Source organism: Schistocerca cancellata, chromosome 5, assembly GCF_023864275.1.
Source record: "Schistocerca cancellata isolate TAMUIC-IGC-003103 chromosome 5, iqSchCanc2.1, whole genome shotgun sequence".
Taxonomy (NCBI): domain Eukaryota; kingdom Metazoa; phylum Arthropoda; class Insecta; order Orthoptera; family Acrididae; genus Schistocerca; species Schistocerca cancellata.
Genome location: NC_064630.1, coordinates 246,643,833 through 246,788,011, shown reverse-complemented (window position 1 = coordinate 246,788,011; position 144,179 = coordinate 246,643,833). Strand labels below are relative to the sequence as shown.

Below are 144,179 nucleotides of genomic sequence, written 5' to 3'. Positions count from 1 at the left end.
GATTAGAGTAAATATAGCACAAGTAAAGGAATTTAAACAGTCATTTTTCCCGTGCGCCATATGTGAATGGAATAAGGAAAAGCTCTAATAGCTGGTACAGTGGAGAATAGATATGGATGTAGATTCTGTTTTACAGTAGCTTGCCATGTACTGTACTAGCATAGCCTTACAAAAAGTGTTGATAAAATTATAAAAACGGTAGGATTGCCTGTTAGTACTTAGTTTCAGGAGGCAAAATGTGTAGTACTGCTGAGAGACTCCAATACAAGTAAAAGAGGCAAAATATACCTCTCCTCCCTGAAGAAAGAAATATTAGTTCTGAAAAAGGATAAACCATGGCATTCGATACCATCTACTGGCTTTGATAATGATGTCATACAAAGCCACAAAATGCAACACAAACATGATTTCAAGATGGTGACCAGTAACCCTAAACATTTCCATGGTGCAAAAATATAAACATCCATTACAGAATCGAACAAATTCTTAACGGTAAGTATTGAAGCTAATGGGACTGCCACGGGAAAGTAGGGATTTTGGGCAAGGACAATCTTAAAGCTAAAATGACTGCAAAATTACATTAGGAGTAAAATATATAAAATGCAACAATGACAGAAACAAAACAATAGTTTTAAAAAAGCAAAAAACTCACAAAGAACAAATAAACTGAATGAGATTTTCACTCTGCAGCGGAGTGTGCGCTGATATGAAACTTCCTGGCTGATTAAAACTGTGTGCCCGACCGAGACTCGAACTCGGGACCTTTGCCTTTCGCGGGCAAGTGCTCTACCAACTGAGCTACCGAAGTACGACTCACGCCCGGTCTCACAGCTGGCAGAAGTAAAGCTGTGAGACCGGGCGTGAGTCGTACTTCGGTAGCTCAGTTGGTAGAGCACTTGTCCGCGAAAGGCAAGGGTCCCGAGTTCGAGTCTCGGTCGGGCACACAGTTTTAATCAGCCAGGAAGTTTCAACAAATAAACTGTAACTGGTTTTGAAAACCTCGATTGAGCTATATAGCTCAACTTCAAACACCAACACCGCTACACAAATACTAAAACAGATATCACTACAAAATGCCAAATAGCAATGGTGATATACAGACTGAAAATTTCCAAAATCTAGCATAAGGTGGTATTGACAATGTCAAACAAATACTAACAAAGAGATAGAGGGGCTGGCCAGTACTTACCTCAGCTCAGTACAGCCGATAGATACACATAAAACAGAACCGAAAATTTACATTCCTAGCTTTCGGAACAAATGTTCCTTCATCAGGGAGGAGAGAGGGGAAAGAAAGGGAAGAAGGGAAAGGAGATTCAGTTACTCACAACCCAGGCTATGAAGCAACAGGGAAAGGAGAATAGGGAGGGTAGCAAGGATGGAGGCATGGGGAAGCCAAAGATATTCTACTGTAAGTACTGTGCCAGCTTCAAACCAAAGAGGATGCATACAGAAGTAAAGAGGTATATAGTATAAAGATAAACACAACTATGTGGGATGAAAAGATGCGTGAATGGCTAAAGAGGAAAGGGAAAGAGGAGAAGACTGAAGAGTAAATGGGAGTGAGGTTGTTTAACGTAGGTTCAGTCCAGGGGGATGGCGGGATGAAAGGATGTGTTGGAGTGCAAGTTCCCATCTCCGCAGTTCAGAGGGACTGGTGTTGGGTGGGAGAAGCCAAATGGCACATACGGTGTAGCAGGTTCCTAGGTCCCTAGAATTATGCTGGAGGGCATGCTCCGCTACTGGGTATTGGGCATCTCCTAGGCGGACAGTTCGTCTGTGTCCGTTCATGCGCTCAGCCAGTTTAGTTGTTGTCATGCCGATGTAAAAGGCTGTGCAGTGCAGGCATGTCAGTTGATAAATGACATGTGTAGTTTCGCACGTGGCCCTGCCTTGAATTGTGTATGTTTTACCAGTAGCGGGGCTGGAGTAGGTGGTTGTGGGGGGATGCATGGGGCAGGTTTTGCAGCGGGGGTCGGTTACAGGGGTAGGAACTGCTGGGTAGAGAAGGTAGTCTGGGAATATTGTAGGGTTTAACAAGGATGTTACGGAGGTTAGGGGGGCGACGAAAGGCAACTCTGGGTGGTGTGGGGAGAATTTTGTCAAAGGATGATCTCATTTCAGGGGTTGACTTGAGAAAGTCATATCCCTGGCGGAGTAATTTGTTGATGTTTTCGAGGCCAGGATAATATTGGGTGACAAGGGGGATGCTTCTGTGTGGTCTGGGGTAGGAACATTGTTGTTGGACGGGGAGGAATGTATTGCTCGGGAGATCTGTTTGTGGACAAGGTCTGCAGGATAGTTGCGGGAGAGGAAAGCACTGGTCAGGTTATTGGTGTAATTGTTGAGGGATTCATCACTGGAGCAGATGCGTTTGCCACGAATACCTAGGCTGTAGGGAAGGGAGCGTTTGATGTGGAATGGATGGCAGCTATCGAAGTGAAGGTACTGTTGTTTGTTTGTGGGTTTGATATGGACAAAGGTGTGGATGTGAGCTTCAACAAGATGAAGGTCAACATCCAGGAAGGTGGCTTGGGTTTTGGAGAAGGACCAGGTGAAATTCAGATTCGAAAAGGAGTTGAGGTTATGGAGGAAATTAAGGAGTGTTTCTTCACCATGAGTCCAGACCACAAAGATGTCATCTATAAACCTATACCAGGCCAAGGGAAGCAGCTGTTGGGTCTTCAGGAAAGCCTCCTCCATGCGGCCCATGAAGAGGTTGGCATAGGACGGAGCCATCCTGGTTCCCATGGCCGTTCCCCTGATTTGTTTGTAGGTCTGGCCTTCAAAAGTGAAGTAGTTATGGGTGAGGATGAAGTTGGTAAGTGTGATAAGGAACGAGGTTTTTGGAAGATCTTCGGGTGGGCGTTGGGAGAGGTAGTGCTCAAGGGCAGAGAGACCATGGGTATGTGGGATGTTTGTGTAAAGGGATGTAGCATCTATGGTGACAAGAAAGGTTTCAGGTGGGAGAGGAGTGGGAATGGATTTGAGGCGTTCTAGGAAGTGGTTTGTGTCTTTGATGTAGGATGGGAGTCTGCGGGTGATAGGTTGGAGGTGCTGGTCTACCAGAGCTGAGATACGTTCGGTTGGGGCTTTGAAGCCTGCTACAATGGGACGGCCAGGATGGTTCTCTTTGTGGATTTTGGGTAATAGGTAGAAGGTAGGGGTACGTGGCTCAGGTGGAATGAGTAAGTCTATGGAAGCCGTTGTGAGGCCTTGTGAGGGACCTTGGATTTTTAGGATTTTTTGCAGCTCAGTCTGGATGGAGGGAATGGGATCCTGGGTAACAGCTTTGTAGATTGAGGTGTCGGAGAGTTGACGCAGTCCTTCTGCCACATACTCCACACGGTCAAGTACGACAGTTGTGGAGCCTTTATCCGCCGGGAGGATGACAATAGAGCGGTCTATTTTCAGCTCCTTAATGGCACGGGGTTCAGCTGGGGTGATGTTGGGGGTTGTCGGGATGTTCTTCAAGAAGGACTGGGAGGCAACACTGGATGTGAGGAATTCCTGAAATGTCTGCAAGGGATGGTTTTGGGGGAGGGGAGGAGGATCCCTTTGGGAAGGCAGTCGGAACTGTTCTAGACAGGGTTCAACACTGGGTCTAGTATTTGGGGGCTGTGTTTGGGTAGTGAAGTGATATTTCCAGTTGAGGTTCCGGTTGAATGAGAGGAGATCTTTAACCAGGGCAGTGTGGTTGAATTTAGGCATGGGGCTAAAGGTTAAGCCTTTTGATAGAACAGATGTCTCTGGAGGAGAGAGGGATCTGGATGAGAGGCTTAGGACTGAATTGGGACTAGTGATATGTGGCATTTGACTGTGGTTATAGTTGAGATTTGGTCTGTGTGGGGTATGTGCTGGGATGGGGAGATTGAGTAGGGTGGCTAGGCTAGGTTTGTTGGCTATGAGAGGGGTTTGTTGAAGGTTCTGTTGTGGTTGGTGTTTGTGAGGGATAGGGAGAGGGACCCCACTTCTTAGGTGTTGCACTAGCATTGTGGATAGTTTTTTCAGGTGGTGTGTGGCATGGAACTCAAGTTTGCAGCTGGCTTCTAGGATGATGTTCCTGAGTGTGTTCTCCAAGCAAGGGTTTGAGAGGTGAAGGACTTTGAAGAGAGATAGGAACTGTTGGGAGTGGTGGTTACATGAAGTAGTGCAGAGATTCAGGACAAGTTGGGTAAGGGCTAAGGATTGAAGGTTCTGGAAGTCCAGGAGAGACTGGTGGAAGGAGGAATTGAATTGCACCCGGAGATGGGAACTTCATCCTCACCCATAACTACTTCACTTTTGAAGGCCAGACCTACAAACAAATCAGGGGAACGGACATGGGAACCAGGATGGCTCCGTCCTATGCCAACCTCTTCATGGGCCGCATGGAGGAGGCTTTCCTGAAGACCCAACAGCTGCTTCCCCTGGCCTGGTATAGGTTTATAGATGACATCTTTGTGGTCTGGACTCATGGTGAAGAAACACTCCTTAATTTCCTCCATAACCTCAACTCCTTTTCGAATCTGAATTTCACCTGGTCCTTCTCCAAAACCCAAGCCACCTTCCTGGATGTTGACCTTCATCTTGTTGAAGCTCACATCCACACCTTTGTCCATATCAAACCCACAAACAAACAACAGTACCTTCACTTCGATAGCTGCCATCCATTCCACATCAAACGCTCCCTTCCCTACAGCCTAGGTATTCGTGGCAAACGCATCTGCTCCAGTGATGAATCCCTCAACAATTACACCAATAACCTGACCAGTGCTTTCCTCTCCCGCAACTATCCTGCAGACCTTGTCCACAAACAGATCTCCCGAGCAATACATTCCTCCCCGTCCAACAACAATGTTCCTACCCCAGACCACACAGAAGCATCCCCCTTGTCACCCAATATTATCCTGGCCTCGAAAACATCAACAAATTACTCCACCAGGGATATGACTTTCTCAAGTCAACCCCTGAAATGAGATCATCCTTTGACAAAATTCTCCCCACACCACCCAGAGTTGCCTTTCGTCACCCCCCTAACCTCCGTAACATCCTTGTTAAACCCTACAATATTCCCAGACTACCTTCTCTACCCAGCGGTTCCTACCCCTGTAACCGACCCTGCTGCAAAACCTGCCCCATGCATCCCCCCACAACCACCTACTCCAGCCCCGCTACTGGTAAAACATACACAATTCAAGGCAGGGCCACGTGCGAAACTACACATGTCATTTATCAACTGACATGCCTGCACTGCACAGCCTTTTACATCGGCATGACAACAACTAAACTGGCTGAGCGCATGAACGGACACAGACGAACTGTCCGCCTAGGAGATGCCCAATACCCAGTAGCGGAGCATGCCCTCCAGCATAATTCTAGGGACCTAGGAACCTGCTACACCGTATGTGCCATTTGGCTTCTCCCACCCAACACCAGTCCCTCTGAACTGCGGAGATGGGAACTTGCACTCCAACACATCCTTTCATCCCGCCATCCCCCTGGACTGAACCTACGTTAAACAACCTCACTCCCATTTACTCTTCAGTCTTCTCCTCTTTCCCTTTCCTCTTTAGCCATTCACGCATCTTTTCATCCCACATAGTTGTGTTTATCTTTATACTATATACCTCTTTACTTCTGTATGCATCCTCTTTGGTTTGAAGCTGGCACAGTACTTACAGTAGAATATCTTTGGCTTCCCCATGCCTCCATCCTTGCTACCCTCCCTATTCTCCTTTCCCTGTTGCTTCATAGCCTGGGTTGTGAGTAACTGAATCTCCTTTCCCTTCTTCCCTTTCTTTCCCCTCTCTCCTCCCTGATGAAGGAACATTTGTTCCGAAAGCTAGGAATGTAAATTTTCGGTTCTGTTTTATGTGTATCTATCGGCTGTACTGAGCTGAGGTAAGTACTGGCCAGCCCCTCTATCTCTTTGTTAGTATTTGTTTCACATCTTTATATGAGATTTTCCATTAATCATTTAGATCACCTATATTGACAATGTCAATCATTCTTCCTGTGCTCCATACATGAATGGAACAGGAAGAAACCGTAATAACTGGTGCAATGGGACGTGCTCTCTGGCGTGTGCCTCATAATGGTTTGCAGAGCATAGATGTAGATGTAGTTGTCAATTTGAAAGACCAACACCACTACAGGAGTCCTTAAAAAGATTACATGCCAAAAAGGAAGAACAGATACACAAACCAAAAAAATGCGAAAACTAAAAATGACGATATCTACAAAGGCAGTCACTATACAGTTCAAATTGAATGACCAGTACAAAAATTGCACAGCATGTAACTCTACAAAAACCTAAAAGACAGGACAAATACATGTATGACATCAGTTTCAGTATACAGGAAACACAATTATTCACATGAACACACAAACCAATATCAAGTCCAGACTTCTAAAACTAAAAACCACTCTGACACTGCAATACATTGTCTCTCCAGCAATACCACGAATGCTGGTCCCTGGTCTGGGATGCAGTGACTTTGTTCAGTCTCACACCTTCTCCACAAACGTAACACTTCACACACTTGGCAGTTAAATCAAATAACTACAAGAATTTAATTACGAGCAGCCCCCCCCCCCCCCCCCCCCCTTCAGTTGTGACCTGCAGGGACATACTCATGAACTTTGTTGTCATATTAACAAAAAAACTAAACACAAAATTAAATTTATCAGCAAACAACACATTGCACTAATAATATCTGTGTGCTATTGTGTCAAACTTTGTCATAGTATATAAGTGTTTAATTCTCATCGTAACAGGGTGTCACAACCTTTGGTTTAGATAAATTTGCTGACTCAGATGCAATTCAGAGACGTCTCATTTCCATAGTCCTGTGGCTGATTTTCTAGTTGTTGTGCCAGTTGGATAATATGCTGGTTTCTTTAGGACTCAAACGCATCCAAACATTTCTCATTCAAACCAAAATGAATCCAATTAGAATGAATTTTTATTTCTTGCTTCCCTCTTCCAACATGTGTATGGAAGGATACAAAAATAATTGCAACAGTAATGAAAGTAACAGGAACAGAGAATGATTGTTATTCCTTTTTAACTACAAATGTGTGGACAGAAAGCAATGATACCTGCATGAAGAAAAAGGGGAAGGTTGTGTTAGTCTGATGTTTTAAATAAATAGAGTCACTTGAAGTGTGCTCGGATTTATGTATGCCATTTCTAGTCTGATATGAAGCACAATGTTCAGGAATTGCAGCACAAAGATAGCAGGTGCACAAAAAGTTTTGCTTTAGACCTAAAGTACAGTATTAGTTTAAAATATGAAGCAAAGTCTTCCCACATTCAAGGACATACATAGCCCCAGAACAGATCACTCATCCATTCCAGTATTTAGAAAAGTGTTCCATAAATCCCAACAGGAAGAGGAGCCATCAAGGATGTGGGATGAGTAAAATGCTAATCTACTCAAACTGCTATTTGCTTCTAAATTACGTATATTAAGAGAAAAACAGCAAGTTTGAAAAATGCTACTGTTCCTCCCCCTATACTGCTCAGCTGATGTTATTATCTAATACTTCAAACAAAAGCATGTACACGACTTTACGCAGACAGCTATCAGACATCTGTATACTGACAAAATTAGGATATATGTAATACAAATATTAAAAGTTAGACAAAATTTACATTCTTGGTTCTGAGTATTCTGATAAATTATAGGAGTGGCTAAAGAGGTGTTCTTTTACTTTGAACATTCCCAAATATTTAAGAACAATTTTCTGCCAGGTGTCCATTGACAAGCTCTTTAGCAATAGAAGATAAAACTCCATTCTGAATCCTATAATGGGATGCACAGCATATATGGAAAATATTTCTACTTCAAGTATTGTGGTAGTAAATTTCTGAGTTCATTCTAAATTCTCTCTCATTATTAACCATATATACCATTATGGAGTACATGTATCGACATGTAAGTGTAAGAATCCTTAGGTCCCGAGAAAGACTGCTGCAAGATATTTGGTTTATTACAGACCCATTTCACACATTGCAGTCTTTTAAAAAGTATTTTTGAGAAATTGATGTATGACAGAATAGTAATGCATTTTTCTTAACAGATCTTGTTGATTGCATCTCAGTTTGGCTTTTGTGAAAAGTTTCTGCACAGAGAAGACCTCATAAATAAAATATTGGTAGACCTAAACAAGACACATTATCACTTTGGCATATTTTGTGACATTGTCTAAGCCTTTCATTCTGGATGCCACAAAATTCTACTTGTCATAGGAATGTTCTAACATCCTTCTTGCAAGGATGAAATCTTACTATCACACCAAAAAGCATTGGATCCCATTGACAGACAGGGTCACCGGGATAAAACTAACCTCACAATGGAACATAACATGTGGGGCAGCACAAAGCTCAGAGCTATGTCCACTCTCATACATAACCTACCAGATTGATCTTCCAGTGATTCTGGAGGAGGGATCAAATGCTATAATGTTTGCTTATGACATAAGCTTAATAGTCAAGAGCTAAATGCAACCTTGCCAGGCACAGCTCAGATGACAGCTGAACAGGCCTTCAGCTACTGGTAGTTCACAACAAATAACTTAAGTCTTAATCTAAAAAAGGCTCATATTATGCAATTTCAAACAAGCACCAGAAGTAATGGTCAACAATGTTTAAAATTTCTTGGTGTGCAACTAAGTAACAAGTTAAAACAGAGTAAGTACAAACATTAAATGATAAAGGAATGCAGTACAGCATGTTTTGCTGTTGGAAATATATCTCATTGTGTTCAGCTGAACACAAGGGGTTAGTTTGCGCATTTTCACTATTGCGTAAATTGCAAGAAATGTGGTTTTCATAGAGCTTTTTAAGGATATTTGAATTATTATATTCACTTTTCACCCATTTATTCATTAATAGATTCTGTTGCAAATAGCAAAACTTAGTTTCAGCTGAACTGTGATTTGTAGAATCACAACACAAGACAAAAATAATTTTCATGCAGACTTTGCTTTTTGTCTAGGGTTCAGAGTGCAGTTAAAGTATTCAACATGCTCTCATCCAACACTAGCAAGAAATTGGAAATAACTACCAATTAAAATTGTACCTCATTAGCCAATCCCCACAAATTATCTGATCATTTGGTTTCAAGAGTTGAAATTTTCTGTTACCTACAAGGCTAGTGGTAGAGTACTTTACAGTCCTTTGTGTAGGTAACAATTTTTCTTTGAAAAATGGCAGTGTGTTATCTTGTAAATATGAAGCCACCAATAGAAGGTACACAGTATTTAATATAACTGAGGAAGCAGCAGCTTTAGCCCTTAGTGCCAACCCCCCACCCCTAAGTTTTCAGCTTTCCTACTGATTTACTGGATTAAAATTAACTGGTGGCAACACAAATAGCCTTAAGCAGGATAGTGATAGTTTATAGTTAGTTGAGTGTACACATTACTTTAATACAATTTTCATTCATTATTATTATTATTATTATTTTTGTACATTTACTCATTCCACATCCCTGTAATTTCTCCTTCTTGATGGAAGGTGTACACAACTTCTTGTAGCACAAAAACAACGATAGATTGTTACGTGATATTCATTTCTATATAGAGTTTAATGAAGGGACATGTAGCACCGTTCAGCTGTTATAGTATTGCAAGAGAATTAAGAATTGTGTGTGATGTAGATACTTTAGCAACACTGAACCCTGTTCAGTTAACTAACAAAAAACACCATTTCATAAGAACTATTACTAATTTGCTCTACCTGCTTTTCTCTTTATCACAGGAGCGAGATGAGTACATTACTGCAAATAGTGACCAAAAAGTACCTCTAACAGCAGATGAAATGTCTGTCTTTTACAAGTCATTTCTTGATGAACACTGGAAGATACACATGCGTTACAATGCTGAATGGTACAGAAGAAATGTGTCATTACTTTTTCTAGCCATTCGAGTAAAATTGCATAAGATAAGAAATACATTGAAATTTTCAAAACCATGAAGTGTGATAAGGATCAATAAAAATGTCGTAAAAAAAAAAAAAAAAAAAAAAAAAAAAAAATTTCTTACACACACATCTGTGTTCTACTTTATTTGTACTTGATACCTATTTATTAAATATGAGCTGGTTGGATGTAACATTGTCTGATATGATAGTAAATTTATATCACCTGTCATAAACAGTACATTACATGTTATCTGTTATTGTGAAGTACAGTAGAGTAATCAACTGCACTATAGTAATAGGCATGACCTTATAAGTGGTATTATGCTCTTGTAGCCTCTGACATGACAACTGCCTCACCCAGGAAATTATTGTTGTTTTTAATAAAAAAAATCAAAATTTAAGAATTGTTTCTCTGTCTAAATACACCTGTCTCAATAGTTACCTCCTCATATGAGCAGAATGGTTTTTCCATGTGTGAGGCTAAGAAGAAATCACAGGGAGCTTGGTTGGGTGAATAAGGTGGCCGCACAGTAGCAATTCAAGCAGTTTGGCAGCAACAACTTCAGGTGAATATACTGGCACATTGTGACGAAACAGGACTTTCTCCTTTGCCAAATGGGGCCAAGTTTCCTTCCACTTATTCAAAGCAGATTCAACAGTAACAACTCATTGGTTTGACTGTTGTTTCAGGAGTATATTGATGATGAATCCATGTCATACTGACAGAAGTCCTTTGGATTTGTCTTATATTGCTCCAAACACTCTGTTGAAAGTTGCATGTTACACCCACTTCTTGTCCACCATCAGCAATTTTGGCATCTATTGGGCAGACAATTTTTTTATCACCAACTTACCATATAAAATATTAATTGCCGTTACCAGTGACAGACCTATGTCTTTGCAACTGCATGCCCTTTATTCGGCAGTCAAGAAAACTGCATTTATTGCTTTTAAAATAACTAACTTCATCTACTGGGCATCTTAGGAAAGCTTTATCAGAAACAGATGTTTAAGCATGTGTACATTTGTTGATAAGGTATCTAACGATTGTTGTTGGTGATGAAGAGTCACTTGCTTTTATATCATCACACATTTTCCCAGCTAAAAGTTAATCATTGAATGCTACAACACTTTTTGTATCTTAGTGAAATCCACTGCTGCCAGTTCAGTGTCATTTTTGTTTTATCATCATCTAATAGATAACAGTGCACAATAGTAACACCAAATTGCATTCACAACGACATCTACTTTCAAACACAAGTACTTAATTCAGCCATGCTCGCATTCTTAGCATGGAATCAAGACCATGGTACAACATATTGTGTTACTTTTAAACAGCATGTTGTCAGCTGTGAAAGGCACACTAAGTTCGTAAATAAAATTTGTGACCAGGTGGGCAAACCCCAACTCTGGGCTTATTTGCAACTCCTCATGCATTGATGTTTATTGGAATGAATGTGCAAAACAATAGTAGTAGGGATGAAAGACATGAGGAAGAAAGAACAGATTCTTATTCTTAGTCAAACCATGTAAGTAGCTTTGTTGATTAACTTGCAAGCCGAAAAGCCACATTTATATTAAGCTGGACACTTATCGGCAAATATAATGTTCCATCAGTTTGGGGCATGCTCTGGGATATTAGTAATTCTTATCTGGTATTTTGGCTGACAACCTTCCAGAAATTCTCAGGGTGAGTCACCTGCAAGATTTTTAAATCACTTTACATAGTACTGTGTAGTAAACATACATTCATCAAAAGATAACATAACTTTGATGCATGTATGTATATTTAGTAACCAAGGGTGATTCGAATTTCCCAATTAGCCCGACTATTGACAGAGAAAATATATCAGAGATACCTGGGCTCTAAGCCACAGCCAGGCAATTGCAGTCAGTGTCTCACTAGTCACTGAAGTGTTACGTACATCCCATTGAATAGTAATTTTGACCTTGCCTGATTAATGTTGTGATTTGGACTTTTCCCTGGTTTGTGGTATTTGCTTAAATGACTCAGCTATGCTGTGGACTTGTGTTGGTTGTTAATTCATCTCATGATATCTGCTGTTGGTCACTATTGGAACCACTTGTTTCTTTCTATTGGTCCCCTTATTGCAATCAGTGTGAGTAATCATAAACTGTGTTTCTACCTACGCAGAGTAGGATAGAAAAGTTTGTTGCACACTGTTGTGTAAAGTGACTGAAAAATATTGCAAGTGTCTCACCTGGAGAATGTCTGAAAGGTTGTCACAGCCAAAATACCAGAACATGAACTAATAGCATCCCGGATGCTACACTGGAAAATGATGGAATATTTGATCTGCAATGAAAACTTCAAGAAACACAACTACAATGTTGTTTCTTTGAATACCTTGCCTAGATATTGTAATTGCTAAGCAATACAAATTTAGCACATAACGTTCACTGAGAACATAGCTCAAATGAGTTGCCTGGACATTTATATATTTTCAGTTCACACAGTTTGTCTTATATTGATAGTACAGGAATTAGTCTACGACGTTTTAGAGAGACATAATCTGTATGCCACTAAAATAAAATATAATTCTTGTTTGTTGATTTTGTTTAGTAAAATGTTACACTTTGTATTGTACAGTAAGCCTTGAGCAGCCGCTGGTGAAGTATCAGTGCAGCAGCAGTGCAGTAGCGAGTCGCATATTTACCTTTCATATTTGTTTTGTAGTTTGATTCTTAATTTCTTTCCGAGTGTTTGTGCCCTCGCATATTTAATTACATAAAATCCTTTCATATTCTCGTATTTGAGAGTAGTAATATTGCTTATTGATAGCCGTAGAGTATAAATTCGCGGAGTCGTTAGATATTAGCAGTAGGATGGATAGGGTGTGTGCGTGCTGTGTGCGGGCGCAGGAGGAACTGGCTGCGGTTCGCAAGCAGCTGAGCGTGTTGTTGGCCACGGTCAGCCGCCTACAGGCTGCTGCCTTGAGGTGCAGGGACGGCGGAGGGTCTGGCGCGTCTCTTGAGACACCCCAGTTGTCGCTTGCTGCGTCCACTGACTCATTTGCCAAGGCACCTTCTAGTGTACCCGGCGCGTTGGGGCCGCCCTCACGTCAGGGTGAGTGGCAGACTGCAATGCGTTCACGTCGCTCGAGGCGGAGGGCCAATGTGGAGGCTGGCCTCGCCTGTTCATCCTGTCAGAGGGCAGGTGGCTGCTCCTTCAGCAGGGCCCGAGCAGGTACACGGGGGCAAAGGCTTGCTGGTTATTGGGAGCTCCAACGTTAGGTGGGTGATGGAGCCCCTTAGGGAAATAGCATACAGGGCTGGAAAGAAATCCAACATGCACTCGGTTTGTCTGCCGGGGGGGCCTCATCCAAGATGTGGAGGCGGCCTTGCCTGTGGCTATCGAGCGTACGGGGTGCAGTCGTCTGCAAGTAGTTGCTCACGTCGGCACCAATGATGCCTGTCGCTTGGGTTCTGAGGCGATCCTCAGTTCGTACAGGCAGCTGGCGGATTTAGTGAAGACCGTTGGCCTCACACGCGAGGTGCAAGCAGAGCTCTCTATTTGCAGCATCGTTCCCAGAGTGGATCAGAGTCCTTTGGTTTGGAGACGAGTGGAGGGTCTCAACCAGAGGCTTCGTTGACTCTGTGACGGTCTTGGCTGCAGATTTCTAGACTTGCACTATTGTGTGGGGAATTGAAGTACGCCCCTAGATAGGTCAGGGGTGCACTACACAAAGGAAGTGGCTACTCGGGTAGCAGAGTACTTGTGGCGTGCACATGGGGTTTTTTTAGGCTAGGCAGTAGTGCAAGGTGTCCTGATGAACACTCACCAGTTGAGGTGCAGGCAGGGAAATCAGGACGCGCTCAGTGTAAAGACACTTCAGCTATCAAGATATTAGCAGTAAATTTTCAGAGTGTTTGGAATAAAGTTCCTGAATTTATTGCCCTCCAGGAAGCGTGTGGCGCGCAAATTATTCTCGGGACTGAGACCTGGCTGAACCCTGAGATAGGAAGTTCTGAAATATTTAGTGAGGGTTGGAATGTGTATCGGAAAGACAGATTAGACACTGTAAGGAGGTGGTGTCTTCATTGCAGTTGACAAAAATAGTGTGTCTACTGAGGTTGAAGTAGAGTGTGATTGTAAAGTTATCTGGACACGTTTAACAGGGCTAGGGGAAATAAAGTTAATTGTGGGGTGTTATTACCGGCCACCAGGTTCCACCATGACAGTTCTAGAATCATTCAAAGGTAGTCCACATTCTGTATCGCAGAAGTACCCGGATCATGCTGTATTAGTGGGAGGCAACTGCAACCTACCTAGTATAGACTGGGATGTCTATGGATTCATTACAGGTGGTACAGACAAGCCGTCATGTGAATTACTTTTGAACACATTATCCAAAAACTGTCTTGAGCAGCTAAATCGACAGCCAACACGTAATGGAAATATTTTAGATCTGGTAGCCACGAACAGACCAGACTGCATCGACAGTGTCAGTGTTGAGACAGGGATTAGTGATCATGATGTCATTACGACTATGGTTACGAAAGTTAAAAAGTCGGTCAAAAAGGCTAGAGTATTCTTACTAGAAAGAGCAGATAAGCTGTTGTTAGCACCCCACTTAGTAAATGAATTGACTTCATTTACTACTGGTACGATGGACGTGGAAGAATTATGGGCAAATTTTAAACACATTGTAAATCACGCATTGGACAAGTATGTGCCGAAAAAGTGGGTTACGGACAGAAAAGACCCACCGTGGTTTAACAGCGCAATTCGGAGAATGCTCAGGAAGCAAAGGCAGTTGCACTCGTGGTACAAGAAAGATCGGGAGAATGAGGACAGGCAAAAGTTAGTAGAGATTCGTGCTGCTGTAAAAAGAGTGATGCGCGAAGCATTCAACCACTACCACCGTCATACCTTAGCAAAAGATCTTGCTGAAAACCCAAGGAAATTCTGGTTTTATGTAAAATCGGTAAGTGGGTCGAAGGCTTCCATCCAGTCACTCACTGATCAGTCTGGCCTGGTAACAGAAGACAGCAAAACAAAAGCTGAAATTTTAAATTTAGCATTTGAGAAATCTTTCACGCTGGAGGATTGTACAAACATACTGCCGTTTGAGTCTCGTACAGATTCCCGTATGGAGGACATAGTGATAGACATTCCTGGGGTTGTGAAGCAGCTGAATGGATTGAAAATAAATAAATCGCCAGGTCCTGATGGGATTCCAATTCGGTTTTACAGAGAGTACTCTACTGCATTGGCTCCTTACTTAGCTTGCATTTATCGCGAATCTCTTGCCCAACGTTAAGCCCCGAGTGACTGGAAAAAAGCGCAGGTGACGCCTTTATATAAGAAGGGTAGAAGGACGGATCTTCAAAATTACAGACCAATATCCTTAACATCGGTTTGTTGCAGGATTCTCGAACATATTCTCAGTTCGAATATAATGAATTTACTTGAGACAGAGAAGTTGCTGTCCATGCATCAGCACGGCTTTAGAAAGCATCGCTCCTGCGAAACGCAACTCGCCCTTTTTTCACATGATATCTTGCGAACCATGGACGAAGGGTATCAGATGGATGCCATATTCCTTGACTTCCAGAAAGCGTTTGACTCAGTGCCCCACTGCAGACTCCTAACTAAGGTATGAGCATATGGGATTGGTTCCCAAGTATGTGAATGGCTCGAAGACTTCTTAAGTAATAGAACCCGGTACGTTGTTCTCGATGGTGAGTGTTCATCGGAGGTGAGGGTATCATCTGGAGTGCCCCAGGGAAGTGTGGTAGGTCCGCTGTTGTTTTCTATCTACATAAATGATCTTTTGGATAGGGTGGATAGCAATGTGCGGATGTTTGCTGATGATGCTGTGGTGTACGGGAAGGTGTCGTCGTTGAGTGACTGTAGGAGGATACGAGATGACTTGGACAGGATTTGTGATTGGTGTAAAGAATGGCAGCTAACTCTAAATATAGATAAATGTAAATTAATGCAGATGACTAGGAAAAAGAATCCTGTAATGTTTGAATACTCCATTAGCAGTGTAGCGCTTGACAAAGTCACGTCGATTAAATATTTGGGCGTAACATTGCAGAGCGATATGAAGTGGGACAAGCGTGTAATGGCAGTTGTGGGGAAGGTGGATAGTCGTCTTCGGTTCACTGGTAGAATTTTGGGAAGATGTGGTTCATCTGTAAAGGAGACTGCTTATAAAACACTAATATGATGTATTCGTGAGTACTGCTCGAGCGTTTGGGATCCCAATCAGGTCGGATTGAGGGAAGAGATAGAAGCAATTCAGAGGTGGGCTGCTAGATTTGTTACTGGTAGGTTTGATCACCACACGAGTGTTACGGAAATGCTTCAGGAACTCGGGTGGGAGTCTCTAGAGGATAGGAGGCATTCTTTTCGTGAATCACTACTGAGGAAATTTAGAGAACCAGCATTTGAGGCTGACTGCGGTACAATTTTACTGCCGCCAACTTTCATTTCGTGGAAAGACCACAAAGATGAGATAAGAGAGATTAGGGCTCGTACAGAGGCATATAGGCAGTCATTTTTCCCTCGTTCTGTTTGGGAGTGGAACAGGGAGAGAAGATGCTGGTTGTGGTATGAGCTACCCTCCGCCACACACCGTATGGTGGATTGCGGAGTATGTATGTAAATGTAGATGTAGATGTACAGTTTTGTGAATAACATCTTCACGATTTACTCTGAAGTCTATATCAGTTAACATTTTTCAAAATTTCTATTGCATTCGTTCACCGGTTGAATAAGGGTTCATTTGGAGCACCCTTAATTGTATCTGATCGATGTTCCCTGTTAGCCCAAACTGGGGACTTTTTAGTTTGAATTGTTCTATAGTGGCAATGCCTTTAATTCAAGATTGAATGTCTCTTATTTTCATATATATTCTTTTATACATACATTTCTTCTTTAGTAATTTGTTATAGGGAAGATTATGTGTCTGGTGAAAAAAATATAAATCATATGTCCCACAAACTTGAGCAATATTTAGCTATGGGCAGTACAGGGACAACTCCTTCCATCACCTCCACCTGTAGCAGCAGATGGGCTGCGCAGACCAAAATACAGCGATCAGTGAAGCGCCTTCAAGCCAAGGTACCACCACCACAACACCCTCGCTGGTCACTTCTGCCCGAGGTAAAGCTTAGACAGCCATGCTTTCAAGACCCACTTTGCAGGTTGCTCTATCATGAGCGACAAAACACAATTTGGGATTGTTGTCAGCCACCTGGAGCCGAGCATGGCTGTCCAAGTCCAGGATGTTACTTCACCTCCCCCAACGAGAGCTACACTAACCTAAGTGAACGCTTCATATCCAGCTTTGCACCTTCAGAGCTGCAGTGGCATTTAAGTTGTTATCTTCTGAGCAGTACAACGACACGCATGCCTCCTGGTTGCTGGATTACATCCGAGCACTCACCAAACTGCACATACTCCCCCCGAAGGCCTGCTCCTAAACTGCTTGCTCATGTGCCTTCCTGCCCTAATTCAGGCTGCCCTGGCCTCCCATGCCTATTTATCATTAGGTGACACAACGGTCTTGGCCCATAAATTGTTCAAAATTCTGAACTCCTTCCTTGCCGCGGCTGCACTGTGGAACGCCGGCTACCACCTTGCAGCTCTGGGGCCTATTGACCCACCTGTCCAAAAGCCACCTGCCACTAACACCCTCTGCCCCAAATGCAGGCCCCCGATCTGTGCCAGATTCTGATGCACCTGAGCTCCGAGATGACAGCACTTAAGGCCAGCATTGCCCGCCTATACCTCACGCACTTGCCACCAGGGGCTGACTGCCCTGAATCACATGATGCTGACCCAGGAAAATATGGCCACCCCTGTCGGCATGGTTCTGACCGCCCCCTGACAACAACAACCACTGCAAACTAGCCACAGCTTGTTGGTACCACTAGAGGTTTGGTGAGAACATGACCAACTGCAGATCTCTGTGTTCCTGGTTCCCAAACCCCGGAAGCTGCTGGCAGTAGGCATGTTCAGTTGCAGTACTACTTCATAGCACCTCTTCGTACAGGATTTGAATGACAGTAGTCCTTGTGTCCACAATCTTATCGATATGCTCCAGCTTTTCCCCCCGAAACTACTCCTAAATCTCAGCCCCGCCCCCTCCCCTCATCATCACCACCACCACCACCACCACCAACTCAGTCATCCCTACATATGTGGTGCATACTTGCTCGCTCGATGCAGGCTTCCAGTGAAAACCCCAGTGGACCTTCATGTCGCGGACATTACTGACCCCATTCTGAGCACCAACTTCCTCGGTCATTACAACCTACTGGCCGATGTAGTGAAGTGTTCTTTAGTTGACGGCACCTCTGGTAGGACCATCCGCTGCAGCTTCTGCCCCGCAATGTTTTTCACCATGAAACAGCTAATGGTATCAGGCCCATATGCTCAGCTCCTTGCAGATTTCCCCCTCCTCGTCCAGCCACCCAGTGCCCCTGAAACGTTCAGCATGACACTGTGCATTACATCTCCACTACCCCTGGCTCCCCAGTTATCTGCCATGTCCACCCCCTCCTCTGTCAAAAGCACAAAATCCCAGCAGGCTGGAAGAATAACATGTGAAGGCAGCTTTAAGTGTGCAGTGAAGTCACACCACCATGCCGTTAGCTGCAGGGTGTTAGCTCGTGGCATGGTGGAAATTGGAGCTGCAGGTGACTGTCAGAGATGAGAAGAGAGCCAAGGTGAATTGGCGCCTGCAATCTGCGGTGATGTCATGTGGCCATCTGAAGTGGGACACCCAGGTCCAAATAAAGGCTGCAGCTACAGTTTCAGCCAAAATGTCAAGGATAGAGGTGGCCTCTGGCCAGTGAGTAAATCTGTCAACAATTGTCAGCAAATGTCAGGAGTACGGAGGCTGTTCGACGCAAGCGTACTTCACCCTTCCAAAAATGGCTGGGGTTCAGCTCTTCACTTCACCCCCCCATAAAGGACAGTTCTTGGCACCCTTCTAGTGATTATCGTAAACTCAATGCCCGCACCATCCCTGACTGGTATCCTGTTCCACTCCTCCGCACCTACAACGATGCCATCTTGGGAGCTACTACCTTCAATAAAATAGATTGCACTAAAATCTACACACAAATCCCAGAGGACATTGAGAGAACAGCCATAATCACACCTTTCAGCCAGTTTGAGAGTGCATTCATGACATTCGGCCTCCCCAATGCCACATAAACACAGCAGCGGGTTTTGGACAACATCCACCATCCACTGCAATGTTTTGCTGGTCTAGATGATATATTCATCTGCTCCAGGAATCCTACTATACACTGCCAACATTATGTGAAATTTTATCTCACCTACAGGAAGCAGGTGTGATCCTAAACATGGCAAAATGCATTTTTGGAGCAAGCGAGGTCAAATACCTTGGACACAGTCTCTGCTGTCAGCTCTCACCACCTCCCTGAGACAGTACAGGCATAACAGACTTTCCACACCATACTACCTTCAAAGACCTCCGGCATTTCATTGGAAAGGTCAACTTTTTCCATCACCATCATAAGGACGCCACTGCCACACAAGAGCCCCCTACTACAGCATTCTGTGGAAAACAAAGGCAACAAGCTGGTCCCTTGGACTCAGGCCCTGATCAAGAGCTTCAAAAGAAAAACAACATGGGACCTCGCCAATGCAGCCCTTTCAAGCCCATCCCCAACCATCTTGCCCCCTCGCTATAGAGGTGGAAGTGAGCCAGATGGCTATCAGGGCCTTCCTACAATAATACGTGGAAAATGTCTGGCTATCACTCACCTTCTTTTTATCCAAGCTCTCTAATGCGCAACGCTGCTTGGGTGCATACGACTGTGAGCTGCTCGTATTCCATGAAGCCGTCTGCTATTTCCGATCTTTAGTTGAGAGATGCGTCTTTATGATTTTGACAGACCACCGCCTCCTCGCCTCTGGATTTTGCAGGAAAGACATAGACCAGATCTCACCTCAACAGTTTAGGCCACATGAGTACATCACATAGTTCACTATCGCCATCTGGCATGTTGCTGGCATTGATATCATTCTGGCAGATTGCCTCAGCCGCTCCTGCGCCATGTGGGTGACTACAATGCCCTGGCCACTGCTCAAGAGGGGGTCCGGACCTAGCCCGTGCCATTCAGAATACAGATTCTGGCTTCAACCTCCATACCTGACTCCAAGAAGTGGTGAGACAGCCTCATGGATCTTTCACAACCTGTCTGTTCCAACAGTCGCCTACCCCACATCCTCACTCCTGCCTTCCGAAAACCAGCATTTGACCATGTCTATGGCCTCGCACACCCAGGCACCCTCAGGAAACAATGCTTCGTCTGGCTGGGCATCCAACACGACTACAGTAACTGCGCCCAGTCTTGTGTTCCATGCCAACACACCAAGTTCAGACGGTACATTCACTCCCATGCGGCCTCCTTTTCCACACTACACCTGTTCACCTTGATACTGGTGGCCCACTACCTTCTCCGATGGATATCAATATTTGCTAACAATTATTGACAGATTTACTTGCTGGCCGGAGGCCACTCCTACCCTGACATTTGAGCCGAAACTGTGGCTGCAGCCTGGACCTGGGTGTCCCACTTCGGATAGCCCCCTGACATCACAGTAGATTGCGGGTGCCAATTCACCTTGGCCCTCTTCTCATCTCTGACAGGCACCTGAGGTTCCAATTTCCACCATGCCACCAGTTACCACCCTGCAGTTAATGGCATGGTGGAGTGACTTCACTGCACACTTAAAGCTACCCTAATGTTATTCTTCCAAATGGCCTGCTGCCCTACTACTGGTACTTCTAGGCCTACGGATCACACACAAAACCTACCTGCGAACTTCTGTCACGGAGATGGTATGTGGATGGGCACTCACCATTTCTGGCGATTTTTTGGAAGTGACCATTCTCCCTCCTGGAAGCACCATCCCAGGTTTCATGCAGCAGCTCCATGGCTTCACAGCCCAGCCGTGAACTCACAGCATGCACACACGTCATGCTTCACGTGGATGCGTACCAGCTGCCGCTCCAGCCTCAGTATTTGGGCCCACACTTTGTGTTGCAACATGGGGACAAGACATTTTCCACTGATCTGTACACAGCTGCAATAACTGTCTCCTATGTCCTAGAGCCCCCTCCAGCCAACAAGCACAGCACAATCGGGGTGGAGTTGCCCCACCTGCCACCGGCCCCAGTTCTAGCACCACCAACCCAATGCGATGCATGCCAACACCAACCCAAATGCTGTTCTTGATGTTTCACCAGCCGACGCCACCCCTGATGCCGTGTCCAACACACCGCCAGCCGACACTGCCTCTGGTCCTCTGCCAACAGACTACATGACGGACTGTGACATTGCCATCCCACTACCCTTTCCACAACCTCCAGCCGATGCAGACAGCACCATGTCCCCACACATGCTGGCTATTCCCAACGCTAGTGCTTGCACCACTGGAACAGTGATGCTATTTCACAAGCTCCCAATGCCACACACAGGGAGCTGCCCATGCCCCTGCTCTCACCAGAAACTACAGCACAAGCACAGCAGCGACAACCTGTGGATGTCCTCCAGCTAGCATCCTGTCAGCCCCAAACACTCTCTCTGCAGTTGGCACCAGTCTTTTCCTCTCAAAAGGGAGGACCTGTGTGGCTACTCCTTCCATTGCCTCCACTTGAAGCAGCAGATGACGTGCTGCACAGTCTGAAATCCAACGATCAGCAACATGCCTACCAGCCGAGGTACCATTGCATCTTCCCAGCACTGTCGCTGGTCACTTTTGCTGGAGGTAGAGCTTTTGTGGCCATGCTTTCCAGATGCCACGCATGCCAAACCATTGCTTGGCTAGTCTCTTCTTCCATTTCGATGAGGAAACATCTCCTGTCTATGCTCTTGGCAGCTCGCATTGTCATCTGCTGCGCTTCGCCGGGGTATGTGCAAACGGCAGAATTCTTACCCCACGTCAGTATCAGTGTTTTGTAGTGATTTGCTTATCAAGAGGAGTGCTACCGTGTTTTCCACACTGCCTTCCCAAGCTGCATCCCCTCAATGTGCTTCCATTGACTGTGGGTGTACAAAGCCTGATCCTGGCTTTGGAGTACTGCATGCAGCACTGTCCATTCTGCTGCAGCAATTTCCTCTCCAATCTCTCTCTTGAACTGAGTTATGGTGCTTGGTTTAATCTTGGTACACAGCAATCTTCAGATGTTCCCATAAAAGAAGTTACATACTCAAAGATCTGGGGACCAGGGTGACCAAGTGTTGTTAGCATTCCTACGAATTACACCATACTAAAACTTCTTACTGTCTGGTACAACTCTGAGATATAGATAGGTCTTGATCACACAATTCTTTATTAATAAAGAACCGTGCAATCAAGACCTTTCTGTATTTCAAAGTTGTGCCAAATCTGAGTGATCACCTGCCTCTACCATGGATGGGATCTTACAGTCTGGAAGTATGCAAGTTAGCTCCATCTTGTTTAAACCATGTGTTGTGAATGTAAAGATTTGGAAATGTGTTAGTCTTGCAGCCAGAAATGTCTCTAACATGGTGGCATAAACGTTCAGACAGAACAACCTATAACCCTATGACAAGACATTGCACACCATATGGTAACATTGGTACTGTGTAATCGGCACAAAGATGAAGCTGAAGAGGATTTCTTTGATCCCAGTAACAGAAGTTCTGTTTATTAATATAACCACTGAAGTGAAAATGGTCTTCATCTGACATCCAAAGATTGTGAATAAAGTTTGCATCCTCAACAACTTTAGCCATTAATTGTTCACCAATTTGTAGGCCCAGGATAGTCATTCGGATTCAGTTATTGCACAATCTGGTGTTTGTATACATATTAAAATAAGAATGCTTGACAAGGAGCTGCAATGAGGAGGCAAGTTTTTGCATTAACTGACGAAGACTCATTTCAATGACATCTCGTTTTGTATCACAGTTGTCAGGTACTTTCAGCCAGTACTGCCCCACCAGACTTCTTCCTCAAAGCTAAAATAGTCTAATAAAAATTCTGAACCCATGTTGTGATTGCATGTACAGACAAAACTTGACTGCTATGTGGGATCTGATAGCAGCACTAAAATACTCGACACACAGCTGTCAGTCAGTTGTCCTTTCAGTAAGATGCACATACGGTGACAGTATGTCCTGCACCATCCCCATTGCTCTATGGTAACTAAGTACCCAATACTTGTACACGGTTTGAGGCCTTTTTCTGTTACTGTTGCAGGGCTCCCAACATCAACTTTCTTGTTTCTTTGTGTCACCCTGTATATCTCCTAAATGGATCAGCAATAAATTATGATCAAGAGTAAAGCTAATTGACTTGCAAATTCTAAATAATACTAATTTTAAATGATTTCATTACTGTCTAGCTGTTAACTAGCACACTTGTTTGTTTTTGCTTACACTGCTTGCGAGTGGAACATGAAGGAATAATTATTTTGCTTTGTCCACAGCTAGTTATGAGATGGATGTACTCGGGGAAGGATGAGGTTACAGTTGTTTCAACATATCAAAAAGCTCCTCAATTTTACAGTATATTCTTTTATTTATTGAGCATGACACCAAATCTCATTCATTCTTTTCCACTATCTGCACACATAGGAACTCTGATTAAAATTATCTGTGCTTGTGTATACAACAGTCTGTGACAGACATGAACAGCCTTTATTGTCACAGTGGGTAACAATATACCAAATTGTAGTACAACTACAAATAAACCACATATGCCATAGCATCAAACCAAAATAACATTTGATGCACACACTAATAGTTTCCTACAACTGTATTATCACAATTCAGGAACATAATCCATTAATGTGAAATGCTGCATAGACCTGACAACTCTCTTGAGAGTTGTTATACCTGTGTAACAAAATAGAAGCTTACAATAACACCTACTATTCCACTGAGTGCAATAAACCAATAGCGAGACAGGAGAGACTGTGACTGGTCACCACCTTCTTGCTGGCGACGATCACGATGTTTTTTCCGCCCTTGAAACTTCTTTTGGAACCTTTCAAGTTCTTCCTGATTTTTACGATCCTCTTCCTTTTGCTTTTGCAGTTCCTCCAATTCACGAGCCTAAAGGACAACACACATCCATCATAACAAGAGCCATGCAGTAAGAACAGTAATATAACATAGCTTTAGCCAAAAGACATATTGCACATTAAAGTTTATGTCCAAATGGAATTATTAATGTTTCTGTAATGTTCGGTGCCAAGAGCATCCCTAGGACCTGACAAAATGAGGGTAAGTGCAACTGGTGTTAGTTTTGCACTTAATGTCAAAATAATTTTTTTATTTTGACATTTCATGAAAAATAGCTCTGGAACATTTGCTTCTAGTCAGCATCCATGGGTATGCCCTAGTCCAGTACCATTAACAATCTTTAACAAGGTGAAATCAGTTTCCTAAAGCAGTATGATGGATTTATCAAAAATACTCGTCTCTCTCCCGCTCTCTAATTTGAAGATTCCAAGCACTGTTAAGTAAAAAAAATTTCAAATTAATGAATCGGATCACTTGTAGCCGAGTCCATAGCATTTTAGTCTTGTAACCATGAGGTTGCTGGTCTGATTCCCACTAGAAGCAGATTTTTTTATGTTTTATTTGTATTCATATATATTATGAAACTGAAATTTTAATCAATAAATATTGACTTGAATCTCAATTTTTAATCAAAGTAAAATTTTCATTATCATCATATTTTAGTATCCTGTTTCTAACACAAACATAATACTCAAAGGTATTTTTTTCATATGGTTAATACTTTACTGACAGCCTTGGGAGAGCCAGTCCTGACAAAACTCTACCATCTGGTGAGCAAGATATATGAGACAGGCGAAATACCCTCAGACTTCAAGAAGAATATAATAATTCCAATCCCAAAGAAAGCAGGTGTTGACAGATGTGAAAATTACCGCACTATCAGTGTAATAAGTCACTGCTGCAAAATACTAACACGAATTCTTTACAGACGAATGGAAAAACTAGTAGAAGCCGACCTCGGGGAAGATAAGTTTGGATTCTGTAGAAATATTGGAACACGTGAGGCAATACTGACCTACAATTTATCTTAGAAGCTAGATTAAGGAAAGGCAAACCTACGTTTCTAGCATTTGTAGACTTAGAGGAAGCTTTTGACAATGTTGACTGGAATACTCTATTTCAAATTCTGAAGGTGGCAGGGGTAAAATACAGGGAGCGAAAGGCTATTTACAATTTGTACATAAACCAGATGACAGTTATAAGAGTCGAGGGACGTCAAAGGGAAGCAGTGGTTGGGCAGGGAGTGAGACAAGGTTGTAGCCTCTCTCCGATGTTATTCATTCTATATATTGAGCAAGCAGTGAAGGAAACAAAAGAAAAGTTCGGAGTAGGTATTAAAATCCATGGAGAAGAAATAAAAACTTTGAGGTTCGCCGATGACATTGTAATTCTGTCAGAGACAGCAAAGGACTTGGAAGAGCAGTTGAACGGAATGGACAGTGTCTTGAAAGGAGGATATAAGATGAATATCAACAAAAGCAAAACGAGGATAATGGAATGTAGTCGAATTAAGTCGGGTGATGGCGAGGGAATTAGATTAGGAAATGAGACATTTAAAGTAGTAAAGGAGTTTTGCTATTTGGGGAGCAAAATAACTGATGATGGTTGAAGTAGAGAGGATATAAAATGTAGACTGGCAATGGCAAGGAAAGCGTTTCTGAAGAAGAGAAATTTGTTAACATTGAGTATTGATTTAAGTGTCAGGAAGTCGTTTCTGAAAGTATTTGTATGGAGTGTAGCCATGTATGGAAGTGAAACATGGACGATAAATAGTTTAGACAAGAAGAGAATAGAAGCTTTTGAAATGTGGTGCTACAGAAGAATGCTGAAGATTAGATGGGTAGATCACATAACTAACGAGGAGGTATTGAATAGGATTGGGGAGAAGAGAAATTTTTGACACAACTTGACTAGAAGAAGGGATCGGTTGGTAGGACATGTTCTGAGGCATCAAGGGATCACCAATTTAGTATTGGAGGGCAGCATGGAGGGTAAAAATCGTAGAGGGAGACCAAGAGATGAATACACTAAGCAGATTCAGAAGGATGTAGGTTGCAGTAGTAACTGGGAGATGAAGAACCTTGCACAGGATAGAGTAGCATGGAGAGCTGCATCAAACGAGTCTCAGGACTGAAGACCACAACAACAAAAACAACAATACTTAAAACGGAAAATGTTATTCTGATTAAAAACCATGATTCACAGCAATATTTGTTCATTAACATTCCAATTTGATGACAAATATGACTTCAAATAAAAATTTAAAATGCCTGCCTTTAAAGGGAAACAAGACACCTCAAATATGAGTCTAGAATGCTACACATTAAGCTATGAACAATTCGATGTTATGAATATAAATGTTTTGCATTTAATTATGCTTGCAAAACATAAAAGTTGATTATTACAAGTGTTTTTGAGAACTGTATTGAACTCCTGTAAACTGATGTCTGTGCACTAATCTGCAAGGTGCAAATGCTGCAGTGACAATTTAAAAATTTTAGCCATGATTGAAGTGCTGTAATTCAGTTTTTAACTGTAGAAAAAGTGCAAAACTTGGCAGGATTGTAAACTATTCAACTTTATTCACATTCTATAACTTTATGTCATTTGGCTCATTAGTCTCACCTCAAGTGGCACTCAAAGTTGTCAACAAATTTTATGGTGACAAAATTGCTCCTTAGTTGAAGTTCTTTTTATGCAGATGCTTTACAAACCTCTTCTTTTGTGATCTTATTGTCTAGTAGTTTGTCTCTAAAACCTGTATGTTTTATCACTTTTGGCTTCATAGTTTTGACAAATTGGGGTGAAGTTGCCAGAAAACAAATTTGTTGCCAAAGTAAGTGAATTTTGAATCCGTGTACCTCACAAGGAAACATCACAAACTTGACCTTATACTTTAATGACGTAAATCATGAGAAACTGCAAGACTTACATACTTTTTCATGCTTAACACAACATGTTTCAAGAATTTATTCTCATTTTCAAGTGATTTATTTACAATTGCATTTGAGAATGACGATGAATTCTCAAGTGTGTTGTGCTAAGCATGACAAAATATGTAACTGGTGCAGTTTTTCATTATTTAAATCACGAATGACACAGTTATAGGCTTTCTGAAATGAAATTAAATATTTTACAGAGGAAAAAGCACAATTGCCAGAGATCAGCCTCCACATACGATCACATGCAAAAATTTGGGCTATAATTGTGACAGTACACAGTCATGACCTTCTGTATGTACATCTTATGAACTTCACTTCCAGTGGTTGTTCGTTTTTCACTTCACCCCACTGCAGCTGCTGAATGCCCAAGCCCAAAGTACTGTACAGAAAGTGACAAACAGAGCCCTCCTATTCACCTGATGTTGATGGCAAGAGAAGCAGAGGGAGGTTGCTTGTGACGAACATATTTTGAAGTCTTGTTTGAGAATACATTGTTTTACATGAAAATAATACCTAATATATTAACCTGTTGTACATGTGTCTTCAATGTTACTTATATACATGGGTGCATACATGCCTGAAAATCAAAATGAATAAACCTAAGCAACTGAAGAATTATTACGGAATGCAGGAATGATTTTCAATTTGCGATTTAATCATGCCTGTCATGTTTAAGAACAGTGCAACTCCTGCAAATGAAATTCACTTTATCAGTGTCGGCTTTTCAATCCAAAGAAAACAACACTACACTATTTTTTCAGTGGTGCACTCATTCATTTAATTAATTTAGAGTGCATTTGTGAATCACAATATAAAAGTGTTCAAAGCAATGAGATCTCTGGCACCTACTACAGGATACAAACCACATGCAATGAACGAAGCACTATCACTTGTTTTTTAGTTGACATTATGAAGCTGCACCTCTCACTCACTCTGCTGTCCAGTACTTCACACTTGGGCTTTAGGCAGCTGCAGCAGGGTGGAGCGAGTGACAAAGAGCCAATGTGCGTGGAGTTTAAAAGCTGTAAATTCCGATGATCGTAACTGTGTGCTTTCAGAATTATGGGCCAAATTTTCAAGCAGGATTAACTGCTGGCACTGATGCCTTGCAAGTGTGCTTTTTTCTCCTTACAATATGAGGTCGAGTTGGTGATGCTTCCTTGTCAGAAGGAACACCTGATCTGCACTAGCATCATCTAGCACTTGAAAGAGGATCTTTTTCTCTACAAAATATCAAAATTCCACAAATACTTTTTCCTGGAAGATCTACAAATATCTCAGAAAGATTCTCATGTGAATCAATATTTTGAAGTATCACAAAACTTAAGATTTAAAGTAACTGTCAGTCTCAATATAATAAAAAGTCTGTGTAGCCCAAGTTGCTGTCACTATCAGTTAGGAAAAAACTGGCATCCCAGCCAAGGGGGACTCCCAACATCCAGGCAAGTCCAGTGACCGGTAGGGGACTCCTTCAAGGTCCCTAAGCCTTGTGTGGGTTTTAAACAAATTTCCAAGCAGATTTTACCATGCAACATCCCAAGCTGACAATGTTTAATCAAGAAACAGCATTAGTGCTGCAATGATAAATTTTTCATATATTTTTGTTCTGGAAAACTGTAATACTGACCCACCGTTGTAGTTGGCACTGGCACTGGTAGATTCATCATTATGTGCTTATCAGGGATTCAAACTGGCCAGTGAAATAATCTCAAAGGGCCACAAGGATGAATGGATTGATCTGTATGTCATCTTCACAATATTATGGCAAGGATAGTTGCTTCAGCTGCCAGAGACTTTGGTCGTGTGTGTGTGTGTGTGTGTGTGTGTGTGTGTGTGTGTGTGGTCTATTTTCGATGAAGGCCTTGTTGACCAAAAGCTCACGTTCCGACAGTCTTTTTGTTGTGCCTACCTGTGACTCAGCATCTCCGCTATATGGTGAGTAGCAACCATCCTTTTCATAATACTGTTATGTTACAGCTTGGACTTCACAAACAATGCCAATTCAGCACCTGTTGCCGTACATGCATGCCTTTTTTTTATTTTCTCTTGTTTAAGCAACTCCAGAAACCAAGGAAAACCTTTCTTCTTGAGTAGTTCTGGCTGATTCAATTTGGCCATTCTCAACAAAAATGAAATGAATTTTATTCAAGCTTTTCTCACAGAATGCGTCTAAGTCAAAAGGTGTGAGGGTTTGGGTTTCCTTTGGGCACTTTAGGCTAGACTGCACAGCCAATCATTTGCAATGCCTCCAATTCCATCACGTGCAGATTTTACATAACTTGTTACAAAAAGTTTCATTCAGCATTTGCACCAAGATCTTTGAGTAGTGGCAGAGACTGGTGAAATTCTTGACTTTTTGTATAGGGCTTCAGACCCATTACTGAAGTGTATGATTTTCTGCAAATTTGTCACTTTTTGTTTCAGTAAATCACATTTTGTCAGAAAGAAGTGAACTGTAACTTATATCATGTTTTAGGCGGTCATTAATTATGCAAAAACTTAGGCACTGTATTAATTCATTTTCAGTTAAAATGGACAACAATTGTACGTAATTTTTATGTTACACATGGGACATCACATACTGGAAAACAGAAGAACCAAAAATAAATATAATCATACATGTGAGAAAACAATAAATGCTTTACATATTTTTTTCAACAGCTTGCATTTGATGAGCACTTCATCAGATTTCTTCACAAAAATGAACGAGACCAAACACATCACTATAAATATGCAAACATTTATTTTTAAGTTTCTGCTGAAATCTGTAGCTCATGTCACTAAAAACTACATTCCCAAGAATTCTCGTTTCTGGGAGAAATTGAAAGCAAAATGATAAAATGTAGAACTTTGGTGTCGATTTGATGACAAAAATATTTTCATCTTTATGTCCTTATTTCTCTGAAATGACCTCAGTCATTTGTATGAGGAATTTTACTGGATATTCCTAGGTTTATAAAAATAAAAACATTTGAGGAAATTTGATATTACATAAAGAAATGCAGCTCTTTCAAATGTTAGTTAATGCAAGTATGGATCAGGTGTCCCTTATGAGATACATAGGTTCAAAAATCATTTACTTTCGCAGAAAATTTGTTTTCAGGCAATTTCACCCCATCTGTAAAAAACTATGAACCCAAAAGTTATGAAACTGGCAGGTTTTATAAACAAGTTACTAACCGTTAAGGTTACAAAAGGAGAGGTTCCTAAACCAGCTGCATAAAGCGATCAAGTTACTTCAACTTGGGAGCAATTTATTACCAACTTTGAGCACAAATGAAAACTGTTCAACTATCTTGCCAAGTTATCTTGACTGAATTACAGCATACCATACATGACTGAAATTTTGGAAATGTCGCTGCGACATTTGCACATGCTTCACTTACAATGCCAAAACTCACAAAGAACTGCCACAACTCAAAAAGAACTAGTATTAAAATTTGGGAACCAGTAATTTGTAACTATTTCTTTGATGATTTAGTAAATTTGCACACCAAATTTGAACAATATCTGACTTGGTTGTAGGGGGACCTCTTGACCACTTACAAGGAGACAGCACGATCGTGGGGTCGGGGATTTGTCTGAAGTTTTGTGTGGTGAAAGAGGACCCCCAACACCTCATGTGGTTAAAATATTAAAATACACTACTCGGAAAATGCTGAGAAAAATCGATCCAAAGTTTCTTAGGTGCCTTATAAGTATAAAATGTTAGTCCACTGCCGAGCCACCGTCTGGCCTAGATGGTTTGAGCTTGGACTCTTACGCTAGAGGTCTCGGGTTCGATTCCTCCTGCGGCACTTCTTTTTTTTTTTTTGTATTCCACCAATTATTCAGAAAGTTTCCCAAACCTACATTATCATTAACACATTAGTCACATTATTGAATAAAAATTATTTTCTTTTTTTCCAACAACACAATTCATGGCGGTGGGTTTTCCATTTTTCATTGTAAAGTATATGAGGAGAAACATTGGGTTTTTAATCAGAGTAACAAAGTTGATTGGGAAACATTCAATTTTATACATATAATAATTATAAACAAGACCAGCAGTGGTAATTATCGTAAAAACAAACAAAGCAATAATTTTTGCGACATCTTGCGCAACGTATAAAAGCGGATTTTTTACAATCACAGGGCGTTTGCAATAAATCTGTACAAAAACACGCCCCATTAACATTTACAAAAATGTTTCAAGTTTCTGATAATTTTGAGGCAAACCAGGCATATTGAATCATGTCTTGGAATATTGGTGACGATAATTGATGGTGAATTATAGAATGAATTTTTATACAATCTTCCCGGGAATTAATTTCACGATTCTCCTGTAATGATGCGCTGCAATTTTGCAAGCGCTTTATGAAATTTTTAACTTACCTTTAAAACTAAACATCACAAGGTTGTACCAAAGAAGTGCATTTTGGAGGTATGACTTTTACAGACCAAGTTGGCATATTTTCGTCATCTTGAAAAATTGCGTAATATATCTCTGGATTCATTTGACCTACCCAAGAGTCAATGAGAAGTAAATATTTATTCTCCCCGACATCAGATTTTAAACATTTCCGGAGAAAATCCATGTATAAAACTGTTGTTAATTTTCCGGACTTCGATGATGTTACGATGAAGTTCATATAAGTATTGGCATAGCCATCTATTAAGTTGTGAATACGAGGTCCGAAATGACCGGTCACTTCTTGTAAGCAAATGAAGACATGTGGGAGCAGTTTTCCGGATAATGTTATTGAATACTGGGTGGTGTACGAATGCGTCACTTTATTCAAATCCTACTTTTTCACGAAAACTTTTTTACTCCATTTTTCAGTGAGAGTCCTGTTGAAAACAGATTGATAGTGGCATCCTGAAACAATAGTATTTTTAATATTAAACAATATTCGAATGTGTATGTAAATATCTTTTTCTATAATTAAATTTGAATTGATATATTTTACATCGGTAAAAACATTTTGTACGCAGAAAACATGTATTTACCTGTTTGGTCAGTATTTATCACATAATCCTCATGGTACTGAGGGATTAAACGGCACATCTGCCGATGAAAGATCTCCGCAGACACCTGGATGTCCTCCACTGATGCTGCTGCTTTTTTCAAAACCAGTTTCGTGATCTTGCGTTGTGAAATTCTGTGCCTCTGTTTAAATGCCATGACCCATCGATCAGACGCCTTGAATTTGAAATCGACAAATTGTGCAGCCACAGCCAATGCCCATTGCTGTAAATTTCTTGTCGTGACTTGCTGATTTTGTCTTGCTTCCAAAAAATGGTCGTAGGTCCACGAATCTATCGCCTCAAATTTATCCATTCGCGTGCCACCACTTTTAATATCTGTCTCCCATTGTGAAAGATATTCTTTTTTCTTCAATTGGCAGCATCCTTTTTTTTGCAATGTCGCCAAGGACCATGTGGGGTGCGCTTTAGCAATATTCACGACTTTGACTTTGTAGGCAATGGGAATCATGTCACTTTTAAATCTTTTCGGTGATGGTTTATATTCGTCTGGAGATGAATCACTTTGTGGCACTTCGAACTGTTCGTTGTTCTCCTCACATTCTTCGCAATCCTCATGAGCGTGAATTAATTCCTCTTCAGTTACGAATGTTTTTTCACCCAAAAGTTCCAGTGTATTATTATTAAGTCCTCCGGCCATTAGCATAGCATCGCGAGAGATTTCTTCTGAAGATGTCGATGCAATTAAACTATTTTCTGTCAACAGCTTTTCATAATACACCACTGCGTCCTTCAATCGTAATTTTGATAGATCACTATGAATGGATTCTTCGGGAATTTCTTCTCCTATTCCAGATGAGCCAGCAACTTCTTCAGTCAACATGTTTATCCTCAGATCGGAATAACACGTTGAAATTTGAAACAGGCACGTCTGTTCATGAAGAAATCGAAAACCAAACTACCGTTTACTTCTCATGGCTCGCGCACAGTCCTATGCGCAGATGACTGTTCTAATCCCAAGGGGACCCTTACAAAGCCCCTTTAAACCTTGAAACCCCATAAAAGGAAATAGAACAACGAGCATGTGAATGAAAAACTTCACGTTCTTGAGCTAAAATAATGTTTTAAAAATAATGTAGGTTTGAGAAACTTTTTGAATAATTGGTGGAATAACAAAAGAAAATGAAACAGAAGGAAAAAAAAAAGTGCCGGAGGAGGAATCGAACCCGAGACCTCTGGCGTAAGAGTCCGAGCCCTAACAATCTAGGCCAGATGGCGGCTCGGCAGTGGACTAACATTTTATACTCATAAGGCACCTAAGAGACTTTGAATTGATTTTTCTCGGGATTTTCCGAGTAGTGCGTCCTAATATTTTAACCACGCGATGTGTTAGGGGTCCTCTTTCACCACACAAAATTTCAGACAAATTGCCGACCCCACGGTCGTGCCGTCCCCTTGTTAATGTGGAGTCATTATGGATGTGGAACACCATGACTGTGATGAATAAGGGTTTCAGAAATACCTGCAATGTTTGAGGCTTCAATTTTATTATACCATAACTGGTTTCAAGTTGCCTATTGACTCACTGTCAGATGCTACACTCTTATTGATAGTAGCATTTTGGGGCTTGTTTAGCTGTGGCAATCTATAAAAACTGATACAAGCACTGAGTGGATGAGATATCAAGACTTATTTACATGGTAAGAATGACTTTATGGCATTAGTTACACTTTTTAGTGCCCACGGGTTTAATCCCAGTGCATACAAACTCTGGAAAACACAATTTATATTTTATGTTACCCCGCCACATTCAGTGCATACTTGTTTCTTTTTTTCCTATCTGGCCAAAGCTACACGACCCCCCACAATGCTACAAACAATCATTAAAAGTGTGTAATATCTTATGATAAGTCGCTAAGCAACTTGAAACCAGTCATGGTATAATAAAACTGAACCATCACAAAAGGCAACTGCTTGCAGTTACTTCTAAGAACCTCCACCCACCTATTTGTCACAACTCTTAATTTTACAAGACCTAAGTTTCATTTTCTGCTGTTACTATTTAAAAAAGTTATTCATGCCTTCTGACATACTAGAAACAAAAAAATACAACCATTAATGACATGAAATGCATCTAGATCTTACAATATAAAACAAAGAAATTAAATCACATTCTACAACACGAATATTACAGGTCTGGATTATACTGCCCCTCATCAGTTGTCGCAATAGGAGGAGGGGAAAAAAACCTACATTAATATCTAAAAACTGTAAAAATTTTCCAGTTCTACTTGTGAGATAAATTTGCAATATGTCAATCATTGATATCCTTTGATGGAATGTAATTTTTTTTCCAAAAGGCATTAAGGATGAGATGAGACGGTGATGGTTAGTATCTCACTACTACAGGTTAAATATAAAGTTGCTCACTACACTATATTGACAGTTGGGTAACTATTCATTACAGCAGAAGTCAAGATTCATACAGTAATGACTGGTTAGCAGGGCAGTGTTTATGGACTTACTGATTATTTTTGCACACTATCTTAATTGTTTTGAGTTCCTTAAATGTGCATGAGGTTAGTGATATGGTGAAATTTTTGCTGTAAGTGAATCGTTTTGAACCACTGGACTGTATTGTGTGCGCTAGGGAAATTTAACATCTATGAACTAGTGTAGTAGGTAACAATCTGCTTTCCTTTAACTATATGTAAGACCCAAAACTGGCCATATCAGTGAATACTTTAACCACCACAATACTGCTATAGACAATAAGAAGAACTAACACGTTTCAGCTAGTTTTGGAGCCAGTGCAGCTACCAAGAACAGACGAAGCTGATGCAGAAAGAAGCAGGTCTGTTCCAGAGCCACATGATTGTTGTCAGTACAGTCAAAGTCTAATGAGTTACGGAAAACTTCAGTTACTGGTGATATAAAACCTTTGTTTTGAAAGAAGGGAAGATGGCACCGTAAAAGGCCATTAAAACTTTTGAAAATTACAGTTTTTTAAGACGGCCCAAAACATTTGTCAATGTACAACCAATAAGATTCAGATTTTCCACTTTGCCACGGGAAATGTTTTGAACATCTGCCTGATGGTAACATAAACCATCAGATATAAAGGAGGAGGAGGAGGAGGAGGAGGAGGAGATTAGTGTTTAACATCCTGTCGACAATGAGGTCATTAGAGACGGAGCGCAAGCTCGGGTGAAGGAAAGATGGGGAAGGAAATCGGCCGTGCCCTTTCAAAGGAACCATCCCGGCATTTGCCTGAAGCGATTTAGGGAAATCACGGAAAACCTAAATCAGGATGGCCGGAGACGGGATTGAACAGATATAAAGCATAAGGAGTATATGTATATGACCCAAAGAAAGAGAACTCCTTATCCAAGAATGAGCGCAATGAGATCAAGGGCCCAATGCAACCCCCGTCAGATTCTAAATGACTCTGAAGCTGAGTTAGCTCCTCTTTTAACCATAATACACCGTGGACTGCTCAAACAAAAAAACTAGTATGATTTTTTAAAAATAGAATGATACACTTTTTTAATGGCATCAGAAAGTGCTTGGTAAGACAAATACAGTGCTATAATGTTTGTTAACATTGTGGCTGAAACTCTTCACAAAAGAATCTGCAAAATAGTCTAAAATTGAAAAGCAAGTCAGCCCGAAAGTGCTATTGCATTGCAAACATGCTCATGCCAGCCTCCGTCATTGTATCAAGCCTTTCAACTGTTTACTTGGCTGCACTCTAGAATTAACAGATCATTTCTGCTTCACCATTCCTTGCAAGTAGACATGCATGTGAATGAGGAGACGTTAGGCATGTTATTTTTACATTGTGAATGTCAAAGAAATGATGTTGAAATGCTATGACGGTGAATGGATGTCTATCCTGATTATTGTTGTCTGTTGAGCCAGACAGTTGCATGGGTTATTAGGTCAATAGTGCGGACAGCAACTGACAGAGCATATGAAGAAGCTATTCTGGTGAAAATGCTTATCAATCCACATGGTGGCACAAGACATATTGCCAAGAAATGATGGATTAGCCAGAAGAGTGTCACTCATACCCTGCGTGTCACTCATATCCTGCATCGACATAAATCTATCTTTATCATCTGTCACTACGTCAGAAACTCACAGGAACATTGGATAAAATTTCATCAGCTTGTTCTGCAACACCTGGGAGATCACCCTACGTTTTTCCAACGTGGGCCTTTTATCAACGAAGCAACATTTACGGACAATGATTATGTAAATTTAGGTATCGTGCACTACTGGGCAGTGGAAAATGCACTCTGCCTTCATGAGGTACAATACCAATGACCATGGAGGCTAAACGTATTGTGTGTCATTGTACGAAATTCCATTGTGGGACCCCACTGCCTCCCAGGGGTGTTAAACTGAAATACATATGCCCACTTTCTTGTGAACTTTCTACCCATTCTTCTAGAAGAGGCACTACTGGACAAGTGACTGTGTATGTGGTTTCCAAACAAAGGCAGCTTAGCTTACTCCTCACATGTTGCAATGCAAATACTAAATGAAACATTTCCTACCCATTGGACAGGACATCATTCTGCAGAAAACTGGCCGGCAGGTTCCCTGATTTGACTCGCTCTTGAAATCTTTCTATGATGAGCACTGAAAGATGGAGTCTATCATGAAGTCCGAACTAGGCCAAAGGATATGTGCACATGCTTAAGTAAAATGTAACACCATATTTTATTAAGAAAAGTGTTTGTTTAGTGGGTGACATGTCATGTCATTCTGATATAAACTGTTTAGTTTATTTAAATCTATTCCACCTAATTACAATTTCAAGTAGTATTTATAGGCACATTTGTCTGACAGCAGTATTTAACCTTTAAGAAGCATTCAGACATACCCAGGCAAAGAAAGTTAATACAGTAGGTTTCTTTTTTCCATCAATAGGGCTGTTTACAAAGTGAGAACAACTAATATTTCTGTTTCAGCTTTGAAATGTAAGCAGCAATGGGGAGGGTTTAAATGGACAATTGCCCGACATAACTGTAGTTGTTTCTGCAAGAACCTGGGAACAAACACATCTGAAATAGTTTTCCCACGTCCCATCTGTTGTGCCAGAAATAGCATATGCTGTAGTTCCATATACAAAAATCATACAGTGAAACTCCTATTTTATGTTTTCATGGGTCCAGACTTAAAAACCACAAAACAGAGGAAAGTGCAGAATCGAGGAAAATGTTTAAATCCCCAAAATATGAGCAGAGGCATATGTAATTGGCATATATTATTAAAAATAGTAATTCTCACCAATATGCTGTATAAAACCTGTGTAAGTGAAGGATATTAAATGTGTATACGATAATCTGTGATAATGAATTTAATTAGTTCTTAAAAAATCACAGATGAGATGTGTAACAGCAAGTAAAAACTCCTCACAAAATTGAAATAGTTATGTGTGTACAAGTTAATCGAACTATTTTCCAACATGCTACAACCACAAATTGTATGTCAAAATATGCATTTTTGAGACATCATGCCTTTGTGTTCACCCAGAAAAAAGCAAAAACTGTGAAGTACAGCGACAGATGTCAGAATTTTGTGTGTGTGTGTGTGTGTGTGTGTGTGTGTGTGTGATTGTGTGTGTGTGAATACAGATCAAAAGAAATAATGTTTTAGGCCAGCAACCGCATATCACCATTGCGTGGTGTAAGTGTATCTTTATATGTCTCAGTGCGTCCTCTGTTGTATTGAGTTGTTAGGCGATTTGTTTTCTCTTGCTGTATCAAGTTTTTCCGGGGAGGGGAGGGGGGAGGAGGGAGGATTGGGGGGAGGGGCGATCTGTAGTGGACAAGGCAGTCGAGTTGTTACCGTTGCACCAATCTGACGGCTGCTTGTGGAATATATTAAGCAAGCAGCACAAGAACAGCAATACCACAAGATGCTCTGCATAAAACTGCTGCCATATTTGATAGAATACTGAGAAAGACAGCATAGAAAAGAAAGTAAGGTCGTTTGTCGTAGCTTTCTTCAAAATGTGAAATAAATCCTCAAGGCTCTGGAATGAATCTTCTGTTGACAAACAGCTATGACTAACAGCATTGCTTTCCTGAAATTTGTTAACTGTTAGATGATATCCAAGTGAAATTCTGAAAACTAGAACTGTCTTCCATATTCAGTTCTCATACACAGTAAGTTTTTCCCACCAGTTGTTCTATAGTATATTTTCACTCACTAAAGATGAGGACATTAAGCAAACCAATAAATCCATTTCATGCAACAACTAATCCCATTTCATCAACCATTACCAACTACTATATAAACTCTCCATCAAAATAATGTTGTAGTTTTAAAACCAATTACAAAATTTTTTGATAAACGCAACCTTATTCTGTGAAACACAGTGTTGCTTAAGGCCTTCAGGTCACAAGTCACAATAAATAAATAAAAGAAGAATGTATGAAGATGACATCTTTCATTTTGTTTGCATGAAGCTTCAAGTATTAATAATGCAGCAGCATTTATTACAGTTTCCTCATCTCTACACATGACTTGGCAGATAATATGAAAACAATACAACGAACAGCATTGCAGATGAAGCGAATACACTGAGAAATGTTTGCTGCTAGTGTGGATAGAATCAGAGACAAGAAACAAATTTGGAAACAGATGCAACATACTGTACAAAATAATGTTTCCAACAGAAACATGTTCCCAGTAGCAGTGTGGACACAAATTCACACTCCTTTTGGCAGTGGTTACGTCACTAGTGTGCTTTTGATTATCGACTTTTGCAAGCACTTGTGAATATCCCCTGTGTGAACTGTGTGCATTTCAATTATTTCCATTCATTTAAGGCACCATATCACAAATATGTCAGCCTTATCATTAAATGTCAATTAAAGCATCAATGTGTAAGGCTTCAAGAGATTTTATAATAATTAATGCACTACACAAAATTTAAATGAGTAATCTGTAGTGTGATGGATAATGTCATGGTTAGCTGAGTCAGAGGTTACTGATCTGCAACTCGCTGTGTGCCAATCTCCCCCCCCCCCCCCCTCCCCCCCTTTGCAATGTTATCACATTCATTGTGCTCGTAGTACAGTATGTTCTGCAATATTAAAAGATGTTAAACATCTCTGTCTGGTTAGAGAATGAAGAATGAAATAAATATTTGCCTGTTTATTTCCGAATGTGTGGTGATTTCCAAGTGTGTAGTTAGGCAGAAACCTAAGAAGACAGCTTACATTCATGCGAGTGAAACGAGCAGCAATAGAATTCATATTGTTCCTCATCAGAAATACTTCGCTGTTTATTTCTGAATATGTGGAGATTTCCGAGTGTGTGGTTAGGCAAGAACCTAAGTGGACAGTTTAAATTGCTGCAAGTGAAATGATCAGCAATAACATTAATATTCTTCCTTGTCACAAATATTTCACATGTTGCACAACCACAAATATATTCCCCTAAAGAGTTCTTACTACAACTGAGATTCTCCTATAAATAACACATCCATAAACATCAACTTGATGCTACAGCGATCGACAAATTGATAGCCTCGTTCCTGGTTGTCTTCAGAGCACCATCACATAATGATTACGCCAGTTCCTGCAAAAAGTAATGAGAAACACGCTCAACCCATCGTTGCTGCACAGTGAAGCTAAATCTTGCGAGCTGTGTCGACAACACTGATTGTGGATTACGTCAGAATTTCCTCTCTCGCATCTCCCTCATCTGCAACAGCCTAAAATATTCCCGTAACTCCACCATGACCCATGGTGCAAAATGTCTGTCTTTTGTGCCATTTATAACTCATTCAGACACATCAAATGTCAATAGGAAGAAAAGGAGATGAGTGAAGCAAGACATTGAGTAAGAATGTAGAACTGAGTAAACATTATTAGGAAGAAACATAAAAACAAGGAATTTTTAGCACTGATCTGGGTTTTTCACAGGGGCTACGAATTTATGGTGTAGAATCGTGAAAAATGTAAAATTGAATTTTCACTGTTGCTATGTCGTATAGCAAATGAAGCTTGTTCTATGTAATGCAAGCCTGTCTTGCTGCATATAACGACAGAGTCTGGCATGAGAGCTCTGCTGGTTGTGTTTACACTGCACGTTGCTGCCCAATTTTAGTATGTTCATGGATTGTTTTGTGAAAGGTTTCAACGTCAATATTAACTAGTGCTATACCTCTGCAACTGTCTTTCCAAGAGCTACTGAATGAAGTTATGGAAGTATATGGTTCCAAAAAAACCTATACTTGCTTCAATATCTCAGTCGATACAAGAGTGAAGGCTCTTTATCACATACCAAAGTACATGCCTCTTAGCATGCTACCATTTGCCTAAAACCTCATTTCAATATCTGGAGCCTTCCACAAAATAAAAGGGGTGTTCCACCTTACACGGCTCATCCTGAATACCAAATGAATTAGTTTCATGAAATGAGATGGATGGAATCAAAGAAAATAAACTGTAGGGAATGCAATGACTTGAAATGATATTGAGGCAGTGCACTCAGATAACACTGAGCTCAAATTAATGAATATGTCTTTACTAATGGGAGTTTGTGCCAGATTGGGGGCTTGAACCTGAATTTCCTGCTTTTCGTGAGTATTCATCTTAACCAATGGGCTATCCAAGCATGCCTCGTTATGCTGCACAGTAAAATACGAGACAACAAAACTCAAGAAATATACTACTGTAGATGCTGTATGTTCAGATACCTTTGCTTCTTCCTCTTTCTTTTTCAAACATACTTCATCACATTCCACTTTCGCCTGTCCATTTCGAACAAGGTCACATGCAAAGTCTCGCTTTATACGCCGGCATGGACATGTAATTTTCACTTTCTTGCGGCACAGTGAAGAATCTGGACAATCACCTGGGTGGCAATCAGCTTGGCAACGGTGTCCACAGGCAAACTGGAACAAAAACATCTAAGAGTTACTCAACAACAATGTTTGTAACTAAGTTAAAAGCTTGGAAAGAAGTTTCCTTTGATATCTCAGTGGCAATGAAACTATTAGTGATAGAGCACAAGCTGATTTGGAACTAGGGAGGGAGGAAATCAGCTATGGACTTCTCCAAGCAACCATCCTGGAATTAATTCAAAGTGATTAGCAAAAACTGTAGAAAGCATAGATCAGGACGGGTGAACAGGAGTTTGAATCACACTTCTACAAAATATGAGCTCAAAAATTTCAAAGACTTGATAACTTGTTCAGTAATATTAAAGACAATTAACAGAGGATTTCATTATTTCTGGAAGACAATGGCTGGCGAGTTGCTCCAAGTGGCCCAGTACTGTGTGTCATCACATCCCCATCCACACAAGCAGGAGCGCTAGCTTTGTCCTATCCCTATGTTAGTAAGCCTTATATTTGCCGCATTAGATGATTCTGTGATACAGCAACTGGATATAATTTATAACTGTGCCCAAGTGCCTCAAGATGAAGCTATAATAGGCTTTGAAATCAACTGTAATTAAATGCCAACACAGAGGAATGGAAAACTACTGTGTGTGTGTGTGTGTGTGTGTGTGTGTGTGTGTGTGTGTGCGCGCGCGCGCACGCGCGAATTTTTCACATCATTTTATGTGGGCATGAGCACCAACCAACTGTCCTCTATCATCAATAAACATTGCCAAACTGCAACCAAAAGTAGAGGTAATCACCCAGTGGTGGAACACGCTGCTGAGCACAACACGCTCAATTTATGCTTCACAACTCTTGCCACCTGGACCCTTCTGCCCAGCACAGTTTTTGTGAACTAGTAGTCGGGAGCTATCCTTGCAACACATCCTTTGTTCTCATAGTCCTCCCAGCCTGTCTCTGACAACCTCATCTTCCCCTTTCTCTTCTGACACCTCCTCCCAAGCCACTCCCCCATGTCAAGGTCATCATGTGCTGCATGAACTCACCAGCTCTGGCATTCAATATGTTGTGTACCCATCCCTTCCACTTGCTGCCTCTGCCTCCTGCACTCTTATCTTGCATGCTTGCTGCATCCCTCAGAACTCTCAGCCACCCTCCACAGTCCCTCATCCGACACAATCCTCACTGCAGTGTATCTGCTGAACTACTGTCCTGGCATTGTGTATTCACGTGGCACCAATATATCAATGTGCACACATCTCTCTCTCTGTCTATTTGTGTGTGTCTGTATGTGTGTGTTTCTGTAGCTCAAAAAAAGTTCCATCCAAAAGCTAGTGTAGTTGTTATTCTCTTTTGTACATCTGTCAATGGCACCTTGCCGTTACTATCCGATGAGTTGTTACCTTTACTTATATATCAAAATGAGAATTGACTTGAGAAAACTGTCAAACTGCAAGGAGACAGAACTGGTGGCCAGTACTTACTTAACATGTTGTTGGTTTGAACAACTCTTCATTTCCAACCCTAACCATCTTTCCTTCCTGACAGAGGAACTTAATTCCAAATACTGAAACTTCCCCCCACCCCCCTCCGTGCACATGCACACATGCTTGTAATTTTACATTTTCTCAAATGAATTCTCTTTTTGATAGCCTTAAAGAGAAAGTACCCTCAACAAAATTAATCTTTGATATAGTGGTGAGTTGTTCTACATGCACACAGTCTGGTGTGCTGGTGGTCACCAGTTCAAATACAATCAGATATGTTATTAAGTATTTATCATTTCTAGAAGGTTCTTGAAAATTTTTATATTTGCAAGGTTTGTTTATATGTATTCAATGTTTGTATAAATTGCAGCACTCTCGATCTATGAGGCAGTTTGGTTGTGTCTGTAATAAATGAGCTTTCAATGATAAGTGTTCTACTTCACTGATAACCCTACTACATGGTCTGGACTTGATAGTACTATGACATGATATTGGTGGAGATGCCAAAACACCTACATCACCATGGCTCCAATTAGGTAACACAAAAGCTGTCATCTATATGGACAGGTGCCAGAATACATGCAGTATATCATTCGAAAAGTCTGTAAATTCAGGAGACCAATGGATTCCAAGCCAGAAGCAGGTCAACTGCAAATGAGGCACCCATCAGTGTTTTCCAGAGATGCTGGCCACGACTCCAAGAAATTGCTGAAACAATTCATCCAAGTCGACAAATAAAACAGGTGGGATGGCTTGATGTATTTGGCAAATGTATATTTTTTACTTGGATGGCACAGCCTATAAGTGGTTCAAGAACACTGAAGAGAAGCTCAATAGCTGGGAAAAATTCCAGTGGCAAACAACAGCAAGTTTGCTTAGCTGAAGAACAGGGCCCAACATCATGGTTAAATGACACAGCCTTACATACAGAATGTTTTGCTCTATGGAACATTTTGAATCTGAAAATGACAGAATCTGACAAAATCTCACATTTGATGAAAAGAGTCACAGAAGATATGTTTTAAATTCTTCTGGTAAAGAATGTCACAACAAAGGAAGAATTTATAATGAAGTGGTGCCCCTGCTTTGAAAAATACAAAAGGAAAAGAGTTGGTTCAAAAGACACGTCGACAAAGTCTTGAATGTGATCCCTATGGCAGTTGCAGAAGACCACCATACCCTCACCTCTCTAATTTGTTGGGTAGTAAGGGAAGAAATACAGCTGTTTATGACAGCCAGTGAAGTTGGAGCGAGTATTGAGTCATGGTGATAGCTCCTTATTGATTCTTCCCTACCTTCCATAGTCATGTGTGTTTATAGCATCACATTTCCCTCTATGTATCAATTCTCCTTGTGAAGCAACATCTCTGGGGGTTCATCGAGGAGGCAATGGAACACGGAGGGAGCCAGTATGATGAATGCATGTGAACAGCTGGGTACAGCGGACCATATGACTACCAGTGGCAGCTATATTTCTCAGGTGCTCATTTTGGTCATAGCCTTATCGTTTCTCGCCTGCTGCAATTTTTGAGGGAGACGGCATCCGGTTGTATGATTTCCATTCGTCTTGATGTCTGTTGGCTTATGATTTAGGTGATTCAGTGCTGTGCGTGATTGGATATTTAATGCTGCCCTGACAATATTCAACTTGCCTTTCCCTTCTGCACCTTTCATGTACAGTGGTCTTACTAAAAGAGCGTTTGGCTTAGTCTGGTCTTCGAGACTTCCTGGAGGGCTGAACTTAATGTGATTACTGATTGAGCCTCTTTCTTTGTTTATGGGTATTTTTTATTAATCGGGTATTTGTGCCTCTGAGTGCCTCTCTAAAGGTGATTTTCTGTTATTTTTTACATGTGCAATTTGTCGTTATAGTGTCTGAAGGCAGTTATTTATCCTTTTATTGTATTGGTGATTACTTTGAAGGTTGCCCTGTTTTATTTAAATATTGGTGGCTATCCTTTTTTAATAAGTGTGTTCTTAATTGAAGTTTAGTCCTTTAGTATTCTATAAACAATTTTGTTGTGTAAGTGGCTCTGAGATTTCTTATGGATGGCTACATGAAATTTTAATTGAACTGAAATGTTTAATTAGCCATATGAACACCTGAGGCTGAAGTCTATCAAATTTACTTGTATTTTCTGCTGCTGGTTATTTTAGCAGTTGCCTTTTTTACTTTTTTATTTGTGGGCAAGTGGATTTAAAACCTGTATGTCTAATGTGTATGCAAATTGTGTCATAGACTTCCTTGCTTAAAGTGCTGCGTGGGCAGCTAATGGACATGAAAAACTGTTCAGTTTCAGTTCTGTGGAGGTAAGCTCATTCCTTCTTGCCTTATTTTAATATATGCTGTCAAAAGGCTTGGTGGCCTGACAGTTATTGGCTGTATTTGTCACTGAGCCTCTAATTATAATTGTGACTAACCAGTTTGTTAAAGCTTGAGGCTGTCTTAAACTCATATGTTCTCTTTTCTTGAATAGAGATCCTTGTTACGACAGTTAAAGGTAAGTTGCTACTCTTTGATATGCTCATGTAAGGGCTTCATTTGTAATTATTAAAACTGCATCTTTGGCACTCACATACTTAGTGCCTTTTGTTAATAGCACTAACTTCCCTCAGCTTGCAGCTGACTTCTCTACACCTCACAGGTGTGGGGACCTGTTAATGTTATGCACCGCCTTCTTGTTTGTTAACTTGTGTCGTGGCGCAGGGGATTGGCCTAAGCACAGTAACTCAGGCCATCTGTTGGAACGAGCAACTTAAGTTCTCTTGTGTATTTTATGCCCTATATTCTTATTCAAAATTGTACCCTTTACCTCACAACATCTTGTTTGTTAGAGTTTTAGAATTAAGTAATTGTACTGTGCCAGCTTTCTCTCAATGATTGGGAACTCAGGGTTTATTTGAAGGTGTTTCTTTTAATTGGCTATAGCCTGAGCTGCCAATGTACTGCTTTTACCTTGTATCCTGTACAGGCAATTTAGTGTTATTTATTTAAATTTTTTTATAGAAAAAGTGGTGAAATATGGAAAAAATCTGCTTTAGCAGTATATTCGCTTCTTTTTTAGTATAAGGAACTGTTAATGTTATTATGAAATAACTTGTTGTCTTTTAGAAATAACTGACTGATTATAAATTGTAGCAGTTTCTGTGATTAACACAGTTTGGTCGAGTGCGGACTGAATGAGGAAACAGGCCCCCAGGGCCTCATTTTTACAATTTTCTTAATGTGAAATGCTACTGTTCTTTATTGTGTTTATATCTCTGTTATACATTTTGACATATTTGTCCTTTGGTGGTTGTTTGTTGAAAGGGAGTCTGATCACTACTTTATTTAATATTGTTTGTTGTTATTTGAGTAAATGTAATCAAACAACAAATGACATTATTACTCTGGGTTGCCTCCTCATGCTTCCTTATCCGTATGGCAGCCAGTGAAGTCGGATCGAGTATACAAGACATAGTGGCCATGAATGTCAATCCCATATGTCAGGAGATAATAAGAGAATGTTGAAAAGGTGTATAAATCTTTAGCAAATGCAACGTGAAGAATGTATTTGGCCAACTCGAGACTTAAGCCGTAGCTGTCAAATTACAATCCAGCATCTGACCACTGTAATGCCCTGCAGAAGAGCAGACATTTGGAGGACAACATGCCAGTCTGTTTTCGCCGTGGATACCCTGGACATATCATACACTACTGCAAAGAAAGAAAATGAGTGTTTGACAATTATTATGCTGCAAGAAGTCAACCATCACAGCAGTTCTATTCACACCAGACAACTACAGGCGATTATAGTCTACCTGTGGGATGAAGGACTTTGCCATATTCTGGACGAGGTGGTCCCCTCCCATCACGCCATAGCCATTTACCAAAGACATACAGAGGTACAGGCTGCTCTCGCCTAGCCACCAAATTCAGGAAAACTTATGGATGTGAGGCTGCCACAGATGAAAATCCTCCATGGGTAACAATCATCAAGATGGCAGCAAATCGCATCGACACTCACCCAGTCCAGGTGCATGTCGAATCAGGGGGCTTCTTTTTCTGTTATGTTGAATAGTGTGCTTAACAGTTCAAATGCGAAATACATCCAGCTGACACGAACACATATTGCTAGAATAATTGTAAAAGAGAGAGCATAGCCCTTCAAATTTGTTTTTTTAACACAATTTAGCCATTATGGTTATTCTCAGATTAGACTTCTCGCAGGCATCACAAGCAGTCATAGCGTGTGCAAAGTCAGAGATCCAAACTGATGACATTATTCCAATAAACATGCATAACACAGATTATTCTGGGCGAATGTTTGCCACTTAAGGCATCATTAACTTGCCGTCATCAACAAGACTAGTCCCAGTCACCAATCAAGATGTTCAGTTAAACTGTGAAGCTTTTGTCAATTGCAAAATGCTACTCATGCTCACAAAGGATATCTACATGCCAGTGACAATCACATGCATTGTAGGTGGTCAAGATCTTTGGATCACTAGCTGATAGAAGCAGCCACAACTCATCCCTAATTATGTGCGCATAGGAACAGCCAAGCCAGTCCTGGATGGGCAGCTCAAATCTACTGACAAAGAATTGTGCTTCACTGTCAATGTGCGCACAGAGGAGAATCTACATAGGTGTTACGAAGATTATAGCGTCTACATTCATTCAGTTGGCCAAACAGCTTTGAAATCTCTATCAGGACCTGAAACGAGATCATGGATGCAGAATGGCAGAAATCAGTTATGATGCTACTGGAAAGCAACATGGTAAACTTGCTGTGGGTCCCTCATCACACAGGTATTATTGGTAGTGAACAAGCTGATAGCCTAGCCGGAACAATGGCAACGACCCCATTTGTTCGACTGCAACCTGTCCTATCACCAAGTTGATGATTAAATCTAAACATGTTGTTGCAGGATGTAAAATTTTCGATCAGCTACAGAGACATGGCAAAACCATATTTAAAGAGAAGTTCTGTGATCCTACACTTGAACAGGAGATAGATTAAATTCATGATAATTTTAATGACTGGTCATGGGAACTTCAAGAAATATCTATAAATAATGACAATGCAGAAGGCAGCTCCTAAATATAGACTACATGGTGAGAGGGATGAAACCACACTCTAATCTCCCAATGTGAAGCACTGGAGTGCATAAGACACAAAAAATTTGTGTCACTAATTAAAAGGGGCAAAGTACTTCTGAACTACAGACACGCAAACAGGCCACTGACAAATTGAAGTTGATGGAGAAAAGACTGCCTTCATAACTCCTGATGGCCGATAACAGTTCAAACTTATTCTGTGTGGACTATGCAATGTTCCATCACCTTCAAGCACATGATGCTTTGACACCTTAAGTAGATGATGGATCTTTGCTATCTGGATGGCACTGTCATTATTTTAAAGACTTCTGAAGAACACATAACCTGCCCGACAACCGTGTTGAAATGTGTTGAGACTACAGGCCTCAACCTCAATCTGAACAGTGCCTCTTTGTTGCTCAAGCAATAAAAACTTTGGGGCTAGCGATGGAGTCAGTCTTGAACAAGAGAAAATAAGTGTAACCAAAGGTTTTCCAACTCTTCAGCACATTCCTGAGGGGAGAAGTTTTTGCAGAATGTGCTCATATTACAGGCTGTTCACAAATTATTTCTGTACCAAGGCATATCCCCTGCAAGAACTACTGCAGGAAGACACCAAATTTTTCTGGAAGAGGTGCAAGAAAGATCTTTCCATGTTCTTAATGAGGCACTAACATCTTCTCCAGTCCTAGCTTAACAAGAATGTTGAGACAGAGTTTCACACCGACACTAGTAGGTACAGGATTGGTACATTTCTAGTAAAAATTTGGGAAGATGCTGAAAAGGTAATAGCTTTTGATTCCACAATACTAGTAAAATGTGAGATGAACTACTATACAAACAAGAATGAATGCCTTGCCGCTGTCTGGGCCAACAAGTTCCAACCATATTTATTTGGCAAACCACCACTTTCTATGCTGGCTAACTAGCCTGAAGGATCTGTTGAGTTGACTGGCGAGATGAGCACTGAGGCTTCAGAAATACATCACAGTAGTATACAGAAAGAGACGCAAACATGAGGATGCTAGTCAGCTTTCAAGGAATCCTTTGGTGGAACACAGCAGCATAAAGAAAGTCTGTCATCAGTGCATTAAATGACACTGCTGCTGAAAAGAGGGAAGATCCAGTATTGCTGAAAACTATATAGTACTTGAAGGAACAGGAAATAGCCAAAAGTGAATTCCAATTAACATTGTGAGCATGGAGTTGGCTCCAAGGAGACAGTGTGAAACAGTGGGCCACTTTTTCTCCTGAAGGGGGAGCAATGCCAAGAGCTAGGCTGCATACCTTGTGGAGTAGTGGTTAGGGTCACTGGCTGGAGTGCTGCATGTCACCAGTTCAGACTACACCACCAGCAAATATTTGTTATTTAGTATTTGAGTGCTGTGTGTCACCAGTTCAAACCACACCACCAGCAAATATTCGTTATTTAATATTTATCATTTCTAAGAAGTCCTCAAAATTTCTTCTGTTTATAACATTTGCATATTCTGGAATAACATGTTTGTATAAATAGCAGCAAATCTACCCAGGAGTTCAGTTATCTTCTGGCTGTATGTTGGTGTTCATAATAAATATGCTTTCTCTGCTAGGTAGTGCACTTAATGAACAATCTTGTTTTTAGATTGGTAATTGATTGTGGTTACAATGTGACAGGGTTCGGTTTTCAGAAATACTTAGCTGACTCACAGTCAAACTAACTAAATCAGTAAGTGTTAGCTCTTGATTGTCCATGGGTTCGTTACAAAGACGAAAGGAAATCTGTTCATCACAAAACTGCATTTATATCACAATTTTTTATTGCCACTGAGTACATGTGTGAATATATAAAAAATAAAAATGAGGGTTTTACATTAAGGAAAAAAGAGGCAGTATTTCATGGAAACTAGATAACATACACCAAGTCTCTCAGGAATAAATACTTACATTTTTTGGACAACGATTTTTGCAGGATTGAAGTATACTTCTAGAATCCTCACTGGCGTTGATCCATTCACTGCAGCGTACAAAAAGTTGGTTGAGGGCACAGTGGCATCGGAGGCGTATCATTTGTGGGCAAGGTGCACAGGAGCCAGGATGGCATGGCTTTGGACAGATGTGTGAGCAGCCTTCAGGACGGGGTTTTGAGCATCCAGCTTCACACACTTCACATGTCTCCCCAGCCTATTGAATATCATTAAACAAATGAATAACATAGTATAGTTGTCAGAAGTTGTTTCTTACAATTACTTGTGTTTAGTGATACATAATAACAAGCATAACAGTATGGAACAAAACAGTTGTCTAACAAAACAGTTGTCTTCTTGCCTCACCCTAACCTGTAGGTCCACAAAAAAAGCTACAGAACAAATTGTAATATGGATTACAGCAGGGTTCAGCATATTGTTATATGCTGAAAGTTGCATTAGGGGAAAGAACAGCAGGTTGGGCTATAACAAGAAGTATCACTGTCAGTTTCATTTTTTATCTCAGGTCAGAAGGAAAACACTATAAAATCTAAAAATCAATTGTACTTAATCTAACAGATTGTCAACTTTTACACTCATAAACATTAAGGACGACCAATATTCACCTGCTTGAAGAACTATGCACATTATACAATTTACTTTGTTTGACCCCACAGGAAACACCTTTTGAGATTGATGCGTAAGTGGTTTTATCTACCAGTATACGTCACAACTTTTTTAACGAAGACTGAGAACTAAATTGTGCTTCAAATTCAGGCCAATCAGGAACAGCCCCCCCCCCCTTTTTTTTTTTTTTTTTTTTTTTACACACACAGTTGGTTTCATGCAGCATTGGTTTCATTACTTTGAGCAATTGCGTGAAGTACAAAGGTGGATCACATAAAAAATCCCTTTATAACAACTGTTTTCTCCATTTGAACGAACCTCAAAAGGCCAAACGGTTCGGATGGATTGCCATGTCATCCTCAGCTGATAGGTGTCACTGATGCAATATGACAGAGCATGTGAGCAGCACACTGCTTTCCTGGCTATTGTCTGTTTTTGTGACCAGAGCAGCTATTTCTCAATCAAGTAGCTCCTCAATTGGTCTTACAAGAGCTGACTGCACCTTGCTTAGCAACATTGCTCAGCAGACCCTGACAGTCACCCAACCAACTGCTAGCCAGGCCCAACAGCACTTAACTTTGGTGATCTAACGGGAACCTGTATTACCATTGCAGCAAGGTCATTGGCCTACCAACTGTTTTAATTAAAAACAATTCTAATTTCTGTTTTGTTATCTTTGTACATGATAAGCCATCTTACTGATACTCTTACTCATCAACCAATTTACGACGACATTTTCAAATAAAGTGTGAGGGCATGGCTGAAGTCAATTGCACATGAACTGTTGCACCTCTGTTTTGGCCACGAAAAGCTTTCCATCAATAACTTCCCCGAGCAGCCCAATAGTGCATAAGTCACATAGTGAGGCAATTGAATTACTAGGACTGATGTTCCTCTACCAGCGGATAACTGCTTCTCGGATTTCGCCAAAAAAAGAAAATATGTAACCTCCCTTCTTATACCTTGTGAGAAGCATGTTAGAACAGCAACTCATGCAGATTTGTGCTCTCCCTACAGTAACTTCGAGCCCAACAAGCTGACACTTTTCAGAATACCAACTCCTTCCTAGTGACAGCTGAATGCTTCCATAATTGACTTGAGGTTTCGAAGAGATTTCAAACACAACCAAGTGCCAATCATTTCTGATACTTTCACATAGAATTTTGACATTTTGAACAGTGCTGTTGATTATTTTTAAGGCGCAAAACAACTGAGGTCTTAAGTCTCCATGTCATAACCTTTGAACACCAATAAGTACGACAAGTTTAAAGTGACTGTATGTTAAGCCCAATCAATGGAAGAAAAAAGAGCTAAAAACAATGACTCCTCTATATTGCTACAATGGAGAAAAAGTAAAATGCAATTGACAGCCCGCACGTCATTCTCTAAATTGGACGATAACATACACTGGAACGTAACGATTAAAAATAGGCCATTGGGTCAGGATATGGCAAACAGTCAAAGGTTGATGACAATGAGCATAAAATAGTGGGGGATTACTGTGTTAACGAATGGTGATGGCTATAACGACAGTGCCCAATATGCAACCTAGCTAAAATGATCTCCTCGTGACAAGAGGACGAGAGGGGGTCAGCCAAGCCATTGGGAGAGGTTTAATTCCCTGGCGCTTGTTCCCATGAAGAGAAGACCAGGGTTGATGCCAAAATGACACCATCTGCAGACATACAGCAACACGATCATCTGAAGGAGTGGAAGAGCTAGCAGGTTGAGGTAGGAGAACTGCAGCCTTGGCAGCAGCATCAGCAGCCTGACATGACCAGTAACCCACATGAACATCACTGTGACTCCCTCGACAGCGAGCAAGTGGAAGCTTTCTTGGGCCCATTGCACTAAGGGAGAGACTGTGTAGAGCACAGAGAGACTCTGAAGGGCAATGAGAGAATCAGAGCATTTGACAAAATTACAAAGCCTGTGTCACTAAATGAACTGGGTGGCCTTATAGAGGATGAGGAGCTCTGCTGAGAAAAATTGTGAAGTGTTTTGGAAGTCCATACCGAAAATGGCTGATGCCAATGACAAAGGCACACCCAACACCACAGTTGGTCTTTGCTAAGTTGCATGTGAAGGTCAAGAAACTTATAGTGACAGATCGAATCCTAATTAGTGTTCTTGGGAAATGAAAGAAGTCCAAGATGAACACCAGCTGCTGCATGAAGCCAAAGTGCTGAAGGATTTACACCCATTGGGAATGTGGCAGGCAGCGTGAAGTTAAGCTGCCGGAGCAGAAGCCAAAAGTGAATTCCGAGAGGTAACAGAGAAGAATGGCGTCACCCATACTGGTGGTCAAGGGAGTCATCTAAATAGAGGGCATATAATGGGAGGCCAGGCATGGAAGATAAAGGGCATGCATATCTGCTGAGGAGGACGTCGTGCCAGTATGGCAGTGGTAGTTTAGCAACTTCTGCATAGAGACCCTCAACCAGGCTAGTGTAAAAGGCAAGAGTGGTCAAACGTACTCCATGATGGTGGATAGTGTTATGATGGCATAAGCTGGATGGACATGCAGAAGAATAAATGAAACATTCATAGTCCAGTTTCAAACAAACAAGGGATCATAGAAACAGAGGAGGTGGTTCGATCTGCTCCCCAGGAAGTAACACTTAGGACACGCAGTGGTGTTGATGCAGGGTTGATGCAAGTGGACCCCCCCCCCCCAAATATCTCCTCATTATATCTTGAACTCTTTACAGCTATGCTCCATGTGGGGCCAGGAATTGTTACTTTTTCAGAACTGTGCATGTAAATAGCTATGAATTTTGTTCACGAAATGATGTGTTGTACAACCCCTCCTCAAGAGAGCACAGAAGCTCACATGTCACACGTCTAGTGGGTGTGCAATTTAATGACGCTCATTTATATTTGATCCACCTTATCAATATGCACACCAACAGCCAATGGCAACTCCTAAAGATAATCAGGGACCACCATCACTCTACAAGGTATACTGCTTTAAACAGAATTTTACCTTTGCAAGTTACAGAGGAGTAAAGGGTGAGCACAAAGACATTTGTAAGGTCAGCCTGTGTTTGCCCTGTTTCTGTTCTTTCAATTACACATTCTTGTACTTGAAACAATGAAAACTCCAGGTTGTAATACCAACAATATAAGGAAAAAAATAAGATTTCTACCCACTGTAAAGATGACATGTTTTGTTGCAGACAGGTACAATACACAAGTAGTTTTGGCCAGAGCTTTCTTCAGAAAAGGAAATACATATACATTCATTCACACAAGCAAGCACACTGAGCACACCTGACCGCCATCTCTGGCAGCTCGGACTGGAGACGCAGGAGATGGTGGTCATGTGTGAGAGGTATGCTTACTTGTGCAAGTAAGTGTGTGTGTGTGTGTGTGTGCGTGTGCGTGTGCGTGTGTGTGCGCGCGAGCGCTTCTCCAGAGGAGGATTTGGCCAGAAGCTAAATGTGTAACCTTCTCTTCGTTGTGCCTGTCTGCAACTCAACATGTCTTCTTTACAGTGAGTAGTAACCCATGTTTTTCCTTATATTGTTGACATTCTTGCACTCCACTAAACAATATTCTGCATTAGCTATTCTGGCTGTATTTAGTCATTTTGCAGAGCTCAGGTGATCTATTCCACAGTTTCACATGGAGGAATAGTATTGGAACATTTATAGGGGGCAGTTGTGTTAAAGTTATGATAATAATATCTTTGTAAACTTTTTAACAGTAATTTCATTGTAATGTATATAAGTCCCATAATTGCCCATTATCAATGTAATTGCAAAATAATAATTGAACAACAACAGGCCTATAAAAATAGCATATACACAAAGATTCACAATTAAATGAAATGAGAACATGAATCATTTTAAAGGGAGTACTAGATTACAACAATTAATAAATAGACTTAGATGTGTGTCTAAATCTTTATTTATCACAGTATTAACATGGGGATTGATTACCTCTGTCTCAGATTTTGCACCTACAACTTCATGACATGGTAGCGTACATGTATGATTGCCACAAGCCAAGCGACGGCCACATGGTCGTTGACATGAAGATGGCTTGGCTAGATAACATGGCCAGTCACTTGTTTCATGACCACCAAGACAAGTTACAGGCATCGGCACCTGTAGGAAAAAAGCATTTTTGATGTATATGATGCATGCCCTAATTTTTTTTAATAAGGCTTAAATAACAACAATATGAATTCCATTGGGATTTTCCATTGTTTAGCAAATGGATGGAAACGGCTTCTTCATATATATATATATATATATATATATATATATATATATATATATATATATATATATATATTTAAAAACAAAGATGATGTGACTTACCAAATGAAAGTGCTGGCAGGTCGACAGACACACAAACAAACACAAACATACACACAAAATCCAAGCTTTCGCAACCAACGGTTGCCTCGTCAGGAAAGAGGGAAGGAGAAGGAAAGACAAAAGGATATGGGTTTTAAGGGAGAGGGTAAGGAGTCATTCCAATCCCGGGAGCGGAAAGACTTACCTTAGGGGGAAAAAAGGACAGGTATACACTCGCACACACACACATATCCATCCACACATACACAGACACAAGCAGACATTTGTAAAGGCAAAGAGTTTGGGCAGAGATGTCAGTCGAGGCGGAAGTACAAAGGCAAAGATGTTGTTGAATGACAGGTGAGGTATGAGCGGCGGCAACTCGAAATTAGCAGAGGTTGAGGCCTGGTGGGTAACGAGAAGAGAGGATATACTGAAGGGCAAGTTCCCATCTCCGGAGTTCTGACAGGTTGGTGTTAGTGGGAAGTATCCAGATAACCCAGACGGTGTAACACTGTGCCAAGATGTGCTGGCTGTGCACCAAGGCATGTTTAGCCACAGGGTGATCCTCATTATCAACAAACACTGTCTGCCTGTATCCATTCATGCGAATGGACAGTTTGTTGCTGGTTATTCCCACATAGAAAGCTTCACAGTGTAGGCAGGTCAGTTGGTAAATCACGTGGGTGCTTTCACACGTGGCTCTGCCTTTGATCGTGTACACCTTCCGGGTTACAGGACTGGAGTAGGTGGTGGTGGGAGGGTGCATGGGACAGGTTTTACACCGGGGGCGGTTACAAGGGTAGGAGCCAGAGGGTAGGGGAGGTGGTTTGGGGATTTCATAGGGATGAACCAAGAGGTTACAACAGCTTTCGCATCCCGCAACTACCCTCCCGACCTGGTACAGAAGCAAATAACCAGAGCCACTTCCTCATCCTCTCAAACCCAGAACCTCCCACAGAAGAACCACAAAAGTGCCCCACTTGTGACAGGATACTTTCCGGGACTGGATCAGATTCTGAATGTGGCTCTACAGCAGGGATACGACTTCTTCAAATCCTGCCCTGAAATGAGATCCATCCTTCTTGAAATCCTCCCCACTCCACCAAGAGTGTCTTTCCGCCGTCCACCTAACCTACGTAACCTCTTAGTTCATCCCTATGAAATCCCCAAACCCCCTTCCCTACCCTCTGGCCCCTACCCTTGTAACCGCCCCCGGTGTAAAACCTGTCCCATGCACCCTCCCAACACCACCTACTCCAGTCCTGTAACCCGGAAAGTGTACACAATCAAAGGCAGAGCCACGTGTGAAAGCACCCACGTGATCTACCAACTGACCTGCCTACACTGTGATGCATTCTATGTGGGAATGACCAGCAACAAACTGTCCATTCGCATGAATGGACACAGGCAGACAGTGTTTGTTGGTAATGAGGATCACCCTGTGGCTAAACATGCCTTGGTGCACGACCAGCACATCTTGGCGCAGTGTTACACCGTCCGGGTTATCTGGATACTTCCTACTAACACCAAACTATCCGAACTCCGGAGATGGGAACTTGCTCTTCAATATATCCTCTCTTCCCGTTATCCACCAGGCCTCAATCTCCGTTAATTTCAAGTTGCCGCCACTCATACCTCACCTGTCATTCAACAACATCTTTGCCTCTGCACTTCTGCCTCGACTGACATCTCTGCCCAAACTCTTGTCTTTAAATATGTCTGCTTGTGTCTGTATATGTGTGGATGGATATGTGTGTGTGTGCGCGAGTGTATACCCGTCCTTTTTTCCCCCTAAGGTAAGTCTTTCCGCTCCCGGGACTGGAATGACTCCTTACCCTCTCCCTTAAAACCCACATCCTTTCGTCTTTCCCTCTCCTTCCCTCTTTCCTGATGAGGCAACAGTTTGTTGCGAAAGCTTGAATTTGGTGTGTATGTTTGTGTTCGTTTGTGTGTCTGCCGACCTGCCAGCACTTTCATTTGGTAAGTCACATCATCTTTGTTTATATATATATATATATATATATATATATATATATAGAGAGAGAGAGAGAGAGAGAGAGAGAGATAGATAGTTGTGTAAAATCTGAATATTTGTAATAGGTACGATGTAACACCCAATATTGTGGCTTATTAGGTACAATGGTACATTTGTATCATGTATATGTAATCACATATGTATATATGACTGTACTAAACTTGTAAAAAAAATGCTATGACGTTTGCAAAAGACGCCAGTTGGTGTCTCCGTTAAAAAAAAATACAATAAATAAATAAACAGTCGAGGAGAGGTCCAAGCACCAATGGAAGTGCTCTCCTTGGAATATAATCACAAAATGAAATACAATAAGACATAGTCATGCATGCTCTCCAGTCTCTGGGAAGGTAGAATTAAGATGGTCATCAAAATAAGCATGTTTGAAAATTTTATGGGTAGGCAGAGAGAGATCAATTTAAACAAGCATTGGGATCTGGCACTGAAATTATCAAGATCTTTCCAATCATCTCATCAGTCAGAGCCAAAATACTACAAGGGTGTGTGTGTGTGTGTGTGTGTGTGTGTGTGTGTGTGTGTGTGTGTGTGTTTTTCTCTTACAGAAAACCCAAGGTGTAAGAGGCACTGCCAAGCAGTGGAATCCTTGTAGGGTCATCTTCAGTATGACCTGAATGTGTTGAAGTCCACAGCCTTCCAGTTTTATCTTCCATTTTGATTATGCTGCCTGATTTGTGCTTATAATTTCTTGTCTATTATCTGTAATTGTAATTCCTTTAATTGCACATTCTTTAGGTGTTGGTTATCTGTTCAAAAGACCTGCCATTGCTACCATGGCAGATTTTTGTCCATGTGCCTGGATATGAAGCTCTGAGCTGACATGCTCTCTTGTAAAAGGACTATGCTGTCTCCCAAAAATCTCTCTAGGAGAGGAACACTTGTGATGTGCTGTAGTTACACCCTGGGAATTACCACTGGCAGGTTCACGATTCTGGTTGTGAAAGCCCTCTGAATTCCTCTGCTTTACCATGCTGTTCTCCAGGACCAGACAGAGCAGTAACCTGTACAGGATGGTGTCAAAGTTTTCCAGTGATATTGATGTGAGTTCTGTGGCAGGTAGCAGCATTTGGAAGGAACAGATGCCTTCCCTTGCAGTTCTAGTATATACTGGCTTCACATTAACTGAGTATTCAGTGTGATACCAAGGTAATGCACAATTGTGCTCCATTGCCCTGTATTACCGTGAATGTGAATGGTTTGTAGGTTGGCTGTATTATCCAAAAGGCTGATGATATTGGCATTGCTTTTGTTGGTGTTGAATGCTAGGTGCACTTCAGAGTTTGGTTGGTTACGTGATTTGTCATATCTTGGAATTGACTAATTTAACAGATGTTTGTGCACCATCCAATTACTTCTGATCCATCCAAATGGTATGTCTCATCTAAGCACACAAGCTTAATGACGCCTGCCACAGTACCAGCAGAATGCAGCCCGTGACTGATATGTCAGCTGTGAAAAGAATGTAGGAAACTGACTCCAACTCTGACCTTGGAGTACACCAGCATTGATGTTGCTGTATGATGAGATCCCTTATTGGATACATAGTTGAAATGTTCAAACTTAGAATAATATCAGTCTAATTGACCTTGATTATAAATTTGGGTGTGACACAAACATTGTCTCACAGCAGTCTGCTTTGAGTCCAGGTATTGAGCACTGCTCAGAGGACCTGAGAAAGATGATGAGTCAGTCATCAAAACAGAATCCTCAACTCAGCTAGAAACCATAAAAACATACCCTCAATCTTGTCACACCAAGAAAACCTTAGAAATCACGTCATTTCTGTTGTTGGTTCTCTATGTTGTATGCCAATAGTTTGTGTGGAAAATATCCTGTGGACATCAGTGAATGTAATGAATGTCTGCTGGACAGGACTAGTTTTAGTTCAAAAAATTTTGTTTTATAGTAATAATAGGAGTAGTGGAGGTAACTAACTACTTACCATATCATTGAGACACTGAATGTTTGACAGACACATAAATATGAGTGAAATTATTACTAAGCTTTCAGGCATAGTACTTCCTCAGAGCTAACTGAACAAAACGGAAATATCTTATTAGGCACATTGCTCTGGCATTTAAGCCAGTTGGGCTGTAATACTGTAACAATGTAGTCAACTGGTAGAGTGTAATATAATTTTAGTCTTTTATGTTGCTGTCCACCACTCAAACCCTGAATTATGTGGTGAGTGGTTGTCTACCTTTACTCACACAAAATTCTAGCTTTCGCAACCAACGGTTGCCTCGTCAGGAAAGAGGGAAGGAGAGGGAAAGACGAAAGGATTTGGGTTTTAAGGGAGAGGGTAAGGAGTCATTCCAATCCCGGGAGCGGAAAGACTTACCTTAGGGGGAAAAAAGGACGGGTATACACTCGCGCACACACACACATATCCATCCACACATATACAGACACAAGCAGACATATACAGAGGCAAAGAGTTTGGGCAGATTTTTTCCCACGTGGAATGTTTCCTTCTATTATATTCAAAAAATATAATTAATTTGTAAAGATACAGTGAGTAGACTGTGAGGTATTTATGACGAACAAAGATTTCCCTGCATGAATCTCTATACCCTAATCCATGGATAATTCTGATTGCTCTTTTCTGTAGGGTTAATATTCTGTTCATATGTATGTCGGCAGCACAACCCCATATCTCTATCCTGTAATTAATCTGTGCAGAAATGGTCCCATAATAAATTGTTTTTAATGTCTGATGTGGAACTACTTTTGATAACTGGCTGATTAGATGTAATGAACTGCTGATTTTATTGCATAAAAATTTGATATGGTTTACCCATCTTAGATTTTCATCTAGGTGAATACCTAGAAATCTGCAGCCTTCTGTGTCCACTACTTCAATTCCACCTATGTTACTGATAGAGGTTTGGTGTGAGTTTGTAAGTTTAAATGGCAATAACTGAGATTTACTGATATTAACTTTCAAACCTTGATCTTGGAAGTGATGGTTTCATTTGGATACAACAGGCCATACTGCCACAGAATGTGAAATACACACAGTTTTGTAGAAGTCCAGATCATCTTTAAAATTACAAGACAGGCTTTCATCATTACTGACAGGCACAAAATACAATGGATGTCATATTTCCATATGAATCAACCAAATTTTCCAGAGCTTGAACTGGCACAGGACAGATAAGTGACCCTTGGAGCTGAACTTGGCTGTATTATACGCACACTATAGCTTAGCACTTCCTGACCCTGATGATGAGAGTGGGGAATTAGCAGAAGCCAGCCAGCATTTCCTTGTTTTCAGTCAGTATCGACCTTAGATGATAAACAATATTATTTACAGCAAAAGAATTTCAGCTGGCCAGCATTGGCCTGTTTCCAGTCAGTATCAACCTCAGACAGCAAACAATACTATTTGTAGCAAAAATACTTCAGTGTTGAGCATACAAAATCATTCAGGTGGTTGTTACCTCCAGGTATCACATCTGCTTTTGTAGAAAAACAAATGTTGTGTGCACAATACCCCCCCCCCCCCTCACAAGCATTCATGCACGTGCACTGTCTCTCTCTCCCTCTCTCTCTCTCTCTCTCTCTCTCTCTCTCTCTCTCTCTCTCTCTCACACACACACACACACACACACACACACACACACACACACACACAGAGAGAGAGAGAGAGAGAGAGAGAGAGAGGGGGGGGGGGGGTCTTTTTCAGTCACAGTTCACCACCTCTGTGAAGGTTGTCATTTCATGTATAGATGTGCAGGAAGTAGTGGTGACAGGTGTTTGCATGTTTAAATTTTCCAGAAATGTAATATAACAATGTTTCATGTTCTAGTAAAGTAGGTGTTTATACTTCTTGTGCATAATGCCAGCTAATTGTAAGTTCAAGATATGTATGGTTTTATTTATTGTTTGTAATGTATCTGACATTTTGTATACTATTGTTTGAATAGTGAAAAGACAAAGAAACTAACGAATAAATAAATAAATAAATAAATAAGTGTCAAGTCACAGTGTGCATGTAGCAAATAACTGTCAAACCAAGAATATTACACAGCTAGGTTGAAGTCCAAGCAGGAATACATACAATTTTTTTTAAAAAAGTAATTTTCCTGCATGATCCTGTATTGATTCAAAATAAACCCTTTATTTCATTTTTGATTAACTAATTTTTCCTCTTTGGGCATTATCAAGCAACATCACACAAAAATTATGCTGTATGCTTTCAGATTGTCATGAGACACAAGCAATGTGGCAAGAATAATATGTACAGCGTCACTAATAAGAATGCAACAACACCCTGCGTAAGCATGGGCACCAAAATTACAGATGTGAAGTTCTGCATCTGGATATGAAAAGAGAACAACCTGTACAAGTGTTTACTCACTGTAACACCATGCACAACGCATTAAAATAGGGCAATGTCTTAAATAAAATCATACTGGTGTGGTCAACATCTTAAAATCAAATCGCAAGAATGTCTACAAACTCAGGAACAGAACCTTGTTATCAATTGTTTCATTATTATTAAGGCCTCTATTACATGCAGTTCTTTTCACACTGCTTTGTGGATCATGATGTGATGAAAGCATATAAAGTAACTTTTTGTGTGATGTCACTTGATAATAAGAGACTTCAAATATTACTCATACAATAAAGTGTATGCATCAATTAAAAAATAGCCTCACTCAAGAAAATTCCTTCATTCAAGAAATTTTATGTGACTGTGGAACCAAACATAAAAAAGTACACATCAGACAACAGCTTGCTGAAGACAAGAAATAGGTCAGTATTCCAAATATATTGTGCGCAAAAATTATTTGGCTATTAATCTGAAAGAAGTTTTTTTTCCTTCTGTTTTGGTACGTCATATTACAAAAGTAAATTTCTTTTGCTGTTTTGCTAAATGAGATTTCTTAGTTTCCTAGATTTTCAACATGTTTACATACCACACAGTCTGGACAAGATAGGTCCCTTAGTTCAAAACGCGGCTCTACTTTTTCCCAAGGCCCCGCAGGCTTCTTGTCAGTTTCAATCTTAACTAGGACGGCCGAGTGGCAGGGAGCAGGGCAGAGGTGACCACAGGCCTTGTGCTGACGTTCGCATTTCTGCTTGCATGGAGGACAGTCACCGAAGTGGCACTTGTGTGGTGACTGTACTGGATGATGACACAGAGATTCCAACCTACACAGAGATAAATCTGTAATCTCACGCAATAAGTATACTTACATTCTTCGATTATATTCTCACAGACACAACCACCACTCATTTGCACTGGTACATCAGAAAGCCAAGTCTCAAAAGTTATAATATGAATAGTGGATTATGTAAGCTTGTAGTTTAGCTTCAACAAACATATCTAAATTTTTGCTTAAATTTCTTAACTTTGTGGCCTCTTTACGATTGTTAATGTTGTATAATGGCAATTATCATTTGATAAGTCAGATCAAACAGAAGGAAAGGGCATTCCACATCCTGTACGAGCACATGCCTGCATGCAGCAGCGTTCGAACTAACATTCAGCTTGAGGACAGCTTTACTTTTGTTAATGACTCAGTTACACATTTATAGAGCCATCCCTGTTTGATGAACTTACTAACTCTGGAAACATAATGTCGCTAATTATTTTAACTATTGGCAAACAATGTAACGTAATACACTCTTGCAGGTTATCTTACTATATGCCTGCTTGCTGTTAATTATAAACACATGTATTTTATTGTACTAAAATCACACTAAGTGAGAACCTGCAAGTAAACCCTTACTAGAATATCTGATAAGTCAAAACTTATATTCTTTGGCTTGTTTTGACCAACACATTAGTGTGGTTAGTTTTGTATATTTAGATTTAATGTAGCCTGTATTGCTGAAAGTTTGTTTAAGTGCTGATTACTGGTGCAGTGAGAGAGTTAAGGTGAAAGATATATGATGTGTGTAGCATCTGAATAAGGAGTAGATGAAAGCAGACAGTACGGGGCAGTGCCACAAATGTAAGACACACGAATGTGTCCATCTGGAAACAATAAAGCCACACATTAACATGAATCCTAGGAGTAGGTTGTAAAGACTAAAACTTTTTCTGTGAAGTGTGCCTTGTATACTATAATTTCTGGATGAAAGACACAGCAATGATAGAATTTGTTCCAAGTTGCAGTTTACAGCAGTGTGGACTATAATTTATATACTAATTTTTTAATACTTGCTTTGAGACACTTCTTTTGTGATGTTTTGAACTTACAACATGGACTGGGTGTAGGTACATTAAACTTTGATAAATATTTCAGTGACCCACGTGCGGGTTTACTGGCACTGAAAATTGGATCAGGCAGGACATTAACTTGAGACTTCTGAATTATTAAACCAATTTTAGGACATTACTAATGTGGTTCCATGCATTTGTGTTAAGTCATTGCGTCCACTACTACATATGAAAAAATCAACTGCTCTGTTGAAGATTGGTTCACCATACCTCACCTACAATCAATTTAGCCATACTCTTGCATTTCTACAATTACATCACTATTTAAGTACCTGCAATATCAAATTTCAGGAAAACATTGTGGCCTTCATTGCCAATCCTTCACAGTCAGCAGCCATGGCTAATTTTATTCGTCATACATTATTCCTCAGATCTCTTGGTTAGCAGCTACACAACTGACTGCTTACAGGACGTGAAATAATTTTTACCACAGGCTGGCAAATCACACGATTTGATGTTATTTAAATAAAAGAATATCCCACAAACAGCATTAAACAGTACACATACTAAATGCAACTAGTTAGATCAAATATCATCTAGTCCATATCCTCAGCCTCAGCACCACTATCAGCCCTTTGGCATCTACCACTCGTCCATATTTTTCCATGCATTACAGTCTTCAGCCATACACACCTATGTTCCTCCTGCATGTTTTCTACTGTAATCATCTACCTTCCATTTAATCATTTTCCTCGATCCATCTACAATCGATGGTTTGGCTATAATGACCAAATCATCTCAGTGTTATTTTCATTACTGTTACTATTACACATTCCATTCCAAGTCTGTTTCCCCATCCATTAATTATCTTTATTCTATACACTTTGTCTTCAGTTTGTTATAGCTTAAAAGTGAAGTTGTCCTCAACCTGCCGAATTGTTTGAACCCCACAGATTTTGTTACACATGATCTTACTGGATGTGGTATGCTTTTGCCTTCCTCCAAATTGTTGACTGACTTAATCAGACAGTTGTAGGGGGGGGGGGGGGCTTCAGTTTAATGTGAACCCCAAACAACAGTACAATTTCTCATTTTTTGCCAAAAACAAAGTGTTACAAGAGCGAAGAAGAAGAAGAAGAAGAAGAAGAAGAAGAAGAAGAAGAAAGAAAGGAACTCCAGTAACAGCATGGCAGCTAGGAACTAAACCTCCACCTTTGGATTTGTAGTCTGACATTTATCAACCCAACCATAGAACACAAATATTCCACACATATAGCATGAACTTCAAATGTACCTATAGCAACCCACATTTTTGTCACCAGTTGGTATTAATCACATTTTACAGAGAAATTGTGAGATGAGGTATGGAGGCATACTGAAAACAAAATCCTGAGATACTATAAGTTAATACTTATTTGAAAATGAAATCTATTTCACAGTTCTGTTTTTCTTATATAAAATGATAAACATTAGTTAAAATGCAATTACTGTCATTATTTCCAAGATAACAGTAACAAGTAAAGAACATAAAGTGACATATTAATTTTTTTTAAGACACCTGCATAGTTTGAAGCACCGTGGTGGTTTTGTGTGTTTCTTCCTACCACAAGGGACCGTTATTGTAGTGCTTCCACAACGACATTTTACTTCAGCAGTTAAGGGACAGGGGTAGCACTGCCCCCTATGACAAATGGATGCACATTTATGGTTCCCACACGTCAGTGTACGTCCACAAGGCTTTTCACAGGGCGGACAGTTACCGTCACAGCACTGCAGAATGAGAAACAATTACATTAAACACATGTTCAACCCATTTGACCTAAAAGACTGAGTTCATATGCACTTTCATGTTGGAAGTTTTACAGTAAGGATAAATATAATTTTTCATATTTGATAAAATTTGAGACTGGTAAGTACAAATATTACAATTACTGACAGCTAATGCTCCAGTAGATCATACACCATACCTTGCGGTTACAAGGATGGCGAAAGCAGTCCTTCACTCTCTTGCATTTTGTGTCACACAGAAATTCCTTTTTACATGGCTGTTCTTTAGTATGCAGTCCACAACGGCAGGATTTAGTAATCACTTCAAGGCACTATAAAAATATTATTACATCAGAAAAATCCTGAAACAGCTCTTATAAAGAAATGTAAATCATCATCTTCCTACACAGCAAACAACATAGGTGAGAGCAAATTTGTGCCAAGCACTCAATCAGATCACCATTTCCCAAATCTCAGATTGAATACCGTCTAGGTCAAAAATTATAGTTTTAATAATGTAGCAATGTAGGTACAATCTAAACCTAAAACACAAACATGTAAAAAAATGTATGTAAGGATGAGGTAACTAATTTTTCCAATTTTAGAAATCAGATACTTCGCAAATCCCACTATTCAACTCGTGTAAATGGAGAAAAGATACATGTCACTGACGACAGCACTGTCATCTTCATTAATAAGTGAGGAGGAAAGGACTCCTTCCGATTAATTTTTGAGATGCCTTTGAGTCAAACAGGAAATTACGGATTCACTGTACAAAGTTCGCCTGTGGATGTCTTTGAACTGCAAGTTATTGTTCAAATTGGAGAAGGGGAGGGGGGAGACAGACTATTTTAGTGAAAATGAGGAAATGATGTTTCTATGTAATGCAACCTCCCAGTATAAAATACAATTATTTACAGAAAAGGATCTATTTACTCATGATAGACAATTATGTTTCTTGTAGGACAAAGTTTGTTTACTGGTGACAGGAAAGAACTAGGGAAAATTTCCCAAAATGCTTTGCATAATGGCAAAGCTTGCTTAAATAATCAACATGACTGTAGCAGCTGTCTGCATGCTTAGTTTAGTCACTTTTTTAAAAAAAATCTCAGATTCCAAGATTTTGTTGCTTTAGCAATCTCTATCCAAAATTTTTGAAAAATATTTCTTAACATTGAAACCACACCACAAACTTGACCTGGTGCTTTCCAAAACTGGCATAGCCTTCCCATACACTGGAGCACAAAAATATTGATTTCAGAGACTGCAAGAGAATATATGCTTATTTAATTTCTGTATTCTATCCATATTAAATTACAAATGATAGAATGCAGTGTGACATAGTACTTTGTTTCCTTTGACACACACACACACACACACACACACACACACACACACACACACACACAAAGAAAGAAAGAAAGAAAGAAAGAGTCATTATGAATGCAGACAAGTTTTCACCAACTTCATTAAAGCAATAAAAGAAGAATAAAGGCACATAATATGACCATGTACCATTAACAATTACTTTTCATTTAAATAGAAATAATGAAATCCAAAACAAAATTAAATTGTTTGCCATGAATTGCTAATGATCTGCAAAATGCAGTTAGTTTAATTTTCTTCATCTCTTCTAAAATGGAGAGTTAAGTCTGCAGCTGCAACCCTTAATATTGCTGTTAAAATTATCCTCACACACAATTGAGTGCTGAAATGTGGTTCAGTGTTGCTTTGGAAACATTTATTAACCCTCTAGATATTCGTAATATACGGCCAAGTCATATTGTGACGTTGCAAAAAAGCGCTGTAAGTGTAGGTGCAGGTGTAGGTGTAGGTGTAGGATGTTGTTGTTGTTGTTGTTGTCTTCAGTCCTGAGACTGGTTTGATGCAGCTCTCCATGCTACTCTATCCTGTGCAAGCTTCTTCATCTCCCAGTACTTACTGCAACCTATGTCCTTCTGAATCTGCTTAGTGTATTCATCTCTTGGTCTCCCTTTATGATTTTTACCCTCTACACTGCCCTCCAATGCTAAATTTGTGATCCCTTGATGCCTCAGAACATGTCCTAACAAGCAGTCCCTTCTTCTTGTCAAGTTGCGCCACAAACTCCTCTTCTCCCCAATCCTATTAAATACCTCCTCATTAGTTATGTGATCTACCCATCTAATCTTCAGCATTCTTCTGTAGCACCACTGTAACACCAGGCGTAGGAAATGTCCTGCTAATATGCTGTCCGAACTGTTACAGACAGCTCACCCACTGATATACAACTCTCACAATTGGTAAAATGTCCCAACATTTCTATATTTTCCTGCGTGAGCTGGAAAACTAAAATAATTCTGTGAGTTTGCTGAGGTACAATACAAAAAAACTTTTAGGTCATAGTAAAACTAGATGGTTATTTCTTCCTCCAGCTGCTGAAAGAATTGCTCATGTCTTTCAACCATTAAATTCCTACTCCTGTCCCTTGGCAAGTGTCCTATTCCACTGAAGAATTTTTTCAAAAATCCACTTCTCTTCATCACCTTTCAGTTCCTTTCAACCTAGTTCAGTATTTTTGCTAAAAGTATTCCGTGCACTGAAAATGACAACACTACTATAATTGAAGTTGCTGACAAAATAAATACGTTGCACAATAAATTAACCCTTTAACTGCTCTGGAAGTGTTAACGTGCACACCTTTGTACCTGTCCCTGTGTGCTCTGAACGTGTTTACGCGCGCCACCAGTCGTTCTACCTGGTAGAAGGACCTGGTAGACAGGTACAAAGGGGTGAGCGTTAACACGTCCAGAGCAGTTAAAGGGTTAAAAGCCAGGAAACCTGAAAGATTTTTGACAGCTGCAGTAAAACAGCAGTATGAGTACAATCAGGACGACACGCATTTAACTTTTCGTACATCTAATCAGAACACCCGAGAACAAGATCATCAGGAGAATAATAGAAAAATTGTGGAATAGTAAGTGCAACATTAAGTGGATTACAGAAATCAAGGAAGATATGGATGAGCTACAGATTACAATGGAAGACCTAAGAAACAAAACTGACAAAATCAGGAAACTCACAGACAAATAAACCAGATTGCAAACAAGGATCAACAAACAGACAATAAGAAGGGTGGTTTCCGATGAAGAAAGAAGGATGAGATCCGAGAGAATGAAGAAGTACTGGGCTGGAAGGAAACTGAAAAATTTCTTGTACAAAGTTGGCTAGAGTCGTCCAATGAAGGCCATAAAATGTGAATAAAATAAAATAAAACAGCAGTTACAAAAATGAGAAACTGAGGCATAGTGACACTTGATCAGTTTAACCATATCATGACAGCTTCCTATGATACTTGCATTTGACATATTAGTGAATGGTGTAAAGCAATTCTGAAACCCCTTCAGCCAATGGAGTTAATCAATTTAAATAAAACAATCAGCTGGATTAGTGTTCAAGAATTGTATCGTTTTGAGACATCTAGTGTCATGAACTTTACTGTAGATGAGAGAGAGCTGTTTTACGAGTACTGTTGTGTAAGAAAACATTCTGAAGGCGAACTGCTAGATTGTAATATGAATTCCAATGTTAGTGTCAGTATAAAATGGCACATCGAATTTTTATTCATTGTCACAATGAGCAAATGTGTCTATAAAATATCAGAAGCTTGGTTGAATTTTTGCTAGCTATTCCATGTTCTACTGGATCTATCCAAAGAGTGTTTATAGCTATTAAATCTTTGTGCGCAGAAGAAAAAAGATTTAAGTCAGAAACTATAAAAGCTCTGACAATGATAAAAACTACATTTTTTAGCCTTTCTTGTATGGGATTCTACAATTTGATACTTAACGAAAATAAGTTTCTAGCCCAAATACACACCACTCAAAAGTACTTCTTCTTCTTCTTTCACTTCCAGTTTTAGCAGGAGCTATTACTATATTATTAACAGACCGAAACCTAAATACATCATTCTTTGACCCTGTGGGAGGAGGAGATCCAATTCTATATCAACACCTATTCTGATTCTTTGGACACCCAGTACCAGTGAGTATCAAAAAATGTTATTAAGCCTTTACTGACAATAATTCCATCATGTGCCAATTTGTACTCATTTGTCCAGAATTTTTGTGCATCATTTTGAAAATGTTCTGAATTTAGTTAAATATAATATAGGAAACCTAGGATGTATTATGTTGGGGCAGACTATTAGAACAGGAAAGAAGAGATGCAAGTAACTTCAGCTAAACCAAAGAAAAACCACCAAGCAAATCAGTTGTTGTTTCGAGCACTGTCTCGAATATAATCAAGAAATGAAATACAACGAGACCAGTATCATGGGGCAAATGTCAGGTTTCTAGGACATGTAATTATGGAGTCTATCAAAGTAAAGACATCGGAAAACCTAATGGGGACAGAGGCTTTAATTTAAACAAGGCTTGGGGCCTGGCAGACAAGTTATTAAGATGTCACCAGCCATCACACTCACCAGAGCTGGGAAATACTCAAGGAACGTGCATTTCACAGAATATCAGTCGGGGCAATTGAAAACAAAAGATCATTAATGGGTATAGTGGGTGCTGGGAGTCAAAGTCTGTCATGTGTGAGATCAACAACAGTTCTTCGTTTCATGCCCAGGCACGAGTACAGGTAACAGCACAGTTCACTGCACCCAAAAAAAGACAGCTGGGTAGGGCATTGATAAATAGCAGAATTTTTTTTAAAAAAAAAAAAAGAAAGCTGAACACCTAAACAGCACAAAATTACAGAATGAAAATATTGCGAGCGAGCGAGAGAGAGAGAGAGAGAGAGAGAGAGAGAGAGGACTTCTACCTGACTACATTGTTCAAACTATGCAGTCCAACTGGCAGGTACAATGGTATAGACCAGGGCAAGGTAGCCATACTTGCCTGTGTGTTTTTGCTACTTAGCTCTGAAGAAGAATGTTGTCTGAAAACTCAGCAATGATTTCAGTATTGCTTATGTGCCAGTCAACCATTCGACAACTCACCTACACAATAAGTGGTTACTTATCCCTCTATCATTATTTGAAAATTCTAGTAAATAGATTACATGATATAGCTGGTAAGAGTAAAGTAAATTCCCCATATTCAAAAATGTGATGCAATATACCATTATCTTGAAATACACTTTAATGTCCAGAGCAAAATTAATAAGTTCTTGACACAGCAAATTTCAGTGGCAAGTCAGGCATGTGGCAGGTGCTGTTAACTTTCCAGCCACACATAATCACTTTACAAACTCCATTCAATTCTAGAAGGTATAAAACTGATAACTAAACAAGGTACCACGTCTGTAATAAAATATTATTATTGTCTACATCACAACAGATAATACTGATGAATTTCAATTAATATTGGATGTGACAAACTGTGTCAAGCAGCAGGAAGTAATGACCATTTCGGTTTAGTAAATTCAACACAGTATTTCATTGACAAAAAACATGTCTTTTACAGAACTGAAACTACTTTATTTTTCTATGCAGTCATCTCCCTTATTTAATCATTTGCCATACCTTTACACGAGTTTTATAATTCTCATGTTGCTGTCGGCTGCCACAGTCCATACAGTTATTCGTTTACCGCATCACTTTCAAAATGTTTCTGTGCTTCATGAAAAAGTGACAATCACTAGGAGCAGTCCTGAAGTGTACAGCGCATGATCAAAAGTTTCTAATCCAAACTGATCCAACAAGTCTCTAGTTGCAACAGCACTTAGATGTGAAGAGCACAATATCATGAGAAAGCATTCTGCACCTATGATTTTGGATTTCTTGCTGTGGTTTTCTTATGGTATCACAATACCAATCTGCACTGATTCTAATGCCTTTTGGCATGCAAATCACCAAGAGAATAGCCTTACGAAACCAAGAATCCACTGTCACGAGTTTTCATTTTTACACTGTATTTTCGTGTGTTTTGGGAGATGTGAGATGATGCCACTCGAATGAGTGGCACATGGTCTCTGATATAAAGTTAGACACCCATGTCTCACCAAAAGTAACAATTTGATCAAGAGAAACTGATTTCCACCTGCAAGATACTGCAGCAAAAATGTCAGGCCTGCAGCCAGTCTGTGAGTTCTGTGTAGGTCATTCAGTTGCCAGGAGACATATTGAGCATAAATTTCTCTGTTGACAAAATGTTTGTCCAAAGTTCCACTATGCAGGGAATGAAAAATGTATGTGTCAGAAATACATAACTCATCTAGGGTTTCATGTCTGTCTTGCAAAATTTCATTCTTCAGTGGATTCTTTGATTCATCTGTGATGAGCGTACATGCACATCTGCTCATTCACTTTTGAACATTTCACACCACTTTATCACGTTTGCTTCATTCACTGCTGTATCACCCCATCCATTAATTTTATAGTAGATTTCTGCAGGTTTCAACTTCTGAGCATTCACAAACTGAATAGCATCTTAGACCTTACAGTTAGTCCCAATTTGTACGACACAGTTAATTTTAAACAATCATGGAATACACAATAATAACTTGTTTCTACTGACACTCGCACAACACTGAGATGAGAGGATGAGGAAACATTAAGACCTCAGACAGAAGCCTGATAAGAATCTGCACATCTGGGATTATGCAATAGGTCATTACTTCCTGAGTGACCCAAATATTAATGTAAAACAAAAACTCTGTTTTGCACTTCTTACCACACTTGACAACTCTTACATAGCATAACTATATCCACAGTACCACATAAACAGAACTACATCATTAACAATTGCTCACCACAGTCAATACGTACTGAACCACATTTGTCCCTATGGCACCGGCGAGGGCAGCGGTGGACCCCGCACTCGAGTGGACGGCCACATGTGTCGCCACAAACAGGCGTTTCTTCTGTGCACGGGAGAACAAATGAAGCCTTACCACAGGGGCAGGTGCGAGGCCCGGACAGGGGACAGTCACCACATGGTCCAGCATGACACACTTGTTCACAAGGGTGGTACCCACATGAAAGATTTTTACCACATACCTGCAAAATATTTGAAGAATGCTAGAAATGTAGTATAAATAAATGAAAATATTTTTTACTTAGTCTTATTTGCATTCAGAGCACATAACATATAGTACTACATTCGGAAAGTACAACAAATTTATGGTAGTAACTCATACATACTTCATTTACATGTGGTTCCCAAAACTATTTTTCATAAAGCAATTTCCCAATTCTGCTTGTGATTACTCATGTAATTAATCTAATGTAGACTTTGGAAATATGATTCTAGCTGTTGGATTTCATTTTGCACAATCAATTTTTACTCCAGTATAAACACTCAAATGTTTTCTAAATATGCTTGGGCTGGCACGTTCCACCTTGCTTTTGACAGTGTTGGTTAGTATGACTTTTGAACAGAGAAGAAGAAATATTAGAGTGAGCATGAAGTTATCCCTCTCCTTTATGTAACTGAAGAGAAATATCCACCATGATGACTAAACTGGGAATGGGGACTACTGAATTCCAAAGGGAGTTCATGTAAATAAACTGACGAATGAAAAACTGATTTTTCATCAGGCTAGCAAAACTGATATAGGCCTTAACAAGTATACACAATAGCAAAAAATGTTTCCCAAAATTTGGTTTTCACTTTCTGAAAATTGAGCCACATGGAAAGGTAGCAATGGAGTGCGGCTAGTGTAAGTTACAAGCTCTTAAAAATTTGTAAGTTTTTGTATTTCTGATACAAGAATAGTGATGGTATTAATGGGAAACTTCTGTTTCAGCCTGCTGGGTCTCTTGAATGAAATTACTTGCTGACTGCCATACCTCTCACACTGACAGGAATGTGATTTAGATCACCACCTGGTGATAAGGTCACCTAAACATGTTGGGCAGACACTCAACAGGACGGTCCCTTCCAACCTGAGACCTAAATTACCTCCCCTACTTTCCTGCCTTCTTTGACCAAACCTCTTTCCTCCCTAACAACAGAACAAAACAAGCTTGGAAATTTTCACCTCCTAATCAGACATACTGTCTCCTTGTAATTTAAAAGTATCTTCCCAATCATTTAAATAACTTTTCTGGTTTGTGTGAAAAGAAATGTTAAAGATTGCTTCGGGACATATAAAAGATGGATTTCAGGTACAAGAGCCAATGGAATTCACACATAATAGCAGACTACTACAGTCTTAAGCATGCGGCATTGCCCTGACAATTCTCTATTTCTGAAGTATTATAAATGTAGTGTGCTTTGATGTCAACTGACTGTGTAGTTTGTACCTTGAACTTATGTTTTTTTTTTTAACAAATAGGTTTTCAGGTTACATACTTTTCTTTCTCATTTTTAATATGCTTTTATCATGCATGTGGATGATTATTAAGGCACTACATTACTTTTTAAAAAATTGTTTCTTTTTTACATCTGCATTTACATCCATATTCTCTAGGCCACCACGTGACTATCACTTTGCTTCTCCCTCTTCCAGTTGCATTTATAAATTGTGTTTGGGAATAATAACGGTCAATATACCTCCATATAACCTCCACATTTCTCTGATTTTCTCATTGTGGTCATTCTGCGAGGGATATGTGAGAGGGAGTAACATGCTGCTCAACTCTTCTTGGAAAATATGCTCTCAGAATATCAATAGCAAACCTCTCTTGCAGCATACGCTGCTAGAGTTTGTTGAGCACCTCCACAATGCTCTTGCACTTGCTGTACAAACCCTGGGTGATATGAACTGCTCTTCATTGGATCTTCTCTCTCCTATGAATCCAGTCTGGTAAGGGTCCCAGACTGATGAGTAATACTCAAGATTTGGCCTTTCAAGAGTTTTATAAACAACTTAATCTCCATGGTCATAGAACAAGTCAGTACATGAAATTAATAATTTAAGATAAAATGTAGACAAATACTATGCAAATGACAATGTGGAAGTATATATTACCATAATCAACAATATAACACAGGAAATAGCTTAATTTTTACAGAAACGTTTTGCAAGACTAGTTGATACTATTCAGAACCAAATGTTATAAGCGTTCATAAACTCAGCCAGGCACAGACGTGAAATGTCAATTCTGGTCTACTGTGATCAAAACATTTATTTGGAACAAACCATAGAAACTTATAAAGACTTGCTAAATAGTCTTTGTAATCTGAACATGAACTGAAACAAGCACAGATACAATTGTTACAGAAGTCCAAGCTTGAACAGTTGGTTGGTTGGCTAAAAGAGGCGGGGGGGGGGGGGGGGGCGGACAGACAACAGAAAGAAGAAAAGAAAGGAGACATACAGCACAATAACAGGAGAAAGGAAGAACCACAAGAACGACAGAAGGACAACCAACACTAATATGGACAAAACAGTAAAAGAAAACCACAGAGAGAAGCAGGAAATAGGTAGAAGGGGAAAAAACACGAGAGCTGATAACCGTGGCTGGCCGACCATGAGAATAAAAAGGAAAAGCCAGCTACTCTGCGACACATTAAAACATCCACCCTAAAAGCATTAGAGTGCAGAACACAAAGGGACAAAGGATATGCACTGAAACTTATACAGCATGATAAAACCCACCGTCATGTATAAAATGTAAAACTAAATAAGCCGATGAGGTGTTGTCAGCTAAAATTAATGGCAATGAGTCCGTGAAAACACTGCTGCCATTGGGTAAGGAATGCTGTTCAATATGTCCTCCATGGACATATGCAAAGCCGACGTGGGCATCAGCCATCACGCCGTCGGTGTAAACCACTTTGTGGCCTCGGTGCATGTCAAGAATCGAGAGGAAGAGGCAGCAGAGAGCTGCGGGGTTAACCGAGTCCTTAGGGCCATGTGAAAGATCCATGCAAAGTCATGGTCTAGGTGTACACCATGAATGTGTACGTGAATGGACCTCAAGTATAGGTGGTAAAGGCAAGGACTCCAGTTCGGAAAGATCAATCACGAACTGTAATTGGAAGCCCTGACCTGGGCCACGGGAGATGAATCGCTGTGGGTAGGAAAAGGAGACGGTGTTTCGAATGCGCAGGAGAACTATGAAAGTGTGCCACGTAACTGGCCAGCAGTTGTGCATGCCTAACCTGCAATGGAGGGACTCCAGCCTCCACAAGGATGTTGGTCACCAGACTTGTCCTAAAAGCTCCCGTTGCTAGGCGAACGCCACAGTGGTGCACTGGGTTGAGTAAATGCAATGCTGAGGGCGCCGCCAAACCATAAACCAGACTCCCATAGTCAAGGCGGGATTGAACAAGGGATCTGTAGAGCTGCAGTAGCATAGAGCGATCTGCACCTTAGTTGGTGTTGCTCAGGCAGCAGAGGGCATTGAGGTGCTGCCAGCACTTCCACTTAAGCTGATGAAAGTGAGGAAGCCAAGTCAATTGGGTGTCGAAAACCAGTCCTAAGAATCGATATGTCTCCACTACAGTGTGTGGATGGGCATTAAGGTAAAGTTCTGGTTCTGGATGAACGATATGACGCCAACAGAAGTGCATAACACACGACTTTGTGGCCGAAAACTGGAAACCGTGGGCTAGAGCCCATTACTGCACCTTGTTGATGGCTCCCTGTAGGCACCACTCAGCAACACCAGTACTGGTGGAGCATTAAAAAATGCAGAAATCATCTGCATACTAAGAGGGTGAGACGGAGGGCCCTACAGCTGCTGCTAGACTATTAATGGTGACTAAAAATAGAAAGACACTCAATAAAGAGCCCTGCGGGGCCCCATTCTCCTGGATATGGGGGGGAACTACGGGAGGCACCAACTTGGACATGGAAAGTATGAAGAAACAGGAAATTTTGGATAAACATCGGGAATGGCCCTCGGAGACCCCACTCGTATAATGTAGCAAGGATATGATGTCACCAGGTGGTGTCACGCTTTGCATAAAAAAAGAAAAACGGCAACCAGGTGTTGGCATCTGGAAAAAGCTGTTTGGATGGCAGACTCGAGGGACACAAGATTATCAATGGTAGAGCGACCCTGGCGGAAGCTGCCCTGACATGGAGCCAGTAGACCACACGACTCCAGGACCCAACCCAACTGCCGACATACCATATATGCCAGCAGCTTACAAAGAACGTTGGTGACGCTGATGGGCCGATAGCTATCCACATCAAGCCAGTTTTTACCAGGTTTGAGCACCGGAATGATGGTGCTCTCCCATAATTGTGATGGAAATACGCAATTGCACCAGATCTGGTTGAAGACGACAAGGCGATGTCACTTGTAGTCAGATGCGAGATGTTTAATCATCTGACTGTGGATCCGATCTGGCCCAGGAGCTGCGTCAGGGCAATGTGCAAGGGCACTGAGGAGCTCCCACTCTGTAAATGGGGCGTTACAGGATTACAGGATTCACTGTGGCATGTAGTAAACGAGAGGACTTTCCCTTCCAGCTGCCGTTTGAGAGTGCAAAAGGCTGGGGGGGTAATTCTCCGACGCAAAGGCTTGAGCACAGTGCTCACCGAAGTGCTTGGCAATCACGTTTGTGTTGGTAGATAACACGCCATTTATGTTAACACCGGGAACCCCTGTCTGGGTTTGGTACCCGAAAATCTTTGCCCAGACTTGGCAAAGTGACGTATGGTACCCAATGGTCGAGACATCTCTCTCCCAACACTCCTGCTTCCGGCATTTGATAAGCTGGCGAATGCGGGTACGGAGCTGTTTGAAGGCTATGAGGTGCTCCAGGGAAGCGTGCCGCTTATGCTGCTGTAGAGCTCTTTAATTGCTTCAGCGACTTCCAGTGACCACTGAGGTACTGCCTTTCGCTGGGGCACCATAAAGAGCGAGGGGTCATGTTTTCTACCACAGAAATGATTGCTATAGTCAACTGCTGAACTACCACATCAATTTTACCGTGTGGGGGAGATTCAACGGTGACAGCAGTGGTGAAAGTTTCCCAGTCCGCCTTGTTTAAAGCCCATCTGGGCAGGCGTCCGTGGACCTGATGCCGCGGCAGTGACAGTAAGATGAGGAAGTGGTTACTACCAGACAGGTCGTCATGTGCTCTCCAGTGGAGAGATGGGAGAAGTCCTGGGATGCAAATTGATAAATCAATGGCCGAGTAGCTACCATGAGACACACTGAAATGTGTAGTGGCCCCAGTACTTAAGAGGCAGAGGTTGAACTGATACAGTAAAGTTTTGACATTTCTGCCTCGGCCAGTAAGCATGGTGCCTCCCCACAAGGGGTTATGGTTGTTAAAATCTCCCTAAAGTAGGAAAGGTTTAGGGAGTTGATCAATCAGTGCAGTTAATACATTCAGGGATACTGCACCATCTGGAGGAAGATATACATTGCAGACAGTTATTTCCTGCGTCATCCTTATTCTGACAGCCACAGCTTCAAGATGGGTTTGAAGGGGCACAGTTTTACTACAGACTGAGTTTAGGACATAAACGCAAACTCCACCGGGCACTCGATTATAGTCACTACGATTCCTGTAGTATCCCTTATAGCCACCAAGGGCAGGGGTCTGCATTGCCGGGAACCAGGTTTCCTGGAGGGCAATGCAGAAAGCAGGTGTATAGCTTAACAGCTGCCATAGCTCAGCCAGGCGGTGGAAAAAACTGTTGCAATTCCACTGGAGGGTGACATCATCGGGAGACTGGGAAGGCATGGAGATTCAATGAGGCAGTTTACGCGGCAAGATCTAGGTCCTCAGCGGACGCCAAAATCTCCACCTTATCTGCAGATGCAGAGCTTGTAGGTAGCAGTGGTGTGGGTGCCTCCGCAATCCCCTTGGTCTTGAGGACCTCCTTTTTGGATTTCTGTCACTGCTTCTTGGGTTTCCCTGGCTGGGAGGACTTCACTGATGATGAGCGTGAACCAACTGCTTTTGGGTTCTTCAGCCACTGGCGAGTGTCATCTTTCCCACTAACAGAAACCTGGGAAGGGAGTGACCCAAGGGACCCCTTCCTAGTGAGAGGAGCCAAAGAAGACTTATGCTTCTCCGGTTCAGAAGTGGGGACTGATATCCCCGATGGTTGGGGGGGAGGGGGGTGTTGCTACCGAAGTAGGTGGTGCAGGAGCAACGGCGAGGGGGGGGGGGGAAGTGCCCCTCACCATCACGGGGCAGGTGTGGTCTTATGGTTATGAGAGGCGACATGAATGCGAGGAACTGATGGGGCGACAACTGTTCTCGTAGCAGCGGTGTAAGGGGAGGCCCTAGTCACAGGATGTAGGTGCTCAAATTTCCTCTTAGCCTCAGTGTAGGTCAGTCGGTCCAGTGTCTTATATTCCATGATTTTCCTCTCTTTCTGTAAAATCCTGCAGTCTGGCGAGCACGGTGAATGATGCTTTCCGCAGTTGACTCACATAGGAGGTGGGGCACATGGAGTATTGGGATGTGATGGACGTCCAAAATCTCGACACGTGATGCTGGAAGTACAGCAGGAAGACATATGGCCGAATTTCCGGCACTTAAAGCACGCATCAGCAGACCATCACCTTGATCTTGGGCAATGTGTCACCCTCGAAAGCCAAGATGAAGGCACCGGTGGCAACCTGATTATCCCTCAGACCCCGATGGACGTGCAGGATGAAATGAACACCTCGCCGCTCTAAATTGACGTGCAGCTCATTGTCAGACTGCAAAAGAAGGTCTCTGTGGAATACAATACCCTGCACCATATTTAAGCTCTTATGGTGCGTGATAGTAACAGAAACATACCCCAACTTGTCACAAGCTAGTAATGCCCATGACTGGGTAGAGGAAGCATTTTGGACAAGCCCTCCAACTCCCCAAACTTGTCCTCCAAATGCTCCACAAAAAACTGAGGCTTCATGGACATGAAAGATTCCCCATCAACTCTCATACATACGATGTACCAGGGCAAGTAAGCTTCACTGCCATTCTTAGCCTGCCTTTCCTCCCATGGTGTGACCAGAGAGGAGAATGATTTGAGGTCATATTTCTTAGCATTGCAGATAGACTTTACCCGCTTAGAGACTGCTGGCGGCAGACCACCAGCTAGAGATGACATACTATGCTTCATGGCATGTCACCTGCCCTAATGCCACCCACTCTCACCTGGGGGCCTCCCCACAGACACCACCGAGCCTCAGCAAGGGCCACCTGGCACGATCACCATTGCCGGGAGTCCAGATGCCCCAGGGAGATGGGCATCTACTCCATGGCGTAAGTGGGGAGCTAACAGTGCATGCAGGCATCAGCAGAGTGATCCCTGTATTGTCAGGGGGCTACAACCAACAGCGTACAAGGTGGCCCCACCACAACAAACTGGCTACCGTGCTGGATATGAGGTGCAAAGAATTCCATGGTCCTCATCAGCACAGAAAACGACAGTGCATAGTGGGTGGAGCATAATGCACCCACGAAGGTGTCCTCGCTCGAGAGATGGAGGACGAACAGGACTGCAAAGCCATGTCAGTAATGTGGGCTAAAGATGATAATATTCTTCTCGGTTGTGCAGCTGGATCATAACGTCATCTTGACACAACATTTCAGCGGTCCAACTGGCCGCCATCTTCAGGTGAGAGTGCTGGTACACGATCTTGCCGGAACTAGCTTCTCAGCACAAGCGGAGGCCCCTATATAGGCCGCAGAAGGCCCACAACGTATGCACGAGAAGGTGCTGTAACTGCCCTCTAGCGCAAGTAAACATACCACGCCGCCAGTGGTGTAAACAGGCGAAGTTGAGATATCATTGCCAAAAATTAAAAGTTATTCCAACAATCGAAACACAGACCGTTGCTTTTTAATGTCTGATAACACGGGGTTCCAAGTAACCCTTGTCTCTATTAATAAGATCATCAGATAAACAAATCTCTATGGATTCTTTTAAAACACAGTCCCAATAGTGAGATGCAGGGGCAACCATTTGTGTCTTGTCACACAGCATTCTATGTCCCTCGGTGAGACAGTGCTGTGCCACTGCAGATTTCTCAGGCTGAAGGAACCGTGTGTGCCGCTGGTGCTCAACACATCGGTCCTGAATGGTCTGGAGAGACCATGTACCAGCACTCTCAACTGAAGGTGGCAGCCAGTTGGATCGCTGAAATATTGTGTCAAGATGACGTTATGATCTAGCTGCACACCTGAGAAGAATATTATCAATTATTACACAGGCTGCAGCTGGTTACGTTGTGCACGCATTTGTAGTAATTCAGGTAACATGAAGGCTGGCTTACTCCTATTGATTGGGACAGTGCTAGTTTGCTGTTAACCAAAATCTCTATGGTTCTTTCATCTCTGTGAATAACATGATGAGAGCCTGCGTGCAGAGGTATCAGTGGCGGTTTCACTCCATCTGTTCATAGCATAATGTGTGTGCTTGATTGCAACTCACGGTGCACATAGGTGTGTGAAATTCAATGCCTTAACACTCACTGAGAACAGATGCGAGTCATCTGTTCTCTCTCAAGTGAGAAATGAGTTCTGCTTGATTGGTGTCATTATCCTGACTGCACTTGGATCAATAAACTCGTCATAAAAGAGCTCAGCCAACAAGGATTCCAGGTCAGGTTTGTAAGTGCTTTGCGGACTGAGCAAGGCCAGGAATACAGTTGTTGTCCAATTTTAATTGTAACAATCTTAAAAAAAAATTTGTACGTCTATTATTGTGGAAATTTTCAACTCAAGAAGTTGACCCTAATTCCTCTGGTATCACAGGTTTATTCACATTGGCTGGATCATGTTGGTGTCACCACTGTCTCAAGACTAGATGACAGACTTCCGAACCGAATGTTATAAGCACTCATAAACTCAGCCATGAAAAGACACAAAATATCAATTTATTTAGAACAGACCACAGAAACATGTACAGACTCATTAAATAGTCATTTTGAGCTGTAACCTGTGCATGAATTGAATCAAGGGTAGGTACAATTGCAACAGAAGTCCAAGTTCAAACAATAACCAACTAAAGTTCTATATTAGGAATCAACAGTCATTGAGCATCACACTGCGTCAGAGAGATTACAGTGTTCCTGGCAGCCAGCACATGAACTCATTTGATAGCTACAACAAACATTTCAGCTGACAGCTTGTTGATGATGTGTGTCGACATATGCCGCTACAGAGTAACCCAGTTTAGACTTGATTGTGCAAGGATTACTGCTAAAATTCTTTACTTCCTGTGGTAGCCTATTGAAAATTGGTGCAGCGGAATACTGCACACCTTTCTGCACAAGAGTTTTTTTTTTTAAATATATTTCCCTAAGATTCTTCCAATGAATCTCAACCTGGCATCTGCTTTTCCTACTACAATTTCATTTATGTGCTCATTCAACTTTAGGTCTCTCTGGACAGTTATTCTTATGTATTTTATGGTTTCACTATTTCCAGTGATTCATAGTAAAAGAGGACTGGAAAGCAATAGATCTCTTTCCCTATTTATGCACATTAAATTATATTTATGCATGTTAATTATATTTAATCATATTCATGGTCAACTGCCTGCCCCAATCACTGGCCCTCTGCAGGTACTCCTCCATTTCACTACCACATTCAGGTGTTGCAATCCTTCTATAGACAACACATCATCTGTGATTATCATCATGAGATTACTCACATTATCCACAAGATCATTTATGTATACTGTAAATAGAAACAATCCTATAACACTCCACAGGAGTGCTCCAGAAATCACCTTTAGGTCTGGCAAATTCACACTGTTAAAAACAATGTGTTCACATTCTATATGCTGGAAAGTCCTGAATCCTGTCACAATTTCTGCCCGATACTTGTAAGTTAATATTTAGTTCGCTACACGACCAACATGGGCACCACTGTCTATGCTGCTCTGGCTCACATGAATGAACAGAACGAGCTGAGTTTTGAATAATCTCCCTTTCTAGAATCAATGCTGTTTATTATACAGGAGATCTCCGTACTCCACAGATGCCATAATGCCTAAGCATAGACGTTTCGTGATTCTACCAGACTGATGTCAGCAATACAGGCCTATAATTATGTGCTTCTGCCAAATGACTTTTCTTGAAACAGAGACCTAAGCTTTTTTTTCGGTCACTCAGTACCCTTTACTGCTTCTACAACCTATGATAATATGCTGCTAGAATCCAGTGTCATCAGCCGACAGCAACATCTCTAAAATTCCATCTTCGCTGACAACAGGTTCCTCTTACTTCTTTCATGAATTTCCCAGGTTTCTGCTCCATATGTATGCAGTAATTTCAAGCATCCCAATCTTTGTTTATGATCTAATATGTGTGTTATGTGAAACTTCGTTTAACTTGCTTGCTTGTCTATGCAGTTCTTGATTTCGCTTTAACTTGATCCATCATTATTAATCATGACTCCCAAATATTTATAAAGAGTCCACATAACTTACTACCCCAAAATCTAATCTCAAGTCATGACTCATTCATAACTAAATATAGTAGTTTCTCTAAATTAATGGATAACCCTCATTTCTCGTATTCACTGTGCAATTTTCTAAGCATGTAGTTTGTATCACACTCAGCCCTGCATGCATGACGTAATAATAAGCAAAATTCAAACTGAAGAGCCTGTCATCATTTATCCACAAACCCATATGACAGGACTGTTTCTATAACCTTAAGACAAAATTTAAGTATATTTTAAATAATGTAATCATTATCATACACCCATGTCACAACCCTTTGGTCACTGGAACCTCTCCAAATGTTTTTGTACTACTGTAATTCCACAAGTTGTTTCAATATTTGAATATCTAAAAACTTGAACTTATAAATGGCTCACTCCATTCTTTATCACTGCAGTCCACAATTTATAGAGGTGAATGTTGTTATATTATAAGGAAATTGACGGAGATCTGAAATGTGAAATAATTTGGGTGAAGGTCACGGTTAAAGCAGGCTCAGACATGGTAACTGGATGTCTCTATAGGCCCCCTGGCTCAGCAGCTGCTGTGGCTGAGCACCTGAAGGATAATTTGGAAAATATTTCGAGTAGATTTCCCCACCATGTTATAGTTCTGGGTGGAGATTTTAATTTGCCGGATATAGAGTGGGAGACTCAAACGTTCATAATGGGTGGCAGGGACAAAGAATCCAGTGAAATTTTTTTTAAGTGCTTTATCTGAAAACTACCTTGAGCAGTTAAACAGAGAACCGACTCGTGGCAATAACATATTAGACCTTCTGGTGACAAACAGACCCGAACTATTTGAAGCAGTTAACGCAGAACAGGGAATCAGCGATCATAAAGCGGTTACTGCATCGATGATTTCAGCCGTAAATAGAAATATTAAAAAAGGTAGGAAGATTTTTCTGTTTAGCAAAAGTGACAAAAAGCAGATTACAGAGTACCTGACGGCTCAACACAAAAGTTTTGTCTCAAGTACAGATAGTGTTGAGGATCAGTGGACAAAGTTCAAAACCATCGTACAATATGCGTTAGATGAGTATGTGCCAAGCAAGATCGTAAGAGATGGAAAAGAGCCACCGTGGTACAACAACCGAGTTAGAAAACTGCTGCGGAAGCAAAGGGAACTTCACAGCAAACATAAACATAGCCAAAGACTTGCAGACAAACTAAATTTATGCGAAGCGAAATGTAGTGAGAGGAGGGCTATGCGAGAGGCGTTCAATGAATTCGAAAGTAAAGTTCTACGTACGGACTTGGCAGAAAATCCTAAGAAATTTTGGTCTTATGTCAAAGCGGTAGGTGGATCAAAACAAAATGTCGAGACACTCTGTGACCAAAATGGTACTGAAACAGAGGATGACAGACTAAAGGCCGAAATACTAAATGTCTTTTTCCACAGCTGTTTCACAGAGGAAGACTGCACTGTAGTTCCTTCTCTAGATTGTCGCACAGATGAAAAAATGGTAGATATCGCAATAGACGACAGAGGGATAGAGAAACAATTAAAATCGCTCAAAAGAGGAAAGGCCGCTGGACCTGATGGGATACCAGTTCGATTTTACACACGGTACGCGAAGGAACTTGCCCCCCTTCCTGCAGCGGTGTACCGTAGGTCTCTAGAAGAGCGTAGCGTTCCAAAGGATTGGAAAAGGGCACAGGTCATCCCCGTTTTCAAGAAGGGACATCGAACAGATGTGCAGAACTATAGACCTATATGTCTAACGTTGATCAGTTGTAGAATTTTGGAACACGTATTATGTTCGAGTATAATTACTTTTCTGGAGACTAGAAATCTACTCTGTAGGAATCAGCATGGGTTTAGAAAAAGACGGTCGTGTGAAACCCAGCTCGCGCTATTCGTCCACAAGACTCAGAGGGCCATAGACACGGGTTCACAGGTAGATGCCGTGTTTCTTGACTACCGCAAGGCGTTCGATACAGTTCCCCACAGTTGTTTAATGAACAAAGTAAGAGCATATGGACTATCAGACCAATTGTGTGACTGGATTGAAGAGTTCCTAGATAACAGAACACAGCATGTCATTCTCAATGGAGAGAAGTCTTCCGAAGTAAGAGGGATTTCAGGTGTGCCGCAGGGGAGTGTCATAGGACCGTTGCTATTCACAATATACATAAATGACCTTGTCGATGACATCGGAAGTTCACTGAGGCTTTTTGCAGATGATGCTGTGGTGTATCGAGAAGTTGTAACAATGGAAATTGTACTGAAATGCAGGAGGATCTGCAGCAAATTGACGCATGGTGCAGGGAATGGCAATTGAATCTCAATGTAGACAAGTGTAATGTGCTGCGAATACATAGAAAGATAGATTCCTTATCATTTAGCTACAAAATAGCAGGTCAGCAACTGGAAGCAGTTAATTCCATAAATTATCTGGGAGTACGCATTAGGAGTGATTTAAAATGGAATGATCATGTAAAGTTGATCGTCGGTAAAGCAGATGCCAGACAGATTCATTGGAAGAATCCTAAGGAAATGCAATCTGAAAACAAAGGAAGTAGGTTACAGTACGCTTGTTTGCCCACTGCTTGAATACTGCTCAGCAGTGTGGGATCCGTACCAAATAGGGTTGATAGAAGAGATAGAGAAGATCCAACAGAGAGCAGCGCGCTTCGTTACAGGATCATTTAGTAATCGCGAAAGCGTTACGGAGATGATAGATAAACTCCAATAGCAGACCCTGCAGGAGAGACGCTCAGTAGCTCGGTACGGGCTTTTGTTAAAGTTTCGAGAACATACCTTCACCGACGAGTCAAGCAGTATAGTGCTCCCTCCCACGTATATCTCGCGAAGAGACCATGAGGATAAAATCAGAGAGATTAGAGCCCACACAGAAGCATACCGACAATCCTTCTTTCCACGAACAATACGAGACTGGAATAGAAGGGAGAACCGATAGAAGTACTCAGGTACCCTCCGCCATACACCGTCAGGTGGCTTGCGGAGTATGGATGTAGATGTAGATGTTTTCTTATGACCAAATATCATCACATAGGCCTCTAATTTCTAGCTAGTCTTTTTTCCACATGCTGTAATAGGCAAAACATAGTGTCCGCTCATTATGATCTGGTATGGAACCCATTCTGTTCTTCGTTATTCACAATCTGTGATTTGATTCTCAGCTTCATAATTTCTGCATAAAATCTAGCAACTGAATTTGTCACACTTATTCCTCTATATCTGGGGCCCCTTTGCATACACTGTTTTTTATATTTGTTGGGTATGTACATTGTTTCCCATTCCTCTGGCAATTGTTCCCTACCTTCCCCCCCTTAGGAAACAACTCAAAACATAGGTCATCAATTCCAGAAGCTTATCTAGACCAGTTTTGAAGAATTCAATGGACCTGAAGCTCGTCCACTCTTCACAGTCATTATCACTTTTTCTTACTTCTGAAGGCATTATTATTTCGTTCTATTAACAAAATGTATCCAGGATAAACAACTCATGGTTATTTTTTACAAAAAAAAAAAAAAACTTACTACTTCTTCTAGTCCTCCAATGGAATTACAGCAACTGGAAACCTTTTTGTTTTCTTATATTGCACAGATTTCAGAGTTCTCACTATTTTGCTCACCTCGAATACACTGATCAGTGTGTGTGTGTGTGTGTGTGTGTGTGAGTGAGAGAGATCCCATACTACATTCTTTGCGCACCTGACTGCTTTCTTTTTTTACCTTTCTTCTCAACTTCACATTCTTTTTCCTATTTTCTTTGTTCTTTTACATTAACCATATATCGTATTCTCTCATCTTTTCCTGTACCAATTTATCAATATTGTCATTCCACCATTCATTTCTATTTTGAATTCCTGATTTGTCCTGCATTCATTACCCCTAAAGCTTCCTTAGCTGCTTCCACTACATATCTAAGGATGTCTTGATTTGTAACAATACTGTGAAAAGGGTAGCTGCTACTCACCATATAGTAGAGACTTTTCTAATACTGTTATATTCCTTCCTGGATCTTCTATTGTTTAATATCTTGATATATATTATTCCCAGAAGAATACATTATATTATTCATTTTCATATTCAATTTAAGCCTATATAGGAATACAGCTGATTCATCCTCTTGAGTTTTTAAGATTCTGCAAACTTTTTGTATACATCTTCATCACTGCATTCTGCCAGATTTATAGAAGATTTTACTATTAGGGAAAATATTTTAGTTTTCAGAAGTTAATGGTCAGTGCATCTCTGTACATTCAAATGTCATGAAATTTTAAAAAGGTTTTCTCTCTATTTATAATGTAATCAATTAAAAATTTTCTTTGGGGTGTAGCCTATGTCCATGTAAATTGATGAATATATTTAAAATAACCAATTTGAATCCCCAGTGAATACTGCTGACATATGGCTATAAGTCCTTCGCCATTATCATTCTCATCCTTTTCTCCGTATGGCCCCACAACTGATCTGTTAACCTAGACCCAACATGGCTATCAAAACTTCCTAAAAGAATTCTCTCTTTTCTGCTTTTGATATACAACTTCACTTTCCAACACAGTCACCACCAAGTTGGAACATTTCACAAATCATTCAATTCCTCTTCGGCCATGGAGCCATTTGAGAACTACTGTGCGAACGTCCTCATTGCTGGAAAATCTCTTCATACCATACGTTCTTTCATCTTGCCTGAGACAGCAAAATTGCTTGGTGGAAGATCTTTAACTCCTGATCAGCACTGCCCATATCCGTGCAGCCTTGATCACTCTGCTGGCACCATTTCATCATGGCTGGACATGACACTGTATTTGGTCCACATACTGCCACAATTTCAAGGGGAATCTGAGTGCAACTGAGATGTTATTACCACAAGAATCGAACTGTCCTCTGCACTTCAACTCTGGAGTATACTTGCAGTGGCCACACCACTTCAATCGCACCCTGTAATGCACCTGTTACCCATATCACAGCAGAACTGTCTGCAAGGAGCCCGCAACACTGTATTCTCTTCTGACAATGTGCCACTCTTGTTGCACAATGGTCCTAGCATGGGATGACATGCAGGTCTCTGCCATTTCTCACAGTCCATGTCAGCACACACTGGTCTAATGCACATTGCACAATGCTTTTTAGGAATGAGTACAGTGGACTATGATACGTGACAAACATACTGTATCTAAAGGAACTGGATGTGACTGGATCATTTTTGAAATCAATAGTTCAAAGACACCCAAACTGGTCTAATGTTTAGAGTATTTAATGTTTACTGGCCAGTAGAGTTGAACCAAATGCAGTGCTATGTTATACATATGTAGACAATAAAGCCTCAGAAACAGAATATTTCTATAACATTATGTTAGCAAAAAGGAAGTGAGCAGCAATTTTCCTAGCAGAATCACAGTTTTTGCTACAAGTCTTACAGAAAGATAGCTAAAAATCAAGAGATAGTTGAACAAACTGTTTTCAGCAATAACAAGTCTACTGAAACAGTTGTCTTAAATGTAGAAGAGAAGTTCTGGCAAAATGTAAATGATTAAGGAGAAAAGAAGACCACTCAGAGAATAGAAGCAGCATTGAGTCATTGACAGGCACACACAAGAGAGAAAGGAAACTTGGTAGCTTTTGGAATAACTCCTTTGTTGAGCTAGAATACCGTGCTAACTGGAAAGACAATGACAGGATTGCATTTTACAGGTGGACTAGGATGGGGTGGGGATAGGGTGGGGTGGGGTTGGTAGAGTGGGAGAAAGGGTACAGGCAACAACAGGGGTTCAGGGTGGGTAGCTAGTGGCTTGGAAACAGGCAGCAAATTTGTTGACTTGGAATGCGAGAGGGAGGGGTGGCAGGTGCACAGTCTAGGCATGTGATGGTTCATTGCTCCAGTCCAGCATGATATTCAGTGATGAGGGCAGCACTCCTTCTACAGCTTATTCCTGGGGGTGGTGGGAGGATTGGAAGTGTGTGGGGAGATAGTACAGGAAATCTGTTTCCAGACTGGGTTGGGGGGGGGGGGGGTATGAGGGTGAGAGGGGGGAGGTATGAGGGTGGGATGTAGTGACTGTCTGTGAAGGTCATAGTGAATAGTGAGACCTTCACCATACTGAGTAAGTAGTATGTTGGATTGAGGAGGGCAGGTGAAGTGGACGGAGGAGAAGTTGTTGAGGTTTTGGAGGAATGAGGACAGGGTGTCTTGGTCCTGTGCCCAGATCATGAAGATTTTATCACTGAAACTGAACCAGATGAGGAGTTTTGGGAGAATAGGAAGGTTTCCTCTAGATGGCCCATATAAAGGTTGGCATAAGACAGTGCCATGCATACGCTCATGGCTGTACTGTGGATTTACTTACATATCTTTCCCTTACAGGAGAAGTAGCTAGGAGCTACTCGCATGTGTCATGATACAGTTTGTAAGGTTTATGAGGAAAGAGGTAGTGGGTCTGCAGTCTGGAGGAACTGGAAGAGGTAGTGTTTGATAGTTGCTAGGCTGTGGGCATAGGGGATGTTGGTGTACAGGGAGGTGGCAACAACAGCAACAAGTAGGTATCCTGGAGGTGAATCGATGGGGATTGTAGAGTGTCGGTGAGATGCTAGGTTTTGGGCAATACTCCAGTTCAACAAAGAATTTATTTCAAAAGCTAGCAAGTTTTCTTTTTCTTTTGTGTGTGCCTGTCGATGACTCGACACTTCTGCTATTCACTGAGTGGTCTCCTTTAGTCATGAAACTGCTGTCTTTGATTTCTTGAAATCAGGTCTGAGTGCTACAGACCAAACTGAATTAAACTATGGGCTGTTTCAAGGCCTATCTACAGCATTTGATCTGATCACTTACAATCGGCTGCTTTGTAAATTGTGCAAGTATGGTACCTATGGAGTTGCCTACAATTGGTTTAAATCATATCTTTGTGGCAGGCAATACATGGCAGAAATATCACACAAAAATAAAAGTTAATTTTCAGGATACAGGGAACTTTGTTATGGTGTACCTCAAAGTTCTGTGTTAGGCCTCTGTTATTTTTGATTATTACAAATGAGTTACAATATCACTTGTCAACAGCAGGGCCAATGTTGTCTGCAAATCATACTTTGCTTTTTTAAAATTAAAGTACACAATGAAGCAGATTCACACAAAATCTCTCTGTGAAAAGTGAATCAGCAGAAAGGTGGTTCTGAGGTAACTGCATGGAGGTAAATGAGAAGAAAACAGACTGGATGAGCTTCAGAGACATAATAACAAAGTATATAATCCAAGAATACGGGATTGTAGTACTGAACAAACACCTTACAAAACATTTCTAGGAGTTTGATTAGATGACAGTTTAACGCAGGAGAAACAAGCTGAACTACTGATTGAGGAAATACTGTCATGTTTTAAGAATACTTCATGATTACTGTGACACTAATATGGCACCATGTGCATACTATGCAAATGTGGACAGCCTCTTCTGATATGGTGTGATGTTCAACAGAAATGTGTTTCACAAAACTATCATTTAAAATTAAAAAACAAATGACAAGGATAATCAGAAAAATTACCAACAGGGAATCATTCAAGAACATCTTTAAAGAATTTAAAATATTGACTCTTTGAGACTTACCAAACAAAAGCGCTGGCAGGTCGATAGACACACAAACAAACACAAACATACACACAAAATTCTAGCTTTCGCAACCAACGGTTGCCTCGTCAGGAAAGAGGGAAGGAGAGGGAAAGACGAAAGGATTTGGGTTTTAAGGGAGAGGGTAAGGAGTCATTCCAATCCCGGGAGCGGAAAGACTTACCTTAGGGGGAAAAAAGGACAGGTATACACTAGCACACAAACACATATCCATCCGCATATACACAGACACACGCAGACATTTGTAAAGGCAAAGAGTTTGGGCAGAGATGTCAGTCGGGGCGGAAGTACAGAGGCAAAGATGATGTTGAAAGAGGTGAGGTATGAGCGGCGGCAAATTGAAATTAGAAATTAGCGGAGATTGAGGCCTGGCGGATAGCGAGAAGAGAGGATATGCTGAAGGGCAAGTTCGAATCTCCGGAGTTCTGACAGGTTGGTGTTAGTGGGAAGTATCCAGATAACCCGGACGGTGTAACACTGTGCCAAGATGTGCTGGCCGTGCACCAAGGCATGTTTAGCCACAGGGTGATCCTCATTACCGACAAACACTGTCTGCCTGAGTCCATTCATGCGAATGGACAATTTGTTACTGGTTATATATACTGCTATACACTCCTGGAAATGGAAAAAAGAACACATTTACACCGGTGTGTCAGACCCACCATACTTGCTCCGGACACTGCGAGAGGGCTGTACAAGCAATGATCACACGCACGGCACAGCAGACACACCAGGAACCGCGGTGTTGGCCGTCGAATGGCGCTAGCTGCGCAGCATTTGTGCACCGCCGCCGTCAGTGTTAGCCAGTTTGCCGTGGTATACGGAGCTCCATCGCAGTCTTTAACACTGGTAGCATGCCGCGACAGCGTGGACGTGAACCGTATGTGCAGTTGACGGACTTTGAGCGAGGGCGTATAGTGGGCATGCGGGAGGCCGGGTGGACGTACCGCCGAATTGCTCAACACGTGGGGCGTGAGGTCTCCACAGTACATCGATGTTGTCGCCAGTGGTCGGCGGAAGGTGCACGTGCCCGTCGACCTGGGACCGGACCGCAGCGACGCACGGATGCACGCCAAGACCGTAGGATCCTACGCAGTGCCGTAGGGGACCGCACCGCCACTTCCCAGCAAATTAGGGACACTGTTGCTCCTGGGGTATCGGCGAGGACCATTCGCAACCGTCTCCATGAAGCTGGGCTACGGTCCCGCACACCGTTAGGCCGTCTTCCGCTCACGCCCCAACATCGTGCAGCCCGCCTCCAGTGGTGTCGCGACAGGCGTGAATGGAGGGACGAATGGAGACTTGTCGTCTTCAGCGATGAGAGTCGCTTCTGCCTTGGTGCCAATGATGGTCGTATGCGTGTTTGGCGCCATGCAGGTGAGCGCCACAATCAGGACTGCATACGACCGAGGCACACAGGGCCAACACCCGGCATCATGGTGTGGGGAGCGATCAACTACATTGGCTGTACACCACTGGTGATCGTCGAGGGGACACTGAATAGTGCACGGTACATCCAAACCGTCATCGAACCCATCGTTCTACCATTCCTAGACCGGCAAGGGAACTTGCTGTTCCAACAGGACAATGCACGTCCGCATGTATCCCGTGCCACCCAACGTGCTCTAGAAGGTGTAAGTCAACTACCCTGGCCAGCAAGATCTCCGGATCTGTCCCCCATTGAGCATGTTTGGGACTGGATGAAGCGTCGTCTCACGCGGTCTGCACGTCCAGCACGAACGCTGGTCCAACTGAGGCGCCAGGTGGAAATGGCATGGCAAGCCGTTCCACAGGACTACATCCAGCATCTCTACGATCGTCTCCATGGGAGAATAGCAGCCTGCATTGCTGCGAAAGGTGGATATACACTGTACTAGTGCCGACATTGTGCATGCTCTGTTGCCTGTGTCTATGTGCCTGTGGTTCTGTCAGTGTGATCATGTGATGTATCAGACCCCAGGAATGTGTCAATAAAGTTTCCCCTTCCTGGGACAATGAATTCACGGTGTTCTTATTTCAATTTCCAGGAGTGTATGTATATATATATATATATATATATATATATATATATATATATATATGAGTGTATGTTATCTTCAATCATATTTAGAACTTTTAGCATTAAACAGTCAAGATCAAAACTGTGAAGTTAGATGTAAGAATCATTTTGATAGAGTAGAACATAGCAAGGTCCTATATTAGCTAACTATCCTATAAACTCACAACAAACTTCAATCAGTGTGAAATGTACGTGCAGATTACGAATGCCGTCCCACTACGGCTAGACAATTTACTAGAAACAAATGAAACTTTGCGCCTGAACAGGACTTAAACCTTGATTTCCCAATTTATGTGAGCTATCACCTTAACCGCTTCGGCTATGCAAGCATGCTCTGCTTCACCTAGTGCTTACACAATTATGTGCTTCTCGCATAGGGAGAGACTTATTTAGTTTTTTCATCAGATTGCCTTGAGTTTGGCATGAAGTACATCAGTGCACTGTCCGTATTTGATAGTGTCTGTAAAGTTTGATGCACTGTTCCTTCAGATATGTGTGCACATCCAAAGGAACAGACACTGCTGATGATCCATTGCCATATTAAATCATGAAATGTATTTGTAAATTGTGAACTGGGAAATATTTAAGTTTAGGTCTGCCTGTGAAGCGGACTCGGCTAGCCAAAGCAGTCACAGCAACTGCTTCTATAAAGCAGAAAATCCCAGTTTGAGTCCTCGTCCTGTACACATTTTCATGTTTCCAGTAAATTAGGTAGCTGTTGTGGTACCGTATTCGCAATCTGTGAATATATTTCATGATTTAATAGGGCTGTAAATCATCATCAGTGTCTATTCCTTTGGAGGACATACATGCAAGTCTAAAGAAACATTGCACCAAACTTTACAGACCCTCTCAAGTACAGACACTGCACTAATGTATTCAATGGATTGCTTGCGGAAACAAAGAACATAAAAACATTAGGGAAATTATTTTTAATCTACAAATGCAGAAAAATAATATGCATACAATACTTACAGAATGATCACTGAAGTTGCTTTGTAAAGAAAAGCAGATGTGTCTGGTGTAAAACACTTAAACTGCAGTATGTTTAAGATGGAGAACTGTTCTTGTACGCAATTAAGACAAAAATTTGCTTCCATGTTATATTATAAGAGAGTAAAATTAAGGAACTGAAAGGAATGCTGATGTCAGATATCAGAAAAAATTGCCTGGGAGGTGCAAGCTTAAGGGATGGGCCAGTCTGCAGGTCAGCAAGCAGACAGGAGTTGCAACGGCTCACCTGTGGTGAGCCACACCTGACCCCCACCAACCTGCTGCAGTAACAAAATAAATAATACGTTCTAGCTGAGTGGAGAGGAGACCTATAATACTATGAGTGGAAACACTACGATGTAATGAACACCAGTAGACCCAACAATAGTATAACAAGGTGAGAGAAATTAACAGCTTCGCATGTGGGTGCAGCTGAGAGTCCCCTGGCACTCAGCATGTGTTGAGGGGCATTCCTCCCACAATTGCCCCATCTCCCGTCCCAAATAGTCAGTGTTGAAGACGGTAATAGAATCCACTCTCATGAAGCAAGCATATAAGCATATTCAATTATTCTTTCATCATCAGCTTGTAGTGACAAGGAAGCCTTGCAATCATTGGTGTGCTGTACGAAGGGGTACTCCTAAGAAAGTAAAGCAGCGTACCGCAGAAAAAGAACTAACCATATCATGAAAATAATTGAAAATAGAGTTATAGAGGTACGAGTTTAAAACGTTACATTTGAGAATAAATACTTTCTTGGAAGAAACAAAGACTGTCTGCACAACAACCACCAATACTAGAGGTAAGTAATCCAGACAACCATATTTGGCTTGGAGAGAGAGAGAAGGAGGGGATATCCCACCATGATGTGAGCTACTGTCTATACGGCTCTGTAACCACACTGTGCAGGTGGCTCACTATATTAGATAAAATTATGTGTTAATGTGGTACGATCGATGTGGAGGTGACGTAGGACAGTTGATTCCATCCAGTAGGAATGGAAGAAGGAATTCCATACAGCTATAGTTGATTAGAGGAGGCAGTAGCCCATCAGATGACATTCCGTCTTGAAGTGAGTACAGGCCTATCTACTTCTGAAAATCTGCACTCAGGATTCCTCGACTTGTGCCATAGGGTGGTGGGGTTTTGGGTTCCATCGCCGTTAGTAGTAGTTTATCCTGTAGTAAAATAGAAGCGGATAAGTCCTGTGAATTATTATGGGTGGAGGTTATACTCAACAACCGAGCTACATTGGCTCCTTTTACCGACCTCCTGACTCAGCAGCATCAGTGGCAGAACAACCGAGAGAAAATCTGGAATACATTTCACATAAATTTCCTCAGCATGTTATAGTCTTAGGTGGAGATTTCAATTTCGGAAGGTTCCAAACGATTGGAAAAGAGCACAGGTAGTTCCAGTTTTCAAGAAGGGTCGTCAAGCAGATGCGCAAAACTATAGGCCTATATCTCTAACATCGATCTGTTGTAGAATTTTAAAACAGGTTTTCTTGCTCGTGTATCATGTCATTTCTGGAAACCCAGAATCTACTCTGTAGGAATCAACATGTATTCCGGAAACAGCGATCGTGTGAGAACCAACTCGCTTTATTTGTTCATGAGACCCAGAAAATATTAGATACAGGCTCCCAGGTAGATTCCATTTTCCTTGACTTCCGAAAGGCATTTGATACAGTTCCACACTGTCGCCTGATAAACAAAGTAAGAGCCTACGGAATATCAGACCAGCTGTGTGGCTGGATTGAAGAGATTTAGCAAACAGAACACAGCATGTTGTTCTCAATGAGAGACGTCTACAGAGGTTGAAGTAACCTCTGGCGTGCCACAGGGGAGTGTTATGGGACCATTGCTTTTCACAATATATATAAATGACCTAGTAGATAGTGTCAGAAGTTCCATGTGGCTTTTCGCGGGTGATGCTGTAGTACGAGGTGCATTCAAGTTCTAAGGCCTCTGATTTTGTTTCTAATTAACTACTCACCCGAAATCGATGAAACTGGCGTTACTTCTCGACGTAATCGCCCTGCAGACGTACACATTTTTTCACAACGCTGATGCCATGATTCCATGGCAGCGGCGAAGGCTTCTTTAGGAGTCTGTTTTGACCACTGGCAAATCGCTGAGGCAATAGCAGCACGGCTGGTGAATGTGTGGCCACGGAGTGTGTCTTTCATTGTTGGAAAAAGCCAAAAGTCACTAGGAGCCAGGTCAGGTGAGTAGGGAGCATGAGGAATCACTTCAAAGTTATTATCACGAAGACACTGTTGCGTAACGTTAGCTTGATGTGCGGGTGCGTTATCTTGGTGAAACAGCACACGTGCAGCCTTTCCCGGACGTTTTTGTTGCAGTGCAGGAAGGAATTTGTTCTTCAAAACATTTTCGTAGGATGCACCTGTTACTGTAGTGCCCTTTGGAATGCAATGAGTAAGGATTACGCCCTCGCTGTCCCAGAACACGGACCCCATCATTTTTTCAGCACTGGCGGTTACCCGAAATTTTTTTGGTGGCGGTGAATCTGTGTGCTTCCATTGAGCTGACTGGTGCTTTGTTTCTGGATTGAAAAATGGCATCCACGTCTCATCCATTGTCACAACCGACGAAAAAAAAGTCCCATTCATGCTGTCGTTGCGCGTCAACATTGCTTGGCAACACGCCACACGGGCAGCCATGTGGTCGTCCATCAACATTCGTGGCACCCACCTGGATGACACTTTTCGCATTTTCAGGTCGTCATGCAGGATTGTGTGCACAGAAGCCACAGAAATGCCAACTCTGGAGGCAATCTGTTCAACAGTCATTCGGCGATCCCCCAAAACAATTCTCTCCACTTTGTCGATCATGTCGTCAGATCGGCTTGTGCGAGCCCGAGGTTGTTTCGGTTTGTTGTCACACGATGTTGTGCCTTCATTATACTGTCGCACCCACGAACGCACTTTCGACACATCCATAACTCCATCACCACATGTCTCCTTCAACTGTCGATGAATTTCAATTGGTTTCACAGCACGCAAATTCAGAAAACGAATGATTGCACACTGTTCAAGTAAGGAAAACATCGCCATTTTAAGTATTTAAAACAGTTCTCATTCTCGCCGCTGACGGTAAAATTCCATCTGCCGTACGGTGCTGCCATCTCTGGGACATATTGACAATGAACGCAGCCTCATTTTAAAACAATGCGCATGTTTCTATCTCTTTCCAGTCCGGAGAAAAAGAATCGGAGGCCTTAGAACTTGAAGGCACCTCGTATACAGAGAAGTTGCAGCATTAGAAAATTGCAGCGAAATGCAGGAAGATCTGCAGCGGATAGGCACCTGGTGCAGGGAGTGGCAACTGACCCTTAACATAGACAAATGTAATGTATTGTGAATACATAGAAAGAAGGATTCTTTATTGTATGATTATATGATAGCGGAACAAACACTGGTAGCAGTTACTTCTGTAAAATATCTGGGAGTATGTGCACGGAATGATTTGAAGTGGAACGATCATATAAAATTAATTGTTGGTAAGGCGGGTGCCATGTTGAGATTCATTGGAAGAGTCCTTATAAAATGTAGGCCATCAACAAAGGAGGTGGCTTACAAAACACTTGTTCGGCCTATACTTGAGTATTGCTCATCAGTGTGGGATCTGTACCAGCTCAGGTTGACAGAGGAGATAGAGAAGATCCAAAGAAGGGCGGCGCATTTCGTCACAGGGCTATTTGGTAAGCGTGATAGTGTTACAGAGACGTTTAGCAAACTCAAGTGGCAGACTCTGCAAGAGAGGCGCTCTGCATCGCGGTGCAGCTTGTTGCCCAGGTTTCGAGAGGATGCGTTTCTGGATGAGGTATTGAATATATTGCTTCCCCCTACTTATACCTCCCGAGGAGATCACGAATGTAAAATTAGAGAGATTTGAGTGCGCACAGAGGCTTTCCGGCAGTCGTTCTTTCCATGAACCATAGACGACTGGAACAAGAAAGGGATGTAATAACAGTGGCACGTAAAGTGCCCTCTGCGACACACCGTTGGGTGGCTTGCGGAGTATAGATGTAGATTGTAATGTCTCTTGCAGCGGTCTCTCCATGATATTTTCAGAAATTTTATAAATTATATAACTCAGTACATATCTCGAAATATCTCTTCTTATCTTACCGATTATCAATGCAAAGTAGTTTCAAGCCCAATTATTCCTTGGAGCATCCATTTACTCCATGGAATAACTTCTCTGCTATCTATGTTTTCTCTTAGGAAAAAGAATAGGGACTTCTTGCCGATTAGTCGTGAAAGAAGGATGTATATGTATGTATAGTTGAGCTAGTCGCCATCTTGATGAGATTCTGTATGAGAAGGAATTTAATACATGAACTAAACTAAAGTAAGTGTGTTCACGTATTATTTAAGGGATTATTATTATTGACAATGTCTGCTTACTACGCTGTGTTGCACGGGATCAGTGGGGAACGTCTGATTTACACTGGACGAACCTGCCATTTTGTATGCTCAAGATATCCAGTTACTTCAAATAAATAGGCTAACACGGTCTTACCAGCAGATCTCCGGTCTTCCCCATGTGATCACCGAAAGTTAATAATTATTACAAATGTTTCCAGGAGATCGACTGACAATTTTCGTCGCACCGAGACTTCGAAATTGCTTCACTGCCTTATGGAATTTAAGTTAAGCTTAATTTAATCAGGATAGAACAGTATTGAACTGTGTAAATGTGATAAGCCTGCTTTGTCAATGAAAATTCCCTTAATATACGCATGTTTTTACTATCCTGATCAGTGAAGCTAAATCAGGCCGGTGTGAGAGAGGTTTTTAAATTTTAGATCCCATACAAAATATATTAAAAGATGTAGATGTAGATGTAAATGTAAATGTAGGATTGTCGAAGTGAAAGTTGGGTGAAATGGTCCCTTGGATTCCCATGTCAAGTGGGACCCAAAATAAGAAAATTCAGCAGGTAGTACAGCAGAGCCATCACTGTTAATGACAGGAGCACACGGATACACCAGAACCACCAAAAGTAGCAGATGATGAAGGGTCTTGGTGGCGACAAACATTAGGTCCTTGAAGTAGATTGGTCCTAATTCATGATTTACGTGTCAACCAAGGAGGAGTACACAGGACTAGACAGGGAGCACACTGTAAGGGGATAGGCAGCGGTCGCGATGTGTTTTCGAACTGGGAAAATGACTCAAGGGTGGGTGTCAGCATGTGTTCATGAGTATAGCCTCAGTCTTAGTATGATACATTATATACTGAAATACTCCTTTCGCTTGTATTTCGCAGATTCTGTTGCATGGTGCAAAATCCCACTTGCAACTGCAACTGGAAGTCTGATGCCAAAACAAAGAAAATATTGTTACAAATAATTCACAAAAAGCTTTTTCTTGCTTCAACCTATATGATAAAGAGCTGGATGTGCTGACAAATGAGATTTGAACAGAAGTCTTAGAACATTCTCAAATTTGACAGATGCATAAGATGAATATTTTCTCAAGAAAACATAGAAGTCTTTCAAAGCAAAAAATTAAATACTCTAATGGGCAGGGAGAATTATTTTACAATCAAATTAATTTTGGAAACATATGGCACATAATCATTATTCTGTCACTCCACCTGGAAACACGATTTATGTGCAATATATTTCGTGCACAGCAGGGCATGTGCACTCACATTATGCCAGTTATGAAACATTTATGATAGTTTGCTTTTAGAACAGAGAGAAAAATCTAGAACTCAACATAGCGAAATTCTGTGAGTCAATGTGCAGGCAACTGCATTATCCTAGAAACATCACAAGGACAAAATATAAATGTGAAGGACAAATGTAGTTTCAGTGTATTAAGCTTGACTTAACGAACAGATCTATGCTATGCATAGACAGCTGCCCTTCAGTAACATTCACACTGAACTAAAAAGTAGAATGATTTCATGGAATAAACAGAAAATCAACATGCAAATTGTGTTTACTGACCAGCTGTTATTAGTTGTAGCAACACTGCATGATGAAGGATGAATTGGTTTGAGGCAGTGGAAACAGATATACATGACCTCAAGGTGCTTAGTATCACAAGGAGACAGAGGGGAGGAGATTAAGATTTTAACATCTTGTTGACAATGAGGTGATCTGAGACAGCTCACAAGCTGACACTGGTGAAGAATGGGGAAGGGAACTGGGCCTATGTTTTTCAGTGGAACCATCTCACAATTTGCCTCATGCGATTTAGAGAAACCACAAAAAATCTAAACCTGAATGTGAGTACAGTGTCTCACCACTGAGAACCTGTGCCTAGTTCCCTGCCACCAACTAGACTAAGTATAACTATGTTACCACAAACCTTGTCACAGTGCCACACTGGATCAGCACACTGCCGTATCTGTGAGGCTGCCCCACACACGCAATGCTGCTTGCTCGTGCGAGGACAGGGAGAGCAGTCCCCAGGGTGACACTGCTCTGGGCACTCATGCCGCCTGCAGCTTAACTTGCGTCCACACACACTGCCACATGACCATTCCTTTTTGCAGCAACGCTGTGGCCGGGGTGGTTGTTTCCCGCAATAACAGGTGCTGCGTACCATTTTGGGACAAGGTGGACACGGTCCTGCAAATAATTTAACAAATATTTGAAGTTTCTCAGACACAAATTATATACCAATAATGGAAATGGCAATTGCTATAATCATTACAATATGTATTATACAATATAAAAAGTGAGTTACTGGATAAGAGTAACGCTGGTAATCTTGCTAAAAAATATATAAAACTCCCAAAAGAAGCAGTCAAGGTAACAAATGGGTAAAGAAGTAGATACTGAGTATTTTAAAACAAACAGATTTTAAGCAAGTGGAAAAGTGTTCTTGTACAAGTGTACTGCAGTTTGTAAACAACTATCCTGACCTTCTTGCTAGGGAAATGTTGAGTCAAAGAATATTAAATCTTTCATTATATATTTAACAGAAGTTTTATTCAAAGAATTTTTCCTGCTTTAAAAGGAATATGATGCAAATTGTGAACCCCATATGTAAGTACACATGAAAAATCATCTCAAAAATGCCAACTATATAATTTTGCCATTGTCTTGTATGATTTGTTTGTTTGCACACTGCTTTTGGAAGTCATTCTATTGTGCTTTTCCTTCAGTTCATCCTCAATTCAACCACTTAGTTTCCTAAATCAAAAAAGATAATTTAATTGAGAAAACCAAAATTTATTACAAGGATATAATGGCTCGACAGAGCTTACCTTCAGGAGATGCAATTCCAAGTATAAACACGAATAAAAAGTTTTAATACTATTTTTCAGTCTAATTTCACTCAAAGTAATACTATAAGTGCTTTCATTGGCATTATTTTGAGTTTCACCTTCTGAAGGCAGGTAGCATAATTTGATATGTTCCTAAAACTGTTTGACCCCTCATAAATGGTCAACTCAGGATAGCAAGTGCCCCAATTCGTTAATGTGCCACTTACTCCTACACAAGTTCCATGTAATGAAATCTGTCATACCAACATGCAGCTTCAATACACAAAATTCTTAGCATGTTTTAAAATTTAAAATTATTTAATTAATGGACACCAGGAAAGTGTGCTACATATTTCTGGTGAAATTATTTGTCACATTAAAGGCCTTACCACTAGCTCACTACATTGACAGACAGACTTCTTCTTCTTCTTCTTCTTCTTCTTCTTCTTCACTGCCTCATCACGGACAACATGGTTAACTTGTTTTTTTTTTAGAGCAATTTCACTTAAGTATCTAGCAATTTGGTTCATATGAAGGTGTCGATACAGAAAAGTACGAACCTTCAGTTTGTAATGATTAGTCTGATAACCTAATCTGTTGTGTTTTTGTTGCACCACATGCCAGCAACAAGTACCATATTTATCCACGTATAAGACAATCCTGAATATATGATGATATCTCATTTTCTAGGAGGCTCTTTAAGAAAAATTTATTTTTTAACAAATCTGAGTAATCAAAATTACTAACTTTTATAGATGTAAGGTATTTGCCTAAAAGTTAACAATGCATTATTTGTCCCATTTATTCATTGTCTACATTCTGATAATATAAGGAGAAATAAAATAAACAAAAAGAAACGGTTTATAGTAATTTTTATCTTCAATTCATCTTTGTTTACTGTTGTCTGTCGTATCACAATTTTTAATCATCATCATCATCATCGTAACAACAGGAGAACTGTGAAACTTATATTTTCATTGTCACGAATATTTGGCTATATGTTGTGGTTTCTGAGGTAGTGGTTTTTTTCTGAACACACAGTGGATTTCGCTTCCATATTGACATAACAATGTTACAATTTCTCTTGATTCCAAACATATCATCTGCCAGCCACTATCTCACTGGCTTTGTAGAATCAGCAGCTGACACACTGCCTACCGTTCCCATCATACCTCACAGTGAGTGTTGATAGTATTGCTGCACGAAATGCTTAAGTACACCATTGGCCCCAATTGAAACTTTTTAACACCTCCTGCAGAAATGTATGCTGCTGTTGAATATTTCTCCAATTTTAAATTCAATTCAGAGTACAAATGGATTCACCGCAAACTGCAGTTTAAACATTTTAGGTGTTCATAAAAAGCCAAGGTACACTGTTTACATTCCCATGGTTAACAGCACAATAAAATTTGCTGCCCACTCACCACTCCCCTCGCAGCGCTCATCGTAATACTCAACCAAGACGGTGCCACTGTTCCACCTCCAAACCTTCCACAATGCTGGGCCTGAGCAATAGTGAAACACGAATGACAATACCTTCTAGGGTGCACGTCATGCACAACAACAGCAACTAATACCTAAATAAAAGATTGCAATCACAATTCACTCATACCACAATTTAGGAACGTCCGCTGGTACAACCTCCACAATGGGTCTGTCCACTGCAGTTTATTCTTGCGATGACAACTGCAGTCGGCTTAATGTGATTTATTATGTTTGTTATAAGTTTTACTCCTGATTAATTTCCTTTTTTGTTTCATCTGAATATCACCATCTTAATCTTAAGCTGGTTAAAAGCTGGTGGCATTTTCCCCCGGTATTCTAATACAGTTCGTGACAGTGGCCAAATTACCATTTGCAACTCACCTGGGAAATCATTACAGTGTTTTGTAACCAAACAAAATGGTTCAGAATGCAGTAACGATTTTAGCACAACAAGATTTTTGCCTATGAATGTTAATCTTTACTTAAAAAGCAGCATAAATACACTTATGAGAATTTTTACTGCACATTTAACTACAATAAATGTTTGTAAGTTGACAGGATTTAATGCTATTTGCTGCTTTGTTTCACAAATTGTCAATTTTTAAACAGAGCGTTAGAGTGTTATAGTTGTTACCTAATAGCTTCTCGAATATCCCTTGCACTAGCGCACAAGTTAATTGTCCTGTGATCATTTAAGTACGGTTACTACTACAATGAGAACTTCAGCGTATTGGGAAATCTCTAGCATATTCAAATGAATGCACTGCTAATTTGCTACAGACTATCCATCAGGATTCTTCAAAATAAATTTTGTAAGAAACCTCAGTAGCCAAAGCATCATTTGTAAATGTAAGACAACCTCTATACTAACTTACTAAATAATGTAAAAACATTGACCTCAGCAGCAATAGATTAATCCACAAATATAATATGACCACGCATTTCTGGAATGACAAATCTGGGAAAAAAACCATGTCTTATAATTGGGTAAATATGGTAATCCCCAATGTGCTGCTAAAAATCACTACCAACTATTTAAACTGCTTTATCTTATAATATTTATTTTCTTGTCTCTGAATTTAACCAAATATATAACATGCAATAACTCAAAATACATTGTTGTGGGTTAGCACTTTCTTCCACCAACTCCTTCATGTATGTAAAAGATAAAGAATTTTTTGTATTTCGTGCTGCACATTTGTTAGGCATTATCTGAGCAACAACTGCAACCATCACTGCAGCAGCTGGAACTGTTTTTTATTTCCATGATTAGTTGCAACCTTGGATCACCATCTTAAGTTACAGAACAGTTCTGCTTGTTGTGATCATGAGACATTCCTCTTCCTGCCATACTATCCCACATTACCTACCTTACTGTTTACAGGAAACAGTCTTGCTGTGTACTTGGTCCTATGTGGGCATGGCTTATTGACAACAAAACTGAGACTACATGGTGGCTTATCCCATGTAGTGTAATTCATAACTGATTCTTCGTAATTCAGTCAAGCACTTATACCACCTCATTATTAACCAAGAAAGCAACTAGTTATGAAAATCAAATTCAGTTTCAGTAACAGTTCCAGTGGTTGGACTTGTGTGATTGAAACAAGTAAAAGGAATACAAAAGCTACATAAACATGACTGAGGACATTCCAAGCTTTGGATGAATCCTTCTTCAGAGTTAGTCACACACACACACACACACACACACACACACACACACACACACACACCTATATGAATACATTGTCCTTGCCAACTACATTGAGCAGCACTGCAACTCGACTAAGGTTGGTCCATAGCTGTGTTGGGTGGAGCGGGTGAGGATAGAAAGTGGGTAGGGAGCTGGAGAGAGAAGTAGGGAAGCATGGTTGTCGGCCGGGAGGGAGAGGCAGCAGCTGCAAGGGATAGGAACGTGGCACCAGGGAGCTAGTTGTCGCCGCAGGCAAGGGTAGTTATGCAGAAGGCACAATGATGTGAATGAGCATACTAGGAGGGGTAAATATAACAGAAGAATAGGGACTCTGTGGAGAAGGGGGTGTGAAGGCATCACGGGCAAAGTTAGCATCTTAGGGCGGTGATGGATGTGGGTGTAGGGTGAGAGATAGAGGAGGATTAAGAGATCAAAGGATGTGTTACATGGACAACTCCCATCTAATAGTTCAGAGAAGCTGGTGTGAGGAAGGATCCAGACAGCACTGGTTATAAAGCAGCTGCTGAAGTCCAGCTGTGGAAGAACTAGATGCATAACCTTTTCAATTCACCAATCCAGTACATCCTATTCTAGTCCTGTCACAAGCTTATCCCCTCGTATCAGAGACAAGGCCCTCTATGATGCAGTCATATCCTATACCAGACCTGCTGTAATTTCTGCACAGCATTTATGTGGGCATGACCACCAAACAGAAGTTGACTCAGATAATAGATCACTGCCGAACTGTTGCCAAGATCACTGGTGTGGTGACAACCTAGTGGCAGATCCCAATTTCAATGGCTACTTCACAACCTGTGTTATCTGGTCCCTTCCTAACAACATCAGCTGCTCTGAATTACGTACCTTGCAACACTACACTCATTCCAGTAATCCCACCTAGCTTCATTCTCCACCAACCCTTGCCCCACACCCACTTCTATCCCTGCCCAAAAACCCTAAACTCAAATACTCTGTTCCATCTCTTCCTTCCAGTTTACTCTTTTACACTTCCCATGTCTTCCCATGCCTGCAGCCATAATGAGCTCACCAGTTACACATTCCTATCCTTTGCACCTTCTGCCTCTCCCTCCCAGCTGTCAGCCACCCTTTTCCCAACCCTCCTCTCACTCTCTGCCCTGCCCCCCCCCCCCCCCCCCCCCCCCGACGTCCAGTTGATGTGACAAACCATCTCAGGCCAGTTGAGTTGCTGTGCTGCCATAATGTTGATGTACAGAGGTGTGTGTGTGTGTGTGTGTGTGTGTGTGTGTGTGTGTGTGTGTGTGTGTGTGTGTAAATTTATTGAGTTGTTACCTTTACTCATTGAACTATCTATGTTTAGGCTTAATTAAACACAAATAAGTGGTATTCTACACTGGAATGTTTGTGGGTATGAGTACCATAAGCTCTTTTTGTGAAAAAAAAAAAAGTATTTTATCATTGCACAAAACTTCATTTTTTGTCAACAAAATAATTTAGTGAATTCAGATAACTGTGAAACAATAACATACTACTTGTCACAGACGATGTTTTAGGAGGCTTCTGAGCCAGACTCTAGCCATTTATTAAATTTCTAAAGTGTAAACATACTGTTCCCTCATGTGTGATACATTGTTGTGAAATGAATTCAAGACTATACACATTTGTTCATTAAAGGTGACAACAAGAATACTACATATATCTGTATATTCTTTACCTGATGTGCTAGCATCTACTTTGGAGTAAAAAAATCAATTATTTTATTTTTTACTCCCTTAAAAACAGAAGGAGAGGGTAGAGGGTACCGATTAAACGTATTTCCCTGCTTCAGTTGCTATGTGTCTTTCCTCTTTTTCTTCCTCTTCTTCCAGAGTGTCATTCCATTTGTAAATGCTCACAATCATCACTCATCAGTTTCTTATACGAGGAGAGACACCTAATTATTTCTGTACTTTCTGAAATTACATACAGCCTACCTACCAAGCATTTCTAGTTACTGTTTGCACAACTACAGAAGCACTACAGTTTTCTCTACAAGTCAATTTAAAACTAAGCAAGTTATGCTTTTTCAGGACCAATTATGGTTATACTTTGAATTTTTTAAATTCTGGCTTAGGTTATGCATGATCAAAAGTCAATTAATAAAACATGAAAAGTTGTGACTGAAGGCATTTTTTAATTCATACATCTAGTGTATTGAATACAGCCATATCTGAAGCCTCAAAATATGGATACAATTAAATTAACCAATTATTAGAATCTGAAAGAATGTTGTAGTAAACAGTCCTGAAAGCCATTTTGATGTAGCTCACCACACAAGTCTATTTTGTTCAAGTTTTCATATCTGCCTAATTACTGCAACTTACATCCACTGGAACATGCTTACTGTATTCAAACTTTCACCTCACTCCACAATTTTTGCCCTCTGCACTTCCCTCCAATACCACATTAATGATTCTTTTGCTGCCACAGGGTGTGTTCTATAGCCAATCCCTTCTTTTAGTTGAGTTGTACATAAACTCTCTTCTGTTTATTTTGATCCAGTACCTCTTTGTCAGCACCTCAATCTACTCATCTCATCTCCAGCATTTTTCTGTAGCACCAGATTTCAAAAGCTTCTATTCTGTTCTTGTTTGTAGTGTATATCTTGAATGTTTCACTTTCATGTATGGTTCTACTTCAGACAAATACTTTCAGAAGAGACTTACTAACAATCAAATTTATATTCAACATTACCATATTTCTCTTTTTCGCAACAGCTTTTCTTGCTATTCCCTGTCTACAACTTATATTCCCTTTAATTTTGCTGTTGTAATTAACTGTGAAGGAATATCATCTACTTCACATGCCTTATTTTGACATAAGTCTGTCAATGTTTTGTCATATCCTTCCCACAGTACTGTACTGCTCATGAAAACATCCACTATCTCTTCTCTTTCCACATTGATACATTAAATAAAACTTCAACATTTTACAGAAAATGTTTAACTATTTAAATTAAAAAATATTTTATATGAGTACCAAAAGTAAATGACTGTCATTGTTATGAGTGACATAGTCAGATAACAGTGTACAAAAACAGAAACATGTTTATATACTTCAATCTTACTCACCAGGATGACAAAGCAACAAGCAGTCATGCCCACAAAGAGGCTCAAGGGGTCGTCCACAAGTTTCCCCACAAGAATGTGGAAGGAGCCATGGATGAAACGGAGGATCCAGAGTGCGCCCACAAAAACAGTAATACTTTTGCGGTATTGCTTTTTCTTCATACTCATGTCGGCATTTTGGACTGAAAGGAAAGAGACAATGATTCATCTAGAGTTGTTTCTAAAGGAAGCTAGAAAATTGACTAGTCTGAAAGACTGTAGCGTATTCTGATTTGGGCTCATCGTACCTACCATCATGAAGCTGGTGTTCCCTTAAAGGGACCTACGAGTGTCTTAAAGTAGTCATTTGACAGTTTCATATTTCAACAGCAGTTGATGTGCGAAATCTTATGGGACTTAACTGCTAAGGTCATCAGTCCCTAAGCTTACAAACTACTTAACCTTAATTATCCTAAGGACACACACACACACACACACACACACACACACACACACACACACACCCATGCCTAAGGGAGGACTCGAAACTCCACCGGGACTAGCCGCACAGTCCATGACTGCAACACCTTAAACCACTCGGCTAATTCCGCGCGGCTCAACAGCAGTTGATTAAGCAACATGTATACGTGTTGAGAAGTACATCAGATAAAAAGAAATTTAACTATTTGTGGGCTCAGGGCAAATGAAAATTGAAATCCTAAGTACAATATTTTACAGCCCAATTAAGCTCATCACTGTATGAGAGATGTGAAAAATTAGGAACACACATGTCCAACACAAACAGATCTTCAAATAGTTCCAAAGTGTACTATTGACATTACACTTGCACAGTTCAGTTGATCACGCTATGAGCCACACTATCTAGAGGTGTGTGTGTGTGTGTGTGTGTGTGTGTGTGTGTGTGTGTGTGTGTGTGTGTGTGTGTGAGTGAGAGAGAGAGAGAGAGAGAGAGAGAGAGAGAGAGAGAGAATATTTAACCAGAAAGGCAAGTGGTGCATCAACGAAAAACTAATGATACATACGAGGGCCGTTCAGAAAGTAACCTCCGGTTGATTTAAAAAAATACACCAAGTTAAATAAAAATATTTTAATATATACATCTTACAACTACATCTTTGCACTATTTTTCTACATAGTCTCCATAGCGATTGAGGCACTTATCATATCTCTTCACAAGCTTTGAAATTCCTTCTGCATAAAAATCACCCGCTTGTGCCTGGAGCCAGCCTGTGACCGCATCTTTGAGCTCTTCGTCGTCATCAAACCGCTGTGACCCGAGCCATTTCTTCAAATGCATGAAGAGGTGATAATCACTTGGCGCCAGGTCTGGGCTGTAAGGTGGATGGTTGATAACGTCCCACTTGAAGGACTCAAGAAGGGCCGTTGTTCTGCGAGCAGAGTGAGGACGGGCGTTATCGTGCAAAAAAAAGATACCGGAAGTCAGCATACCACGGCGTTTGTTCTGTATAGCCCGTCGTAACTTTTTTATTGTTTCACAGTACATGTCTTGATTAATGGTCGTACCACGTTCCATGAATTCAACCAACAACACCCCTTAGGTATCCCAAAACACCGTTGCCATCAGTTTTCTGGCAGAAAAATCTTGCGAGGCTTTTCTTGGTTTGGTAGGCGAATTTGAATGTGCCCACATCTTTGATTGTTCTTTTGTCTCAGGGTTCACGTACTTAATCCAGGTTTCGTCACCGGTCACGATTCTGTTTAACAATGGTTCTCCTTCGTCCTCATAACGTGACAGAAAGTCTAATGCAGAGGCCATTCTTTGAGTTTTGTGGTGGTCGGTAAGAATTTTGGGCACCCATCGTGCACAGAACTTATGGTAACCCAATCTTGCTGTCACTATCTCGTACAAGAGAGTCTTAGAAATCTGTGGAAAACCAGTAGACAACTCCGACATTGAGAAACGTCGATTTTCACGAACTTTTGCATCAACTGTCTGAACGAGTTCGTCAGTCACCAATGATGGTCTACCACTGCTCTCTTCATCATGAACGTTTTCTCGTCCACTTTTAAATAAACGTACCCATTCACGGACAACTCCTTCACTCATAACTCTTGGTCCGTACACGGCACAAAGCTCACGATGAATAGCTGCTGCAGAATATCCTTTGGCTGTAAAAAACCTTATGACAGCACGCACTTCACATTTGGCGGGGTTTTCTATTGCAGCACACATTTCAAACTGCCACAAAAACTAAACTAGCGCAGGTACGACGTTCACTCGACCACGGCTTGATGCCAACTGACCTGTTGAGTGCGTGAACGCACAGATGGCGTCGCTACTCCCCCCACAACCCGCACTGTGACCGATCGGAGGTTACTTTCTGAACCGCCCTCGTAGATCTGTTGCAAGTATGTAGTTGCCTTTCCTCATTTTGGTTTAGTAACAGATCTGAAAATTTCCATTACTATAACAAAACTTGTTAATCTTTCCATAAAAACCCAGGTTGCAACACAAAAACTTCAGAAATGAGATAGAGGGCACAGAGTCCAACAAATTTGAACAGGTAACCTTTGATGAATCACCTTGTTTTCCTGATGACAATGTACTGTTTTGCATCCAATGCACATAAAACTACAGTGACTGATGGCAGAACTAAGTAGCCTATGTTTCACTGTAGGTCTGAAAAATACGTTAGAATAAACTAAAATAATGTATAATGAGCACAGTGAAAATAAAATAGAACAAATTAACAACAAAGTCTTAGAATTAGTTGTTATAGCAGTTTAATACAACAACTATATGGACAACAAAAGAAATAAATGGTCTGGAGTTCTCTTCGCAAACTAAACAGTTTCCAAATGGAAGATTACAATGTTTCTGAAAAGGAAAATTCTGCAATCAGTGTGTACTGCCTACTTTGAATTAACAGGAGTGACATATGGACTTGTAATATGAGTATCACTCAAACACTGAGGGTTGCAATGAAGAAGAGCATCTTAGGAGTGATTCGAGAAAAAAGAGAACTAGTAAAAGGATCAGGGGACAGACTGGTGTGGAAAATATACGAGGGGAATACCACAATTAATGCAACACACTTTTCTTTCACAGCCAATTTCAATTGAAAAAATGTGGAATTTGTTGTAGGACATCGCAGAATATTGCCACTTCACCCCCTTTAGTTTCATGAATTTCTGATTGGTGGTGGTGGTATATGAAGCCTTTAAAATGGCATCCATGATGGATGTGAGTTCCAAGCAGAGAGCTATCGTTGAGTTTCTTTTAGCAGAAAACCAGAGCATTGCAGACATTCGTAGGTGCTTGCAGAAAGTCTACAGAGATCTGGCAATGAACAAACGAATGCTGAGACGTTGGTAGAGGAAGTCTGTCATCGTCGTAGAAAGGTCATGCAAACCTGCCCAATTTCCCACACACCAACCGGCCACACACAGCTGTAATCATTGCAATGTTGGAACATGCAGACACTCTTATTTGAGGTGATCGATGGATTACAATCGCCTTACTGCACAATTGTATGTCTCTGTTGGTAGTGCTGACACTCTAATCCACCAGTTAGGGTACTCAAAAGAGTGTGTCCACTGGGTTCCTCGTTATCTAATAGAAGACCATAAAGAGCAAATATGGACCATCTGTGAGAAATTTTTTGCATGTTCTGAGGCTGATCATCACAATGTTTCACCACTTCAAACCAGATACAAAATGCTAACCTAACCTAACCTAACTTGGAAGTGTATTGTGCTACCCTTAGGAAATTGAAAAAATGACTTTAATGTGTTTATCGTCATAAAACTGCAAACTTCTCTTTCTCCATGACAATGTAATGCCTCATACAAGTCTGTGCACCTGAAAGCAGCTCATAAAACTGCACTGGACTGTTCTTCACTATCCACCCTACTGCCCAGATCTCATGTGTTCCAATTTCGATCTGTTTGGCCCAAAGAGGGATGCATTCCACAGGAAGCAGTACATGGATTATAGGGAAGTTATTGATGCAGCAAAATGTTGGCTCCAACATCAACCACAGAGTCATACAGGCCCTCCCAGTAAGGGAGTAAAGTTGCACTGAACAGAGATTATGTTGAAAATTAGGATTTTGTAGCCAGACGAGTGGGGCCTGATATGGTGTATTGGAATTCTGGATAAAACCAATCTGTTTTCAGAAAATAAATGTGTTGCATTACTTATTGAACACCCTTCGTAATTACGACAGTATAATGGAGGTGGACCAAGGAAGACCTTTGCTGGATTTCAAGACATAAAGAAAGATCAAAACAATGACCTAACGTGAGTTGGTTGGATGATACAGGGGAACATTAAAGAGTGACATGGATAGCCAAAACCATAACCCATGTAGACATCTGGTGGAGGCCTCTATCTGGCAATGGATGTTAAATCACTGGGGGTGATGAATCTCAGCTTAGAAAATCATATTCATATTTTTACCTTAAGTGGCAGCCAATCAATGTGGAACATGTCAAAGGCAGTATTCATGAAAATTTGGATACAGTAATTTTATGAGGCGCCTGAAATTATTCAAGATGATGCATCAGGGTTTTCTTCAATAATGTCAATTTTGTAGCAATGTTGAACACAGATAGTTTGATTATTTCAGGGAAAAGTAATTTAGAAGTAAATGTAACAACTCACTGAATAGTAGAGGTGTTCAGTCATCTACCTATACACAAACAAGACTGAAACCTTCACTAGCTTTCAAACGAATCTTTTTTGTAGCTAGAGTAAGGTTGGCTGATGGCTAGGAGGAAGGCACCAGGTGTACAAAATAAGAATGTGGGAGGTAGAGCCAGTAGGTGCAAAGGACAAGAATGTGACTCACAGGCACCAGAAGCAGTGAGTTTATGCAACAAATGATGACAGTGATGTGGGGGAGTGGACTGCGAAGGGGTGACAAAACAGAGGACGGGGTGACTGTGGGGAAGAAGGTGTGGGTGCAGTGGGTTAGTGGTGATTGAGGCCAGGGTGATTTTGGTACTGAATGCCCTGCTAGAACAACTCCCATTACGTAGTTCGAAAAAGCTGGTATTGGAGGGAAGGATCAAGATGGCACAGGTTTTGAAGCACCCCCAAAAATAAAGCATTATGTGCTCAGCAAAGAGTTCCGCCAGTGGATGGTTGACTCTGCTTTTGGCCATAGTTTGATGGTGGCCATTCATTCCGGTGGTCTGGTGGATTGTGGTCTCACCCACAGAAAATGTGGATAAATTGCAGCAGAGCTGCTTTCACAGGTGGCCCTGCCTTTGATGGAAAAGGATAAGCCTAGGACAGGACAAAACCTGGATGTGCTAGGTGGGTGAATTGGACAGATATTGCAGCTGGACCTTCCACAGTGATATGATCCCTATGCAAGGGCTAGGAAGTGGTATTGTCTTAGGGATAGTTCAGGATATTGATAGTCATTTCCCCCATCGAAGACCCAAAGTGCAAGATCTGTCTGATTCACCAACCCAGCACATCCTCCTCCAGCCTCCATCAAGGGCTTATCCTATCACACCCAAGGCACATCCACCTGTGAAAGCAGCCAGAGCATATACCAGCTGTGTTGCCATATCTGCACAGCATTTTATGTGGGCACAAACGCCAACTGTGCAATCAAATGAATGGCCACCACCTGACTGTGGTCAAAAGCAAAGTTGACCATCCAGTGGCAGAGCAAGATGCTCAGCTCAAAATGATTGCTTTGAATGGCTGCTTCACAGCCTATGCAATCTGGATTCTTGCCCCAGCACCAGCCTTTATAAACTACACACAGGGTGGTTACAATTAAACTTTTGCTACTTGAGAGAGGCCCCATGAAAAACAAGTGATTGTAGAACAATGAAAGATTGTGGAAACATTTGTAAGGTCACGCGGGAGAGAAAAAAACCCACTGAAAGAAACACATTTTAATTCCCACATGAGAGGGTAACATTTGATAATTGTGTTCCATATTTACATTCCAGGTCGCAAATGTTGCTCACTGTGATGACCATCTGCATCAATGATAGCACCAGAGATTGCTCTACTGCTGCTCAAAACATCTCAGGTTGGATGTTGGCTACCTCTCTCACTATGCTCATCTTCAACCTCCAATGTGTGTTAGTCTCCCATTGATAAACACTGTCCTTCAGGTACTGCCACTGCCAGAAATTACAAGGGTTCAAACATGGTGATCTTGTGGGCCATGCAGTTCGGAACGAATGATCAATCAACTGGTCTTCTCCAAATGTGTTATGGAATACCCAAGTGACCTCATGAATAATGTGAGGTGGAGCTCCATCATGTAGCAAAGCTGTTGAGTCCAAAGCTCCTCTCCCCTGTAGAGTGGGGATCATATGTTGGCAGGGTGTATGTCTGCATGTCCTTGGTCCTTGGGGTTTGAGTTCTTCAAAGAAAAATGGGGCAATTATGAACTGTGTCATGAAGCCACACCACACAGTGATGCGTTTATTACGCAGGGGAACTTCTCAAATGTTCATTGGCAGTTAATTTGAACATCTGAACCCCATTCTTCAACTACTGATGTGGAAAGAGGAACTCTCCATATGCCTTTAACCAACTGATATCTAAGAAGAGCAGCAGCACTACTGCTTGATGAGACAGCTTTGCAAGTAAATCCCTGCTCATGTTGTACAGACCCATATTGAGTGTCTGCAACTGTAACACAAACTGATGTTTGTGTTTCATCCCTACATCGCCACACCCATACCAGTGCCTAAAGCAAGTCATGACACTAACACTACTAACAACATGAATCCTGCAGCATACAGTCTGAACATCATTTCTATAATGTGAAAACATTTGTAATGACAAGTGGAAGAGAAATAATGAATAAAGCAATACATTTTAATTTCTAAACAAGAGGGTAACATTTATTAACTGCATAACATGTTTTTTCTCTACACTGGTTCAAGTAGTGAAAGTTTAATTGTAACCACCCCGTACATGACAGTTGTTTTTGTAAAATTTGCAACACATCATTGAACACCGTAAACATCTGGCCTCCATCACAGGTAACCTCCGCACCCTTACCTTCTTCCCCAAAGTCTCCTCTTCCACTGTTCTGTCAACCCTTCCCATTCCATTCCCCCATGTCATTGCCATCGTGCCTCGTACAAACTCACCAGTTCCCATGCCTGTGTGCCACATTCCTATCCTTGCATCTACAGGCTCTCCCTCCTGCAGTCCTATCTTGCATCCCTGCTCCCATCCTCTGGTGCATCGGCCACCCTTTCACAATCCTCTCCCTTTTCCTTCTGGCCACTTTTCGTCTAAATCTCAAATACATGGACCAAAACAAGAAAAAATGTCGAGTAAACATGGGCTCTAAAGTGTGTACCTGAGGAGCTATGATCACTTGCCCATCTTTGCTACTGTGAACCACATCGCATATTAAACAAGTGCTCACATCTCTTAAGGTACGCATTTTAGAGCCCATGTTTACCAGACATTTTTTCTTGTTTTGGTCCATGCTATCACATCTGAAAGTTGTCTACCCTAAAACCTTAGCAACAACAGTACCAGTACATGTATTTCACTGTCAGAGGTGTCAGAATGGTTTTCACTTATAACTGTTTCCTGTACAGGGACCCTTAACTCATATTGATACATTCATCCTTCTCCATCAGCCTTGAAAGTTTTATCATCATCACCATGGAATCATCCTGTATATACATACATACATACATACATACATATACATGGGTGATGACCAAAAGATATCTTGAAGGCGAAGTTCTGTCTTGGGTAAATCTAAATTTAAGTCAGTGGAAACATATCAAAGTTTCGAAAAAAGTTTTTTAAATAAATTTTTGTCAGAAGCTGAACAAGGGAGAATTAAAAGTGAATTTCTGAATGGACAAAATTATACGAATAGGGACGGTACATTGGTGTGGAAGTAGTTAAATTTTTAGGACATGTTATATCTGAAAAAGGAATTGCACCTGATAAAGAAAAACTTGATGATATTGCTAATTTTCCTACTCTGCATAACAAAAAACAGCTTAAATCATTTTTTGAATTGACTGGATTTTATAGAAAATTTTGTAGCAGCTATGCTTTGAATGCTCCATGCTCGTGCAAACGTTTGAAGGAGGATACCGTTTGGGATTGGAATCAGGAGTGTCAAAATGCTTTCAATGAGATCAAACAACAGTTGTGTCAGTGTCAGATACTGTTCAGACCAGATTTGTCTCTTCTTTTTTGTATTATGATAGACAGTAGTGATGTTGGATTTGGTGCTCATTTATTTCAGGAGGTTGAAGTTGATGGTGTTTTTGAACATAGATCTCTTGCATTTGCTAGCAGAATATTGCAGAAACATGAAAAGACGTACACTTTAACTGAGAAAAAACTTTTGGCTATACATTGGGTGTTCAACAAATTTGAAAATTACTTACTACACCACAAAGTCATCATCTATACTGATCATAAAGCATTATATCTTCAGGTGTGTAATCTGTACCATAACAGAATTACTCATTGGGCCTTATTTTTACAACAGTTTAATTATGAAATCAAATACATTAAGGGCACAGACAATGTAGTCGCTGATGCTTTGTCTAGGCTACCTTTGGGAGGTGAATTATCTAAAAACTCTGGAGAAGGAGAAAAATAATTTAAAATTATGTACTTGAAAGGTGTAAAAGAGGAAAAAGATATTTTGAAAATTTGCAAAGACATCTGCAGGTATCAAAATCATGATCAAAACTGGAAGTTGGTTAAGAGCATGCTGGGTAAGAAAGTAGGAGAAAAGACAGAACAGTATTATAAGGTACACAAGGGTATTTTATTCAGGAGACATAAGACTTACTCAGAGGATTGGAAACTATGTTGGCCGGAACAATGTATTGATACTTTACTTACTTATACATATGAGAGTTTTTTCATTGTGGATCAACCAAATGCACCCAAAAGATTCAAGAAAACATCTGTTTTTATAACATAGGAAGAAGAGTCAAGAAGAAGATTGCCAGCTGTGACAGATGTCAAAGAGTGAAGGTAAGTAACCAAACAAGTAGGAGCCAAACACAAAATATATTACCTAATAGTAGCCTAGATCTCATGTCTGTTGATGTTTATGGAGCCTTACGAGGGTCTAAGAATGGATTTTGTTATGTTTTTGTGGTGGTTGATGTATTTTCAAAGTTCATAAAGCTGTTTCCTCTTAAGAAAGGTATCAGTAAACAAATTATCTCTGTAAGTTTGAAAACACACATTTTCATCAGGTGGGTAACCTAAAACAATTTTATCTGATAATGGTTCTCAGGTTACATCACAAGCTTGGAAAGATTTTGTTTACCATGCAAAAATAAGGCATATTCTAACCTCAGTGTACCATCCTTTGAGTAACCCTGCAGAAAGACATATGAGAGAGATTGGAAGACTGTTTAGAACATATTGTAGTATGAATTGTATCAGTTGGATAGAATATGTCAGTGATTTTGAGGATATTATGAACAGCTTACAACATTCTTCACCAGGTTTTTCATCATCTGAAATCATTGTTCCATAAAAACATGGGAGAACTGCCGGATATCAGTAACATCCTGTCTAAAGTGTTGACATCTGAGGTAAAGAAATTTTTCAATGTTTACATTGGACCATTTCCAAATCCTCATAAATACAGACTTGGGCATCAAGAAAGTTTGTAAACTCTTTGGAATATTGTTAGTACCACAGAATGTAAGTAGTGACGGGCATGCCTCTGATGGAATCAGTGTGTCTCACTAATAATCTAATTTTTGGTGTGATAGAAGTGAAAATTCTAAAGTCAGCATGATTTAGAAGAATGGGATTAAATAAAAGATATTCATAGCAACAGGCAAATCTTCATTAGTGATTTCAGTTCAACAAGAACCCACAATGTTATAAAATGTACCCCTAAACACAACAAGAATTAGAGCCAACAAGAAGAAGAGAAAATCAAGATAAGTAAAAAGGTCTTCTTTTGTATGTCTTACGCCTCTTGAAGCTTTTAAAAATAATGAAGAGACTACGAGAATTTTAATAGTGAAGTGTGTGAGGGTAATATTACACGCTGTAAGCTTAAGAATATGTGTACCGACAGGCTGTTCCCCAGTTTGCATCTGATATGCCCAACATAACTGGCTTTTGAAGGATCACGCACTGCTGGTAACATTCTTTTAAAAGCAGTGAGTGTGTGCCAGTACCCCTGTAGAAGTTCCAGACACTCAAGGGTATGAAAAATGGCACTGGTTTGATGTCTGCTAAGGGTCTGGAGAAAAGACTGCAAAATTTGAAAAGACAGGTTCTTTTGAAGTGCAATGTGGCACAGGGAGGAAAGCAGTTGATCTGACGTCTGTCCAATATGAGGCCACAGCATTGCAGGGGGGGTCGAGCTGTGGCGAACAAACATACAGTGCAAGTGGAACTGCCCAAATGTTGGACATGCCTGCGAGCACGTTGCATAAAACCCTACAAGACATTGTGCACTGCTATCCATACAAAATCACACAAACACGAGCTGCTCCCCCCCCCCCCCCCCCCCCCCCCCCCCCAATGTCCTAGCAAGAATTTCTTGCTCACATTGAAGTGGAAAATGAATGGCCATGAAACATCTTGTGGACAGACAAGGCTGATTTCCATCTCCAAGGACATGTGAATACACAGAATTTCAGAATATGGACAATGAAAAACTGGCACACACATCAACCGGTATCCCTCCATTCTGTGAAGGTGACTGTGTGGTGCTTGTTGACAACACCATTTATCATAAGGCTGCATTTTTTTGAGGAGATTAGTCCTGCGGGTCATGTTACCTGTACCATCACTGGTAAATGGCATGGGAGTCTTTTGTGCACCAATGTCATTCCAACCCTTCAGCAATTTGGATGTGAGGATATGATCACTTTTATGCAAGATGGTGCTCCTCCACACAATGCACAGCCAGTGAAGGAGCTGCTGCAGATGCATTTCAGAAATGCTAGAATTATCAGTCACCATTTCCCTATGTCCTGGCCATCCAGATCAACTGATGTGTTTAGCACTCCAATTATGAATGTAACTGAATTGAAGGCCCATACGCACAATGCATTCTGAATGTGACCCCAGGACACATTGATCTGTTGTGGAACATGCTGCTTCTCCATTTCAACTTGTGGCAGAAAACGGTGGACAGCATATTGAATGTGTCTTGTGCCCATCTCATGACAATTAGAAACTGACATCCTTTGGCTTTTTATGCAGTTTTTGGTGTCATGATAATAAAAAATTGATTTTTCCTGTCTGATTTGGTACAACTTTGCCTTGGTGGATGGGATTATCTAACTAACAGTGCCACAACTGTCTACTGCTGAACGTGTACAGTCAGGCACACTGAACAGTACGCATGGTGTATTGTGCAACTCAAACCATAGAAGCCATACTGCGATTCATCTGTCATTTGTAGCCAACCCCATTTACGGTAAGAAGCGTAAGTCCTCCCCCATCCCTCCTCCCCTCACACTCGTTAAAAAGGCAGAGACATCTCACTTTTACAACCACACAGTCTGTGTACAGGAAGAGAGGTAATACAGGAGACTTAAGAGGAGGACAAAAAAACTGTGTTCTCATCTGTATTCCAGGAAAAGGAAGAGCTGGTTCTGCAAATTGCATTTCAATTTTTTTATTTTATGTTACATATAACTGAATGACACTGGTGCAAATTTGTAAATGGTGATGCAGATAGGGAGATTACTTCTAATTAACTATGCTTAAAGTAAATTCAGTGGGTAATTAGTAACAATTTAAGACAAATATCAATGAATTGCATACCAGGTGAATTCGTATTTCAAGTGGCGAGTGTCTTCTTCTGCTTGTTTCTGATGCATGATACTGTCTTTTGCCCACCGCTGGATGCAAATTAAGTGGAAGAAACAATAACATTTTATGCAGCTCCATATCTGTAAAAGAAATTAAAAAATATTGCCACATGCCTCCTCTCATCATATGTTCTTCACACAAAGTGTATAGTGACTATAAGAACCAAGCAGTAGTTCTGAAACGATTATGGAGTATGGTACTCAAGGAACCATTTTACTTAAAAAAGTAAGAAAAAAATTATTTCTTTGTTTATTGGAAATATCTTCTCTTTCTGTAAATGGGACAACACTATTATTGGGAGAAAAAATGAATATATGTATATTTTCTTTTTTCCAGGCAAACAGGATTACTGGCCAGAACTTCTCTCTAGGAAGCAAAATTTCAAATACACGTGTGTGCGTGTGTGTGTGTGTGTGTGTGTGTGTGTGTGTGTGTGTGTGCGTGTGTGTGTGTACGTGTTTATCCATATGAGTACCTTCTATCCACACAAGTACACATTTTGTTTGTTTCTATTTATCTCTTTGCTTAGACAAGAACTACAGTTTAACTGCAAAGCACAAATCTGACTTTTATGTTCTACTCTATGGTTTAGCAATATTATGGAAAGGATAGTTGCCACTCAGGATCTCCACTACATGTAGAGTATCACCTGTCCTTTTATAATATTGTTACATTCCATCCTGGATTTCCCATTGTTTGTCTATGGTTTAGCATTGTATAATAAGTGTACTAAGAAAATTGAGTAATACACACACATTCATGTCACATTTTCAAATGTACTGCCTCTAAACTCAAGGTATCTACTCATGAATACCAATTATCAAATAATTTTTCCAGATGTCTTCAGCGGACTGAAAACTTCCACTGTTCCATACCAAAGCTTTTTATCCTCAAAAAAGTCTTATTTTTAGTAATCAGTCCTTACAGAAATGAAGCACTGTAAAATCATGGCAAAATTGTGGCTATAAGAAGCCAGCATGCAAACTCTACTGCCTACAACATTAAATAATACAATCAAATTCAGAACAAAGTACTCAAATGTTGTGATGATGAGAATTGTTTGTTATATCACACACTTGAGTAAAGGATTACAATGTCTCAACAGTGGAGGCAGCATTGTTCCACATACCACTTCAAATGATAGTTCCTTGAAGGACAAACTACACTCATGCAACAAACAAGCTACAGCCCTGAAAGGAATGGTCCCATATATATACAACAGCATCAGTGGTCATGTAAATTATTAGAGTTTAAAGGTTTTGTTGTGAGTGTAGAATGATCACCTCATCACATGAGTGTGGTCACCACAAGATTATGTCAGGCCTGATAGGATATATAATGGACAGACACTTCGTCACACAGCAACATAACCTGTTCATGTCTCTACCTGCCCATTGAACACAAGCAACGGACGTCGTCTCATTTCATCTCAAATCACTGGTTGAAGATTACCAGAAGTCAGTCTACAGAACTATCATACAATGAGTAGGCACTTTTAACTTTGCTTCACTCATGGCTATATTTGCAGTGATGCAATGTATGGGAAGCATGAACTGCTGAGGGTGGCAATGCTTCATTTAGAATGATTAATTTCAGTTCCCCACTATCTCGGATAACTATCATCTTCAATTAAAGCTGCGTCAAAGGAAGAGGATGTATTCCACCAAAGTTTTGGAGACACATGCCAGTGTTATCTCTAGCAGGTGCAGATTCAAGGGACGTGGTCATGGGGGTAATATACAAACCCTCTCTCCCCCAAGGTCTTTTCACTACCAAGTCTTTACATTTTTACACAGGTTGATTTCCACATGTGTCAGATAGCTTTCGGAGAATAAAATTCCACAAAAACTAAGTCAAAAAATGGCAAAAAAATTCTACAGAACTGGAGGCTACATTTGATACAAGATACTTTTCAGTTGCTTGTCTATGGCTTGGCTGTGTGGTTGCAGAACATACTGCAGATAGAAAATGGTACCCATTCACCAGCTGATTGTATCTGCTGCAGAAAACAACAAATTCAAAATATTTTGAGACTCAGAGACTCCAGATAGAACCAGCAAACCACAGGAAGCTGAGTAAAGCAGACAGATGTGGAAGACCCACCACTTGGCAGGAATAGAGGCAGAAGGGGGGTGGGGGGGTTCCACCCACTTAACACGTTCACATAGTCATTGTCTGCAGACCTCTGTTCACAATTGTATTAGTAAGTGAGACACTAATAACAGTGATTGCACACATCGATTACACAGGATATCCCAGGAGGAATGGTCAATACTCTAGGATGACAGAATCAATCACTGAAAATGCATACTTTAAGAGGTATGAGCAGTTAATCTGCAATACTGTGAAACAAAGCTCTCCTACTGCAAGTGCTTTGCTTTCCATATTTCCAGAAGGGGTAGTATGGACTAAAACAAGGAAAAAAAGGTAAAACAAACATGGACTCCAAAGTGCATACATTAAGAGCTATGAGCACTTGTTGATCTTCACTGTTATGGAACACATCTCTTCCACTGAACAAGTGCTCATAGCTCCTAAGATGTGCATTTTGGAGCCCTTGTTTACTAGACTTTTTTGCTTCAAACAATTGTTTCTATCATATCTCTGAAGATTGACCATTCCTTCTGGAATACCATTTATATTGTGTAAATTATTATACAAAAAGTTGTTAGACATTCATGCTACTACAGTTCTTAAATCAAGTACACAACAAACAATCTGTTTTAAATTTTCAGACAAATACTTTTAAAATTGTGTATTTTTCTGGACTGCAATTGCTTGCAAGTCATGCTTCAGTGATGTGCTAAACACTAATGTAAAGAAAGTACACTGTCTGACAAAGTGAAACACCCACAATTATAGGAGAAAATGAAATGAAATGTCACAGGTAACAGGATATGTGATGTTATTTTTGTGATTACAAAATCGACTCAAGTTTACAATAAACTTGGCAGTATTATCCCACTTACCAGTACAACATTCTACCCCCTCTGGTGTGGATGCATGCACTGATTTGGTTGGAAATGGTGTCAGATTCATCACATCCTCTCCAGAGACAAGATGGCCCACAACTGTTGTACCTTGACCTTGATATCCTAGATACTGACACTGGGACAAAATTGGCACCCGAGCTGGTCCCTATCAGGGACAGATATGGGGATCTAGCTGCCCATGGGAGTACCTAAACATCATACACGCAGTTCATAGACAAACATGCCATGTGTGGAGGAGCAGTGTTCTTTGAGAAATGGCATGACAATACCGTGGAATGAGGTAACACATGAGGACACAGGATGTCCATGACATTCTGTTGTGCTGTTAGTCCCTCAATCACTACCAACCATGACCTGAAGTCATATCTGGGGGCTCCCCAACTATGACACCACGTGTGACACCACTGTGCCCTCTCCTAAGGAAGAATGGGACGACTCCATAGTTTACTGCCATACTGGCTGTCTGGGGTAGCGCAGAACCACAATTCATCATTGACACCATTCATCAGCAGCAGTCCTCGCTCCCCGATAACAGCACCACTCCAAATGCAGCTATCTGTGTTGTCATGTTAACAGCAGCTTATGCAGAGGGCGATCCCTAGTCTGGCTGTTGCTACTCTCCAGTAAATGGTATAGGATGACATAGAATTTGCAAGAGTCCATTATTTTGGATGACAGGCACAGATGTGAACACGATACAATGTGCTTGGTGTACAATATGGTGATGTCTCCCATTTGGTGGTCAGACTTGCTCAAACAGAAACATAATGACGAGTATGCCTGCTCTCATATTACCATGCAGTCCAAAATAGGGTCACTGTCACGTCTGAATTCCCCACAAATCTGGATACTGCACTATTCAACTTGCAGGCCAAATGGAGACTCAAAATAAGGCCCCTTTCAAACTCTCTGAGTGCTGATAACACTGTCTCACATGACTACTCAGTATCTTTTGTCTTTCACAGTGATCACTCAACATCTGACACTGTTTAAGCCTTGTCTACACCCTACCAGGCCTGGCAACAACACTAAACATGGGCAATACTATTGTAATCTGGCGGCCATTCTGTGCTTCATAGAGAATTGCAACTCTCATTTACATACCCACTGATGGTGTGTATGTTTACAAAAGGAGATTAAATCCGACCATGTTTCTGGGTGCTTCACTTTTTTTTTCACACGTTGTACTATCATTATAGTAAAATATTTTATTATTATTATTATTATTTCTGGGTCTCTGTTGGGATTTAAATATCTCCTCCGGAAGCACGTTCCTAAATTTGCACCCAACCTCTAGTGCCATGGCATGAGGATGTATCTAATATTACCTCAGGTACCGATTCAAGGAACTCCGTTGGCACAATAGTGTAATGCCAACACCTTCCCAAATTGGTTTCACAACCTGAGGCCAGGTGATTTGGCAGGATGCTTAACACATTCTTCTTCTATAGTAGAAAAGGTGCTTAGCTGGTATGACGAAACCCTCCGATCCGGCACTGAAGCAAGCATGGTTACCTCAACACATGTTGTCTCGACTCATACACGACGGGGAGTAGTGCCGTTTTGTATGCAAGATTAAATGTTGGGCATTCAGACCTAGCAGTATCTGTCATTGATCACTGCCTACACTGAGAAGTACTCCATGCTGGCTGGTGACCTGATGTGGGTCATCCAGTCTTCATTACACCTAGTTGCTACCTCGGGTAGTTGCTGGTCTATGGACCATGCCTAGAGTCTTGATGCTGCTGGGAGCTGAACAGGTGCCTTCCAAATGGAGTCTACTGCTGGCTGGCATCAACCAACTCCAGGGTGCCTCCAAGTGATCCTTGGTTCACAGTCCGCAGTGGTGCAGAGACTAACTGCATCTGATTTGTTGCAGAGGTGCCACTTGACCTGCACGCACACACTCTGCTGGTGTAGACTTGCAAACATGGGCTACTGACAATGCATGTTTCGCCAAGATCATGGGATCAGGGCACATGCGCCATATTTCTACATTGCCACTTGGTGGCATTGGCTGTGCACATCAGCACTTGACACTGTTGGTAGCGCAACCACTGCTGGGCCAGCTGTGCAGCATCTGCATCTAACATAATGTCACTGGGACATGGTTACCATACAAGGCCACTGTGCTGCAGGGCCTCGCTGAGCAAAGCTGCTATAGCTATCACCACACAAACCATTTTTTAGTGCTGTGACTAACATTGCCAAGCCGAGTCATAAAATGCCATTGGGATGCTGTTTACATCAGCTGTATGAAGGCTGCTGAATAAATCATGTTGTTGTTATCACTGCATTTATAATTCCACAGCAGCCAAGGAACTGGTTCTTCATATGTGCTGCCCAGCCAACCATCCTACACATTACTGTGACCTATTCTGGGGTGAATAATGCTTGGATCATCCTGCCCCATAGTAACTGGTATCAGAAAGGATCAGTGGATTTGGGGGACATTGTGAACCAATGTATGACATCATCAGCACTTCGGGGTGGGTACAAACACAATGTTTTGCTCTGACTGTTGACCTTCGAATAATGTGCAATGGCGATTAAGTTAGGTTGGAGGACTGGGTATATGGTGAAATTTATGAAGATTAATGAGGGCATAGACATATATGAGGGGGAATCATTGGGAAGATTAAGCCAGCAGGCATCTGGTCAGGTGCAAGCAATGTAATTTACAAGGTCTTAGTGCCTCCTGTATGCACTCATAGCCTTAACATTCTTTACATGTTGAAGGTATGGATAATAAGCCATACAATGTGACGAGTGCGCATGGTTAGCAGTTAGGTGGAAGAATTAAGTTAGTGCTAGAATTAGGTATCCTTGTGTTTATCCTTGTGTATTAGGTAAAGGGTTTATAATGAGTGAATCAAAGGTATTGACGATTACCGCTCAGGAAGCAGTTCAGTCTTTTCTTTACTCGATCAGGTAGCCGAATTGAAAGACTTGCGTAAGCAGGTGGATGCAGAGGGGAAAAAAGCAGGGCCTCTTCTATTCTGTCTGTATCTGTTCTAGATGCAGCTACCACTAGCCTAGTTAATCATTTTTCAAACAATGCAGGGGAGGATGTATTGGCATTTGTTGATAACCTGCTGCAAAGCTGGGCTATAGAACAGACAAGGAGTTGTTGCAAATGGCCAAATTATGTTTAACGGAGGAAGGACTGAGAAACGCTCAGTCACTTGATGTGCTGGGAAGAGGTTGAGTACAGCAGTATAGGAAGACAGAACGGCTGTAGATACTACTAACATACCACAGTTTAAGAAATGTGGGAAAGTCGGACATTAAGAACAGGACTATATGCGAAGTAAGGGACATAACAGGAACGGATGAAATATAAATAAACAACCATTAAATGACAATGGGAGCCCTAGGTTCAGTGAGTGGCATTCCCATTAAATTTTAATGCTACAGAAACCTATGCAAAGGTGGAATGATGTTTTATTGGTATAGTGGACAGCTCAGAACACATGTTTTTATTAGACACAGGTGCACATGTGTGTGGTAAGTCTGGGACTAATGGGAATGAGGTGGTTAAACCTTCCACAGTACAGATTACGTACAGTTCATGGTAATGATGTGCATTCACTGTCTTCCGTGAACATAAGTTTTCAGGTGGAGCAAAAAATTCTTGGAAAATTCTAAGTTTTGCATTGTATAGCTGATGGTTACTGTGGGCTCCTAGGGTTGGATTTCATGTATAAGTATCATGCTAAAACTGACCTTGGACAATACATGGTAGAACTTGGGGCACACCATTACATCAGGAGAAAACTTTTCTCAGTAACACACTGCCAAAAGGTTTGTCTCTTGTGGAGGACAAACCGAATAACCTGCTTGCAAATGCACCAAGGATCAATTCATATGATCACGTATCACAAAGTGCAGGGAAACTGCTGTCGGTGATTGTGGGAGAAGTAAATACATTGTGTGGTTGAGACACTGGGAGAAAAATGGAGATTTAAATAAAGTGTGGCGTTTTGTGCTCAGGAGTACTGTACACATACAGGAAATAGACACTGAGTGAGTAATGCCCATCAATCTTGATAATTTTGGGATAAAATACGTGGATCTGCCCAAGCATTCTCCACTATAGACCTATGGAGTGGCTATCACTAGCTAGAAGTAGCACCAGAGGACAGGCCAAAAGCTGTGTTGAATGTTTCTTGGGGTCACTACCTATACCAGTGTATGTTGTTCTAATTGAAGAATGCACCAGCCACATTTCAACACTTGGTGGAAGGAGTATTGAGGGGATTAAAACCAAAATAATCTGTGGTGTATCTAGACAATATCACTGTGTTTGTCAAAGGTATGGAAGAGCATGAGCAACAGTTGAGGGAGGTTAAGGGATTACACACAGCACATCTTCCTTTTAGCGCAGAGAAGTGTCATTTTGTACAGTAAGAAGTAAATTATTTGGGGCATGTAATGAGCCAAGATGGGGTATGAACAGATCTGAGATTGATGTATGATGTACAGTTGTGTAACACCTCAGACAGGCAAAGAATTGTAGTCTTTTTCGGTTCAGCAAATTATTATAGGAAATTTGCCCTGGGGTTTATTAGTTCTCATGCACTTATTAAAGAAAGGGTTGAAAGTTTCACTGGACATCAAAATTCTAGAGTGCATTTGGAATTTGAAAAATTGAAGAAACTGTTGACAAATAGCCCAGTATTGGTCTATCTAGATCATGAAAAGGAGTTTGTGTTATTGTGTGATGCTAGTAACCGTGCAATGGGCTGTGTTCTAAATCAGGAAGTAAGGGGCATCCAGTCACTTATGAGTCCCGACAATTACACAAAGCAGAGAGAAACTATTCTAAGACAGAAAAGGAGATGCTGAACCTCATATGGGGCATGCCATACTTCTGCTGCTATTGTGTGGGAAAATATTTAAAGTGACAATAGATCATGTGGCACTTTATGTGACTTTTGGCATTAACCCCACATGTGAGAGTGTCTGTGTACAAAGTACACCAATCACAAATACACTCCTGGAAATTGAAATAAGAACACCGTGAATTCATTGTCCCAGGAAGGGGAAACTTTATTGACACATTCCTGGGGTCAGATACATCACATGATCACACTGACAGAACCACAGGCACATAGACACAGGCAACAGAGCATGCACAATGTCGGCACTAGTACAGTGTATATCCACCTTTCGCAGCAATGCAGGCTGCTATTCTCCCATGGAGACGATCGTGGAGATGCTGGATGTAGTCCTGTGGAACGGCTTGCCATGCCATTTCCACCTGGCGCCTCAGTTGGACCAGCGTTCGTGCTGGACGTGCAGACCGCGTGAGACGACGCTTCATCCAGTCCCAAACATGCTCAATGGGGGACAGATCCGGAGATCTTGCTGGCCAGGGTAGTTGACTTACACCTTCTAGAGCACGTTGGATGGCACGGGATACATGCGGACGTGCATTGTCCTGTTGGAACAGCAAGTTCCCTAGCCGGTCTAGGAATGGTAGAACGATGGGTTCGATGACGGTTTGGATGTACCGTGCACTATTCAGTGTCCCCTCGACGATCACCAGTGGTGTACGGCCAGTGTAGGAGATCGCTCCCCACACCATGATGCCGGGTGTTGGCCCTGTGTGCCTCGGTCGTATGCAGTCCTGATTGTGGCGCTCACCTGCACGGCGCCAAACACGCATACGACCATCATTGGCACCAAGGCAGAAGCGACTCTCATCGCTGAAGACGACACGTCTCCATTCGTCCCTCCATTCACGCCTGTCGCGACACCACTGGAGGCGGGCTGCACGATGTTGGGGCGTAAGCGGAAGACGGCCTAACGGTGTGCGGGACCGTAGCCCAGCATCATGGAGACGGTTGCGAATGGTCCTCGCCGATACCCCAGGAGCAACAGTGTCCCTAATTTGCTGGGAAGTGGCGGTGCGGTCCCCTATGGCACTGCGTAGGATCCTACGGTCTTGGCGTGCATCCGTGCGTCGCTGCGGTCCGGTCCCAGGTCGACGGGCACGTGCACCTTCCGCCGACCACTGGCGACATCGATGTACTGTGGAGACCTCACGCCCCACGTGTTGAGCAATTCGGCGGTACATCCACCCAGCCTCCCGCATGCCCACTATACGCCCTCGCTCAAAGTCCGTCAACAGCACATACGGTTCACGTCCACGCTGTCGCGGCATGCTACCAGTGTTAAAGACTGCGATGGAGCTCCGTATGCCACGGCAAACTGGCTAACACTGACGGCGGCGGTGCACAAATGCTGCGCAGCTAGCGCCATTCGACGGCCAATACCGCGGTTCCTGGTGTGTCCGCTGTGCCGTGCATGTGATCATTGCTTGTACAGCCCTCTCGCAGTGTCCGGAGCAAGTATGGTGGGTCTGACACACCGGTGTCAATGTGTTCTTTTTTCCATTTCCAGGAGTGTAGTATTGTTTTGTTCCATTGTTGTTTTATAATTGTTAGCCTCTACATATTCCTTCATTACTGCTTTAGTTAATGTAGTACTAAGTTGTGTTGTCATACATCCAAATGAGCAGCAGTAATATGTTGTTTGTTGTTGTTGTTGTTGTTGTGGTCTTCAGTCCTGAGACTGGTTTGATGCAGCTCTCCATGCTACTCTATCCTGTGCAAGCTTCTTCATCTCCCAGTACCTACTGCAACCTACATCCTTCTGAAACTGCTTAGTGTATTCATCTCTTGGTCTCCCCCTACGATTTTTACCCTCCATGCTGCCCTCCAATATTAAATTGGTGATCCCTCGATGCCTCAGAACATGTCCTACCAATCGATCCCTTCTTCTGGTCAAGTTGTGCCACAAACTTCTCTTCTCCCCAATCCTATTCAATACTTCCTCATTAGTTATGTGATCTACCCATCTAATCTTCAGCATTCTTCTGTAACACCACATTTCGAAAGCTTCTATACTTTTCTTGTCCAAACTATTTACCGTCCATGTTTCACTTCCATACATGGCTACACTCCATACAAATACTTTCAGAAATAACTTCCTCACACTTAAATCTATACTCGATGTTAACAAATTTCTCTTCTTCAGAAACGCTTTCCTTGCCATTGCCAGTCTACATTTTATATCCTCTCTGCTTCGACCATAATCAGTTATTTTGCTCCCCAAATAGCAAAACTCCTTTACTACTTTAAGTGTCTCATTTCCTAATCTAATTCCCTCAGCATCACCCGACTTAATTCGACTACATTCCATTATCCTCGTTTTTCTTTTGTTGATGTTCATCTTATATCCTCCTTTCAAGACACTGTCCATTCCGTTCAACTGCTCTTCCAGGTCCTTTGCTGTCTCTGACAGAATTACAATGTCATCGGCAAACCTCAAGGTTTTTATTTCTTCTCCATGGATTTTAATACCTACTCCGAATTTTTCTTTTGTTTCCTTTACTGCTTGCTCAATATACAGATTGAATAACATCGGGGAGAGGCTACAACCCTGTCTCACTCCCTTCCCCAACCACTGCTTCCCTTTCATGTCCCTCGACTCTTATAACTGCCATCTGGTTTCTGTACAAACTGTAAATAGCCTTTCGCTCCCTGTATTTTACTCCTACCACTTTTAGAATTTGAAAGAGAGTATTCCAGTCAACATTGTCAAAAGCTTTCTCTAAGTCTACAAATGCTAGAAACGTAGGTTTGCCTTTCCTTAATCTTTCTTCTAAGATAAGTCGCAAGGTCAGTATTGCCTCATGTGTTCCAGTATTTCTACGGAATCCAAACTGATCTCCCCCAAGGTCGGCTTCTACTAGTTTTTCCATTCGTCTGTAAAGAATTCGTATTAGTATTTTGCAGCTGTGGCTTATTAAACTGATAGTTCGGTAATTTTCACATCTGTCAACACCTGCTTCCTTTGGGATTGGAATTATTATATTCTTCTTGAAGTCTGAGGGTATTTCGCCTGTTTCATACATCTTGCTCACCAGATGGTAGAGTTTTGTCAGGACTGGCTCTCCCAAGGCCGTCAGTAGTTCCAATGGAATGTTGTCTACTCCGGGGGCCTTGTTTCGACTCAGGTCTTTCAGTGCTCTGTCAAACTCTTCACGCAGTATCGTATCCCCCATTTCATCTTCATCTACATCCTCTTCCATTTCCATAATATTGTTCTCAAGTACATCGCCCTTGTACAGACCCTCTATATACTCCTTCCACCTTTCTGCTTTCCCTTCTTTGCTTAGAACTGGGTTTCCATCTGAGCTCTTGATGTTCATACAAGTGGTTCTCTTATCTCCAAAGGTCTCTTTAATTTTCCTGTAGGCAGTATCTATCTTACCCCTAGTGAGATAAGCCTCTACATCCTTGCATTTGTCCTCTAGCCATCCCTGCTTAGCCATTTTGCACTTCCTGTTGATCTCATTTTTGAGACGTTTGTATTCCTTTTTGCCTGCTTCATTAACTGCATTTTTATATTTTCTCCTTTCATCAATTAAATTCAATATTTCTTCTGATACCCAAGAATTTCTAAGAGCCCTGGTCTTTTTACCTACTTGATCCTCTGCTGCCTTCACTACTTCATCCCTCAAAGCTACCCATTCTTCTTCTAATGTATTTCTTTCCCCCATTCCTGTCAATTGTTCCCTTATGCTCTCCCTAAAACTCTGTACAACCTCTGGTTCTTTCAGTTTATCCAGGTCCCATCTCCTTAAATTCCCACCTTTTTGCAGTTTCTTCAGTTTTAATCTACAGGTCATAACCAATAGATTGTGGTCAGAGTCCACATCTGCCCCTGGAAATGTCTTACAATTTAAAACCTGGTTCCTAAATCTCTGTCTTACCATTATATAATCTATCTGATGTTGTTGTTGTGGTCTTCAGTCCTGAGACTGGTTTGATGCAGCTCTCCATGCTACTCTATCCTGTGCAAGCTTCTTCATCTCCCAGTATCTACTGCAACCTACATCCTTCTGAATCTGCTTAGTGTATTCATCTCTTGGTCTCCCTCTACTATTTTTACCCTCCACACTGCCCTCCAATGCTAAATTTGTGATCCCTTGATGCCTCAAAACATGTCCTACCAACCGATCCCTTCTTCTAGTCAATTTGTGCCACAGACTTCTCTTCTCCCCAATCCTATTCAATACCTCCTCATTAGTTACGTGATCTACCCACTTTATCTTCAGCATTCTTCTGTAGCACCACATTTCGAAAGCTTCTATTCTCTTCTTGTCCAAACTAGTTATCGTCCATGTTTCACTTCCATACAAGGCTACACTCCATACAAATACTTTCAGAAATGACTTCCTGACACTTAAATCTATACTCGATGTTAACAAATTTCTCTTCTTGAGAAACGCTTTCCTTGCCATTGCCAGTCTACATTTTATATTCTCTCTACTTCGACCATCATCGGTTATTTTACTCCCTAAATAGCAAGACTCCTTTACTACTTTAAGTGTCTTATTTCCTAATCTAATTCCCTCAGCATCACCCGACTTAATTTGACTACATTCCATTATCCTCATTTTGCTTTTGTTGATGTTCATCTTATATCCTCCTTTCAAGACACTGTCCATTCCGTTCAACTGCTCTTCCAAGTCCTTTGCTGTCTCTGACAGAATTACAATGTCATCGGCGAACCTCAAAGTTTTTACTTCTTCTCCATGAATTTTAATACCTACTCCGAATTTTTCTTTTGTTTCCTTTACTGCTTGCTCAATATACAGATTGAATAACATCGGGGAGAGGCTACAACCCTGTCTTACTCCTTTCCCAACCACTGCTTCCCTTTCATGCCCCTCGACTCTTATAACTGCCATCTGGTTTCTGTACAAACTGTAAATAGCCTTTCGCTCCCTGTATTTTACCCCTGCCACCTTCAGAATTTGAAAGAGAGTATTCCAGTTAACATTGTCAAAAGCTTTCTCTAAGTCTACAAATGCTAGAAACGTAGGTTTTCCTTTTCTTAATCTTTCTTCTAAGGTAAGTCGTAAGGTCAGTATTGCCTCACGTGTTCCAACATTTCTATGGAATCCAAACTGATCTTCCCTGAGGTCGGCTTCTACCAGTTTTTCCATTCGTCTGTAAAGAATTCGCGTTAGTATTTTGCAGCTGTGACTTATCAAACTGATAGTTCGGTAATTTTCACATCTGTCAACACCTGCTTTCTTTGGGATTGGAATTATTATATTCTTCTTGAAGTCTGAGGGTATTTCGCCTGTCTCATACATCTTGCTCACCAGATGGTAGAGTTTTGTCATGACTGGCTCTCCCGAGGCCATCAGTAGTTCAAATGGAATGTTGTCTACTCCGGGGGCCTTATTTCGACTCAGGTCTTTCAGTGCTCTGTCAAACTCTTCACGCAGTATCTTATCTCCCATTTCGTCTTCATCTACATCCTCTTCCATTTCCATAATATTGTCCTCAAGTACATCGCCCTTGTATAAACCCTCTATATACTCCTTCCACCTTTCTGCCTTCCCTTCTTTGTTCTAATCAGTTCTAAGCAAAGAAGGGAAGAAGGGAATCTATCTGATACCTTTTAGTATCTCCAGGGTTCTTCCATGTATACAACCTTCTATCATGATTCTTAAACCAAGTGTTAGCTATAATTAAGTTGTGCTCTGTGCAAAATTCTACCAGGCGGCTTCCTCTTTCATTTCTTAGCCCCAATCCATATTCACCTACTATGTTTCCTTCTCCCCCTTTTCTTACACTCGAATTCCAGTCACCCATGACTATTAAATTTTCATCTCCCTTCACTATCTGAATAATTTCTTTTATATCATCATACATTTCTTCAATTTCTTCATCATCTGCAGAGCTAGTTGGCATATAAACTTGTACTACTGTAGTAGGCGTGGGCTTCGTGTCTATCTTGGCCACAATAATGCGTTCACTATGCTGTTTGTAGTAGCTTACCAGCATTCCTATTTTCCTATTCATTATTAAACCTACTCCTGCATTACCCCTATTTGACTTTGTGTTTATAACCCTGTAGTCACCTGACCAGAAGTCTTGTTCCTCCTGCCACCGAACTTCACTAATTCCCACTATATCTAACTTTAACCTATCCATTTCCCTTTTTAAATTTTCTAACCTACCTGCCCGATTAAGGGATCTGACATTCCACGCTCCGATCCGTAGGACGCCAGTTTTCTTTCTTCTGATAACGACATCCTCTTGAGTAGTCCCCGCCCGGAGATCCGAATGGGGGACTATTTTACCTCCGGAATATTTTACCCAAGAGGACCCCATCATCATTTAATCATACAGTAAAGCTGCATGCCCTCGGGAAAAATTACGGCCGTAGTTTCCCCTTGCTTTCAGCCATTCGCAGTACCAGCACAGCAATGCCGTTTTGGTTATTGTTACAAGGCCAGATCAGTCAATCATCCAGACTGTTGCCCTTGCAACTACTGAAAAGGCTGCTGCCCCTCTTCAGGAACCACACGTTTGTCTGGCCTCTCAACAGATACCCCTCCGTTGTGGTTGTACCCACGGTACGGCCATCTGTATCGCTGAGGCACGCAAGCCTCCCCACCAACGGCAAGGTCCATGGTTCATGGGGGGGGGGGGGGGAGGGGTGGGGGCAGCAGTAATATAAAATAAACAATCTAGGTGAGAAAGAAATTGCAATTTGCCCCATATTCGGAGCTAGCAGCACAATCCCACAATTAGGCCGTTCTTTATACAATAACTAGTAATCAGATAATTAGTTGGCAGGGATCTGATGCAACCACACTGTTTAACCCTTGGAATGGGTCATTACTGTGGGTAACAACTGTATGAGGCAACCGGGTGTTATAATGAAAGGTTTATTTTATTACTGTTTAATTAAACAATGCTTTAGCTAATAAACTATAAGTTTATTTTATTATTGTTTAATTAAGCTAAGATTAAAATGTGATTCTGCTCATTCAGGTTTACCTTGGTAACATAATGACAACTATTCTTAACATGTGTATAAACTGCGGTGCACACCTACTTGTGTTATAAAAAACAGCGCGCCTGCTTAAGGGTAAAAAAAAATTTGACTAGTTGACTTACAAAATGGGCAGTGAAGTTAAGTAAATTTGATTTCAAAGTAGTCCGTTAGCCTAGTAAAAGACATGGCAATGTGGATAGTCTCAGCAGAACAAATGGTGTATTACAGACAGTAGGTCATACTATTGCAGAGTGGCACAGAGCACAAGCTGCTGACGAGGACAGCGAAATATTTGCAACACAACCACAGTTTGTCGTACACAACACTGTATTATGCAGAATGACAAACCCTGGGGCTTGTGTTGTGGTTCTGTGAGAAGTAGCATGGAAGAAAGCACATGATCATGCAATATTTGGTTTTGGAGGACATATAACCACAAAGCAAAGTGTAGCCAAGTATTACTTGTGGCTTATGTGTAGACAAGATATACAGCAGCATATAAAAAACTGTGTGCCATGCACACAGTGAATGGAGTTAAGTCATCAATGCATTCTGTTACAGGTTACTGTGATTGGGATAGATATTTTGGGACCTTTTAACTAGACACCAGTAGAGAACCACTATTGTATGATCATAACGGTGGTGGTGGTTAGTGTTTAACGTCCCGTCGACAACGAGGTCATTAGAGACGGAGTGCAAGCTCGGGTTAGGGAAGGATTGGGAAGGAAATCGGCCGTGCCCTTTCAAAGGAACCATCCCGGCATTTGCCTGAAACGATTTAGGAAAATCACGGAAAACCTAAATCAGGATGGCCAGAGACGGGATTGAACCGTCGTCCTCCCGAATGCGAGTCCAGTGTGCTAACCACTGCGCCACCTCGCTTGGTATGATCATAACAATCATTGTTAACATTATGTGAGAATGATCTTTGCCTCAAATCAGCAAGCTGACAGAGTAGCACAGGCAATGATGAATAATTGGTTGTTAAAGTTTGATGTTCTGGAAATGTTAATCACAAATCAGGACACCAACTTTATGTCAGAACTGATGATGCAGTTGCACCATTTAGCAGTAGTGACCTTTTCGGCATATTTGTAAACTAAGGACAAGTCCATTACATCAGCAGGCCATTCGAAAAATGGAATATGTGCATAAAAAAATACGGAAAAGGTTGGGCCTTTATGCGAATAGCCAAGATAATGACTGGAATACTTTATTTCAGTACATGGTCACAGCTTATAATTCTAAAATCCATGTAAGTACAGGTCTACAGCCATATTAAGCAGTGTGTGGTCAATAAATGCCATCACCATTTGAAGTAATCAAACCTATGGTGGGGAAATATTGGGAGCCCATCAGGAATTTCACGAAGATGTTGAGAAAGGTATGAAGTGAATGCAAAAAGCCAATACCAAGGCCTTTGAACGTCAAGAAGAGATTGGGCAATGCAATGATAAAGAGCCGGAGTATCATAGAGGTCAGTGGGTAATGCTGATATGTCCATAGATCCCACAGGGGAAAATGAAGAAATTCGTCACCAGGTATCGTGGTCCATACCAGGTAATTAAGATAACCTCACCAGTTAATGTTCCAGACAGCTTAAAAATTGTGTGCAATGGTCATAAATGCCAGACATGTAAGTCCTTTTTGATGCATGTCACATTCATTACCACCAAAGCCAGCGACACACTCAAAGATGCCCATGCGTAAAACTTTATTTTGTTTTCTATACATTGCACATAGCCTAAGGCTCAGAGGAAAAAATAAATTCACCTTCTTATTACAATTTAATTTGTTACTCTTGTGACTATATGACCCCTGTGTTTAAAAATTCACAACACGTATAAATGAATTACCACCTATAACAGTTCTAATTAAAAAGTGGGTAGAACCTGGAAAAATCAAGGCATGTGTTTTGTCATGGTGTGTGGCATGACCTGAATGGACAAAATGCCACATATGGCAATTTTTTCACATCCTATGCATTGAGTCAATGTCTTCTTGTTGAACCGAGAGTACTCTTAGTAAATCTCTGTTTTGAAGACAGAAAAAAGCCACCATGAAATATAAATAGTGGCCACTGTTAGAAGAATACGAGCAGGATATTCTTCAACACCAAGTTCCAGCAGCAGAAATCAAAACTCCAAATATGACAGATGCAAATTCTGTCCAAGTTGTGGCAACAAAACCCTTATAGAGTTTGAGATGTAGCAAATATGTATGTGAAGCTCACATTACACACACTGCCCAAATTGTTGACCATAATAAGTTTGAATGTAGCTGAGGCAGTGAAGAATTTAGAAAATGGAGCAACTGAGCTTTCCCTATTATTAGCTATTTCTGTTTTGTTCTGTTCTGTTCTGTTCCAGAATAAGAGGACAAAAGTATTTTTTTTACATCACTTACATGATTGTTAACTTCTAAAACTGTAATATTTATTTTATGGCAAATAATGCCCTAATAATTTTTAGTACAGCAAGCTGAGAACTTCACGAGTTACTGTCATTGTAATTTTTGAGTTAATTGACAATTTTAAATCTTGCTGCTCTTCAAACTAAGTAAAAACTCAACTGATCTATGTCTCTTTCTGATAAAGTGCAGCATGATAAAAATATTTGTGTTTTTGTATATGACCATCTGGTCTAACTTCCATATTTTGTTGCAAACAGAACCTAAAATTAAAATAACTTCATGATTTATCAGTATTATGCCCTTTAATACCAACTGGGTCATTATGATCTCAAAGGGTATATTTATACAGCATTTTAAGGAAAGGGGCAGGGTTTTAAATAGTTACATTCTAGCTGCAAGGCTAAGTTTTTAGAAACTAGTAACATGGTTTCTCCTTACTGCAGACAGCAGTTCTTTCTCACATTTTGTTTTCTTTCAGTACAACCAATGATAATACATTTATCAAGTTATTCTTTCATATCTATGATGCACATCCATAAAGTAAGTTTCCCGGTGTAGGGCGGGAAAGGGGGGTGGGAGGAAGTCATGAACAGAAACAAAACACAATTTAGTTGAAAGATTTATTGTAACACATACCGGAAGTATGAGCTATTTTTCATTTCACCACTGGAATTCAGATATTTGTCACACTGTGGGACCAACTTTTATATCCATGCATCATAGATGTCTGCCACATGGGACTGGAAGCACTGAATGACAATCATGTCTGCCACTCTGTAAATATGAAAATGCTGACTCCAACCCGACAGGAATTTCTCGAGGTTCCAGAAAGGATGGAAATCACTGTGAGCAAGGCCTGGGCTGTAGCATGAATGAACAAACACCTCCCAACCGAACATTTGCAGGGGCACTGTTGACCACCGAGTTGTGTGTGGCCGAGTATTATTGTGCAGCAAGAGAACACTAGCATTAAGCATCTTGAGCCGCTTGTTGTAAATGTCATGTCACAATCGCCACATTGTTTCACAGTAATGTTCACAGCATTCTTTGTCTCACCTCTTGCCAAGAATATGAGGAGAGCTCTGCACTTATCCCAGAACAATGAACACAGCACTTCCCATACCACCTACACGGTCTACTTTAATTTCACCTTTCATGAGAGCCACTGTGATGTCATTGCATCGAATGCTGCTTGGTTTCTGGGGTATTGTGTGCAAACCACTTCTCGCCAACTGTGGTGTTTCGGTCCACAAATTCATTGCCATCATCATGGTACCACAGCAGAAAAGTGAAAGCTGCCCCCAAGCACTTTGCTTTGTGTTCTGGAATCAGTTGCTTTGGAATTCACCTCGCCCACAGTTTCCAGAACAACATGAGCTTTGTGACAATTTCACATGACAAGGAGCAGCGCACCTGTGGGAACTGACTGCCGAGTTCTGTTACGGTGAAATGACGATTCTCATACAAGCTCCACAAAGTCACCCTTAATGATGGGTGACCTCCCGTTGAGCTCCTAATCATCAACATTTTGGCAATTTCGTGCAATGTCTCTGCATCAGTAACACACCATCTCCTTGCTCATTACATTAGGTCCACAGACCTCACACAGATGATGAATTTCAGTTCACACACTTCATCAACAACTGCACTTCACACGCTGTGGAAACTGGAACATGAGTCTCCAATATCAACTGCTACTACAAAGCTACTGTGAGACATCGGGAAATTTTGTTAGCACATGTATCATGCCATTTTATTACTCTATCATGTACATACCATTGCTTCATGCAACATCAGTTTGTCAGCTACAGGAAATTTACTCCACGGATGTGCCTCATATTTAGCTCTCATAGAATATTTACCAGCCTTCGTCCAGAATAGCCAATAAAAGAATAGAAAATTACATAAATGTAATTAAGCTTTTGTCATGCCAATTTATGATGGCATCAATGGTAACTACTTTATCTCAGATGTTGCTTGCTTGGTTTTATAAATGTAGTTCAACACACAATATAGTATTCCAGGGTCAAGAGGAATATTTGATAATAGCCACCAGTGACAAAGTTATCTACTGCTATGTCACCTTTCGGTATGTATTTCCACAGTTTGGTTGTTAGTTGGCAAAGCCAACGAATTTGAAAGCAGAAAACTTGGTTGTAGCAATACTGATCTGTAACTTAGCGCGATGTCTATTTTAGGCTGGAAGGTGACAGCTCGATTGTGAGTTGGTGAAACCAACAAATGTTAAAGAAAAAAAAACTTGGTTGTGGTGACAGCCTAATTTGTAGTTTAGCTCGTTTGAAAAATTTACCACTAATATCAATAGTCGCCATATTGTTAATGTTAACTGCGTGTTTCTGTCACTGGTCAAAGCCAATGATTACTATCGAATATTCCTCTCTATTCGTACCCCATACAACTGGCAGTACTCACAGCATCATTTCTTTTCACAGATGCTATACAGATCAGACACGTTGCAGCACCAGACTGGAAAACCTCCTCCAGAAACCGCTGTGTACGCCCAAGCTCATCACTTCTACCCCCTAACTGAGAGTACGACTTCAACACAGACTCTGCAAAGATTTAACAAACATTAATGTTATGTGTAATAAATGAATTAATTGATATTCTTGAATTATACATTCATACATACATTTGCTCAGTATCATATGTAACATCAGAAAGAGCAGAAAATTCGATACTGACTAGCTCAGATGATGCTTAACAAATGACATAAACTGCAATAATTGTATTCATTATGAAAGAAAACGGAGTGATCGACATAATAGTTTACCATATCTGTTGGTTTTAACGAGGTCACTGTAGTTCATGATACTGCCATTTTTCTCGACCAGTAATATCACTGTCAACACAATGTTTTTAAAATTCATGGAAACAGCCTGATCTGTGGGGTAGCCCAAAGTTCTAGGTAAACTATAAGGCGATAGCTTCACTGTGAGAAAAGCCAAAGAATGTGTCATGAAAACAAGTTGCTGCTATTGCAGTTCTAGTCCAAACTGGTTTGATGCAGCTCACCACACAAGACTAACCTGTGCTTCTTCATAACTACTTTAGCCTACATACACTTGACCTGCTTATTGCTGTCAGTCTTAGGTCTGCCTCTACAATTGCAGCAGTCTGCCCCCTCGCTTCAGCAGTTCAGTGATCCAGGAAGCTAGGTCAGTTGCAACAGCCACCCTAAGACTGCACTGGCAGACACGACCCAGCACAATGTCGTCACTACTACCTAGCTTCTGATCTTGCCAAATGCCAATGCGGAATGTGTTCATGCCACTGTGTAGGCTGTTAGTGGCCGATCGTGCAAGGTGATGGATTCTACATGTTGTGCCCTCCTGCAACCCATAAATATAGTCATCAACATGCCCAAATGTCTTATTGGCACTTATCTGACAGATTAGGTTTGAAGTACACAACACTTTGGACACCTTGGCGTCTATAGTTTGACACTGTCAGACTTGCCATAGATGTGAACTGTACTGGAAGTCAGCTGAGTCACAGATGCAGATGACATTACAGCAGTTGCTACCATCACTCACACGCTTGCAGTATCTGCCTCTGCTCAGGAACCATTGACCAAAAGACCCCATACCACCTACCGGTATTTTGTTAGGCGGGCCATCCTTACAACCCTCTGCTCATCTACTCCATGATTGTAACACAAGATGTACCTCCCATTCTTTCTTCCATTACCAAAATAACTATTCTTTCATGCCTCATGTGTCCCATCAACCTACACCTACTTACAGAAAAATTGTGTCATAAAGCTCTTTTCCCCAAAATTTGATTCAGTATCTCTTCATCAGTTACTGGATCTGATTTGAATACATAAGTATGCTTTTATGAACATAAGACAAGGTCAGGCATGGCCTTGATGAAGAAACCATTCCAACATTTGCCTGAAATGATTTAGCAAAACCACGGAATACCTAAATCAAGGTGGCCAGACAAAGCAAACTCCATCCTCCCAAATATGAGGTCAGTGCCTTAATAAATGCACTGCTTCATTTGGTTGGTCGCTACTGTACAATGGTCTTTGATTTAGGGACTAAGCACAATTTGTGCCAGAAAATTTATGTTTAAAAAATCATAATTTTACACTGCACGCGTTATGGATATCTGCTGGTGACCCTAGAACCATGGACACCCATCTCATCCTCAACATTCTTTTTTAAAACGGCATTTCAAAAACTTCTACTATCCTCTTGAAAATAAACTATTTTTAAACTTAATGTCATAGAGACAATTAGGTCAGGACCGAACATCACAGTTTGGTAGTGAATTGGCAAAGACAACAAATGTATCATAAGAATAACATGTTTTTGCAATATGCATTCCTCAAGTTATATTTACATCCCAAAGGAAAACAATTTTCATGCTGTGGTCAGATATTTTCAGGATTTTAATAGGTTTGAAAGCATTAACAATATCTTCCCCCATATAACCAAAGGGGAGGGGTGTCCTAATGTTTTGATATTTGGAATATGCACAACAATATGACTTCATAGTTGCCAAAGTGAGGTCATAGGAAGCGCCCAATTGCACCCGTCTATTTTGACTTGCAACATAATACTGTTGTGGTGTGTGACGTCACTATGGCACGTGTGGCTTTTTTTCGTGTTGTCATATTTGATGGTGCCCTCTCGTGGTGGATGTTGACGTGTTGAGTTTAACATGTGGTATTGCGTTAATTTGAGTCTCGGTTATCACTTTGGTAACATGGGTTTATTTGAGTCTGAGTAGTCAGTGCAGTAATGTGGATTTGGAAGTTTTTGATTTGCTTTCAGTGAGCTGTTATGGCTTTTTTTCCTTTTGTTTGTGAGCTTGGTGCTTTCGTTGGTTGTGTTTCATCTGTTTTATAATTATGGTATTTCTGTTATATTTTCATTGATCTAGTGAATATGGTTTTTTTTTTTTTTTTTTTGAGTTGTCGGGGTTTTGGTTTCGCTGGTATTTTGAGAGTTATGTAAATGTGTGACTTCTGTGGTTGTGTTGTCCTTCTATTTGTGGGTTGCTAGTAGGTATAAAGAGCTGTGTTTGCTCTATATAGATAAAGGGAAATGTCTGATTCCACTTTTTGGAGTTGTAGGTATTTGTTGGTTTTTTGATACCAAGGGCTTCATTTGAGCTATATCGGTACAGTGAAGTGCACAATTCCTGTTGGTGTTGTGGCTGTAGCACTATGTCGTAAGTAGGGATTTTTTAAAAATATAATATTCGTTTTGTGATGGTGTGGAATTTTGTACTGTTATATATTTAGCTTGTCACCCACCGTAAGCCCCCAATTTCCCGCAGCTGCCCTGTTAGTTGCATTTTGTTGTTGGAGTAATAAGTTCTGGGTCGACAGAAGCGACCGATTCCAAGTGTCGGCTTTGACCCGTGACGTACGGGTGTTGTTGTGTGTGACGTCATGACGGCGTGGAGTTTGGCTTGTGAGTGTGGCGTGTTTGTAGATGTCGTCGTGTTGTGGTTGGTTGTGCTCTCTGGTGGTTTGTTCAGGGTGTTCGTTTGTGTGGTGTAATGGGCTCAGTTTGCTTTTGCTCATTATCCAGAATTGTTTGAGTGTCGGCTGTGTTCATAGTGGAATTTGTTTCAGTGAGTTAACGATTTTGTGTGAAGGTTAATTTAGTGCTGTTCACTGTAGATCGTGTGGTAATTTTAGTAAAATTAATCGGTTGTTGTTTTTGTTCAGGAATGGATATGACGGATAAAATTAACAGTGCGGAGGTCAAGGGAAGGGTTCGATCCCAATGTGTGGCTGCGTATGTTGATATTGGTATCGGGAGATGTTTTTGTGCTATATAGGCCAAGGGAAGTGTTTGATCCTAATTTATGGGATCGAGAGCTGCTGTTGAGCTATATAGGTCCGATTCCAGATGATATTATGTTTAGTGGTATTTGGGGAGTTTTGTGATGTCGGTTTTTTTTGTCGTTTTGTGTGATCTTGTACGGTGATGGGTGTCTAAATTTGTTTATATTTAGTTTGCCCCCACCCAAAAACACCCCATTTCCCGTGCTTGTCCTGTTGGCATTTTCTGGAAAGTGTATGTGTTTATTTTTTGATGTATTTTCGTCCTCATAATGTGTACGTACCGACGTTATATGCGCCGTATTGGAATCGTGGTGTATGGTCGTTTCCGCCATATTTGTGACGTCATGTGTCAAAGCAGACGGGTGGAAATAGATGCTTCCCTAATGCTCCAAAGTGACTACACAGAGTTGACGAATAGTTGCCTTGTTGATAGTGTCACTGGCCAAAGCTGATGTATTGCATAATGTTCTTCAATGCTTCCGTTTTATCTTCAGCAGATAGTAAATTAGGGTGATAGTTCTGATTCAAATTTAGTGAATTTATTTCCTTTTATGTAGGAACTAAATCACAGCTTGTGGAAACTTAAGATAAGCACAATACAAATAGAATAAACAATATTTCATAGTAAATCAATAATTTGCCACTTGTGACTTGCTCTATGGTATTGAATTATGTTGCATGATGATCAGGGTTCATAAGAAACTGATTTTACGTATACAAACTGAAGCGGCACATGAAAACTTGTACCAAAAAGCCGGGAATAGAACCCAGGTCTCCTGCTTACTAAGCAGGTTTGTTAGCCAGATTGTCGCACATTGGTGTCAAGGTGGCTTATTGGCTGATGCACTTGCCTAGAAAGCAGAAGACCCAGGTTCGAGTCCCAACCTTGGAACAAATCTGCAATCACAGCACTGCAGTCTATACACATAAAATCATATCTGTATGAAACCAGTAATGTCTCTTCTGAAATTGTGACATTTCATTTGTTACAGCAGATCTCAGAGTGTGTGTGTGTGTGTGTGTGTGTGTGTGTGTGTGTGTGTGTGTAAGAGGCTAAACTTATGTACTGGATCCGACCCGACCCTCCACTCCACTCACCCCCCCCCCCCCCCCCCCAAATCTTTGTTGTGGTGGCAGACTGATCTATAATGTAGCTCTATGTCTAGGTTATGTTAGGAGAAAATCTGTTTTGGTAACAAATTGATCAGTAGCAAGGCCTAATGTTTATGTCTGTGCTATAATGGAAAATGCAAGAGGGCGGGGGTCCAATACTGTACCAAAATGATACTAAATGCTTGATAAATAGCAAGGTTAAATTTTAATGCACACTGAAAATTTTCCCTCTTGGCAACTCCTCCTATCCCACTAAAGAATTAGTTTTTAGAAACTTGTCTATTTAATGCAAAAGAGTCACATACATACTTGTGTTATTAAACTATTCTTTTTCTGTTATGTGATATTATTAAGTACTGCATATGTAATTAAATACCAACTGAGTTAATGTTCTGTAACTGACTTGTTCCACATCATTATGATATACCACCTATCACTCAAGATGACCTAAGGAACTAAACTAAACACACTAAAATTGTTTTAAAGTACAAGGAAATATGACACTAGCCACATTACTGAGTGCAAGAACTGAATTTCACATACTGCACGTACCTGTACCCTATCATCAGTAGCCTTGTTCAAATGGTTCAAATGTCTCTGAGCACTATGGGGCTCAACTGCTGTGGTCATAAGTCCCCTAGAACTTAAAACTACTTAAACCTAACTAACCTAAGGACATCAGTAGCCTTGTTGTTGTAGGGCTATATATAGTGGTACAGATTTAATATTATGGAATTACATGTAGTAAAGTGGTTAAGGATGTGAAAATAGTATCCTAGCATCTGCACAGTATAAGTTAACAATGCAATTACTGACTTAATGACAAAGCTTACAAGTATGGAAAGCGGTATACAACATTACATTTCTCTCATTACCAAGAATATTGTCATTTTCCAAATCATCTTCTTCTGAAGACGATTCATAGCCTGTGTTCAGGTGTTTCTGAAGAGACGCCTGTTGCTTCAATTGAGCGTCTTTAAATCTTTCTTCAGCTGTCGGCATTTGCAATGGTACACTCCTGGTGTTTTGATTTTTATTTTCCGTCTTGCGACCCCTAGCGTTAGAACCTCTTCCGCCACCCCGGTTCCAAGGGTTGCCTCTTCCGCCTCGCCGGCTTTCCATTTCTGTTATCAATAGACACACCAGGTGAAACAAACCGAAACGATCTTATCAAACGCAGTAAATGTTTCGTAATATCCGACACTTCGCGAACTGTGTCGGAAAACAAAAGGCAGTGCGTGGATCATTAATGTCATTCTTTAGGGGGGAAAAAAAGGAGACAACATTAACGCCCGATACACGTCAAGTTCTCAAACAGCATATTGTGCCTATTCCTCATCGTTAAACACTGTAAATACAACTACAAAAGATAATAGTACACTCATAAACACACGGATGTACCAGAAAAAATACCGACTGAGCAACTACTGCTTAGTTACTATAATTAATGAAAGGAAAAAAAATCACGATTTTTAATCATCATGCGAGCTTTCAAACTCAACGTCACCGCTTCTCAACAACGTAAAGGCGTAAACCTTTCGCCGCCAGCGATTCTATAAATTCAGATATCACCCTTCTAAAAATGTAATATCTTCGTGGGTATTTTGAACCGAGTTGTCACATGCAACTAAAGTGGCGCCATTTCAAGTGGTAAGAAGACAGATTCAATTGATAGACTAAAATATGCCAACAAACCACTATACGTATACCTTGTTTAGCAAAACGATAAGAAACTTATGTTGACTCTACCAAATGCAAAATTTATTATTTTTTTGTCGTACGCTCCTATGACGTGCCATTCTGAAGTTCAGTGTTGATTAACAACGCTACGACGTAATCCGTAAATACGGTGCGCCTCAGGGTTCCGTACTGGGACCAATCGTGTTCTTGCTATTTGTAAATGACCTGGAACCATCCAGCCCTAACTATAAGTACGTTAAATATGCCGATAATACAAATATACTTATCGAAGGAAAGACCCCAGAAGAGCTCCAAAATGAAATAAAAAAGAGCACTACACATGTATCAGAATGGTCCACAATGAACAACTTAATAATAAACACACATAAAACAAACACTATGCATCTACACACATTGCAGAATAAACAGCCTTTAACTGCAACCATAGAACTGTTAGGCAAAAGACTTGAAATTGTAAATAGCACCAAATTTTTGGGAGTTTGAATCCAAGATGACCGAAGATGGCAGAAACACACACAACACCTATGTAGTAGATTAAATACCATTTGTTATAGTATAAAAATTCTTACTGGATGCACATCAATACAAGCCATAAAAAATGTGTACTATGCCCAAGCAGAATCACTACTAAGATATGGTTTAATCTGCTGGGGAAATTCACCATCTAGCAAAAGCTGTTTTATTGCACAAAAAAGAATTATAAGAGCCATGGTAGGCTCAGCAACTCGATCTTCATGCAAACCTTCATTTAAAAAGCTTCATATTCTTCCATTACCATGCCTATATATCCTAGAAACAATA

General features: G+C 41.0%; 2 protein-coding genes across 2 annotated transcripts in view; one reads left to right on the top strand and one right to left on the bottom strand.

Moving 5' to 3' along the window:
• The window catches only part of LOC126188236 (cytochrome c oxidase assembly factor 8), a 17,779-nt gene extending 7,779 nt beyond the window's left edge, over positions 1-10,000 (top strand). Inside the window, exon 3 of the mRNA XM_049929793.1 lies at positions 9,749-10,000. Within this exon, the coding sequence (XP_049785750.1) occupies positions 9,749-9,964 (216 nt within the window). The 3' untranslated portion in view covers positions 9,965-10,000. The remainder of the gene's footprint in view (positions 1-9,748) is intronic.
• A 13,452-nt stretch (positions 10,001-23,452) lies between these two features.
• Positions 23,453-143,247, bottom strand: LOC126187618 (NF-X1-type zinc finger protein NFXL1). The gene is made up of 13 exons (XM_049928811.1): positions 142,553-143,247; positions 137,168-137,307; positions 117,408-117,535; positions 105,662-105,840; positions 98,491-98,753; positions 70,959-71,189; positions 64,402-64,533; positions 63,993-64,204; positions 61,185-61,419; positions 53,844-54,011; positions 49,253-49,489; positions 40,610-40,807; positions 23,453-24,010 (listed from the first exon to the last, which is right to left on the bottom strand). Exons 1-13 carry the CDS (start codon positions 142,797-142,799, stop codon positions 23,786-23,788), a joined length of 2,595 nt encoding a protein of 864 aa, XP_049784768.1. The 5' UTR covers positions 142,800-143,247; the 3' UTR covers positions 23,453-23,785.
• Between the last annotated feature and the right edge of the window lie 932 nt (positions 143,248-144,179).

Coding starts and splice junctions, on each gene's coding strand:
- LOC126187618 (XM_049928811.1), bottom strand. CDS start 142,799: ATGGAAAGCCGGCGAGGCGGAAGAGGCAACCCTTGGAACCGGGGTGGC. Junction 105,841..117,407: donor TTGAAATACGAATTCACCTG/GTATGCAATTCA, acceptor CTTTCCTTTCAG/TCCAAAATGCCGACATGAGT. Junction 64,534..70,958: donor ATAGGGACAAATGTGGTTCA/GTACGTATTGAC, acceptor ATATTTTTATAG/TGCCTTGAAGTGATTACTAA.